This window comes from Ptychodera flava, chromosome 20 (assembly GCF_041260155.1).
Source record: "Ptychodera flava strain L36383 chromosome 20, AS_Pfla_20210202, whole genome shotgun sequence".
Taxonomy (NCBI): domain Eukaryota; kingdom Metazoa; phylum Hemichordata; class Enteropneusta; family Ptychoderidae; genus Ptychodera; species Ptychodera flava.
In genome coordinates this window covers 31588020-31690473 of record NC_091947.1, presented here as the reverse complement: position 1 = coordinate 31690473, position 102454 = coordinate 31588020, and the positions used below count along the sequence as shown (strand labels likewise).

Genomic DNA, 102454 nt, shown 5'->3' with positions numbered 1-102454 from the left:
CTACATCATAGTCATAAATTGCATTGTGACAAAATCGATGTAGCAAACACAAACTGGACAGCACAGATGGACAACAAATAAGTACCAGTACATACAACAAAGTCAAATCCGCCCAAAAAACATTGCCAACTACCAAAAGAGGGCGTACTTCTTATCAAATCGGACTCTCACACAAGGTATACGTGAAAGTAAACGATAAATGTTAAAGAGTAAATAATATTGAACAAAAGAAGTAGTGATTAAACAATACCTTACTTGTGCCGATTTTCTAAAGTAAGCAGGTGAAACAAGCTATTACCATTTCATCAACTTCTCAAAATTTTCAAACAAGATTCAAATATTTTGGTGAGCTTTCACAGACACGGGCAGTCATATGTAAACTTTTTATTCTAAAAATGCATCAAAATTAGTCATGATTAGGCCTACTTCCATTTTATGTTTTTTCCAAGTGTTTCGTCAGTGATCATATTCTTCTTTGATCCAAACATCAAAAATATATTTGTTGAAAAACAAGTTCCTACAATAGCGTTGATCGCGATTTCGGGTTTGTTACTAAATATAGCTGCACGCGCGCGACTTTCGGACAAATATGCTGAAATTCGGACAAATTTTGTCGTTGTATGCGCGGCTGTTGTTGCAGCTTGTAGTCTCAGTCATCAATCCATACGAATAAGTGTGACGCTAAATAGCCATTCTAACACTCGCAGGTTTTATTTTCGTCGTTTATGCGGAAAATGCGGACAGATGTTTATTTATGCATATTAATGAGAGAGAATGACGTCATTTGCGATCAGCGCTATTCTATGCTGCACCTAGGCATTCACATTAAATTTGAATTTTTGAATTTCACTACTGTAAGTCAATGCATCCATAAATGCTTTTCATGCATCGAATAGAATACAATAAGATTCAACAACTCATGATTTTAATATGACACAGGAACGAAAATTAACAAGACAGTGTAAAATGATAAAAGTATCACTAAGGCACAAGAAGAGAATAAAAATAAACATGCTTAAAGTTCAGACATTAAAATCTATTGATCAATTCAATGACATAGTAGTTAGAGAAAATTAATCAGTTTATTAAAAAAACATAGTACATAAATTTCACTTTATACTGGTTTTGTTGAATCATGTATAACTTTGATTATATTTCTTTAGAGCCTTATACATAACCAATTAATAATTTTCATACTCTCTTATATCAGAAAAAAATAATCAAGATAAACTTTTTATAGAAGACATTCTCATCTTAAAGGCATTATTTTGCTTGATGAGAACATACCTAGTGGGATCAATACATGTACCGGTACATCAAAGAGACAGTGGACCAACACATCTATGTCAAAAAAAGGCTTACATATGTGTAATTGTAATTATTGGTATGTCTCTGAGAATTCACAACACACAAATGTCACTTGGAAATTCCAAAGTGGCAAAATTAAAATCTTTGATGAATCAGTGGTTGTATGTTTGCCAGTTAAAGGTAGGAAATAATAACCATTGTGAACGATGGGCTTATATTAGCATCGTTCAGCGCCCATCCCATGCATTAACGTACTCGAGTATCCCAATGACATGCATGTGTGTATTGTGACAATGCAATCATTATAGGAACATTGTTCAACACTACTAGTCTGACAGCTTTCAAATTTATTATGTTTAAAGTTTCATACGATGACTTTATACTGATGCGTTCACACAATAACACATTTGTCTATTTTAATTTTTTGGCCAGTTTTCTTATTTAAATCAAAATATCATCTTTAAAGTCAGCGATGGATTTCAAATATGGTTTGTAATTGCCTAGGGATGACTTCGATCAGATTTGATTTACCATGATGGCGGAATATGCATTAGAAATTCAAGTTTTCCTCCAATGACCCCCAATTACTTGTCTGAAAGCTTTCAAAGTCGACATGCCAAACTTTTTTGATTTTGATTTGATTTATTTAGCACTTAAAAAATAACCATACAATACAAACAAAAAAGACAAAGACAAAAGTGCTGGAATAACACAGAAACGTTAAAAACTTATTTTCACTGTGGTCCCATGAAAAATAAAATCACAAGCAAATCGGCACGACAACAATTATTAAAAAATCAAAATCATTTTGCTCACGTTGATTCTTTGCTTCATAAAATACTTCTTTAACTTTCTTTTAAACAGAGAATTGAAATAATACTCTGTATATTTCTTGGAACTTTGTTTCATTTAACACTATTCTGATAAGCCCCACCTTGAATAAAAGTAGAAAAGGGTACGGATCTCGTTCTATAGACATTACTGTTAAAACAAAATTATCAGACAAATATTTCGGTGCTAATCCTAATGTAACTCTATGAACATGATTGAGTTTTATATATGCGACTCTGTGGCTAACAGGTAGCCATCCCATTTGTTTGAAGTGAACCGATTCAAGGTGTGCTCTTGCTGATATACCAAGGACAAACCGTATAACTTTATTTTGGGTAGTTTGAAGTTTTTGTTTGCTTTTTAGATTCAAGGCACTATACCAGTAAGAGTTTGCATAATCAAAATGGCATTGTATCAAACAGTTAGCCAACAGTTATCTCGTATGAAAATCTAAAAACTTCTTGTTACGATATAAAAATTTGAGACGAGAGCATTCTTTTTAATAACCTTAGATACTACTGTTTCACCAGACAAGGATTGATTCAAGTCAGTACCAAGATATTGCACGCACTGCTTTGGAGCCATGTTGACATCCCCACACAGAGCCTGCATTTCCGAACACTGTTTTAATTTTCGACTTGAACCGAACAAAATAGATTCTGTTTTACCGACATGAAGAGACAATTTATTATCAATTAGCCATTCATTGAGATAACCTAATTCCTCACTAAGTTTTGTTTGAATATGTACAACATCTCTGCCACCACAAGAGGAGCTGAATCATCAGCATATAAGAGTAGTTTGCACGACACTGCTGATTGCATATCGTTTACATATATTGAAAAAAGTAAAGGCCCCAGTATAGAGCCTTGCAGTACTCCACAATCAACTGAGTTATTATTAGAAGAGTACCGTTCACGTTCACGGCCTGAGTTCTATCAGACAGATATTACTTGAACCACCGTACTGACTCTTTATTCATGCCACATGCATCAAGCTTTTCCAACAGTATTGCATGGTCAACCGTATCAAAGGCAGGTATCCGATCAGATCTTAAACATATCTCCTCTAAATAATTGAAAAAAATCCTAGAATTAGGAGGGCGATAGCACGTACCCAACAAAATTGGCTTCACTTTTGGTAATAGTATATCCACCCAGACTGATTCAAGATTTTCATCCTGGAGGTCAGGTCGAGGTTTGAAAGCGATGTTAGTACGTGTATATATACACACACCTCCTCCCTGTCGGTTTCTATCATTTATCTGACAAACATAATTTGAAATTTGGATCTCGCTATCAGGGACGGTTTCATCAAGCCATGTTTCCGTGATACCTATAACTGTTGCTTGGGTTCGTTCAGCGAGAAGTCTTACCTCGGTTAATTTACGTAATAAAATTACATCGGTTCAGATCAAATGCCATTGATGTTGTCTTTTTATCAATAATGTCATCCTTCTCTGTCATTGTGTACAAATACCCAGTACATAAGATTGAGTTTTAGATAAAATGAAAACTTGCTACTTTTTAAAAGAATGTTTGACCATAGAAGTAGTCTATGGTTTGACTTGAAATTATCGTGAACATATTAAAATTACTTCATGAGTAGAAAAACAGTACATAGGGTCAGACCTGTAGAAGTCTTTGATAAGATATCAATTGCTATAACACTTACAATATGCAAAGAGAGCCATTTTCACCTGCTACCTAGTATAGGATAAAGCCCGAGTACGAGGGCTCTTCTGGTATATAAAGTCCAACCCAACGATAAAATGTCGAGGCCGCAGCCGAGACATTTTATCATAGGGTTGGACTTTATATACCAGAAGAGCCCGAGTACGAGGATTTTATCCGACTTAAAAACTATCGCCCCTAACTGATATATTTTCGTTTTCAATGTGTTTACGTCAACCGTCCCCTTTGTCAATGTAACATGTTTAGGATATGAATTAAAACTTTTATTGTGAAATAGCCTTCCAGTGTAATGGAACATCCTATAAATGCCCTAGGGGACATTATATAAATGCCCTAGGACACAGCAGGTTTTGTGTTGCAGCTGGTTTCCGCTGTGTTACCAAATTTGAATATTAAACGTACCAGATGTCTACAGAATATGACATGTTCACTTTTGATTGGACAGTACTTTACTACGGCGCTGTCATTCGTTTCTGGAATTTGGTGACCAAGGCTTTACGAGTAGATAAAACACCCTGAATTGAGCACTCTGATTGGTCAATCAACAGTAGATAGTTTTTAAGAGTAAATAAACACCCTGAATTGAGCACTCTGATTGGTCAATCAACAGTAGATAGTTTTTAATTATATATATTGAACATAGCTGTACCGCAATTTATCTGTGTTGCAAAAGTTTTAATACATATGTTATATCGACATAGAAAACCTTGTAGTTTTATGAAATATCAATAGCACTTCTTTTGTTGCAATAAGTCATTTATAGAAACTTGAAATATCAATACATTTCGGAGTGTAATAATGCTGCTAAATTTGTTATTAGGCCTAATTTACATGAACTTTCAATTTCGTCTGCTGTGTCAACAAGTTTAGGTACTTTCTCTCGGACTATTCAATCCAATTTCATGACAAAAGTAGCCTTATCCTGAATAAAAATAAGAGATACGTTTTAAATATAAAAGAAGTGTCGTAAATCGTGTATAGTGAAAGATGTTTTTCACGTAGTTTGCAGAGTGTGGTTGGTAATCGACGCGGAGGGCGTACTTACTTGTTATGCAAATAAAACGCAGCAGATTCGTGTGTAGGCAGCCATATTGCATATCAAGCAAGCAGCATGGCAGACGCCACTGCGAGATCGTTGCAGTATGAGTACAAAGCCGTAAGTATTTTCTGCATCATCTTAGCCATCATTATAAGCACTTTCAAAATTCTTCTTTCGACTGACGATACTATTGGGGAATTCGATGTGAGTGATCGGGACTCAGGCCCCTAAAGTTGCTAAATGGTGCGTCGAACAATGTCGCACAACGCTGTGACCCACGCTGTTGCTTGTGTCGAAGTTTTACTCTCGTCTTTTTTATTTATGTACATTTAAAATTCAAAAGCCAGGAATTCACGTAGAAAGACATACATCTGATATTCTCTTCCGTGCCTCAATACACCGAATCAACATTTATGCACGCTATCGACTGAAACGTACGTGCATTGTGTACAGTGTACTGTTCTCACCCGTTTGAGGACCCATTTGGCTTTGCCAGAAACGTTCCCCAGACGTCGCAGAGACGCTGCTTTACTTGGCATGTAAGTCACTTCGTACCACACCGAACCACAAACAACGCCCTTATACGCACTAAAAAGTCGAGGGAGCATTAGCTACAGCATACTAGTATTTGTAGCCTTGGGCCGTGCAATGGCTTCCACATGTAACTGGTGTTGCATTTTGGCCAGTGCAACAACAGCCAGAACTGGTAGAAGCCATCTCACTGCTCCGTCCAACAATTATTGCAGCTTGAGGAAAAGACATGATATATTTTATTCAAATAAAATTTCACCTTAGCTATTAGAGAACTTGCTACGTAAAAAGCTCTGTACAAAATTTGTATTTAATCTCATCTTTGAGAGAAAAGCTATTATATTAATTTTATAAAGAATTGGTGATTATAACATTGGCATTTTGTGTTGCAGAACTCAAATCTTGTATTACAAGCTGATCGGTCTCTCATCGACCGACGCCCTCGTGATGAGGCCACCGGAGAAGTGATGACCCTAGTGGGTCATCTGACTGGCACTCGTATGGGAGACAAAGCTCTGAGGAGTAAACCACCAATGGTTGAAGAAAAGAGGGCTAAGTATGTGAACTTTTTTTGCAAATATTTTCAAGAAGTAACCGTACTATGTGATTGAGATAACTCTGTTTTGAATTTGTTTTTTCATGTTTGCGTCAAATACAGGTACTCGTAGGGTAGAATCTGTTCGACGTGAAATTTTTAGATTTTCTAAACTGGATACATTGTACTTTGTAGACCACGATATTCTCAAAATAATCCAGTAGAAACCAGATAGCTGTTGGAAAAGTTTAAAATTATGATGAAATGTCTTTAATGTCGGTGAGTTTTCAATGGATTTGTTCTGGTATTGAAATAATCATTTGCAGACTTATGTAATGGTGTAAGATTTTGTACCAAATTCCAATAGTGATAATTCAGTACCCATCCATAGCCTTATCGTATACATCTTGCTAGGATCAATTTCTAATCTCTTCATGATGGCTTGGGTTACCCGAGTCAGGTTAAGAGGGGTATGTAATCCTGACATATCAAAATTACACAGTTTGTTTGGTTTGGGAACTAAAAATTTGTAATATTCTTGGAGATCTCATCAACAGGAAACAGATATTCAACAGCGTTCATCCAAGTTTGAAATGTCAGGTCATATGCAACATATATTTACTGGAGATAAGAGGGATCCAATACAGTGTAATGTATTCTTACATGTGTTATATTTAATTTATGGTGTGCTGATTTTTTTACCCAACACAGGCGTATCAAAAGAGATGATGCCAGACATGACATGCAGAAATTCAAAGGTGCCACACTGTTATCAGAAGGTATTGAGGATATGGTTGGCATTTTCTACAAACCCAAGACACCAGAAACAAGAAGCACATATGAGGCACTGTTGAGTTTCATACAGGCAGCTCTGGGAGATCAGGTTAGTTTATCCGTTGTCATGTAAAGGAATTTCCATGTCCTAGCCCTACCATCATGTGTGCTTGGCTTTGCTAGGTAGGCCAGGTGCAAGTTCCCTAACCCATGTGTGTGAAAACCTTCAGTTTGGTTTGATGCAGTTGGCCAACAACTTCAAAGTCATGTGAACCAATCAGGACTTTGGATACAACTAGCACTGTTGATTCTTGGATGTTGTCATCTTGGAGTGTACAATGCACCAGTAATAAATTACATGATTGGCTACTCAAAAGCCATTCACAACTGCATGATGGCATTTGTCAATCACATCATCGTATAGACCTGTAGCACCGAGCAAGGAATGTATTTTGGGAGGGTCCCAGCCTGAATAAACATCACTTGGCTTGCAAAAGTGACTTTCATGTATTGTGTATGGGAACACTTTGTCCATATATGCAGAGTTTACGGATAAGCGTGAAACTCCATATGTGTACAAAACAGTGAATATAGTCATTGTAGTTGAAAAGATTTCTATCCTTCTTGTCCAGTATCTGTTTGTCAAAAAACAAAAATTCAGGTCATACAAATGTTTTAGGATCAGTCTTGAGTTCATGCAAAATGCAAAAGAGTGGGACATGAAATTATTTTATGTGGTACAGGAGCATTGAAATGGAAACTGTGGTACACAACACTGTACAACTGATGTTCAACAATTTTATTTATTCTACAGCCACGTGATATTTTGTGTGGTGCTGCTGATGAACTGCTGTCCACTTTGAAGAATGAACATACCAAGATGAAAGAAAAAAAGAAAGAATTAGAGTTACTTCTTGGGCAGCTAGCAGAGGAAAGATTTCAGCTTTTGGTCAATCTTGGAAAGAAGATCACAGACTATGGCAGTGACAAAGAACCCAAAAACATTGGTAAAGTCACTTGTACATTTGTAGAAAATCTATGGTTTTGTAATGCTGAAGCTTACTTGTTCACTCTTGATGTGATCATTTAATAAGTTTGTACGCAAACTACATCAATGAACGGCAATGTAAATGAGCAAGAGCTAAATAATGCAGTAACAGGGTGCACACATTTGATGGAATAAACATTTGTCTGATGCTAGTGTTTTAAAAGCTTCCTTTTACCATGGTATGAAGATGTCCATTTCATTCATCACGTCACAGACAATTCAAATCCTATCACAGTGTACTATGCTTATCAATTTCATTCTTGGTATTGACCAGTGTTTTATTTGTAAATTAATTCCACAGATGAAGAAATAGACGAAACATTTGGCGTTAATGTCCAATTTGAAGAATCAGATGATGAGGTGAGTAAACTGAAATTTGAAAGAAAGGAACTTGACATGTATTTGTGCACAAGTAAAATTGATATAAGTTAGGATACCTGGAGAAAAATGAGGCAAGTAGAGAAAAAAGAAAAATCTGGAACTTTAGCTTTTTATAATACAGTTACTATGTAAATGTGTCCAATAACCTATTAGAAAAGTTTGGGAAGGACTTGAAAACATTGATTTGATTGACATAGCTGTGTCTGAAGACATTGAAAGCATGAAGTAATGTTATCGTGAAGTTATCATTGCAAACCACTTTGCCTGTAATACTGACAGCGTGTACACCTATGTCACTCACCTTTTCACTTTGAAAACACTTGTGTATCATTGTTAATGGCATCTGATGGTTTTTATTACCCAGGATGATGAAGATGTGTACGGAGAAGTCCGTGATGAGGGCGAGGAAGATGAAGAAGGAGAAGAAGCTGGTTTGAATGCCACTTTACAAGCAAATGTGAGTTACTTATTGGCTGAATAGAAGGGTTGGGAGAGATAGTCTCAAATCAGATAGTAGAATGAGAAGATATTGAACTTTCACAATACCATCCTCCTTTCTTGGCAGTGCTACAGCTGTGTATTTACTGTAGTGCTGTATGTATGGAGGTACATCAATGTGAGATGTTTCTTCGGTGCTAGAGTGTAGATTTCTATCTGCTGATACTCTAGTTACTATCCTCTACCATCTCAACAATCATAAGAATGTTTTTGTGATTTGCAATGAGGTCCACTGTTCCTGCATTACCTGCTTTCATTGAAGTCAGTAATTCATGTTATTGTTATTGGTGTAAACACTTTCAGTTGGCTGGAGAAAGTTTGATTGAAGAAAAGAAAAAAGAACTTCACCCACGTGACATTGATGCTTTCTGGCTTCAGCGACAACTTAGAAAATTCTATGATGATCCAAATGTTTCCCAGACAAAAAGTGCAGAGGTGTTGGACATCCTAAAGGTAAGGATTTTTGAAACTTTAATTCCTTTTTCTGTTTTGGAAATTGATGAAGTATATCTGTTGTACATACATTCTCTCATAATAAGCTCATTCACCGCTGTTTAGCCTACAGCTATTGTGATCAATAGTGAGGGGGGGGGGGGGGGGTGTTTACAGGAAATCTGGGTGAACAGGTGAAAGGCAAAAAGTATGTGTCAAAAGATCAAATCCTGCCGTTGTCCTGCGATTTGCTTGGAGTAGAATCTCTCCAACTTAATTTTTCTCAGTTAACCATCACACTTCGCCTATCATCATGATGTTTTTAAGCCCCGCAAGCGGGGACTTTATGGGTTAGGTCATGTCCGTCCCGGCGTCCTTCCGTCCGTGCACCTGTCATCAACGATTTCTGTGGCATCTGTGAAGCGATCGTTTTGTAACTGGGCATAAATGTAGTACCATATGGTCTCTTGATGCACAGTCCTTATTATCTCAAAATAATTCAATTTAGTCACCAAAATTACTCTTGATGTCTTTTATTCAGACTTTTTTTCTGTGAATCCGAATCTGAAGCCAATGTTTGGGATCATGTAAATACACTGATGACGTAAATCACCGGACTGTACGATTATTTATGGGGGAGACGCTAGCAAAGGTTGTAGTCGATTCCAAAAGGTATTTCGCAGGCTGGTGACGGTTTCGGTTGGTCAGTTTTAGGAGTTTTAGGCGTCAAGCGTTGTCTGTCGTGATGAACGAGAGCCACAGAAAGCTTTAGTAATTTGCAAAAAATGTCATCTCGTCAGTTTTAAACGTCATCGTTGACAAGCACTACGGTTGTTTATGCGGGCTCCCGTAAAATAATGGTATGGTCAGACGATTTGAATCGCTGGTGATCACATGCCTCACAGCTGCTGCGTCTAGCTAGTCACGTGAGACGCAGTGATCAGCGAAAGAAGAAATCGAAGCCAACCACACGACCTGACATATGCTGCGTCATCCGCTTTGCCTGTGCAAACTCGCGTCGACGCTTCATCGCGCCGAACATTTGATACAGCGAACGGAGGAGCGATTTCCTGCCAACTGTACTACATGTACTAATATCCTATTGTGTCTTGACAAAGTCATAAATGCAAGTAAATACCCAGAGATTGACAATGGACTCCGTGACTACGGTATCGAGGCACTTGAAACTTCATCGATCATCTTGGATCAGACTACGTAAACCGTGAGCACTCACGGCAACGCGTTTAGAAACGACTTCAGACAAGCGAAGTTTACGCTGAGAACTCGGAGTCATGTCGTTTGCTAATTCAAGAATATGCGGAAAGTTTCCTGCAGTTCGACAATTGACATGTATTGCAGTAGTAATTCCTGTATACCTTGGTTGCATGCGAAAAGGGCTTCAGCTGCTAAAACAGGAGCCCGTAGTAGATTTTCCGACGGCAATGTAGATAATTTGATGTTGCTCTCAATGGAAGGGCCGTGTGTTGCCGATTTCCCGTACGGCAGAGCAAGGGAGATATTTGCCTCGAGGGCTCGCAGAAACCCTAGGAATTCTTAGATGTTGAATGTTATTGAGATTTGTCAAAGTAAACAATGGCCCGTTTATGATAGTGTTGGTATTGATAAAGCTTGATTGATCACAAAGCCATTCGATAGACATTTTCTCGGCAAAGTCGACGAAAGACTAGTTTTGATATTACAATGTAAACAGCGGGGACTGTGTCATCTTTCGATGACTTGTTGATTTTGTAACCATACAACACATGGTAGATGTATGTTCAGAAACTACAAACTGTGATACTATATGAAACACGATGCTCTGTACTGGTATTCTACTGGACATCAATCACACAGTTTAACCAGTTCACATCCAAGTCCCTGTGAAAAGGTCTGCACTTGACATTGATTACAATGGGTCAGGGCCAAGCCATTTTGTCAAAATGGTTAAACTTTTAAAGCTGTAAAGTTTTCTGCAGAACAATATCCAATTATTGCGATCACGGTAATAGTTGGTACACTGAAGCCCCAATATTTCACCGGCTTGGCAGGAAAAGGGTTAGTAAGTCATCCTCCTTTCTTGGCAGTGCTACAGCTGTGTATTTACTGTAGTGCTGTATGTATGGAGGTACATCAATGTGAGATGTTTCTTCGGTGCTAGAGTGTAGATTTCTATCTGCTGATACTCTAGTTACTATCCTCTACCATCTCAACAATACTTCTATCACAGGGACTCAAGTCACTGGTTTCAATATTTACACAATGTAGAACATGTTTTTCTTCAATGTACGAGATGCGTGGGTGTTGTAGCATAGTGCAATATATTTGGTGAATCTTGATGAATGAGTGTGAAGATTCATGCCTTGTTTGAAGTCAGTGTTCGCAGTGACTTTTTAGTCCCCACGGACACCGTCCGGGGGGACTTATAGGTTTGGTCATGTCCGTGCGTGCGTCCGTCCGTGCGTCCGTCCGTCTGTTCACGCAGATATCTCAGAGATGCCTGGAGCGATTTCATTCAAACTTGGTACAAGGATTACTTCATATGTCATACAGATGCACGTCGATTTGTTTTGTGATGCGATCCAATATGGCTGCCAGGCGGCCATTTTATTATGATTTTTTCATGTATAGAGCCATAACTCAGGCATGTTTCAACTGATTTTATTCAAAGTTGGTACAAGGACATTGACCAATGTCATAGATATGCACGTCAATTTTTTTTGTGATACGATCCAATATGGCCGCCATGCAGCCATTTTGTTAAGATTTTTTCATGTACAGAGCCATTACTCAGGCATGTTTCAACAGATTTTATTCAAAGTTGGTACAAGGACATTGACCAATGTCATAGCTATACACATCAATTTGTTTTGTGATACGATCCAATATGGCTGCTCTGCGGCCATTTTGTTACGATTTTTTCATGTACAGAGCCATAACTCAGGCATAACTCAACCGATTTTATTCAAACTTGGTACAGGATATTGACCTATGTCATGCACATGCACATTGATTTGTTTTGTGATACGATCCAATATGGCCGCCATGCGGCCATTTTATTACATTTTTTCATGTCCAGAACCATAACTCAGACATGTATCAAGCGAATTTATTCAAAGTTGGTACAAGGAGATTGACCAATGTCATACATATGCACATTAATTTGTTTTGTGATACGATCCAATATGGCTGCTGTGCGGCCATTTTGTTATGATTTTTTCATGTACAAGCCATAACTCAGGCATATCTCAACCAATTTTAATCAAATTTGCTACAAGGACATTGACCTATGTCATACATATGCACATTTATTTGTTTTGTGATACGATCCAATATGGCCACCGTGTGGCCATTTTATTACGATTTTTCCATGTCCTGAACTACAACTCACACATGTATCAAGCGAATTTATTCAAAAGTATTTTTATCACAGACCTATCCTCTCTGAGGACCTGTAATCAAAGTACCCATTAACAAGTGGGGACTGTGTCATCAACGATGACTTGTTTCTCCTCGCGTACGGCATACGCATTAGTCTGCTAAAATTGCGTAATGGCTGGATTTGAGTGCATAATTTCACTTCCGCACTCGATCGATGAAAAAACTGACAGCAAAATACAATGTGCCGTTCAATAAACCTACACTACATATTCGGATTGAACGATGTAAGATTATTTTAATGGAAACAGTTTAACGAACAACTTGAACAATGTTGAAACGTAACAGCGAAGGGTATACATGCAACCGTCACAACACATCGGGCAACCCAAAAGTTAGAGTTATGGCAGCTTATCCAGACGGTTTCTGGACGTTTCGGCACCAAGTCGTTTCGGCCCAAGACGTTTTGGCCTTCCAATTTCAGGCCCCAAGTCCGAGTCGTTTCGGCACCGCAACCCAAGACGTTTCGACACCGCTGAAGGCTACCTGTGGGAACTAGTGCTGGAGCGTAATGTTACAAATCAAAGTACTAAAAAGTATAGTGTCAACTAACATTCACGTATATGCTTTAATCTTTGTGAGAACATGGGAAGAGATCGTAAGAAAAAACTTCATATCATTTTCAAATCTGTGACACAAGTTTATCGATATCAATAGCCGCCGACATGGCAAAAGTTTGAAAGCGGTGAGGAAACAGCACGGCAAAATTCACACAAAATGCACATGAAGTACTGGTCAGAACGCAAAGGTCACGTTTACGAATATGACGGATCAGTCAATTACTAAATAGTTTGAAAAAAAATCGAAACACAGATGCCAAAACGTCTTGGGTTGCGGTGCCGAAGTGACTTGGGGCCGGAAATTGAGAGGCCGAAACGACTTGGGCCGAAACGACTTGGTGCCTGAACAACCAGTTACCATCCAGACACTTCTGCAGTGTTCAAAATTTATCGGGATTCCGACGAGCTCTACGAATGAATCATTTTTTTCACGGACTCGTAGAGCAAAGTTGAAAGAAATTAAAACAGATTTGTCTGCTTCGACGCCATGCTGCATGTGTGCTTGATCAAAATTTGGGAACAGCGAGACGTGATGATCGTGCACGGTTGGCATTTATATAATTTGTCGCAACATTTCTGTCAATCACTCACTTTCAGAAACTATCGCTCGCCTGAAAATTAGCAACGTAATTCATAGGCACAGCTGACATGATAACGTGCCTAACGTGATAACGTGTGGACTACGATGCCGATTTTTCAGACAACGCCCAGAGAATCCGAAACTTTCCACACAAAATGAGTGATTGACAGAAATGTGTTGCAACAAATTTGGTCTGGTTGTCACCTAAGCTCAGTCGTGGGGAGTGCTTTTTGGTGTTATCCTTGCGTATAGAAAATGCATAACAATGAAAAAAAAGATAAGCGTAGAGAGTCAATTTCAATGCGTAAATACGCACGATTTTTGCGTAAACGCGAACTCTGGAAGTGAAACCTTTTGGAGAACATGTATGTCTAGCCATACTTTTCTGTTGTCCTCAACTGTTTTTATGACTAAAGTTAGATTGTAAATAACCACAAAAACAAATTCATTGCCTTTGAAGAGTGAGAATGGATGATGTTGTAAACAATGTGACCAATATGTGCTTGCTTTTAACTTTCCAGAATGCAGCAGATGACGGCCAGTGTGAAAACCAGCTTGTTGTCTTACTGGGATTCAGTCAGTTCGATTTTATTAAAGTTCTCAGACAACACCGACCTATGAGTAAGTCACATCCTTACACATTACACATTTCAACTCAGTAACAGAGTGGCTGGGGGCATGCCCATGCATTTGCTGTGGAAGGAGTGTCAAGATGTGAGACATTATTGAATTGACAACAGTGCCTTTGATCTGTAAAAAATGCATAGGATGAAGTGTCTGAAAATGTTACACAATTATGTGTGATCAGAAAAATCAGCTCTGATCAAATGAAATGATATCAAGCTTAGATGATATAACAAAGATTTTGCAATACTTTGTGTTTAGTAATATACATACAGATTAGTATTGCTACACTCATATCAGAAAACTGTGCAGATTTGCCTGTTAGGGTTTACAGAGAGGGGTCACTGCTCAGTTGACATATCTTAATGAATACTGGTGTCTTCCTTACAGTTTTGTACTGTACACTGCTTGCCAGTGCACAGAGTGAAGCAGAGAGACTGAGAATTGAAGACAAGATGAAACACGACCCGGAACTGTCATTAATTCTGAAAGCACTGCAGGAAACTGAATCAGAAGACATCATTCAGGAAGAGAGAGCAAGAAGAGCTGCTGCAAGACAGACCAGAATTGAAACTGATCTGGAAGCTATGGAAGTAGATGAAGCCAGTGAAATGGTGAGTTTTCACTCAAAAATTGCTCAGCCAATTTCTTCTCACGGGCCATTGTAAATAATATGGAATGACACCGCTCTCAACTTCTAATTCTGCTGAAACAGGGATGGAAAGTTAAAGACATACAATCAACAAGTTGTATATTTCTGTATTCAGTCTATTAACATCGATCATAGAATGATGTACAATTTATTGTACCAACTTTTAACAAAATTGTAGTTTGTTTGCAAGTGATCGATATACAGGTAGGTAGTGAACTGTAATTTGGCACTGTCAGTCTGGCTAATTGCTTACTAGATATCCTCACCAAATGCAGTGTTTCAGTCACATGTTGCAATTTTGCAAAGCAGAAACACTGCAAGACAGATTCTGTGTTCAGTGTCTGTACACATAGTCTACAGAACCCGTCAATCGAACTCTCAGTACGTCAGGGCTCACAGAACAGAACAGTTAGAAAAACCAGAGAATAATCAGTTTACATTTCTTGACATGTACAGCAAGCTGTTCCAAAGCAAGTGTTGGATCTTGAGGACCTTTCATTTGCTCAAGGAAGTCACTTCATGGCCAATAAACGATGTCAGCTGCCTGATGGTTCATACAGAAAACAGAGAAAAGGTTATGAAGAAGTTCACGTCCCAGCATTGAAACCAAAACCATTTGATGCAAATGAGGTAGGCATGATTTCATATTTCTATTCCATGATATGTATTGATGCACTGTCAAAAACTTCTATGGGTTACTTCACAAATATTGCTATGTGGGGAGGGGAGAGGGAGGGAGACAGACAGACAGACAGACAGACAGACAGACTTAGACTTTATTATGAAATAGAAAGTATGTTCTGACTTATTTTGATGTCATACAATATAAAGGGAAGCAGTCCTTAGGGTTGTAATTGAAATTGTGGCACCTGGAAATCAATGGATAGTTAAATGTTTTAGTGAAATGTACTGCCATATTTAATCATCTTGAAAATGCCAAAGATTACCAGACCTGCCATTTAGATAATATTTACACTTTTGCCACTTTAAAAAGTGGATGTATATTCCTTGAAGAAAAACTTGAAATCCTGGTGGAAGTTAATTTCTTGATCATTATCATTACATGTGATTTGTTTCAGTCGCTGATCTCAATAGAAAGACTTCCCAAGTATGCACAGCCAGCATTTGAAGGTTTTAAAAGTCTCAACAGAATTCAAAGCAGGCTCTGCAAAGCTGCCTTGGAGTCAGATGAAAATCTGCTTCTCTGTGCACCTACTGTGAGTATTGCCATGTCTGTATTTTGATTCTAGCTCAAAGCTCATCAAAAACTTTATACCGAGATGAAAGTTTATTTCGAGCAGGTCTGAAAAAGTAATGTGCATGCAGCTGCTATAGATGAACAGTAAATCACTAATTATGAATTTTGATGAGTTGTTGTTCTTTGAGAATGAAGTGAATGAAAAGAAAGCAAATACTGTGGTCAGATCAGTCAGATCAGTGCATTTCTCATTCCAGTCGTCTGGTGGACTATTGAATATTTTCTTGATGTAAGAAAGAATCCCTGTTCAACAACCATGGATACTAGCAGGACTACCTTGAAATAGTTCACAGGAATAACACAGTAGCGAAAAAAGTTTCTCAATCCTGTATAGCAGTCAAACAGCTTACTTTGTGCCCTATGTAGGTCACTTTGTTCTACAAGATACTTCAATTAATCTGTTATGTATATGCATCTGCAGTCTTTTCTGAATAATTCCTATCGTTCAAAGTAAATGCATACTACTCGCATCATTTTGTAGTTCTCATAACCTCTATGAGTGTTGATGTATAATGAATGAAATACCAGTGACTTGATCAGACTAAGGTCATTTTATTTGATGTGTTTACCCAGGGAGCCGGTAAGACCAATGTAGCTCTGTTGACCATACTGAGAGAAATTGGCAAGAATATCAACATGGATGGTACAATCAATGTTGACGCCTTCAAAATCATCTACGTGGCACCAATGAGATCCCTTGTACAGGAAATGGTAGGAAATTTCAACAAGGTAAGACACTCAAATTTCTTGAGACATTCACCCGTAGAAAATGTTTGTTTACCTATACATCTGAAAGATAGTTTGCCAAATTACACACTTTAGACACTTCAGAGGGGAAGTTCTGAGGAGATTGTAAATAAAAATGCAAGATTGTGAAACAAATTTTTGTGTTACTTTATGGCTCATTCTTAACCCTTTGAACCCGGCTTGGACAGAAATGTCCGATGGCGTCATAGAGTACCAGGGGGTAAGGGTGCAAAGGGTTAAAACTTTAAAATATCCACGAATCATTTTTTTGGTTATCTCATTCTAAGCCTGTTTTACTTCATTATTCACCAGAGATAGTGTGATAAATATAGTAATGAACTGATTTACAAAGAAGGGAATTGGGAATTGTCAATGCTGTTCTGTACTTGAGTGACAGCAGTGTTTAAAAGAACAATGTCTCACAATGCTCATCAGACAGCACATTACAATGTTGTAAATGCACAACAGTCACTGATTTCAACTGAACTACACAGATACCACCCCATCCTGAAAACTTGTCTTGTTTCACATGGTTGATACCAGTTCGTGCAGAAAGTCTAAAAGTTTGGGGAGCTATCCGCAAGAAGTTGAAAGTAGTCTAATAACACTCCTGTGTTGTTGATTTCAGAGGTTGGGAAGTTACGGCATAACTGTTTCAGAATTGACTGGTGATCACCAGCTGACCAAAGATCAGATCCAGGCCACACAGATCATTGTTTGTACACCAGAAAAGTGGGATATCATTACCAGAAAGGGAGGAGAGAAGACGTACACACAGCTTGTCAGACTTGTCATCATTGTAAGTATTCAATATTGACTTATTCAATGATGCTTTGATAATTACACTGTAATTTGCTTTCCATTGCTTCACAGAGCTTTGTGTGCCAGGCCAGTCAGGAATGCTTATAAAATTTCATTTCTCAGATTTCCATGTTGTGTAGCTTGAGCTGTTGGCATTGTTTATGTTTTTCCATTGGCACAGTAGAGAAAAATAATTTTGGAGTACAAGCTGATTTATTCTAGCATGAAAATAGTCATGTGCATACTAGCACAACACTTTTGGAGTCAAACAGCACAGACAAAACATGCAAGGAACCTGCATTGGAAATATGCAAGTTAGTATGATATGAGTCACAAGATCAGCATATATTGATTTCTTTCCTGTTCACAAAATTTACGTCTTTGCACTGATTTCACATGTCTGTTTGATGTTCATCTTTCAACAGGATGAAATCCATCTGCTTCATGATGATAGGGGTCCTGTCTTGGAAGCTCTGATTGCAAGGTTTGTGTTTTGATAGTCTAGATGTGACTTATTTCTGGTTGAAAAGTGTTCATACACTTGGCTCTGAAGATAGAACCTCAAAACATTCTTATTGGGTGCCTTCATGTACTTGTTTGTGACTTTAACAACGTGTCATTTGTATGCCTGTGGGTGTAACTTTGCTTACATCATATCTGTAAGAGTAGTGAGTCTAGACTGCATGTCATCATTTCTATGTGTGCATCTTTTCTGTTATTGAAGCCAATACAAACTTATCAATTTGGAAATACCACAATGTAAATGTGACTAAAAGGGATTAAAGTAGATAATCATTCTAAATTCCTTGTCCTACTTAATACATGTGACAGAAAGCCCAGACATGCACAATACCATATACTTGTAGCAAATCCCCTCCTTGCTGATGTAGTACCACTAGATGTCAACAGCTAACTTGATAGAGCCTATGAAGGACATGCTTGTTTGAAAGATGCTACCGTTACTTACAATGGCAGTTTGAAGTCTCTGTGTGGTGAATTTTCATCATATGTTGTTTGTTACTTCATTCTCAGGACCATACGTAACATTGAAACGACCCAGGAAGAGGTGAGATTGGTGGGACTCAGTGCCACGCTACCAAACTACCAAGATGTTGCCACATTCTTGAGAGTCAAGCCAGACAAGGGTCTCTTCTTCTTTGACAATTCCTTCAGACCAGTGCCTCTAGAACAGCAGTATATTGGTATCACAGAGAAGAAAGCCATCAAGAGGTTTCAACTCCTCAATGAGATTGTCTATGAAAAAGTCATGGAAAATGCTGGCAAGAATCAGGTAAAAAAGATTTGTCAAATCTTGTAATTATTGTAAGTCCAGATCTCTTACCCAGAGACCTGCTTGTAGACTTGTTCAGTTTTGTTAACATCACTCTTTTGATGCTAGTTTAGAAATGTGGAAAAGCTTTCACTTGAAATGGACAAACTTTGTTCAGATCTGCTTTCAAGAAAAAGGGCTAGACAGTCTCTTGCAGTATACAAAGCTTGAAATTTCGTGTCTAGATTCTGGACTGATAAACCATCTCCAATCTTACAGTTGTGTATTTACTGCAGTGCTGTATGTATGGAGGTACATCAATGTGAGATGTGTCTTCCGTGCAAGAGTGTAGATTTCTATCTGCTGATACTCCATTGTCCTTGACCATCCCTACTATACTTCTAACAGAGGAGTTAAGTCACCAATATGTAAGATTGTATAGCATGTATTATGTGACTTTTTTCTCACTATGATTTTTGCCATGTATGATGCAGGTTCTGGTGTTCGTACACTCCAGGAAAGAGACTGGCAAGACAGCTAGGGCAATCCGTGACATGTGCCTGGAGCATGACACACTGGGTATGTTTCTAAGAGAGGGATCAGCCTCCACTGAAGTGCTCAGAACTGAAGCTGAACAAGTCAAGGTATGGTGTAACAAACGAATTGGCTGTATTCCTATAGAATATAAAATATTTGTGTAGAACTTACCAATGGCTGTGTATAAACATGTTGAAGTGCAAACATATATATAGTCTTTGCTTCGACTCTTTTCCCAATTATATTGTATGACACACTGTCATCATGGATATTGATTAAATTTGCATTCATTCACATAAAGATATAAGTTTGTGTAAAAAGTTTGTCATATGGTATTTCAAACGTGAGATTCTTCACCATACAACAACATGACATAACAACATCCTTTGATCGGCTATATTTGTGAAAGAAAAAATGCTTGTTGGCACCTGACAGGCAATAATCTTTCAGTGTGATTTAATTGTTTCCATTCTTCTCTCTATTATCACAGAATCAAGAGCTAAAGGATCTGCTGCCATACAGCTTTGCCATCCATCATGCCGGTATGACCAGAGTGGACCGTACTCTGGTAGAAGATCTGTTTGCTGACAGGCACATCCAGGTACTGGTGTCCACGGCAACACTGGCCTGGGGTGTCAACTTACCAGCACACACTGTTATCATCAAAGGAACACAGGTGTACAACCCTGAAAAAGGAAGATGGGTTGAGCTGGGTGCATTAGATGTGCTGCAGGTAATTATGTTTTCTAGTATGACAGGAGAGCAAAAGCAGATCTTTCATTTAAGGTAGCTTTCCGCCTTTGTTTTGGTATTTTGAGTCAAACACACGATTTTTCTTTTATCCCTTAAAAGTATTCCTATAATATTGATCTTCCTTGTGTGTAGAATATCTTGGTCGTGAAGTTCCTGTTTTTCGGTGAAATTTTGGAATAAAAATGTACGAGAGGTACAGGTGTACATTTTGGCGTTTGAGACTACCGTTAAGTCTTGATTGACAAGGGATTACGCTAAGCAAGCAGCGTCACAGTATTCACATGCACTTGGACAACATACGCTGTGAAAACAGTAAAAATTTCATTCAGGGCCCGCGTGGTAGAGTCATGTTTCCGGCGTGTTCACATGCACGTCGGCTAATATCATCTATTGCATCAAATGCAGACGCTGCAGCATGCTATATATTGGCGAAACAAAGCGTCGCTTAGGCGATCGCTTTGCTGAACATCTTCGCACTGTGACCGACAACAAGCTCGCATATCCGGTGGCCAAGCATTTTTGTACACCACCCCACCGCGGTCGGTCCGACATGGCAGTGTCTGCTATAATCTCCACCACAGACTCTACCCGCCATAAACTCGAACAGGCCACTATTTTTAAACTCGGTACTCTGGCACCAGCCGGTATGAATGCATATTTAAACGCGTTTGATCGTTCCCTTGTTTGATTGGCTGTTTTTCTTTCTTGTGTTTTCACGTTTCCCTAGCGAGTTTTTAGTACTGACGAAGGGTTGCACCCGAAACGTCTGCGCGTTTTAGTCTCTGCTTTGCAAGTGTTTTATCTCCCGCTGGTCGGTTAGTATTTTACTGTATTTGTTTTAACTTTGCTCTTTATTTTAACGAGTACTGTATTTCCCGCTAGTCGGCCAATTTTTTACTGTATTCCTTCACACTTGCTGCAGTTTTATCTCTCTTTTGAGGTCATTTGTAATTTTACGCTGTGAAAATCCCATTAGCACCTACCGTTCACTGCGTGGGTCAAGACCATAGTGTGTACCTGGCAATTAGGCGTCGAAAGGTGGGTCTTACCGTTTTTCTCATAGAGGTGGCCGCTTCCAAAAGATCACAATTTATCGACACAATCGGACAAAGTCACACTTATGACATTGTTGACGGTACAATTTCAGATTACACAAATGGCCCACACACTAAATGTTTTATCTGGGACATTTTTGTGCTTTTGTAAAAGCACCAGGAGTGGTGGATAAGTTTCGTAATGTTAAACATCTTTGAAGAGGCTGTCCCGTATACATAAATGGTACGTTCCACTGGCGGCCTTAGTGACAGCGGGAACACTTGAATACCCCAACAGACACCCTTCACATCTTCAACATTCAAGCAACATTCGGCCTCTTTCGGCCGAAGTTTCGGCTTCTTTTGGCCCCAAGACATTTCGACACCCCCGTTACGATTTATTTTTTTCCCTTCAAACTTATTAGTAACTGACAGACCAGTCATATTCATAAGCGTGACCTTTGCGTTTTGACCAGTATGACTTTTACAGTGCCGTTTAGGCGCCGCTTTTCAAACTTTGACAGTGTCGGCGGCTATTGCTATTGAAAATGATATGAAACTCTTTTCGACGGTTTTTCGCCATGTTCTCATAAACTTTAAAGCATGTGAATGCTGACACTATACTTCTCAGTGTTTTGATTTGTAACATTTGGCACGAGGTCCCCAACCAGATAGTGCCGAAACGTCTTTGGTCGCGTTGCCTAAACGTCTTGGGGTCGGAAATTGTGCGGCCGAAACGACTTTGCGCCAAAAGGTCTAGAAACCCGACATTGTCCGTTCGATGAGAATACTAAGTGAGTTGAACAATTATGAATAAAAATGAAATATCAGAAGCCGCGGCACTGGAACTACTTGGATTAGAAAATACAAGGTGGAAACAAATTGCATGGGCTGCAAGAGAGCGACAGCAATATTCCCAAGGCAAAATACGTAGCGATGCAGAAATCCCACGCCACAAAACAATAGCTGCTTTGGTTTGCAGACGTTTTGGCACAATGGCAGTGAACTGATAATGTCGAAGTCGTTTCAATCCCGCGGTCCCGTTTTTCATTAGAGAGGTTAAGATTTCACCCGTAGCGAGAACGTAACGTAGAGTGGCTACGCGTTCCGTAGGCGTAACGTTCTGCACAGATTCGGATTAAGACTAGACCGGCCCCGTTTCAACGGCAGCAGTAAGTGGGTAGCCGAGCAAGGTTCACATGTCTGTGTTCACCTAACGATCTACGTAACAGCCTATCACTAATGCGACAGTCTACTGAAGTTTATATATCCAATTCGCTGTTTTGCTTTTTATATGCCCATAGATTTGAAGCAAGTCTAGATTAGGCCTAAGACGTGTGTGTGCCGACTCATACAGTTGCATTGTCTAAAGGATTTTGCTCTGATATCAGGTTGATTGAAAACAGAGAAAAAAATTGACAAATACTGAAATTTTACTTTGTTAGAAAAACCGTGTAAAGCCACGGAGGTAAAACAAATGACAGTGTTAATTTCAGTCTAGACTGAATGTTATCGGCAGTGTAGTGTATGCGACGTCTGCCGCCGCGCGTGTGCCGTCGTCTGCGAGTGCACTGCAGGAGGTAATTTTTCCTTTTTGTTACCTAAAATTATTTCAAAATCAGACGGCGATTGATAAAACCAAGAACAACAATACAAAATGAAAGGAATGTTAGTTTTGGTTATCAGGTCTATGGCGAAGCGAGCGTGAAAATCGCTTTCGGAAAAGGTGTACGAGAAAAGTGGCCGGTTCACGTAGAAAACGACGGCCAAACGACAAGAGAACGTGTGACATCATCAGAACATGATGAGAGCGCGCAGAAAGTGATGACATTTCCGTTCCCGTTCCGTTCCCGTATGAAATCTTAACCTCTCTATTGTCCCATTTCGTTTCTGGACCGCGCTATTACCCAATAATCGTACAATGCAACCATCCTACCACTAAGTGAGAAACCGACCTTGACAAGGTAAAAACATACGTCGACTAAAAAATGTTCATCGTACACCGGACGAATGTGAATCAAATGATTTTATGGGAATGGACACGACAGCATTGTTATCAGTTATCATGGCAGTAGCCGAAATGCTGCGTGACCGAAGACAAATTTCAATATGAATTTGACCGTCACAACGTAATAACGTAATCGCCCTGAGTTTTCATCAACATGTCATCATTGGTCGGTAAACCATTGAATGAGACGCTTACGGGCTAACTACTTGAATACAGTGCAAAACACCATCCTAATCCTGAGATTTACATGTAATGAAGACGGGTCTGATATCATATTCGCCTGGAATCGATGGTACTCATGTTGGATACGAACGACAGCAGAGAGTTATCTATCTGTGACCATGGAGGTAGGAAGACTACTACCTCCATGCTGTGACGTATGACGCTTGACGAGAGGTCTATCGCATGCAACTTGCGCTTGATGAAATGACGTACTTTTCTCTATGTTCATGTTTTCTCAACTTCTCTCCTTTGACTTTTATGCCACCGACAGGCGACTGGTTCATGACTCCAGAAACGGTCTTCACCCACAGAAATGCTGTACAGAGTGAGGACGAACTATTGTCTCAGAAATGCTCGTAGTTTGATTAGTGTTAATCGGTTTTCAAGGCGCGTGAAGATCTAAAAAATGGCTGCTCACTGAATCCTCGGTTACTCTAACCGTAACGAATCACAGCATGGAGCTGTTCTTTTTTATCTCCATGATCACAGACACCGCAAATGTACATCCACATACAAACGCAGATATTTTTGTTGTCAGCCAATATTGTTTTCCCTATATCACTCATCGGGCTCGCTTTCATTCCGCAGCAGTGAGTCGTTTCCGAGGTCGAATCGAATGCTGCCATAAACTTACACTGTAGTGTACGCTTGTCATGGAGGTAATTAGTCCAAGCGCTCGTGTTGACGGCATCGAGATGCCGTAGCAGTTCCGACAGTTAGGTCGAACAGTTAATACTCTATTTAAACCTTACAACTAATCAGTCAACAGATTATGCATTATCCCTTCCCTGGCACTCCCCAAGTTTATTTACTCATCAGCTACTGTGTAGATTGCGCTCTAAAAAGAGTACAACGCTCCCAAAATTCACCCATTTTAGCCTCATTTCGACCGTTGACACTGATTTCAATGAGTGAATATACTGTTGAAGTTGAACACTTTGATTTCACTATCTGGTTTTAGTGTTTTGTCGGTTGAGTACATTGTTTATTGCCATTCAAAAGGAAAAAACCGAACCAATTTAATAAATCGCCTTTTTCTCAGTTCGGCATTTTGTCACATTGCAGCACGTTCAAAAGAGTTTAACTCGAGAACGCGTGAACGGAAGTTCACCAGATTTTCACAGACGTTTGTCAAGTAGGTTGTCTCCAAAACCGTGTCTCAATTTCTTTATGAAGATTTTTAAAGTCGAGTTATTGCTGCTTAATTAGGCGGCGTTGTAAGACTAATCGGTGGATAAACTTTGACTCAACGATGTGAAAAAACTAAGGCCTTTTTCAAAAATCTGAGACACGGTTTTGTAGCCAGTATTCTGAAGACCAATTGCCCGTTATCAACTAAACAATAGCCCCTCTCCGCTCAGACTTAAACTTTTTACGTGAGACCACCCATTTCTTTACACTTTCACTAAGATCTTCAAAAAAATTCATCGCACACTAATTTTCTTGATAAAACAAAAAAATTCATAGCAATAGCTTTCAGGTGATATATAATACTTGGGTAAAAGTACACATCTTGATGGCAAAATTCACGTTTGAAAATAGGTCGACGCAAAGGTGGAAAGCTTCCTTAATCCTATGTTTAACAGGCAACATTAATCTGGAAGAAGTGTATATAGGGGGCATAAGTTTCAGAAAATTGTATTTATATGTCAGAGTATTTCAAAGGGTCATATTACTTTTAGTGTGACTACACAGCTGTTGGTACACCTTTACATTGATGTATTTTTTGTATTCTTCAATTAAATGAAAAATATATTTAGTAATTAATAGCACTCACAAGGGAGATGATTGATTATTATCGGTTTATACCCAGTCAGTGATATGCTGAATAAAGAACATGGCTTTGCTGACAATTAGCTGTTTTACTCTGCTTTGCTATGACCAATAAGTTGCATCAGTTTAGACAATCCCGTCCACATCCTCCTTTCTTGGCAGTGCTACAGCTGTGTATTTACTGTAGTGCTGTATGTATGGAGGTACATCAATGTGAGATGTTTCTTCGGTGCTAGAGTGTAGATTTCTATCTGCTGATACTCTAGTTACTATCCTCTACCATCCCAACAAACACACTTTGTGTCTTTGGACAGAAATGAGCTGCTTCCTGCTTGCAGTGTTGATATAAGATCACCGCTCTTTGAAATATTTTCAGTCTATACACTGTACAATGTGAATTAGTCACAAATGCTTTCAGAAACATTTAATTTGCCATATTTTGTACTTTATACCACAAGACAGAAATAATGCAAAATGAAATGTTGCAAAGTTCAATGAACTGGCCATTCCGTAAACACATATGTGTACACATATGTGTTATAACTATTGTGTCTATGGACCAGAACTTATGAAATTTTAATTCAAGCTGGGCTGTACTCATACATCAGGAAATTTAAAGAAGAGACGTTCAGCTCATATATTACAATACTGTACATGTATACTAGTGTTGCTATTCATTTTAAAAGAAAATATTTTCAAGGATATTCACCGTCCTTAGCAAAAACATTGAAATCAAAAAGCCCAAATTTGATAGTCGTCGTCTGTCCCCAAGGCAGATTCTACCTCAACACAAAGCCCAACTACAAAGTAATATCAAAAGTGTTGACCTCAGTCATTTATTTTAAACGAAGAAATATTTTATACTGTTTCGTTCATTGATTATTTCAGATGTTAGGTCGTGCTGGTCGTCCACAGTATGACACCAAAGGAGAAGGTATTCTCATAACAAGTCATGGAGAATTGCAATACTATCTGTCACTACAGAACCAACAGGTAAGATTGAAGTTAACTGCGAGTCTCTGTCCAGGGACAAGTTTTCCGGTATTTCTCATGCATTGTGACCTTTTATCTATCATGTCTTCAGTGAACATCGTTCAGTGTCAGTGACTCACTGATATTACCTTAACCCTTTTCCTACCAAGTTCATATTTCACCATCAGGTCAATTTGGTTAAAACTAGTGAAGCAAAACATTTGCCACATGATGTATTTTAACAAAGACTTGAAGATTTGAACGTCCCTGTAGACAGAGATACTGTGTAAATAGCATTTTTACAGGCTAAAGCTGCTATAAGATACCAAGCCAAGTGGCTGAAAATACATACATGGTTTTGGACCAATACAGCTTTTTACTGACTTGGCAGATAGGGAAGTCATACTGTCTAGCAGGATAAGGGATATAGGAACATCATGATAGTCACACTGCGTAATGAGTCTGATATTGAACTTGACACTCCACAATATCTCAAAAATGGAAAGTGTACCTATTTCTGAAGACACTTGTCATTGTTTGATGTCCCCCACATCTTCCTTATTCTGAAATATAATACTATGAAACAGGAAAAAACTTAGTGTTCTTTGTCAACAGGTTTTCTAAATTTTAGCGGCAAATAAATCCAGACAAAAAGACATTAACTAGAGTGGAGTTCAGTGGTTCTGTCAGCAGTTGTCTGATGTATGATTTAGTCTTGGATATTATATGTCATATTTTGCCCTTCATTCTTCCATTGACAGCTTCCAGTAGAGAGTCAGTTTATTTCCAAGCTTGCAGACAACTTAAATGCAGAGGTTGTACTTGGTAACATCCAGACAGTCCGGGATGCAGTCAACTGGCTTGGCTATACCTACTTGTACATCCGTATGATGCGTAACCCTAATCTGTACGGTGTGCCGCCTGATTTCCGTGAGACTGATGCATACATGGAACAGAGACGCATTGATCTGATTCACACTGCAGCATCCCTGCTGGATAAAAATAACTTGTTGAAATATGACAGGAAGACAGGCAATCTGCAGGTATGAAAGTTAGCATGGACAGTGTTCAGTTTACTTTCTGCAGCGTCAAATAACAAAAAGTGTTCTGGAAGTGGGACACTGCTCCTCACAAAACTGTGTGACGATGTGGTGATGTTGTAGCCACAAATGTAATGAAGTCAAGTTTAGTAAACATAGAAGACACCACTTGATAGTCCTCATAGAAACCACTAGCAAGTAATGTTAGATTAGAGGGAACATTGATGTATGAAGTGGGAACGTTGCATTATTTTTTGCCTTTCATCCAAGCATTTGCGTTTGTAAATAAAAGGGAAAGTCAGAAACTGTTTTGTCAACGCAAAGCCGCATGGTACTTCAACCATTTCCCAGGGTTTCGTAGCATTAGATCTACATTCACTGCAATGTGTAATCAGCACCAAGATCAAGTCCAATCAAATGCCAACAAAGATTGGCTTTCCTAACAAAAAGGAGAGAAAATATCTGAGTTTTCCTGTGTCAGTTTGATTTACCATTGTCACATAAATATTTTACATTGTGCAAAAGAGATGTGTTTGTTCAGATCATGATGATCCTATCTGATAATCATGATGTGAATAAATACATTGATGATACTTCATCAGAGACACGTGATGTCAAGTGTAATACAATCCAACAACTCATGTCAGTGGAAACTCTTTCATTTGCCCACAGGTTACAGAGCTTGGTCGTATTGCCAGCCACTACTACTGCACCAATGAGACAATCACAACTTACAACCAGCTGCTGAAACCAACACTGAGTGAAATTGAGCTGTTCAGAGTATTCTCCCTCTCCGGTGAGTTCAGGAACATCACAGTCAGGGAAGAAGAAAAGCTGGAACTCAACAAACTACTGGAACGTGTTCCCATTCCTGTCAAAGAGAGTATTGAGGAACCCAGTGCAAAAGTGAGTCCTATATTGGAAGTTTATGTGGGTTTTTGTCTGACTCAAAGTTTTGTAGCCATTTCATTTTTGTGTTTAAACCTTGACATGAAAAGCATCTCTCCTCATTCCTACCCTTGAATACCCAATTTCTGCATCATCTGAAAATTTCTTGTCATAGATTTGAATTTCTGTTTTGTGGGATATGAGATTTGCTTTATACCTGGAATCACTTCTGTCAAATCTGCATTTATATTCAGACTTTCTGGATTTGGCAGCTTTTCATGCGAATACCGTCTGTGAAATGATGAAACACAGGCTTGTGCTCTTTCTTCCATTCCTGTAAGTTTATTGTGTTTTTGATGCGTTCACTGTTAACTTCTGTCATATTTGTCTCATTTCAGGTCAATGTTTTGTTACAAGCATACATTTCCCAGCTGAAGCTAGATGGCTTTGCATTGGTTGCTGACATGGTGTACATTACACAGGTAATTAATCATATTATTTTATCGTCTGGTCATTGGTAATGTAACATTCACTCCAGATGACAAGAATGAAAACCTGATGTTTGCTCTCTACATAAATATTTTATTTGTCCTTTGCTATATCAGGTGTTTTATAATCAATGTTAAAACTTTCCTGTTTATGAAAAGTGAAATGATAGCCATGGTACTAAATATTTTGTGCACATTGCTGTTGTAATAATGTGAAGATTGGCATGAATTGTAAATTTGGTGCTCCCACTGTTTCAATTTCTGTAAAATATGTAATAACCACTTCTAATGACTTCATTCTGTCATTTTGGTACATGTACGTTGTTTGTCAATCATTATCATGTAATATTTGTTGAATGATCTGAAGATAGACGAGACTGAAGTCAAAACTTCACGGTTGATTTCAAATGTGAGTATGGTCAAATCATGTAAAATCATTTTAGTTTGAAACTTACTGATTATTCCTCTACTGGTATGCTCAGTCTGCAGGTCGACTCATGAGGGCGATCTTTGAGATTGTGTTGCACCGTGGCTGGGCACAGCTGGCTGACAAGAGTCTGGCCCTTTGCAAGATGATTGACAAACGCATGTAAGTTCAGATCTTCTACAATCATAAGAAACTACACATTACATTGTTTCAGTCAGAGAAAATCCTAGAAAGTAAAACTTGAACTCGATGGCTCTAATAATTGTTACTACTGCCAGTTGGATGAAAAAATACACCAGTAGTCATGTGTATGATTTTTAGTAGCACTACTTCTCGGTGTCAGATCAGATCAGTGGTCTGTCTTGACAATATAAATGTCAGTCATTGAATGGCAGAAGAATGACAGCTATGTCACGACTGAACCTTTGTTGGCATTGCATGAAACAAACAACTGTCAGCTGTTGAATAACAAAACCTGTGACAGCACACGCATCACAGGATAATTGTAAGCAACTGCGATACAATATTACTGCCAGGCATTGCAATGCAGGAAATACAATCAGGCATCACACAATATTGAGCATTGTCATTGGATACCAATGGTTACAAATCATTTACTTTCTCCACAACTCCCACTAGGTGGCAGTCCATGAGCCCTCTTCGTCAGTTCAAGAAAATCCCAGAGGAGGTTGTGAAGAAGATTGAGAAGAAGAACTTCCCGTGGGAGAGATTCTATGACCTTGGACACAATGAGATTGGAGAGTTGATCCGTATGCCCAAAATGGGTAAAACAATCCATAAATACGTACACCAGTTCCCTAAGTTGGAATTAGCCACCCATATCCAGCCCATCACAAGATCCACGCTGAGAGTTGAGTTGACAATCACACCAGATTTCCAGTGGGATGAGAAAGTACATGGAAATTCAGAGGTGAGTCTGTGTAGAAGATTTTACACATCTCTAATAGGTATTGTAACAGAAGTCGACAAGTTTTGAACCATGCTATAGTTTCTGCCATCTCTGGGCTTGGGTCACAACAGGGAAAGCTCCAGTAAAACGTAAATATAATGAATGTTACCAGCTTATTAGTCCCACGGACACCGTCCGGGGGGACTTATAGGTTTGGTCATGTCCGTGCGTGCGTCCGTGCGTGCGTGCGTCCGTCCGTTCACACAGATATCTCAGAGATGCAAGAAGCGATTTCATTCAAACTTGGTACAAGGATTACTTCATATGTCATACAGATGCACGTCGATTTGTTTTGGGATACGATCCAATATGGCCGCCAGGCGGCCATTTTATTACGATTTTTTCATGTACAGAGCCATAACTCAGACATGTTTCAACCAATTTTATTCAAAGTTGGTACAAGGACATTGACCAATGTCATAGATATGCACGTCAATTTTCTTTGTGATACGATCCAATATGGCCGCCAGGCGGCCATTTTATTACGATTTTTTCATGTACAGAGCCATAACTCAGACATGTTTCAACTGATTTTATTCAAAGTTGGTACAAAGACATTGACCAATGTCATAGATATGCACGTCAATTTTTTTTGTGATACGATCCAATATGGCCGCCAGGCGGCCATTTTATTATGATTTTTTCATGTACAGAGCCACAACTCAGACATGTTTCAACCGATTTTATTCAACATTGCTACAAGGACCATGACCAATTTCATAGATATGCACGTCGATTTGTTTTGTGATACAATCCAATATGGCCGCTAGGCGGCCATTTTATTACAATTTTTTCATATACAGAGGCATAACTCAGGCATATCTCAACTGATTTTATTCAAAGTTGGTACAAGGACATTGACCTATGTCATACATATGTACATCGATTTTTTATGTGATACGATCCAATATGGTTGCTAGGCAGCCATTTTATTACGATGTTTTCATGTACAGAGCCATAACTCAGACATATTTCCACCAGTATCATTCAAAGTTGACATTGACCTATTTCATACATATGCTCGTCAATTTGTTTCACGTCATGTAGCAGTAACATGTCAATTATTGAAGTTTCGTAAGTAGGCTGATATGTCAAGAAATATGTACTGCATCAAATTCATGAAACTTTATACAGATGTTAACGATGTTAAGCTCACATTGCTTTAACATTGAAAAAGACATTTATCAGTGTCATTTTAATTAATTTGTAATTGCATAAGTAATGAACTTTCCTAATTAGGGTGATATAGCCACAAATTAATACAACGTCAAATGTGATGAAACTTGATACAGATGTTGATCTCATAGTGTTGTAAATACTGCATAACTTTATGAAATATGGTACCAGTGATAATCTGTTAAGTGTTAGAATTGTATGCAAAAATGTTTTGCAACATACTGTTGATTAATTCCTAGTTGACTCATTTTATGAACTTTAGGATGGTGGCCTACATTGGTTTTATGTTTTCATCACCATGGAACTCATTCTGGCCATTGAGCGCCATCTGTATCAAAGTATTTTTATCACAGACCTAATTAATGAAGAGGACTCTATCCTCTCTGAGGACATGTAATCAAAGTACCCATTATTAACAAGTTGGGACTGTGTCATCAACGATGACTTGTTACTATTAACAAACACAAAATTGACAGTAAATTTTATATATTGCAATATTTATGCTGCCATGTCCAATTTCATTTATGCAAACTTTTGTAACTTAAGTGAAATGTTTTAAGTCTCTGCTCTATGAATTTCCTGATATTAAGATATTCTTTACTTGTCGGTCAATGCGGTACTTTGATCACAGATGTAAATTTATAACTGCGCCTTTTATGTTGACAGAATAACAAGAATTTTGACTTGAATTTTAAAAACAGAAAATTTGAAAATTTTATATCAAATGAATGGAGAGAGAAGAGGCATCCTTTGTATTGTTTTTGATGAATAAGAACGACTGGTTAAGGATTTACTGAGTGCGACTGGGAATATTTTGACTTCTCCAGTGATGGGTGCATCTCGTTATTTGTTTATTTCAGGCATTCTGGATTTTGGTGGAAGATGTCGACAGTGAAATCATACTACATCATGAGTACTTTCTGCTGAAAAGGTAGGTCCTGACAAGTATTCTAGGAGACAGTTCTAAAATGTTTGCTGAAAATATTACTCTCTTGTTTAAATTCATGTATAAGTTTGCATCTTTGAAACAGTGATTGCCGCGGTATTTGTCAGGTAATGACCATTAACTACTGATATAAAGATCTATGTCTGTGTGTGTGTGTATGTTAAAGCTGAAATCATACATCCTTTACAGCAAATTTCATGAGATGAATCTCTCCACAAATTATGTCCAGCTGCCAATGTAAATTAAATATAATAATGATGATATCTTTCTTCTCTGTTTCAGTAAATTTGCACAAGATGAGCATGTTGTGAAATTCTTTGTTCCGGTGTTTGAGCCACTCCCGCCACAGTATTTCATCAGAGTTGTGTCAGACAGATGGATAGGTGAGTCTTTTCATGTCTTGCATATCACAACTCTTTGGACTGATGTACTAGCATCATCGCAAACACATATCAGATACACACAATGATCAAGCATAATAATCTGAAACTAAAGTTTCTTGATGTTCTCACGTAATTCTATGACCATGTCTACAAAATTTCTAGCTGTTTAAATAGTTTTACAAAGAAATAACCTCTTGAAGTTGAATATTGATGAATTCATGTCAACTTTTGGTGTTGATTTCACAAAAGTTTTTTACCACATTTCCTTATAGAGGACCCAGTTTGCTATAAAAATGTTAAAGTTGTTTTTGGATTTATGACAAGGTATGAACTGTATCTGATCTTTGGAATAATGCTCTTTAATTCTGTGTTATTTCAGCATCTGAAACTCAACTTCCGGTGTCATTCCGTCATTTGATACTGCCGGAGAAGAATCCGCCACCAACAGAGTTGTTGGATCTGCAAGCCCTTCCGGTATCAGCTTTGCGGAACCAAGCTCTGGAATCTCTGTATCAGGAGAAATTCACCATCTTCAATCCCATCCAAACCCAAGGTGAGAGTGCTTGAATACATGTGTTTACCCTTTCACCAACAATGGTCTGGTCCAACCACATTCGTTTCAATGGTGAGGCTGGATCTGTGGACAAGAAAATGGGGTAGAAGGGTCAGAGATGATGGGTAGATAGGTATAAAGACCAGTGCAGCTGAAGACAAGAACTCTTTGAATATAGGTATATTAAATGTGGACAGTTGTAGCCATTGAAATCACAATTCAGTTTGTTTACACAAATGCAATGTTAAAACAGTTTTACATTTCTTAGGGCGGCACTGACTCTCACATTTACTTACCTCACCATAAGTTTATCATGTATTTTGTTGATAGTTTTTAACTCGGTCTTCAACGGTGATGACAATGTCTTTGTTGGAGCACCTACTGGTAGTGGAAAGACGGTCATTGGTGAACTGGCCATACTTCGTATGTTGTCACAGAATATCGACGGACGGTGTGTGTATGTGACACCTCTTGATGCCCTTGCTGAACAGGTAAGGCAATGATCATTTACTGATATCAAGATATTCGATTTTTCAGATATATTTCAGTGTATTTTCTGATCAGACAGGAAAATGAAAATAATAAAATGAAATAGGTATTTGATAATTTCCTACAGACCAAGAAAAGGGATTGCAATGTTATACTGAAATGTTCATTCATCACATATACATTGAACCACATAGAATATCCTTGAGTGTGTGAAATAAAACTCAATTAAATATATGACATCATTCTGTGTGTATAGGCTGTTGGTACAAGGGGATACTTTCATTGGATGAGCAAATCTTTCTGTAAATATAATGTATAGTGGCACTCCAGTTGTCAAACCCTTTTGTATCATTCTTGCATAGACACAGTACAGTGTTGAGCCAAAAAACATGGCTTTGTTGTGACCAATGGTACCATGTAGCAGTTTTACTCAGCTTTTCTGTGACCAATAAGTTGCATCAGTTTAGACAATCCCGTCCATATCCTCCTTTCTTGGCAGTGCTACAGCTGTGTATTTACTGTAGTGCTGTATGTATGGAGGTACATCAATGTGAGATGTTTCTTCGGTGCTAGAGTGTAGATTTCTATCTGCTGATACTCTAGTTACTATCCTCTACCATCTCAACAAACACACTTTGTGTCTTTAGACAGAAATGAGCTGCTTCCTGCTTGCAGTGTTGATATAAGATCACTGCTCTTTGAAATATTATCAATCTATACACTGTACACTGTGAATTAGTCACAAATGCTCACAGAAACATTTAATGGGCTAGATTTTGTGTTTTGTACCACAAGACTGAAATAATGCAAAATGAAATGTTGCAAAGTGCATTGAACTGGCCATTTAATAAACACGTCCTGTGTGCACATATGTGTTATAAATCACTATGAGTGTATAAGATTAAACTCAATTAAATATATGACATCATTCTGTGTGTTTAGGCTGTTGGTACAAGGGAATATTTTCATTGGCTGAGCAAATGTTTCTGTAAACATCATGTATACTGGCACTCCAGTTGTCCAACTCAACCAGAAACCTGTGTAATGCTTTTTGGCAGAGAAAGGCCATTCATTCACCAGAGATTGGTCTTGATGTCTAACTCTCCAATCTCATGTCTTTACCAGGTGTACAATGATTGGCATGCAAAGTTTCAACTGCAGTTAGCAAAGAAGGTTGTACTATTGACTGGTGAAACCAGTACTGACCTGAAACTGCTGGCCAAGGGTAACATTATCATTAGCACCCCAGAGAAATGGGATGTGTTGTCAAGGCGATGGAAACAGAGAAAGAATGTACAGAATGTAAACTTGTTTATCGTTGATGAACTGCAGTTGATTGGTGGTGAGAATGGGGTAAGCACTGCTAAATGCATTTATTGAGATAAACTCTCATCACGTGAAATCACACTTTACAACAATAATATGATAAAGAAATGATTGCACTGTTCTTGTTGGATTTTGACAATAATTCAAAAGCTGTTGTACTGTGTCAGAATGATGTTATGTCATTCTTTAAGTGATATTTTTAACAAAAGTACATAAATACCAATAACTTGTCATGTTGAAGATCCAGAGTTATTTGAAAGTTCTGTTGCAGTGTGCAATAACATATGATAAGATCTGACATTACCAGAAATCCCCAAATGGATAATATTTTTCAAAAAATCATGATAAAGATATTGTTAACACTATTTGCTAACCGTTTGATATTCTTAGCAAGATCAGATTTCACCAACGAATATGTTTTCTTTCCTGCAGTATTGAGATTGTATATTAGCTAATATTTGATCATTTTGTTCTGTACTGTAGCCGGTTCTGGAGGTCATCTGTTCCCGTATGAGATACATCTCATCACAGATTGAGAGGAATATCCGTATTGTGGCTCTGAGTTCATCACTGTCCAATGCTAAAGATGTCGCACAGTGGTTAGGTTGTAGTGCTACACAGACGTTCAATTTCCATCCTAATGTCAGACCTGTGCCACTTGAACTACACATCCAGGTTTGTCAACAAAATTTCCTGTTTCTATTGTAAATTTATGAAAACCTTTCCAAGTTGTGATATTTCACTGAAAAGAGGTGCTGATCTTGTATTTTGAAGTGATTAATGGTCCAGTGTTATCATGTTTAATCAGTTGATATTTTTGAAAAACAGTATGAAACTGACCATAAAGTTAGTCTAGGGGACTAACTTTGACCAACTGTAAGGTACTTTTGCTAGGCATTAAGGGCAGAGGTCATTTTAAAATAGCACCTCGGGAGGTATCTGCAGTATACTTCTGCTGCGCTTTCTGCCAGTATTACCACAGCTCAGGTGCCATGAATATTCATGAGAAACTCATTACCGCATCATACGTCCACTTATTCCCATTGCTAATGATCACTGTAATCCTGTGGGTTGTAAAGAGCCTGAAAGACTCTACTATATAGTGTTTGCGGTAATATTTTTTTCAACACATAGATGAGCAGTTGACATCTCGATTTTGACATTGTGTTGTAATATTGCCATTTGCGCAGACAAATACTGATATTTTTGAAGAAATTCAACCTTAACCAATCATCAATTGATCTTTGAGACTAACGACCATATATTCTTTTACTTCAGGCTTCAACATCACCCACAATGCATCCCGGCTGATCGCCATGGTGAAACCAACATACAATGCCATCTTGAAACACTCACCAAAGAAACCGGTGATAGTGTTTGTGCCATCACGTAAACAGACCAGACTGACTGCCATTGACCTGTTGACCTACTGCTCAGCTGATGAACAAGAGAGTCGATTTTTACACTGCCACAAAGATGATCTTGAAGGACATCTGAGTAGAGTTTCTGATGAGGTGAGTCGAAACTACACCACTTCTCTGATGTCAAGGATTTATGTATAATTGTTGATAACGCAGTAATTTCAATAGGTCATACAATCAAAGGTTCCATTGAAAGAAGTAGACTGTTTTCATAGCCCTGCATTACTTACTGTCATGAAATTTTTATCAACATAAGTCTCTCAGTTTGCTTTCAAACTCAGGCAGAGCAAGAAAAATATTAAATACAAAAACACTTTCCATAAATGCTTCATAATGACAGATCATACGTATTGTGAAATCCTCAAGATTGCCAAAGCATGACATGGAAATGAACTCAATTTAATAAGCGTAGCAGTCACAAAATTTTGCGTAAGCCCTGTCAGTGTAAATTTCAAGCAGTAATGAAGATGTAGTAGTTCTATTTGGTAGTGTAGACTGATTAAAAATGTGTCTTCTTTGTTCTCAGACACTGAAAGAGATGTTGGAAAATGGAATTGCATATTTACATGAAGGGTTGACAGAAGTAGAGAAGAAAGTGGTTGAGCAGCTGTTCATGGCTGGTGCCATCCAAGTTGTGGTAGCTTCTAGAAGTGTCTGCTGGGGAATCAATATGGCCGCCCACCTAGTTGTCGTCATGGATACACAGTATTACAATGGAAAGATTCATGCGTAAGTACACATTCCCAGAATTTGTTGCATTCTTTCAAACAAAATTTTACAGATAAGTGTAGAAATAAATGTCAAATTCAGATGCTGTGGATGTGAATTCGTATTGGATCTGACTAGCAATATAGACGTTCAAATATGACAACCCAGAATGTTGTTACTGCGCTGATATTTCTATTGTAAAGAATTCTCTCACAAAAAGTACAGTGGTATTATGTTGTGCATTGTGTACACATACATGTACATGTTTGTACATTAATTTCCATTGCCTTTTCGTTTTCACTGCGTTGATAGAGTTGTATGTTTGTTTTGTGTTTTGTATATCTGTAGATATGTAGACTACCCAGTGACGGATGTACTTCAGATGGTAGGCAGAGCAAACAGACCATTTGTGGAGAGTGAAGGTAAGGCTACGTCCATCTGCCACAGGCAGGAGATCATCTGCTGGCAAATCAATTGTATTTCCACATCAGTAGTAATACCCAGAACAGTAATTTAATTTTCATGGATTCCGTTTCACGGAAGAATCGGGTTATTTGCCTGTTCCGGTATTCTATGTATTAGACCCACTTCCTTTTAGAGCAAGTGACTGATTTTAATTCCTACAAAGTGTTAAGATCATGTCGATTGATGAAGAAAACTGAATGGAAATGTCATTTCTGAAGTACCTCGGCCAATATTTGATGTGACAGTTTCTCATTTGGAATTCTTTGGCCTTTTGCATGGTGTATTTATTTGTTTTTGCCCTCGTTGAAAAATCTTTTGTTATTTACTTCGTTCAACCCACAAGTTGTCAGTCATGAACACAATGGTACTAAGAAACTTTCTCTCTCATCATTTGCAGTTGGCAAGTGTGTGATACTGTGCCAAGGGTCAAAGAAAGATTTCTTCAAGAAGTTCCTCTATGAACCTCTGCCTGTTGAGGTAAGTGAATTTCACCATGACATTAACATTGAAAGGCATTTCATCTGCTCAACTGATTTGTATTTGTCAAGTCCAGTGAAAGTTTTAAACAAATTGGAGGATACAATGGTTCATGTGCCACAAGCTGTAGATCAAGCAGACACTATGGAGATACCAGTTTTTATGTCAGTCTTATCTGATTTCTCTAACTCCTTGCTTCCCTCCATAAATAAGTCAACTCAGGAGCCATTGCATGTTGTTTTATACTCCACAGTCATCTGCCAGGTAAACGTATCATGTGTTCAAAACTTTTTGACAATGTTATAGAATCATGTTAAGTTTCAATAGAGCCGTGTTGATCTTGACTGATACCAATATTGTTAAGGGTAGCACACTGTTGATCAACTGTTTTACTGTAACATTAGCTTTCAAAGACAACAGTCTCCTTCATCAGATGTACTCTCAGAACGGACAAGGCCAAATGCATTGTGGGTAATGGACAATGCCAGAGGAAGGTGTCAAAGTGAAAGAAAGGGTTTGAGCAAAGGTGTGAAAACACTGTTGAGTGAGGCCAATGGTAGGAACAACTTTGGCAAATCACAGCCAACATAGTTATTGGTAATGTGTTAAAAATCCGTAATCTCGATTGAGTCCTTCTTTGACACAGTCAAAATATTGTATGATTTTGAGTTCTTCAGTCTCTCTTCGGATGGTGCTTTTACTATGAATCTTTGGCATTGTCCATTACCCACAATGCATTTGGCCTTGTGTTTCTTTGTCCATTCTGCAAGTACATCTGGTGAAGGAGACTGTTGTCTTCGAAAGCTAATGTTACAGTAAAACAGTTGATCAACAGTGTGCTACCCTTAACAATATTGGTATAGAATCATGTATCATAGATACTTCATATCAAAGAATGTGTGCTTCCAACAAGTTCATAGCTTACTAGCAGAAGTATACGCCCTCAGACCTATGACAATCCCGCGGAGATTTAAATGTCTAGCCATTGGGCAAATCAAAGGGAAATGAGAGGTCTTCTACAGACAATACAGAGACTATACAATTTCAAAGAAAGGTGCCACTTAAAATATAGTCAGGGGGCAACTTAGATCAGCAGGCCATCAGGTTATCCAGACAGTCTGTATCCAGACAGTATGTCATCCCCAGTCTTATGTTTATCGAAGTTTTGGTTCCCTAATATGATATGAATTTGTGGCTATGGGATCAAGCATCGTAGTTTGATTTTTAAGTAGTCTAGAAAATCATACATACAGTGTACATGTAAGGGTACAACTGCCATTGGTGTCAAAGGTCACAGGGGCCCTAGACTCATCATTGTTTGAAGTTCATGAGTGCTAGTGTGTGTAAAACAAAAAATGACTCCTCTACAAAATCACAGCTTTTATCTTAACCCCACGATAGATGCTGCGCGAGCACAGAGGTATATTAAAAACAGTAATAACTAACAGAACGGATATGGTGGCGACATCAATATTTTCTTTTCTAATAGTAATATTACAACACGTAATTTTGCTCTGTGCATGTCCATGGTTTTCCATAGTTGCCCTCATTATCATATTGGTGATATTTTCACTGTAACATTCACTTTACCTTTGGTACTACTTTATTTACAAAAGAGATTGATAAAGTACCACTTTTAACTCCATACTTATTTCCATTAACAAATAAGTATATCATAACTAATATGCTATTAACATAGACATGGTGAGTAACTGCATGGTGTGGTTCTTATCCATCGGTTTGAAGTGTTTGGACTTTTAGCATGGTGGTGTACTAAAATTTTAATGCTAAATGCCATTGTGAAACTAACAACTTGTAGAGACTTTGCAAGTGTACTGATTTCAGTAACTGATTCTTTGTAATTCATAATTAGAGTAACAGTAAGTAAAGCAGATCAAATAGGTGTCATTAATATGCAGAAAGCATTAATATTGCAAAGATGGTGTATCTGATACAAAGGGTATAAGCTGTGACTTTTAATATTCTGTTGTTGTTTTCAAATTTTATGTGGTGATACAATACTGATAGGGTTAATTTGTAGAAGTATGGCATATTACATTGAAATCGTGTTTGATCTAACTTGCAAACACACACAACCACTTTCTCCGTCTTTCATTTGCATTGAAGTCCCAATATGTAAACCTCTCGACTTTATTTCCAATATTATTACTTCATGTTTACCAGCTGTCATTTCTAGACATAATCTGAGTTACGAATGATAAGATGTATATCACAGACATTTGTTTACAAGTCTAAAACTGGGTACTTCGACATGTTTTGGGCATTGAAGCTTGATGAATGTTTATCCGTGAAATGAAAATTTTGATGAAACCAAGGCTGTAGGCTGGCCGCACAAGCTTCCTATCCGCTGAAGTACAGTTGCATGTACCACCACCACATTTCACCACAGTGGTTAATACACCTGCTCATTGATTGCAAATTTTTTCAAACATAAGTTGTCACCTTATCACATGTAATACAAAATCAAACCAACATCTGTTTCATTATCAAGACATGACAGTGGTTTTAGCGAGCTAACTTATTACCCGAATTCACACCATACCTTCTCCTTCATTACAGTCTCATCTGGATCATTGCTTGCATGATCATTTCAATGCAGAGATTGTCACCAAGACGATTGAGAACAAACAGGATGCTGTTGATTATCTCACATGGACGTTCATTTACCGAAGAATGACTCAGAATCCAAACTACTACAATTTACAAGGTAAGAACATGCATGTTTTTCTGTATACTGCTTGTAATATTTGTGGTAAGATGAACATGTACTTTTGAAAGTTACAAACTACATCTGTGACCTTATGAGTTAGATCTTGGTAATGTATAAGATCTTGTGATGGTTGGAACATAGCCAAGATGTACAAGAGCATGTGACACTTAGAAAAACAGCCAGGAAAGCTTCCGTCAAAGTACAAGCAACATATTTTCCCCTTCAAGCACTAAAGTAGGTTTAGTATGTACTCTTTGATAATGCATCATATTACACTTAGGAAAGTCAGGAAATCTGTCAGATAAAGTCATTTTGATCATTTGAAATGAAAACGCTCACTCTGAACACATGATGCAAGTCAAGATTCATACTTCTTTTCCACCAAATGGTAATACTTTGATTTTTAATTTCTTTGTCAAATCAGGAGTGACTCACCGTCACCTGTCAGATCACTTGTCTGAACTGGTAGAGAACATGCTGACTGATCTGGAACACTCTAAATGTATCAGCATAGAAGATGAAATGGATGTCAGTCCCTTGAACTTGGGAATGATTGCTGCGTACTACTACATCAACTACACCACCATAGGTAAGACAAGTGTCAAGTTTCACTGATAGTAGTCCTAACATTATTATGTTCCAAGGAAAGACATGAACTATGGAGTACAGTTTTAACTGTTCTCTGTACATGAACATCCTAGAACCAACTTGTCAAATCTTATCTGATCACTCTCAGTGTGTAATTTACATGGAAGGAGTGCATAAATTTCACAGTTCAGTCCATCGTGTCCAAATATTGCATCAAGTTTGTACATTTTATGGCACAGCATAATATGCTGTGGTGTCCAGTACAGTTTACGGTGTAATGCATTGATTTTAAATTGCTGATGTATTCATCTTTTGTCAACAGAGTTGTTCAGTATGTCTTTGAACGCCAAGACCAAGATCAAGGGGTTGATAGAAATCATAGCATCTGCCGCAGAGTATGCAAATATTCCAATCAGGCACCATGAAGACACAGTCCTGAAACAGGTCAGTTGGACACATTTTGCACTTGATTCCTCTGTTGTTGAAAAACTAGATGTATTTGATACCATAGGCTAGGCCTGATTATTGTCGTCAGAGAGAATACTGCAAAGTTGGTACCTCTACAAGATAAATAGAATTCAATAAATGTGGAATATGCAAAACAAATGATTAGGAAAAGGCATATCGAGAAAAGTAAGTTTCTGAACTTTGTAACATGTATCAGAGAGTCAAGAACTACAGGTCAGCCCTTAGTGTGATGCAATCATATTCATTCATGAATTCAAGTTCCTGTACCTGTGCAAAACTGTGTGTTAAATGTTACACCACTACTTGTCACTCACTGATTTCATTTCAAAAATGTGAAACGCAAAATTCTAAGAAGATGAAAAACTGAAATCCAGCAACAGATACACTGTCACCCCAACACAAACTGAAAAAATCAAAGAAATTAGACATTCACTAGTGTGTGGAAGTACATTATCCTATTCAAAAAACAAGATATTGTACTATGAATATGATTCAGGCTGAAAAATGAACCTTGTAAATCAAGACACTGCTTCAAAACGTAATAGCAGTTCATTATATGATCTCACATCTATATTAACCTGTTCACCCCTATTCCCTGGAATAAACAGGTCCACACTCACCATTGATAACAATAGGTTTGGGCCAAACCATGTTGGTGGAAGGGTTAATCACTGGCTCTTTTCCTTTCTCTCAATCAGATTGCAAATAGACTGCCAAACAAACTGAGCAATGCCAAGTACAATGACCCTCACATCAAGACCAATCTATTGATTCAAGCTCATCTGTCCAGAATGCAACTATCAGCCGAGTTACAGTCTGACACTGAAGAAATCCTCAACAAGGTGAGATTGCCTTTCTCTGCTAGAGACATTATGTCTTCTTAGACAAACAAATAAAACACACGACAAATGCACTTTGTTCATTTACAAAGTGATTTACTAATTGTTGTATCATACCATTGAAGTGAATATAGTTTCCATATAAGTAGACATATCAATGTCGCAGAATGGTGTATTTTGTTTCCACAGATATTGTAGCTTCAGTTTCACAAGTCAGTGTTTCCTGGGACTGTATCTTTCCCACTTTCCTCTAGCAAGGTCAAACTTTCCATGGAACACAACATGGTTGTTCCGACATTTAACAGGGAAAGATTAATCAACAGTTTTGGTGCTGTCTTTGAACAGCAAAAATGTTGATAGGTCAAACTCCGCAAAGTGTTTGCCGTAATGATCATGTTTTTTTCCTCTGTCAGTGTGTCGTGTTGCCTCCATCAATGCCTTTTAATATTTAGGTGTATATTATGACAAAATGGATGTCAGCTTTATGCATCGATAAAAATAAACTCTTTTTAAAAACAAGACTGTTACCCAAGTCTATTGTATTTTTGACAGTTGGCTAACTGTAAATTATTAAAAGTTCCTGCTCTGTGTTTGATTTGTTACAGGCCTTACGACTCATTCAAGCATGTGTTGATGTACTGAGTAGCAATGGTTGGTTGTCGCCCGCCTTAGCTGCTATGGAGCTGGCACAGATGGTAACACAGGCCATGTGGAATAAAGACTCCTATCTCAAACAGCTACCACACTTCACTCAAGATGTTATCAAGCGCTGTGGTGACAAGGTATGGATTTTTGTGCCAGCTTTGCACATGATAAGAAAATATATGTATGACACTGTGCTTTAGTGACCATAACAAAGTAATAAGCTATGATTGTAACAACGCCGTCGTCAGTTTTATCAGTATACGGCTTCCAGCGTTATCAATATAAAACTGCCATCTGTGTTGTCAGCATAAAAGCTGCTACATAATTTGCATACTCTTTGCATAAAATTTTTTAGAGGAATCTACATGTTGACATACTTCTGAAATATTACAGTTTATGACAAGCTTTGGAAACAGACCAGGCATTTTTTTCTTCATTCACCCTAATAACTTGTTCTGAGATGAAGGATATTAAAATTACCCATAATTACCCATCATGTTCTTTACAGTTGCAAAATCTAGCAAATTGATGTGCTTTATTCTTCTGGGCATGCTCCCATGGAATTACATGCATTGCAGTCACAAATGCAGTTCTATTGATATGCAGTACCATACATGCATGCAATAGGGTAGTTGTCTTGACAGTTTTTAGAAAGTGTGAATAATAACTGTTGATGTAATACATCTGTGTAGCAAACTGACACTTATAACATCCAGACACTTATCTGCTATGGTATGTTTGTCATCAGGATGTTGAGAGTATCTTTGACATTATGGAGATGGAGGATGACGATCGCAATGAGTTGCTTGCATTGTCAGATATTGAAATGGCTGATGTGGCAAGATTCTGCAATCGCTATCCCAATATTGAACTGACATATGAAGTTAGTGAGAGGGACAACTTGAAAAGGTAGGAATAAAAGAAAAGACTTATGAATTATTTTTTTTAAAGTCTAAACTTTTGATATACGTGAGATTATTGTTCATGTTTTATTGGATGTCAGAATCCTAGGGATGAGGCAGTACATATGAGAAATTACAAGAAATGCATCAAATTGCTCTTTTTTGTCCTTGAGAATGTTTCTGCCCAACATTGAAATTTACTGTAGTGTTTCCTAGAAAGCTAAGTCTGTCCTAGATTAAATGGTGATAGTACTTCTCCATGTAATCTATCACAAACATAATATGTGTTTTTCTGTCTGACATACAGTGGTCAACCAGTTGTTGTTATGGTGACACTAGAAAGAGAGGATGAAATCACAGGACCTGTCATCGCACCACTCTTCCCACAGGTAACTCAGCTTTCTTTGCTTTGTTATATCTTTATACGTAAAGTTCAGATAGCAAATACTCATGAAAAGAATTGCACTTGAATTGTGTGTGTTACCTCATAGCTACCTCAAAAGCTCTCTCTACTGCAACAAGTCAGAGTACATTGTTCAAATGGTGTATTGAAATACTGCAGATTCAAAACTTCAGTACATTTTGTGTCGTAAATTCCCTTGCCATCCACTTTTTAAAAGTCCGTGTTTGCAATATAAATTTTCAAATTCAATTATGCTATTTCCAGAAACGTGAAGAAGGCTGGTGGGTAGTCATTGGAGACACCAAGTCAAACAGTCTCATTTCAATCAAGCGTCTAACTTTGCAACAGAAAGCCAAGGTGAAACTGGACTTTGTAGCGCCCTCTGTGGGCAGCCACAGCTACACACTCTTCTTTATGAGTGACTCCTACATGGGCTGTGATCAAGAGTATAAGTTTACAACACACATCAGAGAGCCTGGAAGCTCAGATGAGGAAACTTCGGATGAGGATTAGATCCAGCCAGGCACTCTGAAATCATAATCATGAGATGTTGCAGCACTTCTTGAACTACTGGAGTCACTTTGTAGAAAAACACAGATGCACTTGCATTCAACAGGATCACTTAAGCTTACAAAACACTTTTTGCCGTTGGTTGTTGTACTGGTGGTAACGGTATACCAGTATATTGTAATACTATATATTCCTAGGTGAGACAGATACAAAATTAAGAAAAACCTGAAAATCCTGTAATTCACACCTATATCATAGTAGATGTTTGGAAAAGGTAGGTTCTGCCATATAAACAATCATGGTCTTGTGTTAGATTCTGCTCATGTTGCATATTTGATGTATATTCGAAATATATCTGTAACATCTATATTTCAAATATCAACTGTGTTTGGTAATTGAGAATTCTGCTTGTTGTTTGCGTGAGGTGTCAAAACTTAAGAATACACTGACAAGACCAAAAATATATTATAAAGAGTATAGATCATGTTATTCAAGTCTTTGGAGTAAATTTTTTTTTTTTTTTTTTTTTTTTTTTTTTTTTGGGGGGGAGGGGGTGTGGGGGGTGTCAGACAGTTATTAAAAGTATGATGGAAGAAAACATTGGATCTGTAGATGTGAAGCCACTTCAACTTAAGTACAGGGGATTGTACAAAGTAAATCTGCTTATTTTACCCAAAACCTATTTTTTTGAAGTGGAACTTTAGTTATTTGACAGATTGAAATTTATATCATCAGGATTTTTATTTTATTTGTATCAGCCAGCAAAAAATGTAGTACATGTACTTGTAAATTTCAAGTCTCTGTTATGCCGGAAACTTTTTCTAAGAATATGAAGGGCTTTGAGTTCTTGCCTGTATGGATGAAATGGAATTATTCTTTGTGTCAAATTACCTTTAATGTGGATTAAGATTTATGAAAGTTTTCCATCTGTTTAACTTTATATCTGTGTGTCTTTTTTGAAACTTTTATTTGGAAGTCTACTTTTTACAAGTCTGTCTCTCATTGGACAGAATGACAAATAAAATCCTGTCTTAATACTGATCTTATCGTGTTATTTATTTATTGCCATGTTGTGTATGTATATATGCATGGTTGACGGAACTTTCTATCTTAATAAAAAAGGAAGGAAGTTGTCGACTGAAAAGGCTTGAATGTTGTGATGTCTGTGTTATTGAACATTAACATACATCAAATTGAAGTTCAATGTCAAAGTTATTCATGGAAGACTTTCAACAGAATTCATTGAATGGAAATATACAGGCAGTGATCACAAAATGACTTCATTCTTGGCTACAGCATTATCATAGCAAGCTTCTTGTTACAATAATATAAAATATGGATTTGATGAACTGTTAAGCAAAAATTGAATGTACAGAATGGTGTAGTTTAAATGAATGTGAAATCTCTTAATAAACATTTTCCGGAAGCACCTAGATTTAATTACAGCCAGGTGAAAGTCAGACACAGCCATGATGTGTGTACCTTTGTCAAGACATTACAATATCAGGAGGTCACCCAAACTTTGTGTGTGTCTCAAATGCGTGGCAATTTGCTGGTAAGTGTGAGAATTAGACCTGGTGTTGTTGATGTGTCTGCTGGAGGAGTGTGTCACCAACTCCTGTGATTTGGACACGCGTGAACAAATCAATCATAAGTACCTTCTTTCTTCATGTCAAGAAAGAATGGAGAAAATTGAAAATAAAAGATAAAGAACCATGGAAACAGGAGGAGAATGTTTGACACCACCTTTGGAATCAACAACCCTTTTGGGTTAATGCTGTATCCATGCAAAACTTATTCTACATCTTGGATGTGCATACACTCAGTGTGACAGTTTTCGGACGACCTCAATTTTCGGACATTTAATGACATGCTGTTCGTTGTACTGACTTCGCTCTGTATTGATAGTGTATTACAAGTCATGATACCGCATATTAAGTCAGGTCACGCTGCTGTCCCGTTTTGAATAGTGTTTTTAGGTAGAAGCTATTTTGAGTGCTACAAACTTGACGAAGTTAACACACCTTACGATACAAGGTGTCTAAAGCAACACACAGAGACAGCCCATGTCCGATATGTAAGCACCATACACGTCGAAATATAATTGCATCGTCCATGGATTGAACGTAACTAATTTATCACAAAATTTTTACAATCAGTCTTCGAAACACATCGAAATTGAAAATCGGGGGTTTGAAGTTTCAAAGTTTAGCCCCTATAATCACATTCCAAATACGACGTCCGATTACTGCGATAGCAGTCCGAGTACAACGCACTCAACATGGGGTCAACAATTTGGCAACTTTGACCCCCTAAATACCACTTCCGTCCTGTTAACAGTTTGAGGATAAACACAATAAAGTTTCAAAAGGTATGGTAATAAGATTTCGTAGTGCTCGTCATTTATGAAACGGCTCTGGGCGAAATTCACTACCCTGTCCAAAAACTCACACTGAGTGTAGTGAATCCAAAACCCTTGAACTGAACAAAAGAGGATTTGCCTCTTTGTAAGTCTCGGACAGTCTTCACAGGTAGGTTCATTGTCATCCATGGCCAGTAGTCAAGAATTCTGCATGTTTTACATTTCTTACTTTTATCCATGCACGAAATACATTCTTTACATTTAATACATTTATTACATGAAAGGTCTGCACGAAATACATTCTTTACATTTAATATATTTTTTTACATTTATTACATTAAAGGTCTGCAAATGTAAAAAATGTTAAATCGGCAACTATTGGCCATAGCTCTGGGAATAGGATTTAATGGGTTAGGGCCCTGCCATACATAATTCTGGCGTATGTTTACATAAGGTCGCGACAGACCAGATTACTTGCACGCTGTATAAATGCTATATATTTCAGTATCAGACTTTGTTGACAACAAAATTTTGGTAATATTTTATTTTTCTTCACAGCAAAGCTGGTCCCACCTCCAACGGGAAGTGGATTGAAAGGATTTATGGTGTAAACTTAATCCGTTCACCCCAGTTTCTCCATATACTGGTTCAAATATAGTATAAAATACAATGGAAATGGGCCAAACCATTCTGGTTAAAGGGTTGAAGTATATCTAGTTAGACATGATGATGAAAAGTGTGCAAAATGTAAAAAAAATTGTGGCCTGGTAACTCACTGGTGGTTGACATGACATCTGTACGTGTTACATGTACAGTACTGTGGATGCTATTTTGAAGCACGTTTTAGATCCATGTCTATCTTGTGTCAGAACAAGGTGAGCTTTGTTGATAACAAAGATTTTGATTAATTTGCACACAGAGACCAAACAGTTGGTTTCATACAGCATTTTTATTCCAATATTAGGGTTCAAATATTGAAAGAACGCAGTGTACAGTGGACAGTAAATTCATGTACAAACTGTAAAGTCATAACAAGTTTACAAATTTTAATATTTTCAAAGCTATATACAATTATTTAAAATAGTTTATGTATGTATACAAAACACCTGTTTAATACTATTACTAGAATACACACAACTATATGTCTCAATATCCACGCCCAAAGATGATTGGCTCAAGATCAACAAAAATTACCAGCGTCCATTGTGTAATAAATTAACAGGACGGAAATGTGGTATGCTGAGGTGTCATGATTTGGAGGCAACTGAAAAATTCAACTATTGATTCTGATTGGCTGGAAAAAATTGGTCAGATATCTATCCACCAATCAGCATTGACCTTGCAAAGGACAGATGTAATTTGAACACAAATCGTGTTACAGTTCTGTTCAGCTGTTTCAGTTGGGTTATGACAGCATGCAGTCATGAAATAAACACTTGGTTTGGGTAAGTACAAGAATGTCACAAAGAAAACAATACTTGGTACTGAGGACGGAAATGTACACTGTGCTGATATACCTTTTGAAACACTAGAAAATAATGTAAAGGTGGATACTTTGGATGGAATGAAACATCACTGATTCCTTTGTAAATTGTAGGGTCATTTTTAGTGTTCGACTTGCACCAATGCTGGGAACGTTCTCATACGAAGTCTCTCCACTTCAGCTCTGAGGACGGCTACTTCCTGGGCTTGTGCCTTAGCAAGGTCCACGAGTTTGCGTCTCTGCACGATATCATGCATTCTCTTCTCAGCGCCAGAGTCTGCATGCCTGTCAGCTGTTTGTGTGTCAGGGCAGAAAATTCAGAATATTAGTTGTAATCATTAAAGCAATTGCTATTCAGATTGTATAATAAATCATGTTGCATATTTCATGCCAGAGGCAGTGCTAGCTCAGATAAATGAATTCAGTGACCAGTGACTAGAAAACGTCCTTTCACCACTTATTTCATTACATTGGTCCAATCGCAGTATTGTACACATTGGGACTAAACGATATGACAGGAGGGAAGGAAGAAATGTTGACATGTAAGATTTATGCAGATCTGTCTATGCTATCTTGTTGGTAAAGCATGGCTATGTTTCTGTGATCCACAAACATCAAATCTGCTGTTACGAAGAAACCCATTGTGAAGAAGCCGTGAAATTTACCTGTAGTGCATAGCACCATATGTACATTAATTTCAAAAGAGTGATTTTGACCCATCTATTGGACATTCGATCCTCATGACTGGTCAATGAACAGATGAACTATTGCATCCTAGCCAATCAAAGAACACTTAGGAAAGTAAAAGGAAAGACTAACCATTGACAGCATCGATGTGTTTCCTCTCTGCCACGGAGACATTGAATTCTTGTAACTCTCTCATCAGTTTACTGTTTTCTTTCTCCTTCCGACGGATTACTTTACGAATATTTCCCAAAATGTCCTTACGCTCTCTAACATTCTTTTCATGGTGCTGAAACAAACAAAGGGAAACAATGATTGAGGCTAAACATTCTATCACAGACACGCTTGTCATCTGTATTATTGATGACTATGGAACTTAAATATTGGAAGAAAATATATTTTGTGCTCAAAAACCCCCGTTCTTTTTTATATAATATATTTCATGTAAATATACGACAGAAACATTTGAACGTGTAAGAGGACATTTTAGAAATCAGAGTGGCTTTTGTGTTTTATACAGAGGTTTGAATGTTTTTCTAATTGTCTGTCTCCAGTTGTTTCACAGAGAATTTTCAAGATATAGATGGTATTTTTCTCAACCTTTGTTTCTGATAATGTTTAGAATATACTCACTCTATCTTGCAGGTCAAGGGTTTCTTCAAGTTTGCCAATTTCTTGTTGTTTCTTGGATTCATGGTCAGCATCATTCAAATACTGTAAGGGATGAATGATAAATAGGTGTCAATATCAGAAGTAAACCCACAAACACAAGAGTCTTAAACACCATTCATTCCTACAACAGGTATACTCACAGGCATTATGGATGAAAGAGCTGGATCACTGACTTTTTATCACATAAAAGGTAAAAAGTATAACACACATGTGAACCATGTGTTATGTTCCCCAGAAAAAATGTCAAAGACACTAATACAGAATTTCACTATGTCAGACACCTGGCTGTTTTTCAACAGTTTCATCAGTAGAATTGTGGCAGAAGATGTTACAGTATTGTAATTCTATTCTCTCCCTGTAGTTGACAATTATCTGGTATACACTGTTGAAAACTACAATGACATGAAACAATGTATTGTAAAATGTTCTCATGAAAACCTACCTTCTGAAGCTCCCTTGATACTTTCAATGACTGAATATCACGGGCTTTGTTCAGTAAATCTTCAATTTTCATCAAGTTCTTGTTGTGTTCCCTTTAAAGAAGTCATGGTTTTGATGTTATAAAACCTTTGTATCTGGTAAATGTGCATGGTCTTCTTAATTACAATTTGACAACACTCATCCAGATCATCTGTTCAGACTGATTTCTTTGAATTCATCCTCAGTAAAGCAAGACTTTTCCAAGTTTGATATTTACACAACTTCAGACTGACAAACATTAGACATCATTGTTCCAGACACAAAAAACACACAAACACCTTGCTTAAATAACTCACCATTCCAAGACATGGATTCCTTTTCTGAAATCCTTACTTTCAGTCATTGCTGCTATCTTTTGTTCACCCAATTGCTGAAAAAATCCAAATTAAAGATGGTATTACTGTGTTTCAATGAAATTTAAGGTAATCCCTCTGATATCCAGTTGTTTTTGTACTGTTATTCTAGCATTAGAATGTTGTTTGTGATTTGCTTTGATAATATCAAGTCTATATACATTTTCAAACTTTGAAAAACACCCTGTATTAATGCATCCACGAAACTGACATAGTATAACTGTTTGGAACAACATAACACAGATTTTCCGTCTTTTTCACTTTCCTCATGGGTATGTTGGATCACGATTTTCATTGACACTGTATTGTACACTAGAACAATCCCCATGAACTTGGTCTACTTTTCATATCTTTGGGAACACCTCTTTGTAAGTTTGATGATAATTGGAACTGATGCATAACTGGTAATAGACGCTATGTACATTACATGAACTACTGTAGACACCACTTACCCTAATTGTGGCATTGAGATCTTCTGTAACACCACGGTGTATCAGTATACTATCAGTGTGGTCATACACAAATGGACCAGGGTCTACTTCAACTTGACCTTGTTTGAGTAAGAACTGAACTTCAAGGTTGCACATGAATCTCAGCTTCTCCTCTTGTACACTGTTGTCAAAAATTATTAACATTTTTTTGATTTAATATGTCACAATAGTATTGAAAATGAAAATCTCTGGTATTTCATGATGTTCTCTTATGTTTGGCAGTGTGTCAAGGTAATTCAATGTTAATATGCAGCCATTAAGTTGCTTCAGAGATGATACAATTGTTTACATGTCTTATTACAGAGTTTCCTTTTCACCACAGTGTACCGGTATCAGTGTAGCACTACAGATTTCAATGGCACAGTTGAACAAATATTCAATGAACTGTATAGGATGAACCAGTTTGTCCAACAGATGTGAATGATCACCACTACATTCCATCAATAAAACAATTTCCTGTTTCCTGATCATGAACTCTGTAAAACAAATTCATCTGACATACTTACTTGTTAATCCTTTCAAGGAGTTCTTCAATTTCTGCTTTCAAGTTTTCGTCTTCTTCTTGTCTTCTTTGAAGGAAGGCGTTCATGTCCGCCATGACCAGAGCTTTCTGTTTTACCTGTGTACAGAGAGAACAAGCAAACAGTCAAATCAGGTGCAGATGAAGATGGTATTTGCTTTAAAAGTGAAACTAAAAAAATATTTTTCTCGCAAAAATTTCACGAGAAAAGACTTTCATAGATTCTCTTCACATTAAAAAAACAGTGAATATCACTGGACAACTGGTTTGTATTACTGGTGTAAGCTGGCATGCCCAACTTCAGATATTCACTTTCAGTCGAAAATGTCAACAATGAGTTTAAAATTTGTTGAAAAAGAATAGAATACTGATATGCACACATATTCTAAAATTTGTTGAAAAAGAATAGAATACTGATATGCACACATATTCTATTTTGTTTCACTCAACCATATGAAAAGGCAAATTGTGTACAACGCTTGTATCACTCTCATTTCTGAAATCATTAATATTTGTCAGAGCTTATAGCTGAACAGAAAATCTGATTATATTGTAATATTGCAATAAGCTTCAAACAATTTCTTTTTTGTCTGTTGTTATCACTAATTGATCAATTCATTTTAAAGTCAGTACATGCAAAGCATGTTAAAAATTGCAGACTTACATTTTGTTCACTCTCCAGTTTATTTTTCCTAGCAAGGCACATCCTTTCCCAGACTGACAACTCCACACCTTCCGGCATGTGTGATTCATCGTCCAACTCCGTCAGACCCTTCAGCAAATTGGAGAGTTGTTGCCTAGGTGATGGCGGACGTTCACCGTATGGACTAATTGATGGCAGATCCATACTGTGCTCTGCTCCTCTACGACCTCTGCAATAAGTTCAAAGGTCAAAAGTAAGAGGATGCCAGTTCATGTTTATAAACATTTCTCTTTTATGGATGCATCAGATTCTGAATTCAGTTTGGTGAAAAAACAGGGACTTGGTATGAAACGCTCTACACTATACTACAAGCTACCATTTTCTTGACTGAGGATGCACCCAAATTGTTTTTGACTCTTCGCTAGTTAGTAGCAGACCAAGTTGTGAGTTTGAATTCAATAGAAAAATTCCTAAATTTGCAGCAAGTATCATGTAAGTAAAAACATCAAGTATAGGTCCTTCACAAACAGCATAAAAACTATCAGTACACTGTCATCATATAGCCTACACTTGGCTATTTCTCTTATCAAAGTACAGAAATCCATGTATCTACAGTTCACAGAACAATAAAGACATCTGTAGCAAGATCCTTTCCATACCTGGGTCTTCTTCTGAACAATTTGTACAGCTGATCCACTTGTGACGTAGGCACGTCATTGAATTCCCGGCGGAAAACCTTATCCAGCACTTTGTCTTCCGCAACCAGGATGTCATAGGTATCCCTGAACTGATCAGCTTCCTTCTTGGCGTTGATGACAGCCAATTGACCACCAGTCTATCAGAACAAGAAACAACAGAAGCAGAACAGCACTGTTAGTGATGTAACTCGCAAATGAAATAGTTAAACAGTTGAACCTGTCTCTGTGTTCACACTTACAGAGCAGTCACCTCTTCATAGTGGTAACCTTGAGGCAATCTAGTAACATTTCACATGTTAAAGGCCCTCTACACAACAGCCATCTTTCTTATATTGTCAGTGGTCACATGGTATTCATCATCTTTGGCACTGTCAAAATTTGCTTACTCTGGAAGCAAGAAATGAGTCTGTTTTGACCAATTTTATATCTGCATCACAACTATTTCAGAAATTCAATGCACATTTCATGATTCCCAAGAGATTCATGCAATTGAATTGTCTTACTTGTTCCTAAATTCACCACTCTGCATACCACCTACACTGAAAGTAATGCCACACCCACCCTATACAGTAAGGTATATCCATAGTAAAGCCCTCTGTTCTAAATAGAAAACTACACCAACGTATCTGTAGGATGTGGCTCACCTTTCTTGTCTGTCTGGACTTCAATCTTCTTGCAATTTCCGCTTCTTTTGTGCCCAACTCTTCCTCTTGTAGCAGTGAAAACTGCAGTCGCACAATCTTCAGCTCTTCCTGTTAAGTAAAATAAATCATTGCCAACATTTCGCCATACATTCTTGTGTAGCTTTATGTCCACAGCCGTAGTTCGAGTTTGTCCAACATTTATAATGCACCAGTTTATGAGTACGTATAACCTTTCATTGTAAAAGACTCCACATTTCTTGTCCAAAACACGGAAATGTAGATGAAACTTGTCAGGAGTAAGGAAATTTGACATAAGGACATCAGAGTACACAGAGAAACTAGTGGTAAGATACTCTCTGGTGTTAACACTGAACAGAATTATGTACGTACCTGGCTTCAAGTTTTAGTTTCAGAGAGACTAGAAGCGCTTTATGCTTTATGTGAGAAATGAGAGTCATCAAAAGTCTGCCTACCTGGTTAATGACCATCTCTGTTTTAATTTTCTTCTGGAAGAGATCTGTGAGTTTGTCATCAAAGTTACCGGTAGTGTCTGCCAATGTTGTCTGTAATTTCTTCAGCTCTGATTCAAGGGCCTGTAGAACAGAAAATGTGTTAATCAAATTGTGAGTGAAGTTACTCACTCAGTGGATGATGCTATCGCTGATACTAGCTATATTTAAGGTTATTATGAATATAGTGCACAGTATATACAAGAACATTAATGCCCAAGTATTGCCTGACACAGAGTGGAAGATTAAGCCAGGTGCTAATGTCTGAGTGCATACTTTACACTGTTTTCATGATAACCATATTATTATACACTTAAAATTCCTGTCTATGGTATCAAATCAAATGTGCTGTTATATTCATTCAAGACCACTTTATAATATTGCCTCTAATTCAACATACCAGTGAACAACAAGACTGAAATGCAAATCTGACAGCCTGTGAAACTATTATCTTGTTTTACATCCATAGAGTGCACAAAAGAAATCATGGCGACACATTTGTTAATGGGTGCCTTAAAATCATCCACAGCGAACACACAGAGGGACAAACACAATCGGCTGTACTTTGGGTATCATAAACAGTCATTACCCACAGACATTCCATGCAATGTTTCTCGCGCACTTAAAATGCTATTGCTGTGATTTGAATATATATACTTGATATCGTAAAAGTATCTTCCTCGACAGTCTTAGCTACTCTTGCCAACACAGTTAAGCAAAAATGGAAAACACCAGAATATAGCCGAAAGCATACCTTACGATATTTTTCTCTCTCTTCATTGAGTTCTTTGACTTTCCTTTCATAATCCTGTGCCAGTTTCTTCTCATCTTCTGACCATTCCTCTTGTGGTTTGGACATGAATGCAGGCACTGGAATATCCTGAAAACAAGGATTTGACATTACAGATTAATGATTTCATAATAATTATATGGCACAAAACTGGACATTTTCATCTTGTTGTGGTATGTCCAAAATACACCATTCACAGAAATATTCTTTTTTCTTCCTTTAATTTGTACAACAGTTACTCTAGAGTCTAGTTTTGAATATTTAATGAAAAAGAGAGTTTATTTATATCATTACTCAGAAGGATAAAGTACTTCATGTGAAATATATTTCTAGCACTTTAAGTCCTCCTTGAACAGCAGCTCCACAAAATGTTTCTAAATGTAACTTTCAGTTTTGCAATTTTCACCTTGCCACACTTCTTTAGTGTGTTGATTAGCACAAGAGTTACTTTTTTCTCCTGAACTGCTTTGAGTATTTTTAATTTGTTGTCATCAGACATCTCACCTTTTTCAGTTCATCTTCCTTCTTGACTTCTAAGACACCACCCATCATCATATCCAATGCCCTCTCTCTAGCATTGTCTGCTTTCTCTCGCAGTCGTCTCTCTTCCTCTATCTTGGCTTCCTCATCAAGCTTGGCTTGTTGCTCTGGCGATATGTACTTTTCAACTTTGACCTGAAAGAGTGCAAGGTTGAAAGGGCGATCAATTACAGTGCAAATAAGCAAAACCTCTGGTACAACAAATTCCATTCTGTGGAAAAATAGAGTGTGTGCTTCATTCTATATATTTATTTTGTCCTTAATCATGTCTAATAAGAAACACAAATATCTTGTTGATCAAAGCCATGGATGATATCAGTCTCAGTTCAGAGCTCTGTCTCTTTTAGACTTACAAATATTGGTATAATAATTCTGACAGTAAACTGATATGGTAAATTCTAAAACTTTCTCGCACAGCAAAACTTCCCAGATCATTTTCAGATCAAAGACCTTTCTTTTGTTTACATACTCATGCAAGAACTATACTCTACTATATATCAACAACACTTGTCTTTACACACAAGTAAAACAAATTCAGTGGCTTCACAATGTTCAAATAAAATACATTTGAAATTCTATGTACTAATCTATAATCTATAGTTTTTCATTACACTAACAGCATAATAATTACTTTAAACTCATTTTTACCTCACTATCACTGACTTCCAACAATCTTTCTGGTTTTTCATCAATGGACCATTCAGGCTGCCATACAGCTTCACCACTGTCCAAATCTTCCAGGATTTTCCTGATTCTCGTATTCTTCTCCTTGATTCTGGCAATCTCCATTTCTTTCATTTTGTACACCTCATCAAACTCCTTGTTGAAGGCTGTCCTGATGCGATACAGGGCATCCTGTTTTGCACATGAAACAAATTAAACACCATATTTAGTAAAGCTATCGTGTGCAATAAAGAACAAATGATCAATTCTCCATTTTCAACAGATGAAGTACAAAAAATTCATGGCTTTTTTATTTTAATAATTCAGACTATTCTGATGTGAGTCAGTCCTCACTGTACAACAATGAAATCATCATTACATAATAATGCTTCTTTGTTTCAGAAACTCTCATCGGATTTGTTAAAATTTCCACGATGGACAGCAAGAGCTTCTGACATTCACAGCCCAGGCAACGAACTAACACTTGGTTTTACACTCATAAATTTTGTCACAGGTCTTTGAGTCAGGAAATTATTTCCATAATACTGATGATCACTTGAACAACTGCGGAAGTAAGTCGACTTGTGATAAATGTATATTTGCTAATAACATGACCTTTGATGTCCCAGCAAATTTGAATATGGAAAGACTAGGGTTTGTTAACATTACTCTGCAGGGAACAACTTCACCAGACTCACCTTGAGAAGTATGATTTGGTTTTGCTTTTGTTGTTTGGTGTGAAGTTCAAACTGGCTATAGAAGAGATCACTGCCACCGCCAAACATGGCGCCAAGACTGCCAGTTGTGGATGGCTGCTCCTTGCCATCACCTTCCTCAGATTCATCATCAAGTTCTTTCTCTTCATTTTCACCCTGAAAGTTACATCAAGACAGAAAAAGGGCGTATATGGGTCACTTATTCCCTGATTTACTGGTCTGTTGTTTACTGAATTGGTGGTACTGGGACACGATCTGATCAAATCAATGGTCAACTCACAGTCATTTAATGTCCATAAATGAATTTTTATGTAAAAATTATGCATTTACAATGTTAAGGCAGAATTTGAGAAACACAAGACTGGTAAAAATATCTAATATAAATATATCTGATAAACCAATCAATGTCACGTGTCTGAATAGAACAAAACTTAGCAAAGAAAAAAAAATATCAGTATTGACAGACGTACTGTTATCAAGTTACAGTGGACAGACGTACAAACACAATTATAACAAAAAATTCTAAGAAAGAAAAGGCTTTTCAGTTTGGTAAAATGAAGGAATATCGTCGCAAGCATTAACAATTACTTCGAATCACAAACTTACAGCGGTTCCAGGTTTACTAGGCGTTTCCATGATTTCTTTTCTAGCCTCAAGTTCAGCAATTTCAATTTCACGGATTTTGGTGACAAAAGCCAGGATTTCCTTCTCAGCATGAGTTCTGTCTCTCATGGGATAGTTGGTGACTTCCAAGTTGGAATGGAATGCCTACAACACAATAGATGTGTATGTAACCTTTCAGGATGACATCAATGAAGTAGCATGAAACTCATCATTTAGCAGTCATCTTACAGCATGCATTTATTCAACACCATTTATTGTCAAGATTTTCACACTGTCGGATCTTCTTCTTGTTACTATTTCTGAACTGATTTCTGTAACAATTTCTCTACAACTACCACACATGTCTTGTCATGCCATCTTCCCTTGTTTGAATGATGACAGACGAATTCCGCTAATTTGTATGTGCTGACCTGAGATAACAAAAGAGTGGGCTTCTAAAATCTGACTGAGTTTTACCTTGAGACTTCTTCCTTTGACAGCCATAGAATCCCAGCATGTCCTCTTTATCGTGTCCCTCAGGTATACCATTGCAAGGTTCTCAAACTCAATGTCTTCACGGATCTGTAATGTAAAAAATATTACTTGGTGAGTTACTATCTAAGACCATCTGATGTTTACCACAAACCGGCACATATTACTAATTAATTTTATCAATAAGTGTTTGATGTGTGTGCATACTTCTTTACAAGTCTGTGTATTATGTTAATATTCAGTATTGACTGGGTTTCTAGGCCTACAAACTCACCATTTCAACTTCAGCTTGGCCCTCAGCTTCCAGCCTCTGCTGTTCCTCAGTGTCAAGGTTAAATTCCTGGTGTGCTAGCTTTTCCATCTCTGGCAATGTCTCATTCTGTTTCATCATTGCTTGAATCTGAAAAAAATTTGAAAAAAATTCATCAGAAACGAAACTGTAGGGCATAATACAGAAACATGGTAAGAACAGGTCATCAACCAAAGACAAGTCTGCTGATGTTTGTAGAATTACTTGAACGTTGTGTTTTGAAATCCTCTGCATAGGGTATGTGTACTATTTTTCTGGAGTCAAATGCTTAACATATAGCATGTACACATATTATTTCCTTCAGAAGTAACATTATGAAACATCTTTTTATGGATTGAGTTTACTAACAGTTCTTCTGAGGTCCCGGATATCAGTTCTCAGATCTTTCTTCATGTCTGCATATTGCTTGTCTTCTTCTTTGATTGCCTACAGTGAAAAACAATTGTGTCACACAAAAACATCAGTACATATTACTATATGATACGCATACTACTACATACATATGCACACTGATATGCTTTATAGGCCAAACACACAAGAAAACATTTTTTTTTTATTTTGATTGTTGATGTATTCTTCATCAAGGACCAATCTGTTGACATTCAAAATTCTGTAAACTTGACTCACAAGTTTCAAATGTCATGCATAGCCTGCTCAGTTCACTTTGATAAATGATACACAAACATTCAGCTGGCTAGTGTGCCATGATTGTGAAAGTATCATTTTCCCATACAATCCCTTGTCTTCGGTGATATCCTAACCTACCTCAAGTTCCTGTAACTCAAGCCAGGTAGCATCAGAGCTTGGTATCGGTGTTGGTGTGGTGTAAATCTGATCATTCTCCACTGCTTTCTCCTTCTCCGATAACTCCTGCGTATCTTTCTCAATGACAGATGCTGCCCTTGACCCTGACTGAGATGTCGTTGGGAACCACTCCATCATATTGGCCAATACCTCATCCTCTTTCTTCCTGACACCGTTCAATGCAACGTTCAACGTGCGGCTCATTTCAACAGCTGATGCGTACTTGTTCTTCCCAAATGTGGTAAAACTGATCAAACCAGGAGATAATGATTGATTTTATACCCTGAATGCCATTTCAATATTCTTAATATATTGCTACTGTGCTAAGAGGTAGATTCTTTTCAACAATTCATTTTGGGACTCCAGAATGACAAAGAAGGTTGATCGTTACCACGATTGAAACTTTCAGAGCTAAGGTATAACTTATTGCATTTTGGAAAGTAAACTTGAACCTTTGTAAATTTCAGTTGGTTGAAAAGAATCAATTAAACAATGTCTTTATCACAGCATGAACTGTTGATTACAAGCAGCATGTCATCCCTCATTGCAACACGGTCCCTCCACAAAACGGTCAAGAAACGCCACCAGTTTCTTTTGTTATAGTCCGGGTTTCGATTGGGCTTTCTGTTGATTTTACTGATGGGGATAATCCCGGATTATCACGCGTGCGGTGGGAGGTGTTAACAGTTACGTGCATAAAATTATCGTAAGCAGAAACTTAATTCTCCCAGAATGCATTCTGATTATTGTCTGCGCATGCGTCTAAAGGCCAAAGTTTGTTTACATCTGCCTGCCGTGGAGTCACGCAGCGTGAACTATGTACAAGTTCGGAGACGATTTCGTCAATTTTGACGACTACCATGTTGATTGGGACTTCATTTTGGAAGATAAAAATCCTGCGTCGACATGTACTGCTGCGAAACCCAAGCCTTGCGTGGTCTTCCAATGTCCACAGTGTAGCAACCGATACAATCAGTTTGTATATAAATACCCATCGATGGGCTGACCACGGTCTCTCGTGGGTAATATACGAAACCCATACACGACATGATTTGCATCTCACTTGATCCTCAATCAGGAAAATCAATGGCAGAGAGTCTGGCACCCAGGCTTGGGGAGGTCATGTCACCAAAATGTCGCGACACTTGTAGGGTTTCTAGATTCTCTAAATTTGGCGGTCGGTCTGAGAATTCGAAAGGTCGACAAAATCAAAACATTGGGTTCGGCAGTAACTTGTGTCTTTAAGAAAGAACAGATTCCGTCATGAACCTGATTGCCTACTTTTGAGAAGACTGAACGATCGGTAGGGACGCACTTGACACCTCTGATCGATCGATAAAGGAGAAAAAAAGGGGCGAAAAACGTTGCACTATTACCATAACGCCAACTCTCAATGGGTCGACTCATGGTCGACGGGAGCACCTTGCAAAAACAAGGTCATTGTAAGAGTTCCTTGATTTCGTGCATTGAATTTTGTTGAAAACGATTAAAAATTTCAAATCGAACTCTCAAAGTTTGGAACTGAGGAATTATCATGTTAAATCGATATCAAAAGGGAGTTAAGGAAGACATTTTAGGATTTTCCCATGTAATGCAGATACGACTCGTCGATCCCAAGCGACGCCATTTTGTTTTCAGTTTAAAATATAAACGCGACAAAAAAGACTAGTTTTCTTGTCGAATTAGGTTTCAAAATAACAACACAACACGATTCCCTATTTTTTCGAAGTCTTTGCCTTGTTAGGAGGTGCATGACTTACTTTTTTGATGAAAGGTGAAAAAACAAACGGGGGAGTAAAATTCACAGTGTTTCCGAAATGCATGGCGTCGGTCAAGATCACCTCATGGCTGAACTCAGCCATAAAATATCATCCAAGATTTCTCGATAGTGACCTAGATCTTTAAGAAACTGTTTTACTCATCTTCTCACCAGTCTTCAAATACATGCGAAACAGTGCAGAAAGATGAAAATAAAGTAGCCTGATTGACTGAAAATCGTAGGATACCGGAGCGGGACCGTGTCACAAGACGCCACTGAAACAAGACGCTAACTTGCCTATGACGTCATTCGCTTCCTGCGTCCACCGCAACGCGGACTGTTGCAACTGTGTAGGTGATTAGCACCTTTGAACAAAAGCGTTTCTTGACCGTTTTGTGGAGGGACCGTGATTGCAAGCATATGTATCTCTCCATTGGAAATCTATGGTATACAATTGTATGTTGTATGGCTGTGAATAATGTCTGTATAGAGTTGTATTTGTCGGGACTTACTTCCAGGTGTAACAGGAGACAGTTCCATCATTAGCGCCACATGTGATCAAATACATGGAATCTGCAGAAAACACCATGGAATTCACACCACCCTGACGGAAGGTGTGTGCCCTTACGCTCACTGCTTTTTCCTATGATAGGTGAGAAAGCAAGAAAATTTTTGCACAATGATAAATAGAATTTGACTTTGTCATGTACATTCAACTACACTTCAACATGCTATGCATTGCTGGACAAAATCATGTCTACTTGCCTAACCCCAGTGACATTGTAGTGGCAGTGTTTTATGTGGACGATTATCATGTCAGCAAATTGGAATTGTTAGCATACCAAGAGAATTTTATGTCTTGTTGTATGTACCGAAAAGCTGAAGGAAAGAACAAACCTTTGTAGGTATGCATAACACATAACATTTCTCCCCCAAAGAATTCAGAGCAGGTATATCTCAAATGAACACATACCATATCATCCATAGTTCTGACATGCACGCGGCCATCTGGTGCACAAGTAGCCAGCCACTTCTGATGAGGAGACAAGACAACTTTGCCACCTGGCAACTCATGTCCAGGAAATTCAGCCAATGGTTGTAGGTAGGATGCCTTGTTGTTCTCCTGTATTCACGGAGAAAAAGTGTTTTCAAAAGTTTAGCATCAACAGTATTACTTGAGCATGTCCATCCTTGTTTGGGGTGGGAGGGAAGTGGGTGAATATGGGGGTAATAGTGAGATCTGAGGGATGGTTTTTAGGAAGGGGAGGTGGTGCCAGGATGGGGAGGATATGTAGGTTTTTGTGAGGAGATTGGTTGATTGGAGATACACTCATCAAACAATACGGCAAGTCCAAAATTGCAAATGTGGTTTTGGTGGTGTTTTTGATGTGGGAAGGTTGTTGTCACACATGAGTGTTGATGGAGGATGTGTTGTAACGGCAGATGACAACACCATTTTCTGTTCACATTTTTTTACTCACCACCGGGGACATGGAGAGAGACAAGGCTATAGACGGGGTAGGACTCTCCATCTAAAGAAATATCAAATCAAATCATAGCCACAGATTTCAGATCAGGATCAACAGATTCAGATCAAATCAAAATCGGCAACGCGCCTTTCAAACCAGCAGGGCAAGGAAGGGGCCAAGGGCCTTTGCGGTTTACTAAAGACACACTCAAATCTGGTTTGAAATTGGGAGAAAGTGGGTCTGAACTTGAAGGAAATAAACAGGGTTGATATTGTTGGTTTTTTTGAAAAAGTCTGAGAAAACCCAAACGCACCATGCATATTTGCAAGCACATGCATCACACAAGCAAAGTTTTATGCAAGAATTATTCACATCATACAGCAAGGTTCATGCAAATTGTGATTGTGGTTTTGCAAATCACTAGAATTTCTGTTCGGTTTGATGTGTTTTACCCCATCTATTGCAACATCAAGCTCAGGATTATCTTCTCCATCACTTTCAACATGCTAAGAAAAAATGAATTATTTCAGTATACGAACATATCTTTATCTCTTTAATAAGGACCAAAAAAAATCAGAGAAACAGCAAACATAAGTGCAGTTTATCCCTGGAATTATTTCTGTTAAAAGGGGATAGGAAGTTTGGAAGTAACTTTGTGAAGAAAATTATCATTATAGTGAGTTTGGCCATGTGATTAAAGATTTACTGTCACATTGCTTGGTCTGCTTTGGTTTGCTTACTTTTTTCCAGTAGCCTCCCTTTGATAAAATTCTTTTTCATGCCAATTAGAGTATTCCAAAATAAACAATCTCATTAAAAGTTATGGATGATATTTTCAAATTCTGAGCCCACTGAAAAGATATCTCAGCAAGGTAAATGCATTTCTAGAGACACTTGCAACAGGTTTGGTTATTTTGAAATATATGCTTGTGTTTTAATCCTTTGAGTGCTGTAATTTTTCCCGCCAAATTTTAGTGCAACATTTTACCAATTTGTATGAATTTTTCTGTGATTTTTTTATAATTTTGGATAAAATGGATATCACATTTCATTGGCTACAGTTTTTCATCAAAATTTTGGCAAAAATTTGAAAATAATTGATTAGGGCATGTTTTACAAAGGTGACAAAAATTGACTTTGGTGCTCAAAGGGTTGACATAGTGAATGCCAGCGCCTGATGCCCCTCATACCTGTGTGCCCTTTGGTTTTCGGACTGATAGACTGCTTTGAACAATATGACAGTAGACCTTTAATGCTGAGATTTTCACAAGCATTAGTCATTTTAGGAGGAAAACGACACTTGAATAAGCACATACCTTGGCTTTGGATTTGGATTTGGAAGTGGACTAAAAGCAATTCACATTTAAAAAAACAAACAGAAAAAAAATAGGGGAAAAAATAATAACATGCAATGAAGGCAAAAATGAAAGCAAAACCTGTACACCCCAAGTTCCTGATAAAAAGTAGTAAAAGCAAATTGAAGGATACTTGGGGTGAGAGGTTAAAATGCTTGATATTAAAAAGCATGTGTACCAGGTACATATGTCACCAATGAAATGTCTGTGAACTTAACAATCATGCAAAAACTTGTGTGTGGACAGATACAATGCTTTTACGGTACAGTTATTTTATCACTATTCTGTCTATTGTGTGAACTGAATTTCCTGTACATATTAAACTGCATGCATAATTGGATTAAGACTAGGTATGCCTGCCTTCTTTGTTCTAGTTGTGCTACCTCCATGCTTCTCTTCTCCTGTCTTTATTTTTGAGTAAAAAAAGATGATTATTGAAAAGATAGCAATTCTATCAAACTTTTTAGTGTCATAGTGTTGAAAATGTTGAAAATTTTATTTTCAGTCTGGAATGTAACACTATTTGAGATGCAATTGTCCCAACAGATTACCTATAAAAGTAAGATTTCAGTTGTTATTTGTGCCTGTACTAAACTTTTACACAATTGATTATTTTGAGGTGTTTTCTTGCATCAAATTTGTAACTGCATCTGATATCAAGTAAATGACCACATTAAGTTAAACATTCATGTCACTAAATCAGTCTGAATAATTTTCATTCAAATGAGTATACTTTCACTGAGAGCAAATTTTACAAAATGCTACAAATATCTCTTCTCCGTTGACACAAATTGAAGAATTGTAGAAAAATTGTACAAAGAATCTGAAAATGTCACTTCTTTATCAAAAACATTAACATTACTTTTAAACTGTCACCACACACATGAAAACTATGATTTGGCAACAAAAATATGGCATAATGAGTATGGATTTGTGTTAATGAAGCAGCACTGTGTTATGATAGCATATACCAACTATGTTAGTGCACCCAGCAAAAAGGACTATCAGCAAGTCAATGGTGAATCTGACTCAATATGTTACATGGATTTTGTTTCCATTCAGAAGAAATACCGTTGGAGTCAAGTTCACTGAAACAAACATTGGTTAGAACTGAGTAAATTTAATGAATTTACTGCTGACTCTACTAAAATGGTTAAATGAATATTTTTTTAAATTTATTTCTCCAATAATCTGATCACACCATATCAATATGACACGAATTTTTGCCAAATATTGGCTTTGATAAGTTCCATTTCAAATATTATTTTTGGAACAGTGGAAAACCAAGCTGTCATAAAAAACTGCTGTCCAGCTTGTAACAGATGTTTGGAAAAGTTATTCTGATAAACGCTATCTGTGCATTCACCTCTGAAATAAAATTTAGACTAGAATACAACAATGCAATTTCCAACCACCCATTCTAATGAGGTCACTTTTGAGATCATCTGGGTAGAGTCAGCAAAACAAATTCAAGTTGAGGAGTAAGAACTATATACCAGTATGTCAACAAATACCCTTGACAGTACATTAACCTCTTCACTGCCAATGCAATCCACAGGAAATATTTACATTTACAAGAATCATCACATCGTGCCATGTATACTTGTAGAGTTATTGGTGCATAAATTACTGGTTTTTTTCTTTAACATACAAAAAGTAAAACTCTTAAAACACACAAACACACATCTTTTTAGTGACTATACTGTTTGTAGCTCACTTGACATGAAGTGCAAGGTTGAAATGTCAACAATGAAACAAAAACAATCCAAATTTGGATAGGTCATCAATAACATTGACTTTGGGATTTATCATCCTGTTTTATGCTAAAACAGCATGGGATTAATTCAACCCTTCATATCTCATTTCTTTGTACTTGTAACACTGAAGACATTAATTTTTTTCAAATTCCATGGAAATGACAGGGTCAAAATAGTTTATGGAAAGTTAATACAGTTGATAATGACTGTGAAAAGGTTAATGTATTTAACAAATTAGACAAGTCTATGATGTTAACGTAAGTTCAACACCTTACCTTTTTGGGCGGTTCATCTGGTAGCTGGATTTTACAAAGACGCTTGTGGTTGTAAGATATGGCATAGATGATCTCCCCAGGTCCAACAGCAGCGCCATAGGATGGAACAGCAAAGTTCAAGTTCATCCTGTTGATGACCTCATCTTTGAGGTCACACTTCAGGCTGACATGATAATCTTGACTGAAATCTGAAGCATGATTAGAAAGTGTATACCTTAGCTTTTAATATCACGCATAAGTATTAATGGTAGTACGCACAAATAACTTTGTAAACCGTGTCTTTTAAATTTAATTCCATGAACAATTGAGATGCAGCATACCTTTGATGAAGTTTTTCTTGAGATCAAATTGTATGATTTTGTGAGGTGCAGGATTTTTGGAGGCATCTTTCTGATGCAAGTTGGACGTGACCACTACTTTGGTGTCGCCATTCTTGTCAGGAGTGTTGCACGATATGCTCATGATAAGACCATCGATTACTGAGAAAAAAAAGACAAGACAAATTATAAATTCCATCATGATAGTACCCACAGGTAACATTATCACATCCTTTGCATACATAGACTGTAGCCCTATTCAGTCATGTCTCTAACTCCATTGGCGTACAGCCTTATTCAGATCAGGTACACATGTTCACTAGTTTACACAACTACTGAAGTCTGACTTGAGAGATACTCATTGCTCTTGTAGAAACAGTATTCTATAGCAATAGAATTATACAAATAATCTATACAGATGACAAGTGAATTCCATAGTGCACAGACAAAAATTTGTTACCAACAACTTTCACAAGTGTTTTCTGCTATAAAGGCACAAAAAAGATTGTATTTTAAATAATGCATTTGAGGCAATGGCTGGATTGCAGCTGTGACTATACAAATCAACACAAGTTGGTGAAAAATCTGTGATCATCACAGATCAGGGTATACCAGTGGTCAAGTTAAAGTTATGGCAAATAGGAAGTTACTTGGGAGCAAATCAGCCAACTTACAGACATGCCCTAAGATATTGAATTCAACGGATGGTCTTGGATCCATGATGAAGACGTGTCCATCATCAGAACCCGTCAGGAGATAACGTCCATACTGTTCAAAGACTAGATGCAGGACCGGGGTGCGATGCACAGCCAACCGTTGGACAACGCGTGGGTTTTCAACGTTGTTGAACTCTATCATGTACACATGTCCAGACAGGGTTCCTACAGCAGCCAGCTTGGATGATGGACAACAGGCAATACATGAGGCCTTGTGAAGAAAAACAACAACATAATAATTAGAATCATAGCAATTTTTATTTCTACTTTTGAAGTAAAACGTTTCAGTAAACTCTGATTTAATTTATTAGGAAACCGCTGTATACAATCTTTCAGGGGAAAAACTGCTTATTTTCCAACATCATTCAAAAGCAGGAAAGCTTATATTTTTTCAATGCATATACCCACAATGGTGTTTCACACCAACCATGTTAGGTACCAACTATTCTGATCCACTGAAAGCATACACAGTTAAATTCAAATTTTTTTTGTGGTTTGACCCAAATATTCAGATATTTGTCAAGCCTATCACATATTGAAGTGTATGTAGAACTTGACTAAACATCATGTACTTACAGCCCTAGAGATTGATATGCTGGAAACTAACTGTGGTTTCTCAAGAGTCCACACCTGTACTTCTCCACTTTGTCTCACAGTCTGTTGATTAGAATTATATCGATGACAAATTATAAATGTGGCAGTGAAGTTATACACATTATGACTGACAGTGAAAAGTATCTGAACTCATGTAGAATAAATAATATACTGAATCCAAGATTCAAGTTCATCCAATCAAATCTCTTTACCAGATACATTCATTTTCATATGAAATGTACAGAGGTTAACTCTAGGCCAGATAATCTTTACCAAAACACTCCTACATTGGTAGGACCTGTTTTCTCCGAGTTATCAGTAAGGTGATTTATTCACAGCATCTTGATAAAGACCACCCAGATTGGGGCACATGTATTTGTTGTTGAATGATAGTACTCACCACACAGTGTTGAGTTCCAGGAGACAGGATATCAACTCCAAGGAAGTTACCATGGTGATGATCAAACAGCTTCTCAGCTGATCCTGGGCTTGCAGGATCATAAATATGAACTGCACCCTGCAAGAGACAGTGAAATTCATTGTTTCAAAGGCCATGATACACTGCGTTGCGTCTTTTTTAATAAAATCAATTTTTCACCTTTGTGTTCTCATATACATAATGTGTAAACTTGCATATTCAAAAATTAACTGAGATACGACAAAATTTAAATATATCTCATATCATTTTGTCAATATGCTTGATGGTTTACATACAAGTGGGATGAGGTGAGATAGCTTTGGATAGCATGACCTTTCTTCACTTTACTTCTGTGTGAAATCAATAGAGATGTCTGTCATTGTTTATCCACAATCTAGCCAATATCTGTTGGTCTACTCACGTGTCATACACCTGTCTATTTATCTATCAGTGGCCCCATGCATGCATGTGATGACTGTATCTCTTTACCATAATTTGATAGACACCTATTTATCTGTCTGTAGTCTATCAAGATTTATAACATACTCCCTTTGAATGCATAAACCAGTTTCTGCTATTGTCCAATGTGTGCCATTTGTCAATACACCATCTCTCTCTCTCTCTCTCTCTCTCTCTCTCTCTCTCTCTCTCTGTTTTTTAACCCTTCTCTTGCTTACCATTGAGCTTCCGACAGCTAACTTGTTGTAACTTGATGACCATGACAATGACGTGATCGCTGACTCACATGGCCAGCTGTCACTCAAATTGATCTCATCACGACTAATTGTCAAACACCGTAATGTAGCATCCTGAAATTTGACCAACCAAAATTGCATAAAGTTATACAATTGACATTTCATCAAAAATCTGGAGTAATATCATAGACATGACGATAAAAACCTACAAAGATTTCTCTTTTCTATAACCAAAAAATTGGGTGTTGCAAGTGCTTTTTACAAGATTATCGGGATTATTCTAGAATTTAAAGAGTGTTCCAGCTGTTTTCAAACTATTAAGTGTTCTGAACCCCTTTTCTCTGTATAATCGTGTAACCATAATATTAAAAGAGTCGGACTGGCTTAAAATAAACTACTCAACGTTGGTTATGGTTATGACCATCTTACCTCACCACCAACATATAAGCCATCCTTATGCAGCTTCATGTAGGACAAAGAACCCTCTCCGAGTGTGTTGTTGTAATTTGGACTGCTTGGAAGCTGCAAATCAGAATCTGTGAGAACAACAACCAGTAAAGATAAGTCAAAATGGTGCAAGTTACATCACAGATTTTTATATTTAATTTATTACTTTCCAAGACCAAAAGTTCACATGAATCAGCCATAAGAAAAACCTTCAAAATTTTCCAACACCATTTTTGTGCATTCGTCCACCTGTCAACATATCCTCCCTTTTTTATTCATGATATGATAGACTATATGCTCTGAAATGATTACTGAAATCTTAAATTTTACAAGCTAGTTTCTAATTTGTGCCTGGTAAAAACTTGAAAGAAAAGAAATTTTTGGTACCTTCTCTTATCAATTCAGGGGACCCTGCATCTTTGACACTGTTTGACGGCAATGTTGGTTTGTAGAGCAGCTTGACTGTGTGTGATTCAGAATCCACTTTGAAGAGCTGTCCGCCCTCACAGCCAAAGTACACCTCAGATTTGGGAGTCCAGCAGTGAGATACGGGCACTACACGCTTCTTCAAGTCATCTTTGACGCCTGTAAAACAAATAATAACACCTGGTCAATAAATCTTTTATCCTTTCCTCAACCTCCACTCTCATTGTTTTCATACACATTGGACAGTACTGTACTTGTTAAATTGAAACACTGTGTGTTTCTATTTCAATATCGTAGACTATATTTCTGGCATCCATTTTAAATGAACTGATTTACAGTAACTACACAATGCTAGCAATTACATGCATTCTGTTTTGATACATGCCTATGCGTAATGTCATACAAAGTAGGTAAATTATTCAATGTATATGTATTTACAACAAGTTATGCTAATCATTGCAATGGGTTGGCAAGGCTCTTTTCTCAAAGTCAGAAAGTGCACAATGCTCCATTTCTCTTGGCAATTTATTTTAAATGTATGAGATACAATTAAGGCAGAATATAATAATGATACTCCTATCCATGCAGTGGGAGGTATGATGTGAAACTAGCACTAAAAGAAGTGGAGCAACAGCAACAATCGGCATATCATGTATGTACATACATATGTTGGGAGGATATATTGAATTCAAAACATACAACTATGGAATCTCAGTACCATTGCCTAACCATGGTGCAGAGATAGTATAGACAGAATGTTTGTATCATTATAAGATTCTGTTACAATTCTGTCATACTAAAAATTCTACAGAAGAATCACTCTCTAGTGTTTATCAAAGAAACAAGACACAGCAAAACAAAAAAGCACACCAACACTATTCTTCCTTGTATGGAAAGAGTGAAAGTTTTGTTTCAAGTTTAGATGTGAAAAAAGTTTGAAGAATAAAGATCTGAGATATCAATGGGATATACCAGAAGGAAAACTAATCTGAAGTTCCGTTTATTATTTTAACAAATAACACACACTGGCAACAGAAACTCACTCACCGATATAAAAATTTTATGGGTTCATCAGGCAATGTGATAACAAATAAACATCATAACAGGAAACAAAATAAATAAAATGGCAGGCATGATAATAATTGGGCATTGGAATACAAGCATTGTACATAATAATTGGGCATTGGAATACAAGCATTGCACATACAAAATACAACTACAGTGTCAATGGCATTCATGCAAAAAATGTGCATCCTAAGAACAAAAGAGACAAAATAAAATTGTGGAACTTTGGTGAATACTTTTCTATAGATTTGTTATTTATGTACTATTTATCATAGAAAATGTCAATTTGTAATTGGACATTATTAGTTAAGCAACCTCATTAAAACATGTTTGGTAATAAGGATTTTTTCCATCTTCAAGGAAAAAACAGGTTCAGTTCTCTGTGAGTATTGCGCATTAAGGATGAATGGTTATAAATTTGAATGTAATTTCTTTATTGAAAAATTCTATAAACACTGTTACCAGATCACTGAAGTTGTGATATTTTCTCTCGGAATAGATTCAAATTATCATGTACCATGTCATCAAGTGATTTCATTAAAAAAACAGCTCAAGTGCAATAAGTTAGAGTTGGGGTAATATCACTGGTAAACAATCGCAAAGCATCTTTACAAATATGAATTTTAGATTTCTATTGGTAACTTTCTATCAAGTTCCCACCTTCAAATGTTTCAGCAAGCTCTCCAACAAGACCAGCTTTAGTTGCTAAGTCCACTTTAATGCCATACATGACTGCCCTGGTTGACATTCTGCTGCTTGCATCATCCATACGATCATCTACCGTGCCATCTTCAGCTGGCAATTTGACTTTTCTGTAGAAAATAAAATGGCAGAAAATGGATGAAGCTGTCACACTACCACTTGGAGTGGATGGAAATGCAGCAAGTCATGGGATTATATCTTTGAAAATGTTTTCAACTTTATTCTGTAATTTACAAGGCCAAGGCACTGAACAGTTAATGTTTGTTTCTAGTTTGTTATACCTTCCTATTCAACAGTATAGAGAAATTTACATACTAGTAGTTTATTCAGAAATAGGTCAAGCTGGAACTATGCAGGTATCAGTCTAATTAAAAAGTGATGGGTGGGAAGGAATGACTGTAGATAGAATGAATATCACGTGAGCATGAAAGTGATCATGTTATGAAACATGTCACTGGATAATTATGGCATACAGGTATACCATTGGACAGTTGTAGTGGAGAAAGTTTGGAATTTCTATAATTGCAAGCTTTCAATTAAAAAAATCATGCTTACGCTGGCAGGAGTACATATTTCTTGTTGCTCTGTTCAATGTTCCAGAATGTAAGCTGCTCTGGACCAATCACACATACTTTGTGCCAGTCCATTGGATTGAATGAGATATCTGTGGCTGGTAATCCATCTAACTCCTTACTACACAACAGATCACCTGTCTCCCAGTGCCTGTCAATGATTAACATAGGGAATGAATTTATAACATTTACTAACAAAATATCTGTAATCCATTTAAATCATGCAAAATTTCAGGATAAATAATTTTCGTACCACTTTACATGGAATTGATGCATACTGATCTTTGGATGATGTCAAGTTTCATTTTATTTGAGAAACACGATCATAAAAGTGCCAATGCTATCTGACAAGAACATAATGTGCAGAATGAGAAACTATTTTACGAAAAGAACCTATACTATACTGTAATATCTGGCGGTAAATATACTTCTTCAGAAAAATCTTGACTTTGAACAATGTGAACTCACTACTGAGTTTTCTCCGGTTATCTGCAGTTATCCATCTTGGGTGAGAGATAATACTCACTCAAAATGGTTATTCCGCAACTTAACGGACTATGCATTGGGAGAATTGTCAAAAGCTTACCATATCGACAGTTTAAATTCTGGAAGTCCTGAATATGAAGCCAAGTATCTTCCAGAATAGGAGAATGCCAGTGCAGCATACTCCAATTGTGCCCCATCTGAAATATGAATTTGAAAGTGCCACTTGAATGAATCCCTATTAATGCTCAGATCAAGTGCACCATGTTGTCTTTTATAAGCACTAATCAAATACAAAAAAACAATAAATCATAAAAGCCATTCATATTCAATACAAAACAAACATACATTGCACATCATGTCAAATACATAGCAACTTACTCTCACAAACTGCTGTCTTTATAAATCCTGGATATGAATGTATGAAAATACGAGGATTTATGGCCTGTTCTGCAATGGCTACAGTGTGGTGGGTGTTGCTGACAGCTATCAAATGGATTCCTCCTCCAAGACTTGGATATGCTGTTTCTTTTTTGTCATCTGTGTTGTAGAAGTTGACATTGCTGCCGCAGGCATAGCAAATAGTGTTGTGGCTGATATACTCTGCTTTGGAGCCATTGTAGCCCTGGGCCCACCTGCAATTTTGCAAGCAATTCAGAGACAAATGTTATTTAATGTGGCTTTTCTTTCGTAGCTAATTTGCTGCGTAGATAACAGAATAAGTTGAAAAACTTTGCAATCTAAAATTGCTTCAAGTACACTTAAAACGCGAAGATGCATGAAAATTTTCTCTCTTAATATGACGATCAACCGTTCAAAATATGTACTGCACACCTTTTTGCAGACGTTATCATATGATGTATGTTTTCTTGCAGTAAGAGATGTCGGGGTTTCCACGTCCCTCGTTGAAATGTTTATGCACAGTAATTTCTTTTTAAACTAAACTTTACAAAGTCATGGCAAACGTAGAAAATCGAAGTTAATGTTTCCGCGAATGTGTTTCATGCAAGATCCATTCGTAATTCATTTCATTTGACACCGCGAACTGAGATGGCTGTTCAACCTCACACTGTCTTCACTTTTTGCTGTGTGTTTATGTCACATTTTGTTGTGTTGTGCGGGGATCCTGCATACTTACGCCAATTCGAGTGAACCAATGGCATCCATAGTATATTACACACAAGCAGTCTTCCGATATTGTACAAAATTACCAAGGATCACTTCAGAAAACGAAGTAAATTTTGAAAAGTTGGAGGTCTTCATGTAAGATTTACGTCTGTTGCTATGGTTCTCACTGCGCGTGCTCCGTTTAAATCTCGTTTGTCATGTTGCATCGTGAGAATCTGCGAGAGGTCAACATCCGTCTGCGAACTCGGGTCAAACCATAGAAACGAGAAATATTCAAATATTTATTATGAAAGCTATCATATAGCATTATTTATAATAGTTCAACTGTTATAGGAATCGTATAATTTACTTGAGATTTCCGATAAAATTATAAAGTGCAGTTGCTATGTTTGAAAGGCGGCTTATTTATATGCAAATTACTAAGGTCATACACCCGTTCACCGCGTGTAGTGTTCGAATGATGTAAATGGCGTCGGCAATTGTTGGCGTGTGGTACTGATACTGCGATTATTTTTCATGTATTTTCCATAATTTCGGCGTTTTTGAAGATCAGACTTCACCATGGTGCTCCCCATCGTCAGCGGGATGACCCGGGGCGTAATACTGTCCAATCATGCCCCGAATAACTGTGCATCTCTCTCAAGAAACATAGCACGATTTCGCTCGACGTTCTGGTGTCATGACAATTTGTCGACCTTGCGTGAGATGCTGACAACACGAATGACCGCAAGTTTTAACACGGTTGTTAGACTTTTTGGACTTCAAGTTAATTCTGTCACCGCACAAAGAATCCGTCGGATGGGACAGCTCATTCACATGTATAACACGTACTCCGAAAAAAGTGTACAGACACTCGCTGCGAGTTTTGCTCGCAGGTTCCTGAGAGGCAGACGACGGCGCTTTTATGTTCTCTGTGCTGGTGTCCTCTTCGCCTGGGACCGAGATAGCGTTACTGAACAAGAACTCGAAAGGTATACTGCGATATTTGCAACTTTAGTCAATGCCACACATCGTTGAGGTCCAAGGTCACTGACCCTATATCTATGAAATGTCGTAGTGGTAGGTTATGTGCTGTATGCACTTGTGAGTATAACTGGAGCATTATAATATAAGGGCTTACGTAAGTTACGCAATGGTCTACTGATGTTCACGTTTCTTTTGCGTGCCCCTCCCCCAACATATATCCACATGACATGACCATAGCGCAGTGTACATTTATATTGATGCATTGTTTTATCGTGGAGGTAGGAATATCCTATAAGTATTGAGCCTGTAGGGAGTACTCAACCTCAGTGAAGGTGCACGCATGAATAAGTACCCTTATAGTTACTGGCGTAAAAATATTCAACATGTTCAAAGTCACTGACCATTCTATTAGTAGTATAAATACCAAATTAAACTTTAAAACAACGTATCCTTTACAGCCCAGGGGAGAACCTCAGAAAGTATAATGACAAATTTAATTATTTTAAAAATATAGAACTAGAACATCACAAAGGTGGCTGATACACTGTAGTTTGAGAGATACAATGTATCTCTCAATTTTCCCACTTCTCAATGCACGCACAGAGCATATGTTTTAAGTGTGTTCAATTCAGAATTTTTTGAATTTTTTTTCTTTTTTGGCATTATCACAGGGACTAATGGTGGCTATGGGTGGGGTAGTTATTACTGTTATTTTGATTTAGTTTGTAAATGGTAATGGCAATGGCATGTTTATTGTTGATCATATAAAAAGAGAAATAGTTATTTGCACACAGACCTAAAAAAACAGTCCCTGCATGTGCATTTGTCAAACTATGCCTGTCATGTTGACTGTATATTTCAACATCATACCCCACAATAGTCATATGTGAATGGGTAATTTCCCTGCGCGACTTTCACGCTTTTCAGGGCAGAGATCAACCAGGGAGTCAATAGGAGTTCATTTTCCAAAGAAGGCCATCAAAGAAAGTGCGCATGCGTACATGTAAGCACATCAAGGACTCAGCATTGTTGTAAACAGTGATATTTTTATGTGTATGTAGTTTCATTTTATTTGAACACAATGGCCCAAACAGCATTAATCATTTATTGCCATGTTCAAGCCTTGTCTGCATGCCCTGGCCATGGAAGTGTATGATTTCAAATTGATTGATGACTCTGTTAGTAAGGATGTGGAAGGACAAACCACTGAGCAAAGCAGAAACAAACAGATGTGGTCACGTGTATTCTTGGGCAATTAATGTGAGAAACTCATACTCCTCAATACAGTATGTTAGACAACAATTTTGTGTTATGGCAATAAGGTATTCTCTGCTCCCATGGCATCTGAAAACAGCTTGTTTAGATTTTCCCCCACTCCTACTTTATAGTGATACTGTGTAATGCATCATACAGACTAAGTAATCTTTCTGATGTGTGTTTACTGGACAAGTTCAAATGCAGCTATCATTGCTTACTATACATTGGGTTGTAAAATATGGAATTCAAAGATATTTTGGCAAATCAGTCAACTTCTTAGTCAACTTATGTACAATGATATCATAAATTAGTCCTTTAAGCCCGAGATATGAACGCCAGAACCTAGCAATTTTACCTTATGTTGAATTCAATCATTCCGTATACTTTTAGATATCAATATTCTAGAGCAGTAGACTTGTAAAGAAAACTTTGCAAGTGTCTCTGATAAAGTCATATGAATGAAAACTTTGGCAAAAGCTGATTTTTTTTGTACTTTGGAATAGAATAATATTTATGAAAACAAATTCGTGATATTTAATCCTAGTTGAATTTTATACTAGAAAATGAAACAAATATCTGTTGCAAATTTACAATGACTTGCAAGCATGTTATTTGCATTGCCACATTTTAAGGACTCTTAGGTCAATCACCTATCTTTGCTAATCCTAAAGGAAGGTCAGAGAACTGTCAATAGAGAATGAATAGAATTTACCACCCTGGGAGAGTGTTAGCAGTATCATGTTGACTACACCGTTTCTTCAAGTTTATTTGAGACATCACACAACTCATTTGGTGGTTTATTAAAATTCCATCACAGAATCCTTTGTATAGTTGTATGAAAGTACAGTGTATGTCCAGAAAACAGAATAATAATATTCTGTGTTAAATGTTCTTTCAACTGAATGAAAGTGTGACTTGAATCTGTAAAATGATGTGCAGAGACTTAAATCTGGTTGGCAGACAGTATAATAATGTACATGCAACAATTTTCAAATGACAAAAACCCAGGTATTTGATAGTTATAGAATTTACATTTGTTTGTGGATTGCCTAGACCATACAACAAAGACCCTTGGGCTATAGACAGCTACATGTATATATTGATCATTCAAGGTCTATGCAAAATAGTTATTTGTTTGCAGAAGAAGTAATAAGAGTAGCTCACGATTTTGTGCCATTTCAGGGGGGGGGCTTTACAGTCCATAATTTTTGTGCATTTGACAAAAACATATACTTATAAAAGTTGAATCTGTATGTAAAGAAATATTGTTTTGACTGTCAATTCAAATTCTAAACAGTATAGATACGATGGTAAAATCAATAATCAGAGAAAACTGCTTTTGTTGGTTCAGACAGTAACAACCTTGTGTTGCATTAGTTTGCATACATTTATAAAAGACACTGATGCAATCTGATGATCCTAAATCCAATGAATCACATGTTAAGATTGGCAATTTTCTTCTGTTTTGCTTTGTCCTTTGTGCAATACTATCAGGTCAGTCCTTGTCTGCCTAGAGGCAAGGACAGCAGACATGCACCAGGCAAAACAATGAGTAGAGGGTAATGACCGAGCACATGTCTGCTTGTGATACAGTGCTGCATCTAGCAGTGTCAAGATAGAGTAGTATATGTATTACATGTATACGTATGTATTCACAATTTCAACATTAACGTCAACATGGTGTGCAAATCAACATGTTTGACAAAATAGAGTTTGTCATCAAAATTAACCTATATTTCCAAATGTCTAGAGTGTTTTCCAGAGTTTGGAAAATCAGAGGGTCAGCAAATTTGTATATCAATGCATAATTTGCTTATGAATTTGTTGTGAAAATGTATTCTTTTATGTATTTATTAATATATGAATACTCAGAAAAATGGGGATGGGGTGGCTTGCCCCTCAAAAGCCCCTTGTCAAGAACCCCAGTGTCTCTCATCTCTAATAAGACTTATGTTCATGCTCAGGGCTCGAAATTAGCGGTAGTCCCGCGTCCACGGACTACCAACTTTTCCCTATAGCTACCAAAACCCATGAAATGGTAGCTCACACTGACTACCAAAGCATTGGACATGAAATTACTCAGTGGGCGACATGATGTTGATCGCTTTGAGATGACTGACGCTCATACTGTCAACCCAAAGGCCAGACTATGACTCTGTTATGCAAATTAAAGGGCGACAGTGCAGTCGAATTTGTTGCGACAAACTTTCAGTAAAATATTATGTGAACTGATGTACTTGGATGACAGGCTCAGGAAATGATGGCCAACGAAAATTCATTTTCATAGTTTTTTAATCACAATGTATCAATCACAATTAAACACAAAATTATTCAAACTGCGAAGAAAAAGCTGTCGGGCCATCAACAAATTACGCTTTCCGAAGTGTACGAGATCATCCCATGATAGTGTAATATGATGGAGAAATATAGCCAAAATTGCCACGAAAGTATTAGGAACATGACTGTACCAAGTTGTCATCCTGAAGTTCATAGCCAACCTATTTTTAGCCATTTTATGTTTACACGTGCTGAGTGAAAAGTTGTCATGGCGAACATCACAATTTGCATATGAGCTCTGTGTATGTGTGAATAGGTCGTCAAACTTTGAGGCGTCACCGTTGTCCACTACACATGCTATACCGTTCTCCTAAGACTATGATCTGCAGGTATTGATGTCAAATGACTAGAAAATTCACTTCATAGATAGAATCATGAAAAATAAATCTTTCATAATCTAGATATCAATAAAAATATCCTTAAAAACACATCTTCATTCATGCAAGGGCTACCATATCTTGTCACTGGGCTACCAACTTCAGAAAATGGTAGCCCAATCGGACTACCAGGGAAAAAAGTTAATTTCGAGCCCTGATGCTGTGTGACTTTAACAGTTCAAAAAAAATCACTGTATGGTAATGCCAGTGGTCTTTACAAATTACCTCTGTAGGTCTTATACATGATTGATGAATGCCTCAAATTATAAGCAAAAAGGTATGTTTGAATGACAGAACAATTCAGATTATCAATGGTCTACTGTTCTCTGTAGAATGCAAGATTGTCAATTTTGCAAGCACTGACAAAACAGCATTTTTGAAGAATAGGTGATGAATGCCACACAATAAAAACTACATTTGTTTGAGTTAATTTGTGATCTACATGTACATGTACATTTTTTCTGAAAAAGGTGATTCCATTTTTCATAGAAGGTAATTTTTGACAGAGTGTGAAAGGCTGTGATAATTGGGTGTCAAAATTCACATAATACTGTATTTTACAGTATTGTAAAGTACTTTTTCCTGAAAAATATTTTCACAGCTGTGCCAGTGACTTGAGTTTAGTAAAGCAACTTCTCCACCTACATCGAGAAGAAGACCACAATGCAAATGGAGTGACGCATCAGAATGGTAGTTGTCCTGCTGATGTAGCCAACAACAATGGTGACCATAACAATGGGAATCACAGGAGTTCTATTCATGACAACGATATGAGCCAATGGGAACAATTAATTTCACAAGACCACCTTAAGATGTGGAGAAAACCAGTGCCTAACAGTCACCTTTTTCAGTACACAGGTTTGTAATATAACCATGACACCAACTTTCAAATACTTTTTGCATGTGTCTATTTTTACAGAATAATTATAACATTGAGTTTATCAACCACGTTCAACAGCGTTCTCCCTAGCTTTGGAAAACAAAGAGGTGGCCAATTTACTTTAAAATATTTAATTTGCATATTCTTTTGTCATGGAAATGTATTCTTTACTACTGTACCATTAACTACATTATCTCAAACCATAGACAAAGCAACTCATGTGCACAGAATGGCATGTAAGAAGTTACTGAAAATTTGAAAGACATCAGTTGGAAGATATTTGATGAAAGTAAACAAAAGTTGACCATGTCAACTCAAACAGCACATCCATAGTCCGCTTTTATAATGATATTGGATTGACAGGCAATGAAAGTCGATTTCAATATTTGGCAATATATACATGTAGGCTTCACACTGGCACATTAATGTATAGGTGATGTGGGGTATGTTTATACTTGGAATCACACATTGACAGATAGTGGTGCTGGGGCCAGCATCAGGCATGTGTAAATCACAACTGTCATAGATGCAGCTTTAGAGTGTTTTCAGTTTTTATAATCATCACCAAACTTTTAAGATGTTTGAAACTTGTAATTAACTTTCACAAATGCAAATTTCAGATACAATTTCAACATGTTTGCGTCATGCTTATTGTCTCTCACGAGCAAATGCGTCTTTAACATATTCTCTTGCAGTGTATGGGTCATTCGATGACATCAGTGCTAGAGCTTTCTTCCTCGTCCAGTTGGACATAGAGTACAGGAAAATCTGGGATAAACTGGTCATTAAGTTAGATGTGATCGACAAGGATGTTGAAAGTGGTTCAGAAGTTGTCCATTGGATAATGCACTATCCCGTAAGTGAATACCAAATTCTGTGATGTTTGATGGCATTCTCATTAATGTTATTGATTCACAATGTTTCATAAGTATTATCAAAGGTATAAGGCACCCTACTGGTACTCTGGACACAGTTCAACACATCTCTGATAACAGTAGTTTACACAGTAGAACTGTGTTTCCTCTTTTAATATCTATTCTTGGTTGGATCACAGTACAAAAAACCGGGCATAGCAATACAAGTATTACCATATGCAATTGTTGACGTAGCTTTGTTTTTACCGCTTTCACATGATCTCTTGGGCGTATGGAGTCTGTAAAACACAGCATACCACTTTTATTCCAGAGTAGAACCATCAGTAACAATTTCTATACCAATATTAATGGATGAGGAAGCTTTTCTCAAATACCACATTCTATTCTAGTTTGAATTCTTTTTCAAAAGTCACTAGCTTGTATTATTAATGCAATATTTGATACTGGATAATGGTGAGCTATACTTACAAAAATATTTTGTTTTAAATCTGTAATGAAGGTAATTTTCACCTCTCCTCTTCCAGTTTCCTATGTATTCAAGAGAGTATGTCTTTGTGCGACGGCATCATGTTGACTACAAAAACAAGCATATGATCCTAGTATCCAAGGCAGTAAACCATCCAAAAGTACCAGAAAACAATTCATATGTACGTGTAAACACTTACCACTCTCAAATGGTGATTAAACCTTACCAGAGCTTTGACAAGGTAAGTGTTGTCATAAAAGGCTTCTATCACCAACATGAAACTTGTTTGGTGAAGTAAATGTAACCAGTTCTTATAGCGTACCATTCACCAACCTTTGCTGTAGATCAGACAGGCCAATTCTGTCATTGTTTTGAAAGGATAGGCTATTGGTTCAAACTGAAAGCCAGTTGTAGTCTAAAACAACCTTTCTCAATACTCTATCATTTGTAATCCTCCAAAGTTTCACTGTGAATTGTATTACTATTGTTGTCTATAGAGCTTTCATCACCACCAGCATGTACAGCTTATCTTGTGATCATTACAACAGTTCTGAACTCAACAGCAATCTATTATATTATACAAATATTAGACAAACTGTGGCGTTTGATTCCATCGAATTTACTCCTTTGTGTATGTAGTGAATGTGACCAGTACAGTGAAGATAGGTGTCGATATTACATCAACTGTTTTTACAAAGATTTTTTGTAAGATCACAATCAATAGCAAATTTGATTGATCGGCAGATCTTGCAGCATGCTATCTCATTTGAAATTACTTGTCATACATGTAAAGTTGTATTTCAATTTTCAATACTTGAATCCTATTTCTGTACCTTCTCTTTCACTCTGATCACAATTATAGAACAATAGGTAAAGAAAGGTGACATACATCTGTGCTATACTTTGTAGTTCGGTGACTGAAAAAATGTTTTTTCATTCAACAGAATGGTTTTGAATATGTACTTACCTACTATGATGATCCACAGACTCACTTTCCCAGTCGTTGTGTCAGCTACTTGACCAGTGCAGGTAAATTTTTTAAACCATATAAACCAATCATTCAATTGGAAAATCTTACACCAAAATTAAACATAAGATGAAAACAATGGTCGCTAGATACAGTTGTTGTAACTCTTTCACCATCAGACATTGGTACATTCCAATTTACTTGCAATAGGATGAGTGGACTTACATAAAGGGAAATTGGATGAAATGATGGAAGTAATATATACAGGGATTAACCGGCTCATCTGTGGATGTGGTAAAAGTCTAGTGTTGCCAGTGCAGTACCTATGTCATGTCATGTGTCTTCTTGACAATGTAATGATATTTTCTTAAAATATTATACTTTGAAAATGCTTTGTACCATTCAATCTTGAATGTTATTGACACCTGCTTGTATAGTTACAAAGTCATCAACAAAATTTGAATACAAAAAATATCTTGAATATGCTTTTTCTTCTAGGTATCCCAGATTTTGTCACCAAACTTCACATGGCTGCTAAAGAGATACAGACCAACCCCAATGTCAACTACAAAGTCAAAAGCTTGTCAGCAACTGACTCGGTCTCCAACCAAAGTGAAGGCATATCGGTCTCAAACTTTGTGCAAAATTGAAATGGTGTGCTAATTTGTAAGAAATTTGATATTGGATAAACAGATTTGACTTCTGGCCAGGAAGTTTTTCATATGCAGGGTGCAGTGAAAATGTAAAAAACTTACTTGAAACTTTGGTTTTGTTGTTTGTGTCCAAAGAGTTGTCAGCACACAGATGCACTAGTATGGTTAAGAAGTATCTACCCTACATAATTATTCAGATACTGCATTTTTTACACAAACCTTGATGACAGAGGATGGTCCTCAAATGACGATTTGTAAACTGTGCATTTAAGAGATAGAGCTGCCCTTTAACTCCTCTAGGGCGTGTACTGCTACTACAAGAATTTCACTGTGAATTATAAAAATCAACTGAGCAGTTTCACAAGTAAGTGCTGTTTGAATAGTGCCATTATTTTCCTTGTACATAAAGGGAAATTAGTGAGAGATACTTCTTGTTTCAACAGAACATAGCGATACTCTCTTTATCAGTGAGATCTTGTACTGATAGTAAATGAGAAATTTCAAGATAGGAGGGATTACACAACTTAGGTCTCACACTAATATAATATAATGGGAAAGGGTTGTACACCTAGTATACCAAACATCTGCAAATCCACCAGGCGAAGGTACAGGACCATCAGCTTTCTGCTTCAACCAAGTACAATTACCCTGCTGCAGCTCCAGTTGATATGCCAAGCACTGAAAATAAGAAGTGCCAATGTATCACGCAGCGTGAAAGGAGAACAAGAAGGCTTAGTCTCCAGACTTGCTGACCCCAAATTATACAATCCCTGGCTCTGCTTGAAAAATTTTAAAATGCAAAATGAAACACGATGAACATTATGCATGGATGAATTTCTGTCTTTGAAAACCATTCAACTCTCTTTGGGCTTATCAATGCGAAGAGAAGTTATCAACCAGGGCATAGTGATTAAGAACAAGAAATGCCCTTTAGTTTGTACCTACAAATGTAATGTAGTTGTTAACCTTTAACAACACGCCTTGGAACCATCGTGCTGTATTCTATAGTAAAGTTGAAGCTTAATACAGGAAGTCAAAGGGTGAAACCTTTTTCAGAGGACAAAATAATTCAGAGTTGATCGCCAAGTCATCACCTCTTTGATTTCAATGCAGTTTGACTAGCAGTGCGCTCATGGAGAAAAGTGGGTTCAGTCCTCATGTCTTAGTATAGCCAGTGTAGAAGATGCTAAAACATACCCATTGAGATAATGTTGCTTTGTAATTTGGCATGGGTCCATCTTGCTGGCTGTCACCTCAAACACAAGCAAATGTACAAATGTAAATATTCTCTGGTTTTTGTGTTCAGTATGTTAATTTTTTCAGAAAGGAATGTTGTCAACGCTGGTTTGTGAAAGATTTCCTGGAGATTCGGTGAGCAAGGAAAAGATTTTCAGTGGGTATGTACTGTACAGTTTGTTGAAAACAAGGCTAAGAACATTCAGAAATTTCCTTGAAGGGGCTTGACATAAAATCTGTAATTTGAATTGCTTTTGATCTCATAACGTTCAGTAATGTCTTCAGTAATGATTCATTGATCCACTTGCTCATTAGAGAACAATAAGTTATATTTTACAGCCGTTTAATGGTGTTGCTTGCGTTCCTTCATTTGCAAATCACATGCGTGCATTGATTAATGTTAAAATTTGAAGACTTTCTCTAGCTACCAAAGGTCATGGGTTAACAGACTTCTAACAAGAGGTCACAGGTCAAAAGCGCCACCTAAGCACAATTCAGTTACACCATACCCAAAGGTCAACCTATAGTTTGGTTAGTTTTCCAAGGGCAAACTACAATGCCAAGGCAATATTTGCCTGTTAAATCTTTGAGAAGCAGATATTACAAAACCAGCATGTCCAGTTTTCCTTTACAACATAAACCTTCTAACAACCAACATAACCTTCTCAGCATTAACGATAATAGTTTCTGTTCAGGTCTTCACAATTCATGTACGTTTCAATGGCTGAAATTCAAGACAGTAAATATCTTAGTCCAAACAATTCAACTCAGAGTTACATTGTGCATTTCATTAGAAATTCAGTAAAATTCATGAGATACACCACAAGAGCACTGCCGTGCAAGGACACAAACAAAATATCTTTATCAGTATAATAAGATCTGGTAACATGAATATTGCAAGGGTCCACTATATCGGATTTCTTTACCAGACAGATACAGTGTGATGTGATTTTGAAAAACACCACATGGTCATTTGTAATATACTTGTGTGTGCTAGCTGCAAATTTCCACCCTTTGGAATTTACTGTATGTCTCTAGCTGCACAGAGATGGTCAGTATCGTTAAAAGTAGTCATTGTGTGCTTTGACAGTCAAGAAGGACGTTCCTTTGTATTAAATTTAAATTACCTTTCTTTCTGGGTTTTTTTTGCAATTTTCCTATGGTGCTGAAATAAAAGAGTTAAAGACATGAAATTTGTCAGCGTGTGGTGTTTCACCTTCCAGCTTTCCAAAAAATGCTATTGAACTACGATGGAAGTGACCATAACCATGACTTTGATGATATTTGCAGTAAATCAATGAATTTCCTCACTACACCCCAAAGGCAGCACATAGAGTAAAATGTACAATGTCATTGAGTAGTGAATTCCAATCCAGACAAAAATCGTGTCAACAGTAACAAAAGGGCATTACACATTTACAGACTGTTGATAGATTGAATGGGGCATTTGGAGAAGATTTTAGAAGTAGAATAAGACAGTATTTTATAGTTAAGAAAAATAAATACCATACACAATATTTACAAGGAAACTAAGGGAATAAGTTGCATCTATGTTGGCAAAAGAAGGGGTATTGATTTTTTTTAATGTTCATAACAAAGGAAATTTGCATGTCTGACAGGTGGTATGACGAGACCATCTTAGTTGCTGATAACTTTATCTTGACAAGTGTACAATTTTTAGCACCTCAAAACATCGACTTGTCATTCAATTTACTCTTGAATTTTAAACTAAATCAATAATTTTTTAAACTAAATCAATAATTTTGGAACATAGTTTTAACAAATAATCCTGAACTTAAATTGTAAGTTAAAAATTGTTAAGAAACTGATAAAATTGAAGAAGCCTTTAGCAAAAAATGTCTGCGTGAACAAAGGGGAATTGTGGGTAGCCTTACTTACTGTGTACCTCTGGTGTTTCTCAATCAGTGACAATTGATGCTCGGATTGTCATCGTACCTAGTAAGGAACTTGTTAATCAATGCGCCCGAACTATCCATGTTTCATCATTCTGCAAGTTCGACAATAAAAACGTAGTGTCGTCACACGATTTGTACCGGAGGACCATACGACACGATTTGAAGCCGATGCCCAAATCAACAGCCCTGACACACCATCACTGCCAAAGTTACCGATTACAGCTACAAGTTTCCTGCATTTATGCAATCGTAAGATTTACTTAGAAGATAATTCCCCGACAAAAAAGTTGTGAAAGTCTGCTTTTGAAAGATCGATAGTCACACTCTTGAGGAAAAAGTACAAAACCAAAGTCCACAGTTACGCCTAAATAATAGATACTGACCAGTGCAATTATAAAGGCCCAATAATTTGCAAATTCTCATGATGTTATTTTCGTTAAAAATTCTGAAATCTTTATGAGTAAAATTTTCAACTGATCAATGAACTTGAATTGTTATTTTGTCCTGTAACAGGCCGAAATATATCGTCCATACTGAGCGAATATTGCGGCAAAAATTGCAACGAAAGCATCGTGTGTAACAAATTTAAATATTTTATACCACATGTATCACAAGAGATATCCATCCATCTATTGGACTTACATACAAAAATCCCCAGAGAATCAAATTTTCCCGTTGGCTTATTTCATTGTATTGGCGAGATTTTTTAGTTAGTCTTGTGTCTGTTGGAACGTTTTATTCATTCATTCATGTATTTATTTATATTTAGTTAGTAGTTAGTTAATCTCATGGACTGTCAAACTCCAGGTACAACTGGGATTGTTGCTAAAGTGTTCGGTCCGACAGGGCGCTCGGTTGATGGGCGTACGAAGAAAATCGTTGGGGTAAACCAAATCTGATAAAAGTCAGATGTAGAGATTAAATGACGTTTACACCTTTGCTTGCTCTACGCGGTTCTTTATACCACCCGAAAGTTGATAATGTGAGCGGATTGTCAGTCAACTGGACTGAAAGATTCAGCCGTGTGCGGGCGCTCCGACGATCCGCGACCTCCGATGAGTGGATACACCCACAGGCGCTCCTTAGCTGTGTAGTCTGCTAAATAGGTCAATTTTCGGATCGATCTATCGATCCCGTGGTCGATATGCCCGCCACTGCAACCTAAATACTCACAGTTACAGTGGCGGGCATATCGACCACGGGATCGATAGAGCGATCCGAAAATCGATCTATTTAGCAGACTACCCAGCTAAGAAGCGCCTGTGGATACACCCTCCGAGCACGGAAGCGCCTGTGCTGAACCTTTCAGGGAAAACACAAGCGATGGTGGTTGCCATCTCTGAATCTGATTTTAATCAGATTGAGGAAAAACTTGTCTAGTATCTACACAGAGCTTTTTGGCATCGGAGTTTTTTAGCATTGCTCCCGTCTAAGGGAGCCATCATTGTTTACGGTCGGGGGTTCGGAGGAATCGGAGAGGGCGTCAAAATTGAAAGGTACAAGGGGGTTGCTCAAAATGTGATGAGAAAGATGGGGGTATTAAATTTTTGGTGCAGCATAAATTTAAACACCTCTAAAATTGCACCATTGCACACATAAATTTCTCAAAATTTTCGATGTGAGAGGTAGACACCCCCTCTCGTGCCCTTCCCCTTGGAAATTTCTAACAGTTTTACAAGTAAAAAAACAAATTGAAAAAAACTCTCAGATTGCACCAGACTGCACCATTGCACACATGAATTTCTCAAAATTTTCCACGCAAGATAGGGGACACCCCCTCAGACACTTTCCCCCTTAGTCTCTCGCGTGTTCTCCCACCTGTACTTTCAAATTCTTCCCAGTCAGATATCCCAGTGAAATGTCTGTCATGATACCCATCCAAATTAAACAATACTATGCTAGCTGCTTACAGCATGAGCTTTTATATCTATATTTTGTCGTGACTTTGAATTTCATTTTGTTGGCGTCACCTTTTCCAATCGTCATGAGATAACCGATGATAAATCTAGCAGGGTACACAAGGATTTGAAAGGTCTTTACAATAGCTGTATTTTTGTAAATTTTACAAATACATGTATTGATATTTAACTTTTCTAAATGAGGGTATCAGTCAAAATTTCGGAGTTAGAGAGGGGGTTAGTCACATTTATCATGGTTGGCAGGGGGGGGGGTTACTCGAAATTTCGGAGTGTCAGATGAAATTCCTCCGACCCCCAGGCCCTAAATAATGACTGCTCCCTAGTAAGCTTAATCATCCCTGCCGTTCTACCAATTCCCCTCCCTCATCTACTTTCCGGTACCCACTGCCAGAAACTGTCTCTCCACTCACTGTTAAAGTTAATTTCTTCCCCGCTCACTGTAAAAAGTGACTTTTTCTCCCTGCCCGGTGATCAGTTTTTAAATTTGCCCGCCCGCTGAAAAACTGCGCATGAACAGCTTTGAACACATCTTTGCATGAACAGCTTCGTTGGCTGCACCTGCATACAAAGCGTGGTTTCGTCACATTGTCACTGCCACCAGCTACAACTAGACTTAACACATATCTCAAGGCGTCTATGTTGTGTGTTTTCAATCCTGTATAAACTGTACGTTTACTTGCAGGATTCTGGTTTCAATTTGAAGAACATCAAAAGTAGAAATAACTTTACGGAAAGTCCATACACATTCAAGACTTACTGCCAATAACTCTATGGTATAACTGCATGTATCAAAGCCTGCCATTCTATTGGACCGTTGTTGAGTCCTATTTTCCAAAATAAGCTTTGAATGGTAGCGTAAAGTATATATGTACATCTCTGCCTTGCTCAAATATGAAAAAATGTGAAAAATGTGAAAAATATGAAAAAGTATAATTTTAAAAACTAAAAACAGAGTGTTATTTTTCTGACTAAAACTTCCCAACGTGCAATAGGCCCATCCCGATCTTTAAAGGACCAGTATCTAGGCCTATACCTTTTGGTGTTTTCTTCACTTTTTTTTTCAAGTCAACTTATCTTGTTCTACTTTCAAAGGCAAGTTGAGATGCGGAGGATCCAGCTTGTCAACGTTAACTCAGCCTGTAGGCCTACATGTCCATGAAGGCTTTGTTTGAAGAATATATGATTCTCAGTGACGTTTTGTTTGTTTATGAAAAAATCAAATGAAAAAAGTGATGTCAGTATATGACCTGAAGTGAAATTATACTGATAAAATAGAGATACGTAAATATTTGATTTTGACTGGGGAAATGACAATATACCATATAATGACATACATGACAATATACAATATAAACGTTTTAAGCCTACTGTAGGCCTAAGCTTATGTTTCTGTGGCTTTATCTATGGTGGGCCTTAATCTGGCGCACTGGATGAATAAGCTAAATGCGCTTTACACTGAAAGCATATAAGAAGAAGCGTAACACACATATACAGGACAATAAGTATTTATTCATTTCATTAAGAATTAAATTATGTAAAAAGATGGGGTTTCAGTTTAATTTACAAATAATTCAATAAGCCGGCTGATCGAACATAAGTGTGATCGTGAGGTAGCTTCACCTGATGAAACGAAAATTTCGAAGACTTTTATCGGGGATGGTTTGTGTTCGTTTACAGAAACGATATCGTTGATGCATCACAATGCGATTTTGCTGAAGTACGGACAATAGTATATAACATTAAAGGGCTTTGATTGACTGCTGCATGCTGAGCATAGCAAAACCATGACGTACAGCTAGATCGAAGTCGTCATGCAGGTCACGTGATCAATACATCATCGCTCCCACATTCATTTCCGGATGCAGAATGAGCGTTGGTTATATCAAGAGAGTGAAAGCAGAGATGACATCTCAGTCCGTTTACAGCCAAATCAGCGAGGAATTTCTCGTCTGCCAGATCTGTTTTGAGGCGTTTACCAAGCCGAAAGTGCTGCCATGCCTCCATACCTTTTGCGAGGTTTGTCTGATGCGGGTTGTTCCGAATCGAAGCAAAACAATCCCGTGTCCGATGTGTCGATGCGAAACGTTACTGCCAGAAAATGGCGTCGCTGGTCTCAAGGATAATTTCTTCATTCTGAACCTGTCCGACGCTTTTACTCAGAAAGAAGACAGCTCGAATCGCAAAGCATTCTGTACCGTCTGTCCTGGATCTGACCCGGCTGAAGCTTCATCAAGATGTCTGGAGTGCGTAGATTTCCTGTGCGACAACTGTGCTGCCACTCACGATCACCGCATCGCTCGATTCACTCGCCGTCATCGAGTCATCTCATTATCAGGGGAAGGTGGTCAGAGCTCACAGAAGAAAACCAGGTATGAAGCCCCGTGCCTCAAACACGACACAGAAACGTTGCGTTTCTTCTGTGAGACGTGCGATACGCCCATCTGTCGCGACTGCATTCTCATAGAACACAGGGACCATACTCACACCTACTTAAAAGATGAAGTCGCTAAACACAAGAATGTCATCGATGGCCTCATGAAAGATGTGCGAGAGAAAATATCCGCATTTCAAGACGTGTGCGATAATGTTGAAGAAGTCGAGGCAAACCTGATAGCAAATCGAGGCCAGGCAGAATATATCATTCAGAAAACAGTTGAAGATTTCGTCAGCTCAATAAAGAAACAAGAGGAAGAACTAAAGAAAAAATTGGATCGAATTTGTACCAGCCGATTGAAACACCTGGCCGCTCATAAAGATAGTTTGAAATCAGGGCTTGAAAATTTGACGGATGGGTTTGAGTTTACGGAAAGAGCACTCCAGCATGGAAGTGACATTGAAATTCTGTCCATCAAAGATCAAGTGGTGGACAGGTTGCAGGGCATTTCACAGATATCACCACAGCAGGATTTGACCCTTGAGCGGTTAAGCCACTTGTATTTCATAGCCAGTGATAACCTGCACAATCCGAAGATGCATCCCCTAGGAGAAATTAAGTACGAGTTTCGAGAAAATGGAAATTCATCTGATACATTGCCAGCATCACCGCAAGAATCCTCATCGGAATCAAAAGAAGCTGAATCACAAAAGGGCGGAAAGAGTACACCAGAGTCCCAAAAGATGAAGTTAGTGATGGAGTTGAATGATAGTACCCATGATGGTGGGGAGTTTGACTGGCCGAGTGGTGTCGCTGCCACTGAAGATGGCGAGTATCTGGTGGTAGCTGACAGAGATAATGACAGGATACAGGTCTACAACAAAGATGGAAAGTTTGAATGCAAGTTTGGGTCGCACGGTAAACGCAATGGCCAGTTTGAATTGCCTCTTGATGTGGCTGTCAGTGAAGAAGATGACACCTATGTCTTCATCACCGATGAATACAACCACAGAGTTCAGAAGTTCACTCTGTATGGCCAGTACATCTTGCATTTTGGCGATAACGGCACACTGAAACAACCATACGGCATTGCTGTTGACAAGAAACGCAAGCAAGTTGTGGTCAGTGACATTGGAAAACACAGAATCACCATACATGATTTAGATGGGAATCTAGTGCACAGCTTTGGGTCTCGAGGTGATGATGATGTAAAGTTCAACGAGCCACGTTATGTTGCAGTTGATAACCACCATGATCACATCATTGTATCTGATCACTGTAATCATTGCATGAAGATCTTTGATATCACTGGCAAACACATCCGTACTGTTGGTTCCTGTGGAACTGGCCCAGGGCAATTCATCGGCCCAACCGGTGTCTGTCTGGATGAAGATGGCAATATCATTGTTGCTGACTGTGCGGATAGGGTTCAGCTCTTCTCGCCGGAGGGGAAATTCCTTCGACTGATCGGTAGTGAAATGGATGGAATCAGTGGACCACTGGGAATGGCCAACACCAAAGATGGAATGCTGGTTGTGACCAATCTTGGCACCCACAAAGTCAATGCTTTCAAATATTCAAATTAAAAGAAGACACAAAAACAACACACTGTCATGATAGTGCAGTGCAGTCGTGATGAAGCATTTCTGAACATAGACAATCAACACTAGCGAATATCCTGCACCAATCAACAGTCCTTTTGCTCACTGCCATCAATCAAATAACTTTTGCAGGAATCGAAAGAATTGCTTCTTTCCTGAAGGTGAAGGTGACTTTGCCTCAAGCATGAACTAAGGACACTGGAGAATGGAGACATGTATATCTATATGTGACAATTTAAACACTCTAGTATTGCCGCTTGTGTTTACCTGCTCCCATTTACTTCAGTCGAATATTACTTCAATTTAAAATTACTTCGATCATGTAAACTCACGCTATTAACTTTGTCAGCAGTATAATCAAGTTATGGATGGCTACTTCTCAGATTGGCATTCTTCAACTCCATACGGATACAGTTGGCAGAAACAGTGTGCTCTAAAGATGCATGGAAAACATAGGTATTATGGTGATTAGAATGACAGAATACAGAGATTGTACAGTAAACATATAGTTTACCAGTCCAGCTGAATGATCTGCGCATCTTCGCCATACAACTCACTTTAATATTTAATGGATGTGAAGATCTCAAACCCAACTCAGAACATTGGAACAGGATTAGAATCAAGGAGGTCTGCAAAACACAGCTTATCTCTTGCAGTTCACAGCAACCGTGTCCTTCAAATAGATGGCATGACAACAAGATGACTCATTTTGTCGCGGAAGAATTGAAGAGATACTCAAGCATCATGCGTGTTGTTATTGACAGCAAACATTCATCATTTAAATCAGATGTTTTCATTCCTGTGGAATATACCCAGCCGGATAAATACAACATTCCAAGGTATTCACGTAATATCCAGGTGCAATTTTGATCCTATTTAAATGTAAATTATAAGATCAGCAAAATGAGCACTCAGGGTTCATATTAACTTTTGATCAATTCAAGGGTCGATGGTCTGCATTCTGTAACCTTGTGATTTCATTTCTGAAAAAAAAATGATAGAATTTTCCAATTCTTTTTCCAAGGTGATCAGCCAATAAATTGTATGAAGTTCTGATGCTAATAGTCATTGAGGTGGCCCATCTCAAAATCTAAGTTGGTTGAAATTGTCAGAAATCCAGAATCACTTTATGATGAGGGAAGTGAAAAATATCTTCATTTGGTCAAAAATAGTCAAAAATAACAAACTACAGGAAAGTTCTAAGACAAAGTAGGAATAGGTCAGGTATATTTTACCTTTCTATCAAAACTTTGCATGCTCAAATTAAATTAAATTATACCAATTCTTATATCCATATGTAGCAATTTAGTACCGCCGGTAAAAATATTTCATGTATTAGCTCACATCTGTAAACTCATAAAGACACACTAAAGATGCTACTCTGTATTAAACATAGTAAAGGACAAAGTTGCAAATTTAGGAATTTCAATCAAATACATAATCATGGTATTTTAAAAAAATAAGAGCTCATCAATCATAAGACAGAAATATCAATCAAATTGAGGAAAATATCGGGAGTACAATGAAAATTGGTTATAATGTTATAAATTAGTGTAGGTAGACACCAGGAATGGTTCAATCCTCCCAGCTCCCCATGGAAACATTTACAACAGCTTTGAGTGATTTTGTTGAAAGCTGAAACTGTCTTCCCACTATCCCATTATAGGTCTGTTACTATGGCAACTGCTTTCTGTCAAATAATGAGAGGAATGTCAGAGCATGATATTTTAATTAGTAGTTTGTGTAAATTAACATAGGTCAGAAAACTAGTTACATCATTTTGATAACTTAGCTGTCAATCATCATCTGATGGCTGATTTATTTAACCAGTTCTGTGCAATGGTCACAGCTTATGACCTGCAATATGTCTATCATTGCATTTGACAACTTAGTACATACCTGTATGTTTATTTCCCATGCTGTGCCCAGTGGTGATCTTCAAATCAGATATTGTTATATGTGCTGTCGCCAATTCTTTTTGGCGGTAATATGGAATTAATATTTGAAATGGTTTTATAGAGTAACCATTCCATCAAATTTCATTTTCTTGTACAGCCAGTTTGACAGATTGTAAAGCCAGTTGGACAGAGAAGAAAGTTTGAAGCACAGTCGCTCGAGAGCTATTCAGCTCTGGGACTATTCGCCCCATAGACGAGTATACAGAAGCGAGAAATACCCCAAGTCAGGAAATGAAATGGCTATTTCGTATAGGGATTTTGCCACCATGTCATCTTCGACGTTCGATTTTACCGTGAAAAGTAGCAATTCATCTATCATGTAACCGTCGACCGTTCCCTATCATTCTCAAAATTCATACCTGGTACTTGATTTGCTTCACAAACGCTCGTTTCGTGTGATTTTCGGCCGAATTCGACGGACACGTCGCTAAAACATAAGCGTGAGCAACATTCCGGTCACCTTACAGTGGACGTTGGGCACCTCCACTTTACTGACGTTAGCGCCGCGTACCCATGAGGGGTGACTGGAAGGTTGTTCATGCCTTATGTTTTGGCGACGTGTCTTCTGAACTGGGCCGAAAATAACACGAAAATTCATACCTGATACTTCATCTGCTTACAAAATGCTCATTTCCTGTGATTTTCAGCCGAGTTCGAGAGACACCTGGCCAAAACATAAGCGTGAGCAACATTCCAGTCATCCCTCATGGGTAGGCGGCGCCAACGTCAGTAAAGTGGAGGTACCCAAGAGGTGACCGGAATGTTGCTCACCCCCAGGTTTTGGCGAGGTGTCCGTCGAATTTGGCCGAAAATCACACAGAACAAGCGTTTTTGAATCAGATAAAGTATCAGGTATGAACTTTTAGAATGATAGGGAACGATCGACGGTTGCATGATAGATGAACTTGCTAATTTTCACAGTGAAATCGGACACGGAATGTTACATGGCGCGGTTTTTATAGCCATTCTGTTTCCTGACTTGGGGTATTTCTCGCTTCTGTATACTCGTCTATGGGGCGAATAGTCCAAGAGCTGAATAGCTCTCGAGCGACTGTGTTTGAAGTTACCGTACATGAGATAATCCTAGTGTGACCCAACAGTATAGTTAGCATCCAGCTGCATAAATGTAACTAGTGTTTAGTCATTACCATAATAATACATTAGTTTTAAATGTATCAGGGTACATCATTAGCCAAGTTATTCAAAATTTGGTATTTCATCTTAAAACATTGACACTTGCTAAATTTTCAATTGCTCAGTTTTAAATTCTGTCTGTGGAATGGCTTTCAGTTTTACATACAGGCTAATTACAGTTAGCTGTCAACTATAAAAAATATCTCGAAATCAGTAAATATGGAAATTCTGGCCGGGATGATTTTCAAATACAAGCTACATAAAGGACTATTCTGTGTATTGATAAACAATATACAAGTACAAAATTATATTTTGCGTCATGGTGATGTCATTAATGTAAAATCTGTAAATTGTACTCATACATGTTTTAATCATGATGTTTTTTAGAAACATAGTCTAATGCATACAGAGATCACTGTCCTCTGTATTATCTTTCAACTTGAGCTCTTACAATTTGATCTCTTCTTCTGATTTTAGTTTATACCAGTAGAGAAACAACTGTCATCGACCACAGTAGGTTTGAATACCAAATTTTGTATGTAGGAGATACTTAAAATCTGATAGTACAATAATTATGAAATATTGACAGAGCTGGAATTAAGACCTTACATAGATAATGTTGTCTTTATAAATTATGTGTAATACCATGGAAGGTAGCTCTCTAACACAGGAATAAATGATGTTAGACCTGTCAGAACTGATGTCCTCCACTAGATATGTATGCAGTCAGATAGACAATCTACTGCAACTGCTATGTTAAGTTACAATTCCCGTCTGCCTGCAAGGTAAACAGGAATATTAGAGTCACCATGAAATTTACATTGAGGAACTGAAATTGATGTGGAAATTGACAATGGGATGAGAAATCAAAGGTTATGTATTCCATTTATTTGTTTCATTGGAAGCATGTGCATGCATTTACAATTTGATAGTACAATTTTTTCCAGCCGTGTGTTGAATTTACAGTTGATGTTTTTTAAACAGTACATAGTTGAATGTTGCAGTGACAGGACAATTACTGTGTGGGTACAGTTTGAAATGCAGTGTATTGGGAGGCCAAAGAAAGGCTGTAACACTGTGACAGCCCACCTTCCATTGCTAGTCTTGCCATTGAGTACAGCGCTGTGTGTTTTTCAAGACTGATTGATTTCTTTCAGAAAGGTTTTCTGATTTATTTTCATTGCAGCAAGCTATCATTAAATGCTGTTTCTTTATTTGACCATCTTCAAAGTACTCTGTATTGCCTGCCATAAATTTCAATCAGTCTCAATTAGAAAACAGGTGTATTGAATTTACAATAATTAGGAATCAATTTTACTTGCTCATAATGTTACTGAGAGTGGAAGGTTATGAAAATACATCCCATTTTAAAAGACGGTGCAATTTAATATCAATGGGGCATATTTCAGAGAAATTTGGCACACAGGAAAGGAAGAGGTGCTTTTGATTTTAAGGAGTATGTTTTCATGCCAGGAAATATAGTAAGATTTTGTATGGTAATGAAGTGTATATGAGGTAATGATAACACTGTTTTGTCCCAGCAGCTGTCAGTGTCAGGTAATTATTCATAGCCTGCTCAAATTACTTTGAAAATTGATCAATATTAATACCTTGGCAGTTTTTCATTATTGAAGTGGATTTCTTGGGATAATTTACTCACAACATGAATTCATAAGGAAATGAATAATTGTTGCAATTTGTTGAGATATAATTATAGATGGAAGTAATATCTGTAAATTTCACATCCTGTTAACTCATAGGTATTTACAATACTGACATATAGATTATGAAATGTACTGGGTAGGCACTGTCTACTGAAATAATCCTTGATTTGAAGGTCTAAACTCTACAAGTATATTAAAGAGGATGGCATTTGAAAACAGATGAAATTAACAATGCATATTTTGCTATTATAACTGACTACTTTTGACTCAAGTTTATACTATGAGTTTCATATGCAGGTTTCAATATCAGTACTTTGGTTTGATTTTTCCATTTTTTCTACAGTGCAAAGGTCCAAAGGTCAGAGTTTAGAAAGGTTAATTATATCATACCCATCCAAATCATCACATTTGGGAGAACTTTGTGTTGTAAAATGCCAGTGGAAAAATTTTTGTCTTTTCAGTTTTCAGTATGTGTATATGGTTTGCAGATTTTATTTTGAATTGTTTATTTAATTATTATTTATTTGAAGTTTATTCTTTGATGATGTATTTTATTTAATGAAGAAACGGGGTAGGATTTCAAACCTTTCTGTGCAATTATTTTTGAAATCCACTGTGATGGAAACTGAAATACTGAATTAAAAGTGTGCTTTTTTATGCAGAAATGGAATATGCTTGATAGTTGCAAAACCAGTAGACTCAATCCTGGCTTTTGAGCTCTGCTTATCTGTTTGCGTCTGATAAAAATGAAGTTTGCATTTTTGAAAAGGAAACTAATCGGACTTCACTGCTTTCAGCTGTGAAGAAAAATTGTGAAATGATTTGGAGAGTTGTTGAATATGATTAGAACTGCCTCAAGAAATGATTAAACACACAGATGAAAATAGCCTGTATGTTTATCCTTCAAGGGTAATCTTAGACAGCGTGAGACGTAGAAATGGTTCCAAGTGTCTGTCATATCACAGAATATGATTGTGTCCATATGAAGTTTTCCTTGAAAGCAGTAATTTATTTTTTAAATTCAGAGTAAAAGCTGTGATTTGTAAATTTGCCATGTGTCAGTGTATTGCTATGATATTTAGATAATTGCCAAGTTACTGAAATTTATGACATACAATGTATACAGTAGCTGTGTGTGAGAGAGTTTAAGAATAAATACGCGGTGACGTCATTTGTGACATTTCATCAACTGAAACCCGATTACAAAATGAATGACTTAATGTCAGATCTATGCTTGAATGGATTCTAGTAGTTGGTAAAAGTTATTTAATCTTGAAAATGTTTAAGCACTGCAAGACATCTTGGATATTGCTTCCACAGTGTCTTGAGATACTTAGACTCACCTTATTCTCGTCTACACATATTTTCAATTGCATGTCTTTTATGACTTTAAATCTTTACTTATTACTACTAGTACAAAAAGTAAAAAGTTTAAGTCTGTCTAACAGTTTTATGTCAATACTAAAAATTGAAAGCATGTATTTATTTTATTTTTAGGCTTAGGGATAAGAAAGCCATGTAATTTAAACATATAAGTAGAAGGAATACTTTCCTTTTGGAAAATCAATTTTATTGTCAGCTTTTAAAAAATTTAGTTTATACTGTAAAGGGAATAGCATTTTTATAGCACAATTCAATCAAAGTAATTTTAAGCGTGATCATCATTTTCAGAGTTAGATTAACCCATTCACCATCATGGTATGGCCCAAACCTCATTCTTTCCAATGGTGGATCTGGACTTGTGTACAGAGAAATGGGGATGAGCAGGTTAAAGAGTTGTGCCCTGTAATTTTGAAATATTTAACATAAAAGATGCCGCAAAATATAATTTTAGAGACAATGAAATGATGTTCAGTGAGGATAGAAGCAGCTTTAGTCACCCGCGTTTCAAAGTCCTACAAGAGTTCAAAATTCTAAAATTGTCTATTGATGTACTTAGAAAATTGGCTATTGTCTTTAATTTAGAGTGTTGTTCTGTTGCTGTAGAATTAGGATGAGATATTTACGTAAATATCTAGAGTAACGGTTCACTCATGTCACAGTAATAGTATCATTTTAACCTATTCTGTAATTGAGTGATGTGGGAAATTCGCATTTGCTGTAATTGAATTCATGTCATTTGGATCTAGGCCATTGATTCATGACTTGCCTGTCTAGCTTTGCCATTCTGTGAAAATCTGTCATTTCAATACTTTATTGAGTTCAATACAGAAAGACTACTCTTTTCACGTTCATTCTATCTACAATATATTTGAAGATAATGTAATTCAAGCAAGGCTGTCATATTTGTGTCAGTTTCATTGGTGTTCATTTCTTTGTCTGCTCCAGATACCTGAACCTGATTTCAAAAGCACTGGCACATAGCGAGGCAAATTCCTTCAAAGATTAATTCTTCAAAATGCATACACATTCATCAAATTTCTGTGTTTAACAAGATTCAAATTATATTTAGAAAATACAATCATTCCAAGCTAGAGAGAGTGATTAAAAAATTCCTTTAAGATATTGATTGGAATTTGTGTACAGCAGGTGTTTATTTCTCAAGTGTTAGTTTCAGCTGAAATATGGTAGAGTGGATTTAGCTGGTACTGAATACCTTAACTTTATGGTAGAGACTGCATTAGAGCTAATCCATCTTAAAGTGGACGTCATCAACTTTTGTCATAAATCGTATTTTTCTGTGGGCACTTCAACTGAAATGCTCACAGTAATCCTTCAAATTAGTGTTTTGAGATTTTGCCATTATTGCTGCCTTGTAACTTGAGTAATTTGTGCACACAAGTATGTACTGAAATTCAACATTGTGTATGGTTTCAACTCATGTTCATTTACATTCATCATTGAAATTCAGTTATTGAAACACTATTTGCCATGATATTTTTCATAAATGTACTATGTATATAATGTTGGTTTCAGTGAAGCTTATTGCAGTTGACGTCTTGTTTTCCAAAGGTTAATCACGTCAAATGCATAAATTAAGTATTGCAATGTAACTGACAATTTTATTTACATTAGAAATGTACAATTGTAAAATGCAAGTGCATCTCCTGTGTCTGATTTCAAATAGGTATTGACAGTGTGGTGTGTGTGTGCGTCGTTGCGACTGTGCATTTCCATACAATTTCTGGTTTTCTGTTAGCAGGGTCAGTCAGGGAGGCTAGTTAGAGGAAATTTGACAACGGTATTACACACGCTATGAATAATGGAAGGGTTGAAGATTCACTGATGTGTGAAAAGTTTCCAGAATGTCTGATGCCAGCACTGAGATTTGGCTTCCATGCTCATTCCTTGGATTGGTAAATCTGGATAACCAGATTCGAAAAATCACAGTAACGTTAACTCCAAAGTGTATTTTTAAATCATGAAAACTACATTTTTTGCCCACAATGTATATATGAATGTGAAAGAAACAAGACAATATGAACACGAAGGTCTTGTTTTCAGTATCGTTGGATCAATTTTTGAGCGCCTTGACCTCAGAGCGTTACCAAGACGTGACTCATCAGAGGCTAGTCAATTTCAGAGCCAATTTGAGTACAAAGTTTACATTACTCATCAGACATTGACCAAATTCAATTGTGAAATAGGAAGCAGGTGCTTTTTCAGAGACATGCTCCAAGATTCTTGGGTAACAGATGCGCTTTGATTTAATCTGTGTGTTTCTGTGTCACTTCCCAAAGTCCTTGAAAATTCCACTGACAATTTGTTGAATGCCAAATCTACTAGATTTGCCTAAAAACTTTCATTCAAACTCGACTTTATTTATATTACATTGAACATCTTCATTTCATGCTTGAAATCAAATGTCAAAGGTCAACCAATTAATGTTTTGAAATGTATAGTAACAACATAACATCAGAGAATGAGGGGTAAAGCGAATGAAAACATTTAGTATTTCGCTCAATACTGCGAACATCTTTAAGAAATGAAAATCAGAACTGTGGAATACTTGTTTCAGTTCCAACCACAGCTTTCACTAGTATCCAAGGAGTTTTGAATGGGCACAGAAGCCAAAGCTCAGTGCTGGCATCAGACATTCTGGAAACTTTGTACACATCAGTGTGATTACCAGGTGTGTATACATGATAATATTCAAACTCTTTGAAATGAGCTCTGAATAAAAGGGTGCGTGGGAGATAAATTCTTACTTGCTGTCTACAGCTATCCATTTCCTATAAAGTGACTCCATTACATTAGTGATTATCTCGTGAGGTTTGAATACAAGCAACTGGCAGTGACAGCGTCTTGCAATTGGCATTGCTTCTAGTTTACCTAATTTACAAATCACTACCTTTGACTACCCAAATACAGAGTCTGAAATACATGTAATGATAAGCAAATATCAATCATGACAGATAACATTCACATTATCCCTGAAACATTCGAGTTCCAAGATCACTATTCAACACACTTTATTTGCACATCATCAGAATCCCACTAATCCTGAAAGCATGACCAAAGGAAAACAAATAGTCCCATGCCCATGGTGCTGGATTACACCGCGGTCCCGTGATTATACTCACGATGCAATGTATACTTTGAGGTGTTCCCTTCCTGTCAGTCTCCAAGCGGTGTATTCAACTACCAGTCACTGTTTTCTTCTTTCAATCAATTTTCATTTTTAATGGTGACAACACCAACCATAGATCCTCAAGAAATTTTCTCAAGGATGAATGGAATAATCAAGGTTTATAAATTTTTACTCATCGATTTAAAAAAATATGTCTGTTCACAAATTAGCGAATTTTCACAAACATCGCCCCTCCCTTGAAACATTTTGCTTGTAATTATACTCTATAGGGCTGTTAAATGAAACCATTCATCTTGTAAAACTTGTAGGAAACACGCTTCCCTTAGTAGTTGTTTTGACAAAGTTCGTGCATTTCAACAAACACGTGCATCAATTCATCGAAAATATCAATAAACATTTTTCAGCTGGTAAAATTTTCAAATTGCAATTCTCTTTCACTTTCTTCCTGAATTAACAATCGGATTACATTATGAATACATTCATAATATAGAAGAGATTTTGTAAGATTACCTTAGTTGTGTGTTAAACCAAGCCCCACTGTACAGTACTGTTCACTTTCTTCCGATGTTTACTTACTAGTGGACTGACGTGGTTCAGAATAACCTTGTGATGGTAATCTTCCAAACTTATCTTTTTGCCAGACATCTTGGCAAGGGTAGATTAAAGAACGACACAACATCTATCAAAGTTGCAGTTAACGGAATTTGATAAATGTCGGGGATAAGGCCAAAAAATTGTTCCTGGTCATCGCGCGCGTCATTTCAGAACCTGGGCGTCACGGCTTTTTTTTTTTGGGGGGGGGGGAGTTACATACTCACCAGTACAGCTATCTTAAGGCTTAATAAAATGTTTGTGCTTTGGGTAAATTGAAGGAAAACCTAAGCATGGTCCCTTATTTGAAATGATGAGGAAATCCCGGGCTAATTTCAAGTATCTTTTTCGTGTTTGTAAGAGAAATGAAAATCGAATTAGGGTAGATAAAATGGCTGATCACTTAAAGTGTAATGAACAGAATAAGTTTTGGAATGAGGTCAGAAAGCGTTCGAGCAATAAAGCTCATTTAGCATATACAGTGGCCGATGCATCTGGGCATGCTAATGTTGCTAAAATGTGGCAGAATCATTTCAGTGCAATTCTGAATTCAGTGTCTTCTGTTTCGGGAAGAGGGATATAGAGGAGAAGCTGAGCAATGTTACTTTCTCCTCTGACCATTTCGTTGTAACGTCCGAAGTTCTGGAAGCCATCCGTCAGTTACCCAATGAGAAATCAGGCGGAGCTGACAACATTACAGCAGAGCATCTGAAGTTTTCACACTCAAATATCCTTCCGCTACTTGCACATTGTTTTAACGCAATGCTTTCTCATGGTTATTTGCCTTCTAGTCTCACTGATGTTATTTTGGTTCCTATCATTAAGGATAAAACAAAGTTGGCCAGTGACGTCTCAAACTACCGACCCATAGCATTGGCTACTATTCTTTCAAAGGTGCTGGAGCATATTGTTCTTAACAGATGTCAGTATCATATGATCTCTCATTATCTTCAATTTGGTTTCAAACGTAACCATTC

The 102454-nt window shown here is 37.4% G+C and overlaps 4 protein-coding genes and 4 non-coding genes across 11 annotated transcripts; 7 read left to right on the top strand and 1 right to left on the bottom strand.

Annotated features, from left to right (window-relative positions):
- The first annotated feature begins 4895 nt into the window (after positions 1-4895).
- Positions 4896-46181, top strand: LOC139120644 (U5 small nuclear ribonucleoprotein 200 kDa helicase-like). The gene is made up of 41 exons (XM_070685162.1): positions 4896-4989; positions 5796-5959; positions 6650-6821; positions 7527-7719; positions 8062-8120; positions 8506-8598; positions 8943-9092; positions 14168-14267; positions 14661-14884; positions 15379-15552; positions 16002-16139; positions 16754-16909; positions 17556-17726; positions 18154-18212; positions 18761-19019; positions 19493-19642; positions 20026-20268; positions 26214-26318; positions 27059-27340; positions 28010-28243; positions 28624-28707; positions 29196-29302; positions 29780-30071; positions 32147-32217; positions 32515-32615; positions 32995-33168; positions 33499-33659; positions 34783-35010; positions 35467-35659; positions 36262-36497; positions 36931-37133; positions 37461-37534; positions 37975-38054; positions 40635-40782; positions 41210-41374; positions 41696-41817; positions 42540-42683; positions 43286-43462; positions 44074-44234; positions 44535-44616; positions 44895-46181. Exons 1-41 carry the CDS (start codon positions 4945-4947, stop codon positions 45141-45143), a joined length of 6423 nt encoding a protein of 2140 aa, XP_070541263.1. The 5' UTR covers positions 4896-4944; the 3' UTR covers positions 45144-46181.
- LOC139120890 (small nucleolar RNA SNORA57) lies at positions 8691-8837 on the top strand. The gene has a single exon (XR_011549168.1). It is a non-coding gene; the product is annotated as a small nucleolar RNA SNORA57 (small nucleolar RNA).
- LOC139120889 (small nucleolar RNA SNORA57) lies at positions 11140-11286 on the top strand. The gene has a single exon (XR_011549167.1). It is a non-coding gene; the product is annotated as a small nucleolar RNA SNORA57 (small nucleolar RNA).
- On the top strand, positions 25472-25618 carry LOC139120892 (small nucleolar RNA SNORA57). Its single transcript, XR_011549170.1, has one exon. It is a non-coding gene; the product is annotated as a small nucleolar RNA SNORA57 (small nucleolar RNA).
- LOC139120891 (small nucleolar RNA SNORA57) lies at positions 34141-34287 on the top strand. The gene has a single exon (XR_011549169.1). It is a non-coding gene; the product is annotated as a small nucleolar RNA SNORA57 (small nucleolar RNA).
- A 2251-nt stretch (positions 46182-48432) lies between the features above and the next one.
- LOC139120645 (cilia- and flagella-associated protein 43-like) lies at positions 48433-73956 on the bottom strand. Of its 4 annotated transcripts, none has more exons than XM_070685165.1 (36): positions 73786-73956; positions 73029-73282; positions 72751-72847; positions 72148-72315; positions 71551-71702; positions 69787-69984; positions 69382-69488; positions 68935-69066; positions 68240-68356; positions 67822-67902; positions 67204-67456; positions 66533-66691; positions 66213-66400; positions 64142-64171; positions 62330-62479; positions 61869-61999; positions 59559-59844; positions 59142-59219; positions 58758-58883; positions 58469-58573; positions 57995-58156; positions 57371-57544; positions 56658-56864; positions 55974-56144; positions 55434-55559; positions 54644-54763; positions 54171-54278; positions 53488-53663; positions 52850-53057; positions 52172-52284; positions 51627-51786; positions 51118-51191; positions 50784-50874; positions 50303-50383; positions 49805-49958; positions 48433-49277 (listed from the first exon to the last, which is right to left on the bottom strand). In XM_070685165.1, exons 1-36 carry the CDS (start codon positions 73812-73814, stop codon positions 49108-49110), a joined length of 5136 nt encoding a protein of 1711 aa, XP_070541266.1. In that variant the 5' UTR covers positions 73815-73956; the 3' UTR covers positions 48433-49107. The 4 variants fall into 4 exon arrangements, with proteins under 4 accessions (XP_070541266.1, XP_070541264.1, XP_070541265.1 ...); XM_070685163.1 differs by lacking the exon at positions 64142-64171 and adding an exon at positions 62838-62888; XM_070685164.1 differs by lacking the exon at positions 64142-64171 and adding an exon at positions 62838-62888 and having other exon boundaries at positions 69787-69975.
- A 240-nt stretch (positions 73957-74196) lies between these two features.
- LOC139120646 (stAR-related lipid transfer protein 7, mitochondrial-like) lies at positions 74197-84130 on the top strand. The gene is made up of 6 exons (XM_070685167.1): positions 74197-74746; positions 79314-79570; positions 80288-80448; positions 80992-81174; positions 81878-81962; positions 82399-84130. Exons 1-6 carry the CDS (start codon positions 74337-74339, stop codon positions 82548-82550), a joined length of 1248 nt encoding a protein of 415 aa, XP_070541268.1. The 5' UTR covers positions 74197-74336; the 3' UTR covers positions 82551-84130.
- Positions 84131-89454: 5324 nt separating this feature from the next.
- LOC139120642 (tripartite motif-containing protein 3-like) lies at positions 89455-99393 on the top strand. The gene has a single exon (XM_070685160.1). It carries the CDS (start codon positions 89491-89493, stop codon positions 91582-91584), a length of 2094 nt encoding a protein of 697 aa, XP_070541261.1. The 5' UTR covers positions 89455-89490; the 3' UTR covers positions 91585-99393.
- Positions 99394-102454: the final 3061 nt, after the last annotated feature.

Coding starts and splice junctions, on each gene's coding strand:
- LOC139120644 (XM_070685162.1), top strand. CDS start 4,945: ATGGCAGACGCCACTGCGAGATCGTTGCAGTATGAGTACAAAGCC. Junction 33,169..33,498: donor CAATCCCATCCAAACCCAAG/GTGAGAGTGCTT, acceptor TTTTGTTGATAG/TTTTTAACTCGGTCTTCAAC. Junction 44,617..44,894: donor TCGCACCACTCTTCCCACAG/GTAACTCAGCTT, acceptor TGCTATTTCCAG/AAACGTGAAGAAGGCTGGTG.
- LOC139120645 (XM_070685163.1), bottom strand. CDS start 73,814: ATGGATGCCATTGGTTCACTCGAATTGGC. Junction 58,574..58,757: donor GCCAAGCTGAAGTTGAAATG/GTGAGTTTGTAG, acceptor TTTACATTACAG/ATCCGTGAAGACATTGAGTT. Junction 56,145..56,657: donor TGGAAGTCAGTGATAGTGAG/GTAAAAATGAGT, acceptor GCACTCTTTCAG/GTCAAAGTTGAAAAGTACAT.
- LOC139120646 (XM_070685167.1), top strand. CDS start 74,337: ATGGTGCTCCCCATCGTCAGCGGGATGACCCGGGGCGTAATACTGTCC. Junction 80,449..80,991: donor ATTGGATAATGCACTATCCC/GTAAGTGAATAC, acceptor CTCCTCTTCCAG/TTTCCTATGTATTCAAGAGA. Junction 81,175..81,877: donor CTTACCAGAGCTTTGACAAG/GTAAGTGTTGTC, acceptor TTCATTCAACAG/AATGGTTTTGAATATGTACT.
- LOC139120642 (XM_070685160.1), top strand. CDS start 89,491: ATGAGCGTTGGTTATATCAAGAGAGTGAAAGCAGAGATGACATCTCAG.